At 45.2% G+C, this 121,896-nt stretch overlaps 2 protein-coding genes and 1 non-coding gene across 5 annotated transcripts; all 3 read right to left on the bottom strand.

The window, feature by feature from the left end:
• Positions 1 to 338: 338 nt before the first annotated feature.
• Positions 339 to 55,156, bottom strand: PASD1 (PAS domain containing repressor 1). Of its 3 annotated transcripts, none has more exons than XM_036402405.2 (21): positions 54,907 to 55,156; positions 32,073 to 32,164; positions 30,639 to 30,695; positions 29,170 to 29,324; positions 28,344 to 28,435; positions 26,454 to 26,543; positions 25,260 to 25,380; positions 23,755 to 23,868; positions 22,989 to 23,107; positions 21,316 to 21,398; positions 17,634 to 17,740; positions 14,878 to 15,025; positions 12,699 to 12,780; positions 11,225 to 11,348; positions 10,310 to 10,410; positions 8,697 to 8,855; positions 7,983 to 8,186; positions 6,927 to 7,132; positions 6,293 to 6,385; positions 5,628 to 5,838; positions 339 to 4,420 (listed from the first exon to the last, which is right to left on the bottom strand). In XM_036402405.2, the coding sequence occupies exons 3-21, from the start codon at positions 30,668 to 30,670 to the stop codon at positions 4,256 to 4,258; spliced, it is 2,406 nt and encodes an 801-aa protein (XP_036258298.1). In that variant the 5' UTR covers positions 30,671 to 30,695; positions 32,073 to 32,164; positions 54,907 to 55,156; the 3' UTR covers positions 339 to 4,255. The 3 variants fall into 3 exon arrangements, with proteins under 3 accessions (XP_036258298.1, XP_036258299.1, XP_036258300.1); XM_036402406.2 differs by having other exon boundaries at positions 23,755 to 23,865; XM_036402407.2 differs by lacking the exons at positions 28,344 to 28,435; positions 29,170 to 29,324; positions 30,639 to 30,695; positions 32,073 to 32,164; positions 54,907 to 55,156 and having other exon boundaries at positions 25,260 to 25,376; positions 26,454 to 26,542.
• A 42,237-nt stretch (positions 55,157 to 97,393) lies between these two features.
• Positions 97,394 to 97,466, bottom strand: TRNAK-CUU (transfer RNA lysine (anticodon CUU)). The gene has a single exon. It is a non-coding gene; the product is annotated as a tRNA-Lys (tRNA).
• Positions 97,467 to 116,082: 18,616 nt separating this feature from the next.
• Positions 116,083 to 121,389, bottom strand: VMA21 (vacuolar ATPase assembly factor VMA21). The gene is made up of 4 exons (XM_054516360.1): positions 121,291 to 121,389; positions 120,866 to 120,966; positions 119,579 to 119,638; positions 116,083 to 118,125 (listed from the first exon to the last, which is right to left on the bottom strand). The coding sequence occupies exons 1-4, from the start codon at positions 121,344 to 121,346 to the stop codon at positions 117,983 to 117,985; spliced, it is 360 nt and encodes a 119-aa protein (XP_054372335.1). The 5' UTR covers positions 121,347 to 121,389; the 3' UTR covers positions 116,083 to 117,982.
• Between the last annotated feature and the right edge of the window lie 507 nt (positions 121,390 to 121,896).

Here is a 121,896-nt window from a genome sequence, read left to right as displayed (position 1 = left end):
AAGCCCCTGCTGGGACAGCAGCCTCCCAGAGGAAGAGGAAAAATGGAGACCTGAATTTTGAAGCCTGAGCTGGCTTCAGTGCTGAGCTGCTGAGTACTGGCACTTGCTTTTCCCATCCAAATTAAAACACAGTGTGCAGACCCTGATGCCTTTTTCTTTCTAATTTATGTGCTGCTCCTATTGGCACTGGTGACAGAAATCCCAGTCCTTGTCCTGAGCCCCATCCCTGCAGCTGTCCATGCACATGGACACAATGGCTGCTGCTCTTGTCTCTCCTGGAGAGCAGGGATCAGATCCCTAACAGACCCACACCACCCAGGAAATAACAAGAGTACATAGTGTGTAAGAGGTCCTACAAGTATTATTTTATTTCTTCTTAATTTTTTTTTTAAATACTATGTACAATCTGTTTAAAGCTTGTCAAAATGCATGGGCTCCCATTCAATGGAGCTGTGCAGGGACATAGATTCAAAACAAGAATAAAATCTTTACTGTTCATCTTCATAAGACACTTACTTTTTCCCATTACAAAATACTTTTAAGAATAGTAACATTTATAAATGTATTTATATTCAACATCATATAAAATAAACCAAGATTTATACTCAATTCTAGAGTTTTTCTTATTTTCTTTTTTTTTCTTGCATGGACTATATACAATATATACAGTAACTCCTCATTGTGTTTGTCAAATCAGCCTGATTATACCCACCAGGCTTTAGCTTATATGTACAAATATGCTAAAAGTGCAAGACTTTATTATTTAAAGCTGCCTGTGTTTTCAGAGGTCTGGAATTGTGTGGCCTATATATATTTATATATAGATATACACCTGCATACATATAAATGTACATTAAAAATACGTATATCTATATATAGTCATGGAATATAGGTACTTGTGTACTAGAAAACCTCAGAACATTTATGACTGATAGGTCAACACCGACACTGGAGGCCAACCCTGCTGCCATCAGTCACGTCCCTGCCCTCTGCTCATCACCAACAAGTCACACTTTTGTTTTCTTGTAGGAGGCTGGGGGGGCATGAACCAAACCCACCAGCAACCCTCAATTCCAAATGAGTCATAAAAGCACAGGTCATAGCTAACACCGAGGTAAACAAATACAAATCAACCTGAATAAAGACATTTTTTATCCATCTGTTTTTTTGAGAGTGACAATATAAGGCAAAACCCCCCTGGCCCTGACTCAGCCTTGCCCTTGGCTGGAGGCAGACTGAGCAAAGACCAAGCAAGCCCCAGAAAGGGTCGGTGGGATTTTGTCCTTTGGAACATGTTGAGAAAACAAGGCCCTGCCCTGAGGCAGTGCCTGGGACTGTGCAGCCCCCACCCACCAGCAGCGAGGCCAGTGGCTGGGGGGGCTCTGAGAATAAGGGGGCACGTGATAAAGTGCATTTTTAGGTCTCTGGTTTTAGCAAGGCTGGTCTAACATGTAAACATCCTCACCAAGCTCCTGTGCTCCTCGCTGGGAGCTGAGCAGGGGCTGTGCCCCAGCCCTCTGTCCCTGCAGCCCAGGGCTGCCATCAGCAGGGCTGTGCCCAGGGCATGGCCCCATCTGGCACACTCATTGCCCCCCACCTCCCCCAGAACCCCTTCCCAACCCTATTTTTTTTTTTTTTTGGACTCGCTGTCAAAACCACAGCAATGCCAGAAAACTGCTCTGCCTCAGCTACCTCCCTACCAAGCCCTGTTCAAAAATACACCCCTCAAAGCCCTGACCCCATCCACCACCACCTCTGAGATCTCTGTGATTGCCACATGGCTGGGCTGTGTGGTGCTGGGACACTGCAGACCAGCCATGGGGATGTTGGGGTGATGCAGGTTTAATGGGGAAGCCAGGGAAATCACAGCCTTTCCCTCCAGCCAGCCACAAACTCTGCAGTGCTGGAGCCCTAACACAGATATGTGTTTGCCTCCCCTCTAATGTTATGTGCCAAGGCTATGGTGGAAAAAAATCCCACAAACAACTCCCAAAAAGACAACTCCCTCCTACTGCATCCTCATGAGCAACCCAGCTGCCTTAGAATGGGGAAAGGGAGACCCTAAAACTAAGAGTGCTTTAAAAACAAGCGTTTCCTACCCTGAAGGCTCTGTGCTGGCCCTTCCTGCAGAACAAACCTGCAGAGCAGGGAAGCCCCAGGTGTTCATATTTCAGCCCCAGACTGCCCCCCAAAGGCAGGTGTTCCAAATCCCAGTACCAGCAGTGAGGTGGCCCTGGCCCATGGCTCTGCTGTGGCCACGATTTCTCGTCCTGGTGTGAGATGGAGGGGCTGGCTCAGACTGTGTCCAAGCAGCCAGGGGCTGCCTGTGCTATGGGGACAGGGGCCCAGCCAGGGGCTGTGCTGACAAGGCACGAGCCCTGGTATTGGACACAGGCTGTTGGGCATTCATTGCCTCCATCCTGTGGGCAGCCACATTCCCCAGCATGCTGCATGTGGGGAAAAATGTCTTTATGCTGCTCTAACCCAGGGTGATCCATCGTGTCCGGGAGCCCTGGGAGCTGTGCACTCAGTGTCCCAGTCAAAGCTAACCATGAAGCTGCTTTTGCCCAATGAATAGTCAGGGGTTGGCACAACTTTTGTTCACAAATCCACCTCTGCCCTGGCCAAAACACCAAAGCACCCCAGGGCCTTGCACCAGTCCCTGAAAGCTCCTGGCTGACCCCAGCTCCAGCAGCCTGTCCTCCCACTGCCACTGCCACAATGTGGCACAGCAAAACCCCATCCCCTGCCAGGAGGAGCTGCTGGGAACTGCCCCTGGAGCCTTGCTGTGCCCTTTTCTGAAACACAGAGCTACTGGCAGCTGCTTGTGCCAAAAGCTGCCCCACCAGTAGCAACAGGAACACCAGCTGCTGCAGTGCTGCAAGGGCCCAGAAACAGGCTTGCAGAAGGAAAAGAAGGAAACCAAAAAAACCCCAAAACACCATATTAAAAAAAAAAAAAAGGCAAAACCAAGCATTCTTCACTTGGTTTCAACAGACATTAGGAACTAAACATTAGGAACTAACTCCTCCCTAAACCTTGCTCTGTCTGCCAGCTAGAGCTTTACTGCTCTGGTCCTCTGCTCCCCGGTCCTAACTAACCACTGCCTTCACTGCCTTGCAAAGTCTATAGTAATGGCCAAACCCATCTACATTTGGGCTCTAACAATGCCCAAAGTCAGTACTCAGCTACTAACACTCCAAAAATGTACTTTTAAATTTTTCCTTTGGAAAGACACGAACAGTAGGGACACTAACTATACACCCACTGAGGAATAAACTGGCTTTTCAATTCATAAATATAAACTTACAGTTAAAAAGTGACAATTTACAAAAATACAATTTATTGCTGACCCTATGGGCTTGTAACATCATGTGTTGTGATTATACATTTTGGGTTTGCCAAATTGAAATATGACCTAGCAAAACCACAAAGTTTGCTGTCATATGCTGTTCTATGAATGTTTGTTTGTTTTTATGAATAGAAACATTTACAACTACATCACTTGAAACAACAAGAAAAAAAAAAGGAGTAAAGATTCTTTGTCTGTAACCTGAAAAATATTTGGCTACAGGGAGTAAAAACCATACAAATTTATCTTCACTTGTTAACCAAAAATAAAACACGACAAATATTGAACTAGCTGCGATGTGAGCTGGTATAACAACAGTAAGAAATTCAGGCAAAAGTGGTGTTATGTAAATTAGCAGCATTATCCAAACTCCTGGAAAAAAAATCTGCGGGACTGAGGTATAGAAAAAGGAAAAAGAATTCACAATGGACCTACTACAGCAAAACGAGTTATGTACATGGTAATCCAATGGTGTCCTGCGGACTGGTACAGTCTATGTGCTCCAAATGCTGGGCTTAAATTCACAGTGACTTTCAGCATTGAAGTCCTGAATGGAAAAAGGTTTTTTTCCATTGCAAACCGAGCTTCATGACGGCCTGATACCGATACCTGCCCTCCCTGCAGCAAGAAGGCTCCACTTGCAGTGGCACCACGGTGCTGGGCCAGGGCACACCCTGCTGCTGGAACAGCATCACCGAATACATTCCATGCATCTGGCTGCATGGAAATCCCCCCAAACCAGGCCCCTGCAGCCATGCATCCCTGTCAGAGACCATCCATCCCTGCAGGCACCACCTCCCCATGAGCCCGACCTCTCCCGTGCCATGCTCCGAGGGCGCCGTGCTCTCGCGCGCGCCGGGCGCGGCGGCTGCGGCCGTGTGCTCCTTGTCCCCAGAAGTGACTTCAGGGCAGCTGCATCTCGGGCAGGTCAGGCAGGTTGCAGGGCTGGCCCTGTGTGTGGTGGCTCTGCTGCTGCGGGTGCAGGAAGTAGCTCAAGGGGTTCTGCTGCGGGGCGTGGGGCGGCTGGAAAATGCGCTGCGTTGGAGCCCCCAGCTCGGGACCCTGCATCTGTTGGGAGACACAAATCTGAGCAGTCAGACCTGCCCCAGCACCCAGCTGTCCCTCTCTGCTGCAGGACTGATGCTGGGACTCATGCCCCAGAGTGTGTGCACCAAGTCCTAAACTTGAGGGTGTGAGCTGTGCTCCTCAGGATGCTGCTGCTGTCAGCAAAACCAACAATGCCTGGAGAGCACAGACCCATCTGTCCTAACAGGCTCCTGGGGAGCCCAGCAGGAATGGAGACCTCCAAAAGCTACTTGGAGGTACACTCTGCAGGATGTGAAACTTTAATCTTTCACAGGAAAGATCTTCAGACAACCAAGGAAGAGGTCCTAGAGTAACCATGTATCCACCCATGGCTGGTACCTCAAAGACCTGGACCTGCTGTTTCACCCCCTGTTAAAGGCACTGTGACATCAAACTCTGGTTTACTGTGGAGGTATTTATCTGTTCCAGCATCATCATTCTGCTGTCCACACTGCTGGTCCTCAGGACAGCAATGCAGCCCATGAGGACACACCCAAAGCAGGGACAGCTCGTGCCCACATTTCCTGACAACAGCACTTCATTTCTCACTTTAAATCCAGTCCCACTGTGTGGCTGCTTTCAGCTGAACCTCCTCCTCTTGCTTTATTCTTTGCCTGGAGGACTGTAACTTAACCTCTGCCATCCAGGCAAGGCTTGGAGAGTGTGTTACTGATGAATTATTAGTTTCAACTACCCCTCTCCTTGGTGGTGTCACTAGTTCAGCATGTACTGATGTAAACTGTGTGCTGAAAAACCAAAATCACCTCATCCAGAGATGTGTGTTGTGAAATACCCTTTTTTAAAAGAAAGCTGTGATGGCAGCTGATAAAAACCATGCTCTGATGAGATGTAACAGCAGGAGGTATGTTTCCCAAAGACCTTCTCTCTTACAATTTTTCATGACTACAACAAGCTTCCCACCAGAGCTCCTCTGGATGGAAAGCTGTGTTTGAAAAACTGGGTATTTCTTCTGTGCACTGTGTGATAACAGAGTTTGTTGGAAAATTTGGCCTTGAGCAGTTGCAGAGTCAGCCTGGAAGGGCTGAGCACCTGGCTATGTGGAGATACAATGGGAATAGAGGATGTGCAAAGGCCGTGACCAGGTTTGATCAGCCAGATAAACCCTATTTCTTCCAAAAACCCCAACCCATCCCAAACCATCAGCAGAAAGCTGCTCCTGCTCCAATACCTGAAGGTAGAGGCGGTGCTGCTGAACCTGCTGCTGTGGCCACTGGGGCAGGTGAAGTGGTGTGCTGGGCTGGTGGGAGGTGAAGCTGGAGTGTGGGACAATGAGGGATGGGGAGAAGATGGGTGGCGGGGCTGGAGGCCGGGCGGGGCTGCAGGTGGCTGGCTGCACCTGTGCTGCTGGGGGAGCCAGGCTCTGCTGCTCTGCAACAAACCTGCCACAGGGAGGAAAAGCAGGCATGAGAACCCACACCCAGACCCTCCCTCAGAATGGGCACAGGGGAGCCCAGCTGCTGCAGGAACCTGCCTGGAGCAGGATTGCTCAAACCATGCAGCCCCAGGAGGCCCCTGATTCCCCTCTGCCCACAAAGCATGGACTGGAACTAAATTAAGGTTTTTAAGGTTGTACATTTCTTCTATGTCTTGGTTAAGCATTTTATGTTTTGCAAAAGCCAGGAAATGGTTAATTTTTAAATGCACTTCATTTATCATAAAGGTCTTTGTAATTAAAAAAATATCATTATTTTTTCCTAGCTGGCTAAACTTTTGTTTCACTTCAGACTGAGACTGTGTTTGCATGACCAGGTACAAGTTTTTTCATGTCTTTTTCAATGCCATAAAGTGTCCTGCTAAGACCCTGCAGGAAAACAGGGGACAGCAGAGACTCACTTTCCTTGCTGCCTGCTGGCACTGCTCTGCACAGGCTGGCAGCTGCTGTTGGCTGTGGGCATCATGGCTTGGATGGACTGATCCAACAGCATCCTGTGGTGGAAGGAAAACAGAATGGTCAGGGAAGGGAGAGGTCCAGGGTCCAAGGTCCTGTCAGTCTCCAGTCTCCCTTGAAAATCCTCCATGAAAGCAGGCAAACCACTACCTAGAAAACAAACTAATGAAATAGGATGCTTCTTATCACCTCACATCTCTCCTGTGAGTACTTGCTGAGAAGATTGGGATTGTTGAGACAGGAGAAGGCTCCAGGGACACCTTATGGCACCCTCCAGCACCTAAAGGGGCTAAAAGAGAGCAGGAGAGGGACTTCCAGCAAGGGCATGGGGGACTGACTTTAAATTGACAGAGGGTAGGGTTACATTAATTGATGGAAATATGGTGAGAAGAGGATTTAAGGCCCCTGATGACAGCAGGATGTGCACAGCACCCTGCCTGCCTGCACACTGGGCTCACCCCACAGAGGGAACATCCTCACGCTGGCTGTGGCATCCCAAGCCCTGAGCCCAGCCACGCCTGCCCTCCTTGCTGCTGTTCCTGCCGCTGCCCCAGGATGGTCCCAGCAGGGCTCTGGTACCTGAGGCTCCTGTCCTGGCTGTAGTCAGCTGGTGGCTGCCTCTCACTGCTGTCAGTGGGCACCTGTGCAGCCACGGTGATGGGGTGTGCTTGGGAGAACACCATGGGGCTGTTGTAGAAGGGTACTGGAATGCTGCCCTGCCCTGGCACACACGTTTGCTGGCCTTGGTTTCCTCTCATTGGGTGCTGCTGCTTCTGCTGCTGTACCTGAAATGAAGACATAGGTACCCATGTAAACTTTAAACCTCCCTAATGGAAGGATAAAATAACCACTCACAGTGGGCAGATGGGAAAAGGAGAAGGAACAATAGGATATTGTCCCTGAACACTGCAGTAGGAACAGTATAACTACTCAAGACCACCAACCCCTTAGCATTTATTGTCCCTGCAGGGCAGGTATGGCATCCCCAGACAGTCTTTTGAGAAATTAGAGTACAAGGGTAAGGGCAAAAGGCTTGAGGAGGAAGAGAACAGCTTAAGAGGGGAAGTGCAAATCTGAAGTCTCCAAGGAAAGTATCTCATTGGTCCTTTAAAGCAGCAGTGTTGGCTTTTTTGTTTTTGGACAACTCAAGTCTTTCCCATCTTAATAGTGGATTTAGGTCTAGTGGTGACAAAATTGTTTTTTCAAAGCTGCCTTCCAAGACTGCTCAGGCAGATCAAAAGTAATCTTTTAAAATGATACCCACTCCTGTGTTATGAAACCACAACTCTCACTGGCTATGAATAACGAGCATGGTGTTGATGAGAGCCCAGACCTCCCATTCACATCCTCCCCAGGCACCAGGAGAGCTCCAGCACTCTCTGGGGTTTAAATGCTTTTTGGCTACCTGGTTTTTATTTTTACAGTTGAGTGTCATTTGTGTCAGGAGATACCTGTTTTTTATTTTTACAGTTGAATGACATTTGTGTCAGGAGACATTTGTTCACAAGTGACTCCTGACACAAACTCCTCAGTAAAACCAACACAGAGGGGACGCATGGAACCCCGGGGAGGAGTGGCAGACAAGTGTTCAGAGCCAGAGAAGCGGACGATGAGGACAATGCAGCAGCCGGTGACCTGGGGGGCAGTGCCACAGGGGTCCCTGAGGAATGGCTGCGGTGACAGCAGGTGGGGGCTGCAGTGCTGCTTTGTCCCCGGCAGGGCTGGCTGCTGGGATTTCTTGGCCGTGCTGTGCCTGGGTGTGCCCTGGGGCGGCCTCCGGGGGCTGGGCTGCTGCACGGCGGCGTTGAGGATGACGGGGATCGGCTGCTGCATCAGCATCTGTGGGGGACAGAGGCACAGGAGGTGGCTGCTGGTTGTGCTGCCTGGCAGGAACAGCACTGCAGCAGCAGCAGCAGCAGTATCTCTAAATCCAGGGGCAAAATGAACCATGAGTAACAGAAAATCAAATGTTAGCTTGTGTCAAATATTTATTCAGAGGCAGGAACGTTCCAGCTCCATTGTGCCAGCTGTGTTTTTGCAGGAGTGGCAGTGGGGATCCAGCTGCACTAACCAGACATGGAACCACCAAGCTTTTTGTGCATGGGAGACTTTGGATTAATTTGGGATTGCTTTTTTCTAAATCACAGAAATTACTGATTCAATACTCAGCCAGATACTGACATCACTCATCTCTGGGGAAACACCACTCCCACAGCTGAAACCAAATTACCAATTTGTCAAGAGTTCATTCCCAAATGCTTTTGCCACAGACAATTTTGTTACTGCTCTGTGTGCTCAAAGGAAAAGCAAACGTTTGGTGAGTTTGGGGGCACCAGGGGTAGCAGGTACCTGCAGGTTGGAGTCCTGCACGAGCTGGAGCTGCTCCTTGATGACATGGAGCTCCTCTTGCTGTGTTTTGATGTCAGCTTGCAGGATGCGAGTCCTCTCCTCCAGCTGCTCTTTCAGCTGGTGCATCATCCCCAGCTGGGTGGGAAAATGGTACACTGGCTGCAGAGAACAGAGAAAAGGGACCATATGGTAGGACCAGTCCTGCTACTCACATCTATAGCAATGCTGGATTCAGAAAAATGATTGCTTTTTGGCTTTTGCCATAAAAAATATGATGCTGACAAAAAATGGCAATTGCATATTTAACCAAAGTGCCACTGCAGTTCCAGAGCAGCAGCACATCTGGCTTACAGTGCCTCCCTGCAGGTGTTGGTCTCTATAATTTCTGCATAAATGAAGTGTCTACACATGGGACTCTCCTCTCCCCTCAGGAGAACACCCTGCTGGTTTGGGCCCACTTGTGTTTTGGGGCAGACACTGCATCCAAACCCTCGCCACACCTGCTGGCTGGGCATTCAGTTGTGCTGCTAATGATATTTGGCAGATGCCAGGCCCAATATGGGCTGCAATCCCACCTGGGGAACCATCCTTCACACCTACAGTGCCCATTTTCAATCTCCATTTTATAGTCTGAACAATTACCTCACTGATATCAAAGCCCTGTAAGGACAGACCTTGTCATTATGGTTAATGACTCATTTTTCTTGGGGTTTTTGTTTTCTTTTCTTTTCCTGGCCTAACTCAAACCTTCCATGACATCCCCTTCCTCTACTAAAACTCTTCAGCATTGTATCAGCCTGTAGGTAGCTGCTAGAGATTTAGGGAGAAGCCTTCAGCAGCCCTCAACACTTTTTACAGGTGTAAACCTTCTCCTGTGCTATTTCTCTGGGTGTCTCACCTGCTCTCTCTGCTCTCTGAAATAAGTGGTTGCAGTAAGGTTGTTGCAGGTAAATCTCAGCAACAGAAAGGGCACAGAAACCTTGTCCCCACTCTGGGATGAGCCAGCAAGGATGTGAGGGCAGTGAACCAAAGCCACCTGGGCTGCCCTGCTGACAGGCCACAGCAGTGCACTGAACAAAACCAAAGCACATCCCATCATAGGGTGCTGGGAGGGCACTGCCAGCTGAGCCACGGGTGCTCAGACAGGTGCTCACCACGGGCTTGAGGAGTGGCCTAGAAATGAGAACTCTGCCTTACTGTAGGCCCATAGCACCTCAAGTGCAGAGCTGGTGCTTTAACAGCTCATACCAGCGATGAACAAGTGCAGGGAATTGGACAAGGCTAAATCTGAAGGGAGAATTTAGGTTCCTGCATGTCCCTGATAATTTCAAGTCCTTGGTGTCAGCACCCATTTTGCATAAAGGCCACCTCACGCGTACAAACCCCAAGAGAAGAGGGTTGGTGGTGTGAAAAGGCATTTAGCCTGGAGGAGCAAACTGAGTGCTGGAAGAAGGCAGCAGAGGAGCCTCTGGTGTCTCTCCATGGCTCTGCCAGCCAGTGGCACTCCCCAGGAAGCCCCAGCACACCCGGAGTGTGGGATCCAGCATCTCTGGGGGTGAGACCAGCGCTTGCTGTGCTCATTTCCCTGCAGCCTCAGAGGGCTCAGCGCTGACCTGGGCGCTGCCGGGCGCTGCCAGCCGCAGGGCCGCCTTGTCCCCCGGAGCCCCCGCCCGCGTGGGGGTGCTGGTGTCCGTGCGCCGCATGGACGACGTGGCTGTGGGAGAGACATTCACTGAGACACAGCACAGCCCGGCCTGGGTGCTCGGCCTGAGCCTCAAATCCACCTATGCACCTGTCCACCCACCCAAACAGCGCCCAAGTGGGTCCTCAGCCTGCCCCTCTACGGGCAGCTTGGCTCCCTGACCCTCTCTGGTCCCTCTGGCTCCCCCCTATCACTTGCTGCGTTCCTCCTGATGCTAAACCCCCTGTTCAGCCTGCCCGCCATGGGTGCATCCAGATGAGATCACTCTCCCAACAGCAACCATCTCAAGAAAAGTCCCCAGAGTTTCCTACCCATGGCCCTACACAGGGCACTGCAGTCATTTTGCAGCCTCCCCCAGGGGGAGGAGGGCGCTGATGGGAGCTGGGATGGAGCTGCCAGCAAGGCAGGCATCCTTCCATGCTCTTCTGCAGGGATTGCACATGAGAGATCCCATAGTAAAATTATATTATCTCAACATAAAACTTTCGCCAATGAGCTTGGTTCAATCAAGCTAGCGAGTCCCCTCTTGTCCCCAGAAGCACAGCAAACAGCCGTGGCCCTCGGCTGGTGACAAGCCCGGGGAAATGGCTCTCACACAGGGGTGGGTTAGCGGGAGGAGGCGGCAGGTGGCCGTGGCTCTGTTGCTGCTCTGTGACTTGTGACACTTGGCTCTGTGCTGCTCTGTGACTTGCCATGACTCGCTGGGTCAGCCCCAGCGCTGAGCATCCCGCTCCCACCCCTCCCTGGTCACTCCCAGCCCAACCCCAGCATTTGGGAGGCTGCTCCGCCCTCCTGCCCACCCAAGCTGGGCTGCCCCGGCACCTACAGGTGGAGTCGGACAGGGTGGTGTGCGAGGAGCGCCGGGAGCTGTGCGAGGACAGCGACACTCCCTCCCGGCTGGCGTCCTGGCTGCTGCCGCACTGCCCCACCTCCAGGTAGCTGCTGTGGCTCTGCGGGGAGCGAAGCACAAGGGTGAGGCCCTCAGCAGCAGGGAACGGCCCTGGAAGGGACCTCCGCCTCCTGGAGCCGCTGTTTGCAGACAAACCCTGCCCGCCCGGCGCCGCTGCGCTCACCCCAAAGCCCGCGGGCACAAAGGAGCCTCTCTCCAGCCCCGGGCACCCACCCGATGGCAGCCAGCAGCACTGGAGCATTGCTCCTCACTGTCATTGCTGCCCACGGCCCGCACTCTGCTGTGCCAGCTCCTTCTCCCTGCCCACAGAGCCCTGGGCAACGGGAAATTGCTTTGGTCAGGCTCTTTCTGCCCGATCTCTTCAGGGATGTCACAGCTGGCTGGCTGCGGTGCACTGGGGGTGGTGGCAGGGGGAATGAATGATGCTGGCAGGAGGTGCTACCTGGGGAATGGTTTCATCCGTGGAAGAGATGGAGACAACTGGGAAGGGACAGGGAGCAGTGGCATGGAGACATCAGCTAGAGCCCCAAGAGGACCTACAGCAAAGGTCTCCTGAGGGGGACAGGCACTGGGCAGTGCTGAGAGCTGCAATCCCACTCACTGCTCCTTGGGCAGCAGAGGGGAACAGCCTGAGCCCCCATAAAATAATGTCTGAAAGGCAATGAGGCTGATGGAATGACAGCTACACAATGATCCACTTGAAATGACTTTGATTGCTGGTCTTATTGGTAAACTACCAAGAGGAGAAACTTAAAAGTAGTTAAAATGACCCTGACTCAAGCCATGGAAATTATTGCTCATGGAAGTTATAGGTCACAATCCTACACTTGATGTGATCCAGCAGCTGAGGTGAAATCTAGGTAAGTGTTTTCCCTTGCCTTCCCATCTTCATCTGAGTATCAGTGAAGAGCTGGCACAAGCAAAACAGGTACCCTGTGGTACTGCCCTACTCTGGGATCCTCTGTGCCTTGCTAAGGTGCAGCAATCTGGCCTCCAGCTCCAGCTCTACTTCTCTGCTTCTGAGCTGAGGTTTGTGTCCTGGTCTCAGAAAGATTACAGGGACCAGAACAGAGAATGCAACTGCTGAGTTCACAGCTATTGTGGAATCAGAGAATACCTGGTGTTACAGACCATCTGCCATGGGCAGGGACATCTTCCACTAGATCAGGAAGTTCAAAGCTCATCCAGCCTGTCCTAAACCAACATGGACAATTTGGAGCCATGCACCAGAAAGCTTCTTAGGGCCTGCCTGAATAATGACCCAGTTCAAGGCTTGGAATCAGATGAGAGTAAAGAAAATGGAGAGGAACAGATATTTCCCTCAGATTGGTAAGCTATGACTCAGTTTGGTTTGAACATCTCCTCAATCAGCTGTGAAGGAACGTGGTACCTTTAGAGAAGAGGATGCCAGTTCAATTGATGACTCTTCAAGGCCAAGATCTCGTCTTCTCTCAGCCCGAACCTCTGCGTAACTAAAGCAAAACCAAAAATAAAAAACCAAAAAACCAAAAAAACAAACCCCAAACAAACCCCCCAAAAAACAACAAAAAATATTTTACAGCTTCTGTGCAGGTACACTACCACAACAAATGTACATTCATTTTCTAACCTGATGATGATGAGCAAGCATCCTTTTTTGCATGGTAGTTCAGTGATCCCTATCACAATGCCTTGGGCAGGTCCTTCCTTCTGAAGGTGCACAGAACTGTACATGCATCAGAGTTAACATCCTGCACTCCAGTGGAAGCTCCAAATACAAACAGGCAGCTACACAAGTGCAGGAACCCCTATAAGGCACCTCTGGAACTGTATATTTTCTTCCCTTACTTTTTTCCCTCTGAAATAATGAAATATTTACAGTAACAAATGCCCCATGATTCACCACTGGGATAAATTGGAGAGGATGTTTCAAAGACTCTGAGTGCTCATGCATCGTGGGCACTGAGAGGTGCCAGACTTTAGGGTGATGAAATATTAATGAACTGCAACCTTTGTGGGAGGCAAGAGAAGCTGCTGAACCGACCTCACTTATATCATTGTGGTAATGAATTTTCCTGAAAGAAGATTTTAACCTGGGTGCTTCAGTAACATATTTTAAGCCTTAACTATCTGAGACAGAATTGAACTTCAAAATCTACTTAGGACTACATCATTAGGTTTAAGAGGTACTGGAAGCAGAAAGAAGAAACAAGTTCATGCACAATAAATTCAGCCCTTAAAGTGAAGCTGAATACCCTAAAGGATGGCAGAAGTAAGACAACTGAGAAGTAATGTCTCAGTGTAACATTTGCTTATGTTAGCACTTCATGTGTAGTTTATACCACAGATCACAGAATCAGAATCAAAATAATTTGGGTTGAAAGGGACCTTAAAAATTATCTGGTTCCAAGCCCTCTACTGTGGGCAGAGCACCTTCCACTAGCCCAGGCTGTTCAGGGCCCCAGCCAACCTGGCCTTAAAACTTCCAGGGATGGGGCAGCCACAGCTTCTCTGGGCTTACAGTGCCTCACCATTCTCACGGGGAACCATTTCTACCTAAGATCTAATCCAAATCTATCTCTGAGAGTTTAAAGTCATTCCCCCTCGTTCTACAACTCCAGAACTCCTTCTCCAGCTCTCTTAGAGCTCCCTTAGGCATGGAAGAGGCTCTAAGGTCTCTCTGGAGCCTTTTCTTCTCCAGGCTGAACAACCTCAGCTATCTCTTCCTGTCTTCACAGGAGAGGTGCTCCAGCCCTCGGAGCATCTTCATGGCCCTCCTCTGGCTCACTCCAACAGACCCATATATTTCACATTTACTAGTGTTTGCTCTTCCAGATGTTTGACAGGAAAAGAGGGGGACCAGAAAAAAAATTGATTCTTGACACATACAAAAATACAGCGAGCAATAAGTTTACTCAAGTTAATAGAGCAAACCAGTGTGTCACTATTTTTTCAAGCCCTTCAGAAAATAGATTCTTACTCTTCACATAGTTCTTTTTGAGCTGGCTGTGGTAATCCAGCAGATTCCCCTCCAGAAGATGCATTCACAGAGCATCCTCTACATGCACTGCCTTCCAGCACGGGCTGGAACTCAGCACCAGCAGCTTTCCACTAGGGGGGGATCCAGGGCTGGATTTGGGTGAGGAATAAGGCCAGCAAGCCAGCGGCTAACTTCAAGTCATAAATACTTAAAGCTCTGATCAAAAGGTTTTGTAGGAGTTATATGATCTCATTCATGCCCAGAAAGATATGTATGATTCCCAACAGCTTTAATTCTTTTCTGTGGCCATGTCATCAACCAGGGACCAAAGGGGAATGTAACACACTGATAGATTTGGCCAAAGCTGGCTTCCAGGCTTTTGGCTCAGTTGCAAAAAAAAAAAAAAAAAAGAAAAAAAAGAAGAAAAAAGAGAAAAGAGTAAATAAAAGACATATTCCCTGTTAGAATAGTTTTATGGAATTACACATAATTTTATGTGTCAGAAGGCACAGCAAGGCACACTAAGCATGTTGGTCAACATGAAACAGAACTAGAAGAAGCAGTGGCTGAACACTGAGACACAGCACACTGTGAAGAGTTTGGTGCTTACCTAACTACCAGATGAGTGCAAACAATGAACTCAGGCTTGGAGTTCCACTGGTGGTAGGTGATGTAGTAGTGAGTCTGCAGCCATATCCACTGCTGCCCTTTGGTCAGGAACCGATAGTAACAGGATTTGCCTTTTCCAAACTGCATCACTGTTTAACAGAAAGAAAGCAATTTATAGCAAAAGGGGATTTTATGGTGCAAAGGTGATTTAATCACCACTCAATCCCACAGCCCTCTCCCAGACTGGGCAGTGCTAAAATGGTTCTTGAGCTTTATGAAGAAGACAGATGATACATAACCATGTACTCAGCTCTTGTTTGGGGTCATTCCTACTGACTTTCAGGAGTGCCCTTTGCTATTTTGAGATTTCTCTTATAACTGGTATAACTGTATAACTAACTACATTCTTATAACTTACAGGCTCCCTGAAATAAGCATAAATAACATTAATTAAACAAATTATTTGCCTTTCATAAGTACATGAGAATGCATTTCAAAGACTGAAGATGTGAAGTAAGAATCCTAATAATGACACAAAACAACAAGATTGTGGATTTTAGTTGAGAGTTTTCTTCTAAGACCTGGCCTACTCCAATGTGGTATATATTATCAGGCTATGTGCAGAAGAATCTCAGGTGCTGTAATACAACTGGAAAATAGTGCGGGGAACTACATTAAATAACCACACAAATTGTTCCAGACTGCTGGGAGTACAAAATGAAACATGCTCACTTAAGTACCCACAATTAATGCAAAGTAAAATACAAACATGGTTTTAACAAACCCATTTCACTCGACAGTAGTCAGGATGTCTGCCCAAAGTGTCAATGTGACAAGCAGGAACCTAGCAAGCCACACTAACCCAAGTGGTTTTTTTACTCACCTGAACACCTCTATTTTGTTAAAATATCAGGACTGACTTCTTCAGTGATCCCATTACCAGTGATGGGCTTTAGATGAAGCACTTAGCAGAGATTTTCTGGCTAACATGAGATGCTGGGGATCCCTCAGTTCCTAGTCCTGGCAGACATGTCCTGAAACATGTCTCTAAGTCACTTTGCCAGAACTTTACTTTGTTTCCCTGTGCACTAAAACAAAATGATCCTTTCCTACAAGTGTGTTGTGAAAATATTCTTCTAATAGATAAGAGGAATGCCTGGATGATAGAGATGTAGAATATAAATCATCAAATTGATTCTCTGCTGAATGATCTGACCCACTCTCAGTACAGTTTGTGGCTATACCAAACTGCACATCCATTACCAAAAGGCTGTCACTTGTATCTGAATTATCTTTTAAGCAAACAGCACTAAGAAGTACTCTACTTGAGAGTAGTTATAATACTCTGTTAATATTCACTTTTGCTGCATTTGACACAACTTTGTGTCCCCCTGTCACAGCTTCCTCTATGTGCTCAGCCAGGCAACCCAGTTCCCTGGCACCTGGGCAGGGCAGGGCAGCCAGCAGGGAAGCGGAGCAGGGAAACCTGACATGCAGAGAAGTATTTTCCCCATTTTTCCCCATTCTCTTCCAGGTCCCTCAGCTCCTCATATATGTAAGTGGTAGAGGTGTGTGGTAGAGATGAGGGTGGTTTGCAGGTTTTCTCCAGTGGGCTGTGGGGCTTCTTGGTGGAGTTTCTTGGTCCCAGCCTTGTGCTGCTCTGCATCTCAGAGCAATTACAGCATCCTGCTTGCTCCACTCTCTGGGGTGTCCTTGTTTCCTTTGAACAGAACACTCTCAAGTGGAGATAGCAGAGAGACAGACAGTGTCCCCCACAAGAAACCTGTAAGTAATACTTCTTAGCAAAATACCTGATTTCCTAGATTTTACAAAGTATGTAGTAGTTATTTTTCATTGCAGTGCTTGGCAATGCAAAACCACCACAGGACACATATCTCAGTCTGAAATGCACCCAATAAAATGGAAAAGTCTGGGTCCTGGGGATAAAGCATCTCACATCTGGTAGGAGCTGCACACTGACTAAGAGCAGACCACACCTGCAGACACCTTCTGCCCTTCTTCATGTTAGCTCCAGCCCTCAGCAGGACACAGCTCTTCAGCACTGCCGTGGAAACCAGGTGAGTTCTCCTTCTGCCCTGCCTCTTACAGGCCACACTATTTCTCCTTGCATGAAAATAAACTTCATGGACCTTCTTTGGTGTTCACACATTAGCCTGAACTTGACTCTTCTGCTTTGTTGTTTTCCTTTCAGGTTGACCAAACATGAGCCATCTTCACCCACAGGGAAAGTGTGTTCAGTACTTCTGTGTGTAAAATAATTCTGAACCTCCAGAAGCATTTTGCTAATGAGTAAGTGAGGTTCACAGCACCTAATTGCACAGGGAGGTGATCCAAATGATGCTCTCAAAAGGTGTTTTGGTGAGCTGAGCCTCCTGGTTAACTCCAGAGCCCAGGGCAATGGCAAGACCCCATGAACTGTGACAAATCAACAAAACTCACAGGGCAGAGGGGGGATAGTTCTGACTCCCAGTCTTCTAATCTCATTTCACTCTGAGACAGCCTGTGCTCAAACAAGGTATCTGCCAATTTAGGAAACCTGCACTAACAGCTCCTGATCTGAGGGAATTCTGCAGATTCCAACCTCCCAGGTAAGTGTCAGCTGTGACAGTCTGACATGGGCAGGGAGAGTTCCTGCATGTTCCTGAAGAAGAAGCCTTTTGCAATGACAGTGAAAGGTTTTGCACAAGTGACAAAGGAGATCAGAGACAGACACGCTGCAGAGGCAGGACAACTTACAGTGTTCATGGCACCTAGCAAGAAGCTCCAGGTCATCTGCGTGGTAGTAATCATACCCTGACGTTCCCAGAACCTCAAAGGGCAAATATCCTATAATAGGTGGAGCCCTAGAAAGGAAGCAAAGGGCAGGGAGTGAGCACAAAACTTGACTCTGACATCCTGGCAGATAAGCTGTGATACAGCAACAAACACCATCATTCACTTGGCAGGGAGATCTAGAGTGGGTTTTCATCTAGGCAGTGATGCATTTTCATATACAAACCAAAAAACTGACAGCAAGGGAGAGGTGCAAATTGAGCAAATGAAAAGGTGTGTGTTTACTGTTCCACAGCCTATTCATTATGTGGGTGTAGAGAAAGGCATGTACATATGTGAGTGACTCAATTCATTAAGGATGCTTGTGAGACACAGCTTGAGAAATGCTATGGCTGATCCTGCACACAACAACTTGGAGCCAGAGTAAAATTATCCAGTAGGTTGGATGTAAGTGTCATCTGGGTAGCAACTGGAGAAGAGAGAATAAGTGGGAAGCTGCAGCTTGGGAAAAAGTAATTGCTCCCCTGGAAAAGCTTGGGAAACTACAGCCAACAAAACTTTCTGTGCTGGTAGTGCAGATAGCAATAGGCATGGGGCTGATTTAGGCCTGTCTGTGCTTTGGTTGGTAGAGAAGGAATTGATGAAGTATTTAGACAGGCACATTGCAATGACTTACCTCACTATTCTGCTATCAATTCTAGATTTTCCTTTTTCTAGGCAAAACATGAGGTTTTTTAAAAGCAGGCATCCTAACACAGCCTGACAGCTTATGATTATGAAACAACACTGAAATGTGGGGGGAAAACCACTGGTTTTGTCTCTGCTCCCTGTATCAGCCTGTCACTCTGCATCTCCCAGAGCTCAGGTCCAACCCTGCCTGCACCAACTCAAGCACTCAGTGAGGCAGGACCTGTGCTGATGTGGCTGCAGGATGTGCTGGCAGTGTTCACCTGCCAAGTTCAGTGTGTTTCTCAGGAATAGGGCAAAATGGTAAATAACTCAAAATGGGGCAGCCTGAAGGTGATGGTGCCTATCAAACCTGCCTCTCCTGCTGCCCCTCTCCTGTTCATTCCCTTAAGAGCTGAATGCTCTTAAGGAAGAAGTCCTAAGGAAGTGTTAAGAAGTCTTAAGGAAGACTACAAGGAAAAAGCTATTTCATTGTATTACACATGTAATGGATGGATCAGTCCTGAGTTTCTTGGTTATTACTGTGTGAAACTCTCTCTTGGCTGTGCCACATTTCTCCCCTTGAGAGACACCGTGGGCATTGGTTCTTCAGCCACAGAGACCCCAGGCAGGTCTGTAACCTCCCTCCTCCCCACAGCTGTGGCAGCCTGGCACCAAGAAATGGGGGAGAAGGACAATCTGCCTGACAGCAGTGCCAGGAGGAGCAAGGTGTGAGCAGGAGCTCCCGAGTCCCAGCACAAGGGGTGAGCTGGGAGAGCCAGGCCTCCACTCCACAGCAAATCCCCTGGAACAGAATGTGCTGAGCACACATGTGGTCTCTGTCACAATACAGCTTTATTTATTTAAGTAACTTTTCATAGTACTCTGTTCCTTTTCCTCATGTGACCCAGATTTCTGTTAATGATGATAATATGTGTATTTATTAAAGTGTCCTTGCTGTCTCTTTGGCAGAAGGCATCACTGTTTCTCCTACTTTTAATAACATGCTTATATTCAAGAGAATAGTGTCTTTCAGATGCACATCAGATAAACATTTAAGCTGATCAGGAAATTATTATGCTTTCCTGAATATCACCAGAGCTCTTCATAAAAGAAAGAAACCACAAAATGCTCCTCATCTGTCATTTAACAAGGAGATGCCTTGTGGAGCAATTTAAAAGTGTCTTGTTAGCTCAAGTTCCAGTCCTGAGATCTGCAGCTTGCTGTGCAAATGAGAATGCACAGTCTTTAGAGAGTCTTTTGGGTGCAGTCTCTTAATAAATGAAGGGAAAATAAGAACAGTACCACAGTGCAGAAGAGAAACAAATCATTATCAAAGTTGATGGGTTTTTCTTCCTCTACACATATTTACATAGAGACCCAGAATACAGATTTTTCCTATCTTATGTTTATCCACATCTATGGAACATTTTTATTGCATCTATCTTTACTCTGATTTGAATTGTGATCATGACAGCAAAGGTCCTGGTTCCAGCTTCTGCTGGGTACCCTCTGCCCTGCTGGTGGCACACCTCAGTGTCAGGCAGCCTGTGCTGATGCAAATCAGCAAGAAAGAGCAACATTTCCAGTGTCCTGCAGACTGTACTGAAGAGAGCTTGGAATTGGTGATTAAATGAGACAACTCCCATGATCTCCTGCTCACTCTTGGGTCTGAGCTCACTGCTTGCATCTGGATCTGTCACAAACTCTGCCTCAGCATCTGCATCATCTTAATTTCCTCTCAGTAGCAATGGCCTCCTCTCTGGGGATATCAGAGGCACTGGAGTGTCTGCAAGCACCCAGCACAGAGATTCCTCTCTGAGTCATAACCCACATTCATCAAAGGACTCTTTGACAAGTTTCAAAGTAGCTCCTACTCAACCCTTTCACAGGAGCTGCTGGGACACAGCCCTGTGGAGAAGCAGCTCACTTCATCAGTGACGTGAGGGGCCTAGGGCTCTTTTACAGATCTTAACATCAATCAGCTGATTCTAAAAATGTGCATTATCAGACAGGCCAATTAAAGTCTAACAAAGCCACTCCAGCAAGGGAGTGGCTTTGTTAGAGATCTCATCTGAATTAATAATTATCTGTCTGTCCCAAACCACACATTATCAACTGTAGGGCTGTCACAGGGTCAGTTCCTCCATGCTTCAAGGTATGATGTGAGGCACACACCTTCTGTTCTATAGAAATGAAAGTTATTACTCATTTTTATTTGCTCTCTCTCTTTCTTGCTCTAATGGGAGATGGTATTTAGATTTTTTTCCCCACCAATATTTTTTTCCTTACAGCCTTATTTACTAGTCTTCTGTTTTCACTTTGCACAGCTCACAAAGGAGGGATAATGAAGAGGGTAGGATTTTACCATGTGCTTATGCACATATGTCAAATACAGAGAAGTCAGAGAGTGAATAAAACCCACCAGCTTCTTTTGAAGAAAATTAATCCTGAATTAAGCAGCTTAATAAACTGGTTCCAGTCTGTTTCATTCACCAAGCTGAATTCTAGCCCACCATATTGCATTGTCAAAAACTAATCTACAATTAAATAATAAAACCCACTGGTTTTTATTTTGGTTTTAGAAACGCTATCCTTTCTCAAGGTGAAAAGTCAAAAGTTTATTGACACAGCAAAAGATTTAGAAGGATTCCTGGAAGCTGTAATTGTAGAACAGAGGAGACAAACCAATATGGGGAACATATTGGGATCCACACTGCTCACTTTCAATGACTTATTATCTTGGTTAGGATTTTTCTAGACATTCTTGACATTTTCCATGGTTACTTACTTGCCTAAAGTATGGAAAACAGGGAAGCATTTAAGGATGCCTAATAGCTAAGTTCAGAGTACTGCTACTCACTAAGTTGCATGTAATTACAACTATACCATTTGGGATCTCAGGCAATAGGTACACACAGTTTTTTATTTTTAAGCTACAGTTTATTTATTCTTCAGTGACTAAACCCAAATCTCTTACCGGTGGTCCAAGAATAAAAACTTCCATTCTAAACTATGCCTCGATGTAAATTCTTCACATGGCTCTTCAACATTGCAGAGCTCCTGCAAAAGAGTGGGTACATTCAGACATTTAATTCTGTGAAATGACAAAAGGAGCCTGCTATCAAAACCTAGCATGCATCTTGCTCATAAAATAAACCATAGCAAAATACAGTGCTTTTAAAGCACTTGACTTATTTTCCTCTAAGGAATGTGTAAGACTTGTTTTATAGATGCATGAACTGATGAAAAACGGGTGAATAGTTTACCTTGAACTGAATTTCAGAGCTAGGATAAATAGTCAAAGAGTCTTGTCTTGCACTCTAGGCAAAATTCCCCAGCTTTTTGCAAATACTGGTATTTGAATATGGATGAGAGCTCCAGGCTCAGGCTCTAACTGAGCTGGTAATGCCCTCTTGAGCAAGCAGCACCCAGGGTTGTTATCCCTGCCATCAGTGCCACGGGACATTCACAGACCAGCAGGAGGAGGCCATGACACACATTTTCAGTGTTTCAAGATGCAGATCCTTACACAAAGGAGTGGTGGATGCTCGTCTTTGAAGGCTGCAAATTCCCAAGTGGTGCAGCTGGTCACCTTGTCCTGGAGCTTCCCTCCGAGGCACCCCCCACAAACCCACCTCTTCTCAAAAGCAGCTTCTGCTTCATCCCTTATCTTTCCAAAATACAGACTTATGTCATCTCCCACTCCCAGCTGCTGTGTTGTGATTTCAGGGTTTACTCCAGAACCCCGGATCCCTCCCTGATAATTCCCTGCCAGGTGTGTCAGTCACCTCTCCCTCCTCTTCCCTTGCCCCCTGCCCAGCACTGTCTGTCAGTCCTGGCATTCCAGAAGGGCATTGAGTGATTGGCAGAGTCACAGGATGCCCTCTACCCTTGGGGGAGCATTGGGCCATCCCAGGTGTCCTTTGTCCCTTGAGACTCCCCCCTGTAGCTGGTTGGTGGCTCCCTACCCCTTCCCTGCTCCTCTCCGTGGGGTTAACAGGAGCAGCAGCCACGGGCTCAGGGAGTTCTGCTGGGGCTGTTGCTGGATCCAGAGGCCTGAGGGCCAGAATAAAGCTTTGGATCCAAACCCTCCATCAGAACCAACTCCTTTCCTTCACCATCGCCTTAAAGCTTCTCCAGCAGAGGGAAACCTGAGGAGCAGCCCCTGTTATGGGGGAAAAGCTCTATCCCACCACCACCAGAGCTCCTGCAGGCCTGGACTTGCATCCAAGCGCCCAGCTGCAGCATCCAGCCAGCCAAAAGTGTCTGTGGGGTGAAACACCACACATCCATCTGGCCAAAAGTGTCTGTGGGGTGAAGCACCACACATCCATCTGGCCAAAAGTGTCTGTGGGGTGAAGCACCACACATCCAGCCAGCCAGAAGTGTCTCTGGGGTGAAGCACCACACATCCATCTGGCCAAAAGTGTCTCTGGGGTGAAGCACCACACATCCAGCCAGCCAGAAGTGTCTCTGGGGTAAAACACCACAGTGCCGCTGTTTGGTTCAGCACCAAGTGCCAGACAAGCTCAGGCACGTCCTGCCCAGCTCTATTGGCAATTATTCCAATACCCAGCCACAGGCCACGTCCCCTCTCCTCCACCACCCCTGTGCTGCTGCCCCTGCTGCTGTGGGTGTTTCAGGGCTCACCTTGAGGAACTGTGGCGTGACCAGGCGCACGGTGGCCACCAGGCAGATCTGCTCCTCTGGGGCTGACCTGAAAGCCCGTGCAATAGCTGACTCAAAGCCATTACAGGAGGGTGTAGGCACTAGGAACAACCAGACAATTTATTCAAGAAGAAGAGGAAGGAGAGGTTTCTTCTTGTGTTAAGACAGGTACAGTGAGTGGAGAAACCCAGCAACCAGCTCCTGCTGCCCACAGGGTGATGCCACCCTGATCCACGCTGGTGTTATTTGAAGCATGACCCTTTAGGATCCAGGCTGTAACCCCTACCCAGGGCAGCTTTGTAAGACAGCTCGGAGCAGCTCACAGTGTGCAGCTGCTGTCTCCTTGTCAGTCTTTCTCTAGGCCAACATTTGCAAGATTCAGGATTTTACAGGCACCTCAAAGTATTTAATCTCAAAGTGTAATTCCGCTGCCACAAGTGAAACAGAATACCATCTTTTAATGGGTATTTGAATAAGTAGGCTGCTTTACAATTGGCAGTGGGTCCAACAGAGGCATTTTCAGTCTGGTATCAGCTTTAGGCACAACATGCAGGAGAGTGCACTCTTCTGATCAACAGACTCCCCACCACTTTTGTATGAAAAGTATACCCAATGTATGTACAGCTCATTCCATCCCTGACAATTATGGGGCATTTTCAGCAGAAACAGAGCCTTTAAGATGCTACAGGTCAAGAAAATTTAAAGGAGAGAGGTGGAGAGACAAAGGTAGGCTGGAACAGTAACTTACCATGAGTAAAATATTTAAAATCCACTACAAATTTCACATATTCATACATCAGGGGTTCATTTGGATCTAAGCTGCCTCTTGCTAAATGGCAACAAAACTCTATTTGTTTTTCTGCTGAAATGAGAGAAAGAGAGGGAGACACAGACAATGTTATTAGAAGTCTGTACTTTAGCTCGCTCACATATTTAATTTATCTACCAAGTGGTATCTGAGCACACCCTGATGGGAAGCTTCTGATGCCCAGAAGTAAATATATAACTACTAGGAGCAATTATCATCTGTTTCTGCTTAAGGAAATGTATTCTCACTCTTTTTTCTGTCTTTGCAGTCACCCCAGTGAGCTGAGTGTGAAGCCCTGGCTGCACTGGCTCCATGGATCTAGGATTTCATGCAGGGCAGGTACAGGGTATTGCAGCACTCTGCTTTGGCACGGCTCAGTAGGACCAAAGGGCACTGAACTCACCCTAAGCCCTTCCATTAACAGGGGAGGGCACTGTGCCAAGCTCTAATTCAGTTTTCTGCCCCAAGTCTGAACTCTATGGATTAGACCACATGGCCTGAGGAAAACCACCCCCAGGCAGAGCATCACCAGGCTGCTCAGAGCATCAAGAGGCTGCTTAGTGCATCAAGAGGCTGCTTAGAGCATCAAGAGGCTACTCAGAGCATCACCAGGCTGCTCAGAGCATCAAGAGGCTGCTCAGAGCATCACCAGGCAGCTCAGAGCATCACCAGGCTGCTCAGAGCATCATGAGAGTGCTCAGAGCATCACCAGGCTGCTCAGAGCATCATGAGAGTGCTCAGAGCATCATCAGGCTGCTCAGAGCATCACCAGGGTTCTCAGAGCATCCTCAGGCTGCTCAGAGCATCATCAGGGTGCTCAGAGCATCCTCAGACTGCTCAGCTCCTGCTGGTGCTCATGGGGCAGCAGGGAGGGAGCCCAGTGCTGCTTGGTGGCTTTGCCAAACCCACTGGGAAAGGGGTGGAGGCTCAGCACAGGCTGAAACATTAATTAATGAAATACAGGTGTTGGGAAGATGCTGTTGCCTGCTCTGGTCCTGGGGACATTTTCTGAGGGGAAGGGACATGGGACAGCAGCCAGCAGTACAGATCCTGATGGACTGTTCAGATAGGAAGTTGCTTAAGTTACCATAGGGCTTCTCTTGTGTCCTGAGACATTCAAGCTTCCTAAGGAATAATGGCTCTGCCAAAACTGTTTGGGATTTCTCCAATTTTTTTTCCCTTCTCAGGGTTAGTCTAGCATCCCATCTGGGGAAAAGCATCTACCATCCAAGGGGCAAAGCAGATGGTAAAACAAAGAGTTTCCTAATCAAAGAGCAAGTACTGGGAGCACATACGAACATTAGAGATGTGATGCACTAAAACCCACAAATGCAGCAAAGCAGAAGTGGCAGTCAAGAGCCAGCTGGAGAGCTCTGTGCAGACTTCCCTGGGAGCTGTTCACCTTTGGCAAACTTCTCTCACCAAGAGACAAGAGCAGAACTTACCATTCAGAAAATCAGCTGCAACAGGATCTGTCATGAGCACATGTGGAGAAAGTAGCTTGTACACCTCGCTCTGCTCCCCCTCAGGCAGAAAGTTTAATATATTTTGGTCCACCAAATCTGACTGATGCAAAAGAATGCTTTGTCATGTTCAGCAGTACAGCCTGACACAACCACATGCCTTTTCACCCCTCAGCAGAGCACAGACACTGCAGGTCTGGTGCAGATGCCTAAGACAAGGAAGCCCAATCAATCTGCAGATGGATCTGGGGCAGAATGTAGCCCTTAGACTATTTTACCCCAGGATTACTGTCTATTTGCAAAACATTGAATGAGTCCCAGAGGCTGCCCTTCAGTTCAGGCAGATACAGGCTGGAGAAGAAACCCTGGTAGCCCAGGAATGTAACATGATGAGAAGTGAAACATTTTTCTTTGAAAGCAGGACACAGAAGGAGAGCTCCTCCCTACATCCTCCATTTGTCTTCTAGGCTGAACATCTGGCAAAATCAGCTTGACTTGCAAGTGATTCAGTGCTCATCAACCCACACATCCTGATTAAAGGGGTTCTACCAAAATGTCAGCAGAGATTTGTTCTTTGCACACATGACATTCAGGTAACTATGTGCTCCAATTTCCCCTCATTTAGGACATCCTTGGTGCTTCATGCTTGGCACCAGATAAAGAGAAAAATGTTTTTGAGGGGCCAAGCTGAAATTTCTGCACCTGACAACTGACTAGTTTCTAGAGGTTCCCCCAGAAAACTCTGAGGCCACACATTTGTTACTGAAGACTATGGGCTCAAAGTAGAAAAACCCAATGTCATTCAAAGAGCATAGATTCAGTTTTGAAATAATATTTACATTATCTAAGAAGAGCTCCAGCACTCATTTCACAATCATAAGATTTTCCATTAACCTGGTGGGTTAAACACCTCTCAGATCTTTAGATGGATAGCCAAGTGATGAGCTATGAGCACAGTGATTTTGCACAGCTGGGTTTTTTTTAAGCTAACTCACAGACCCTGGGAGAGAATGTTATTCACAGGAACTTGAGAAACTCCACAAGAATTTCTTGGTTGACCTCCCACCCACAGTCAGTTCCCTCTTTGGTTGGACAAAACCAATCTCCAGCCCTGCACTGACTGATTTGCCCTGAGGAGGGGAATGAGCCTCAGGGTATTGCATGGTCAGAACTTACCGGTAAGTGTCCCAGCAGAGATGAAACACTATCAGACACATAAATAATAATCCCATCAGTGGTAAGAGCAATGAGAAAGCCATCCAGTGCCTAATGATAATAGGCAGGAAAAGAAAAAGGAAAAAAAAAACCAAAACAGAATTATGCAATAGAAAAACTTAAAATATTTTAGATTCATTGATTCTTTAGTGATGCTTCTAACAGCTTAAACCTAGCAGAAATTAATCAAAGAAATGACAGTTCAATGTGGAAAAATAAAAATTACACGTGCTGTCTAATTCAACATTCTTTTTATATTCTTACTTTCTCATTCTCTTGATTATTAAATTGACTTGTATTTTTCACCCAGTGAATATTTATTTAACATGAAGTGAGACAGTGATGCTTAGAATTTCAACACCCACACAATCCTGCTGACTTCAGTCACTTCATTATGTGTTCTGAATTACACAATAGTTAACAAACTCAGTGCGTAAGGAGATGTCAGACATCATCATGGCAAATCCAGCTTTGTGGATGGATAAGCAGAGACATAAAAATTATACAATTATGTATTTTTAGCAGTTTATGGACAATTTGAAAAGGATCTAAAGCCTTATTTATTTTGCTTAAAGCGCTGATTTGTAAGGTTAGTGACAAAACAATTTCAAGGCTTGTTCTGTTTCCCCTTTCTCACTCACGGTGGTTTCTGTCCCAGAGTCAAACCTCTCTGTCCCTTTTAAGTCACTGTCTATGCTCTTCTCCTTGGATGTTGTGTTCTCCCTATTCTTCACAGTATCTCCTAGTACCATTTATGCAGTGTCTGTCCTTATTCTCCCTAACATCAAGATCTGGGAGGTTTAATAGCTGGTCAGCACTGTGCACAAAGCCAGCTCTTCTAAAGACACTGTTAGGCTGCTCTGCAGCTTAGCTACAGGGATCCAAAGATGCAGCATTCCCCATCTCCCCCACCTCACTGCCACACTCTGCCTTTGCTCAAATTGGGTCCTCTCTGGAAAAATCCCACTGATTTCAAGCAAACTGTTCAATGGCCTGCCAGAGTCCAGCCAGCCAGCAGTTATTAGAGGGCTTGCTCTCCCCCACCACTTCCAATCTAAGGGGGGAATTTGTTTGGATTCAGCTGGAACAAGCTGACTTGTTTGGCAAGAGATTCCCAGAAAGAATTAACAGACTTTTCCAGAGAGGTGACTCATGACATCCTGATGAAAAGGAGTAACTAAGACACAGCAGCACCTCCCAGCTCAGCCCAGCATCCACCCTTCTTTTGGTGGGGCAAAGAGCAGCAGTGCCCACGCAGGGCAGATGTCCCTGCCACAGGAGCCTGCAGCACAGACCCAGGGCACAAATGTGGGTTTGGGGGATGTTTCTAGATCAGCACAGCATTTCAGAGGTGGGAGTATAAGAGCTGTTTTCCTGAATGCACTTCAAGGCAATTCAAGCAGAAGAGGCAGCACTCCCAAGGAGAGGACAGCAGCGCACAGGCAGCAGCTGCAGAGGCAGCACAGGCAGTGCTGCCTGCCTAATGGCATGTGGGAGGAACAGAGCTGCTCTGCTTTTTTCAGGTCCTTTCAAGTTTTTCCTAAAACTGCCAGCTCTAGCGGCTCTTCTGAAAAAGGAAATTCTCTTTTTCCTCTCTCACCAGGCCAAATCTGGGCCAAATCAGCCTTGATTCCCAAATGAAAAGCCCTTTATCTTCAAGGGGAAGCAATCTTATTTTTAATTCTGTGTCTGCAAAGCATTTAGTACAACATTGGTCTCAGGTTTGCATTGTATGTGCCAGCAGAGCAGAAATCATTAACATTGGGACCTACAGGTGACAAAGAACTGCATATCCCTGATCTACTCCACTGAACTGATTATTTCTCACTAATCTATTTAATTTCTTCTTACCTCTAACATCAACTGGGTGAACTCCTCGTTGCTAAGAAATGAAGGCTTCCAGTCTTGTCTAATCTGACAGGCTTCTGTCTGTGCTGTGATTTCTTAAAGAGAAAATATCAAAAAAGCAACATGACTCATGCTACTTGGATTTTTTTTTATTTTCAAGTAAGATTTCTTTAAAGAGGCTCTTAGAGGAGTAATCCTTATATCATTCTTCACACAAAGCCTTCTTGCATGCAACAGTCATTTTTCATGCTATCATGATACAAATGCAGTAGAAATCAAGAAAGGGAAATTGAGACATTTTAGGTGACCTGAAGATAACCTTAAAAACTAAGATCAATGGGCTAATTTTAGAGTAGTAGAGAATTCCTGTGAGCAAAGGGTATCTGCAATTCTGGAGCTGTGCCCTTCAATTCTGGAGCTGTTTCACAAGCTGCTCTTGTGAGTGCCCAGGCAGCAGGACAGGTTTATCATCTCCTAATCCAAGAGACCTGGGAAGATGGCATAGAACACCCTCTCCCCTGACTTTTGTAAGGGTGCTGGTCCTCAGCTTTTCTGTTTGAGAGGGAACAAAGCAGGCCAGGGGATGTGGAGGCCAGTGAGGGTAATGTAGCCACATAAAAGGTGCACAGCACTGCATCTTTTCAAATCTGTCTGTGTTTAACTGGTCAGCAATGTATTCGGCCCTAGCTATCCTGAGGCCAACTGCTGTCCCTTATTCTGCCCCTCTCTCAGGCTTCTGTCCTCTCTGGGTGGCACCTGAGATGCTTGGGATTTGCATTTCCTGGTGGAAGCTGGCTGCTGGGCAGCTGCAGGGCCAGACCCCCAGTACCTTTCTGTTTCTGTAGGAAGTCAATGGTCCTCTGCAGTATTGTGGACTTGTCCATCTTGAGAGGGTGGCCATGGCCCTGCAGCATGGTGCAAAGCTCTTTAATGAGGACATTGAACTGGTCTCTCCTCTTCTTCTCAGATTTGTTGCGTGATGCCCTGGGGACAAAACCATAAATGTCACTCAGCAGAATGAAGGACCTACAGCACAAACCAGGGTGAGGTATCTACCCTGCCCCAGCAAAACACTTTTAATAAAGAATCTAAACTCTGCTGGGAATGTTTATTTGTTTAAAATTGGGCTTGCACACAAAGATTTTGCTGGTAGCAAGACTGAATGCACCAGCAGCAAGGAACACCTGGAGGTAACACAGGCTTGGGTTCATTTGGGAAAGATCATATCCTGACATACATTTCATACATTTCAGTTCCCACTGTTTCAAAAGCAGTGACAGTGAAGGTGTTATGGGAGAAATTCCTCCAATAAGAGAAAAGTATGTTCATGCATATTCATGTTTTTCTCACTTAATTTTTATGAACTTTTGTTTTGCAGTTAGTACACAAACATATAAACGTCAAAATGTGAAGGATTTCTCTGATTTGCACTTGCAAAAGGAGCTTATCAAGAGACAACAGTGTGCAGAGGCAACTGAAGTGCAAAATAAAATCTTGTATGTGGTCTTGAAAATCTACTGCTGTGATGTATGAAACTGGGAATGTTACAGGTCTGGCTGCAGAACTACAACGGGTTTTCAGTTGACAAATCAAGAGTATTTATTAGGCTTTCCCCCTCCATTAAAAACAATAGAGGAGAAAGCAAATCCATTTAGTTCCTTCCAAAGTTTTCTTTCCAGTGCTCATATCTGAGATAACACTTTTCATACAACCTCTTCCAGTAGTAATTAATTTGCTTTACAAGTGTATTCATGATGATGCATACTTGCTGTGATCTAGACTGAGGGTGGTATGCAGAAAGCATTTTGATTCACATTCAGGTTGGCATTTGGCTGTTCTCAGATCCAGCATTCACAGCCACCTCTCTTTTGGCACTAGTGTACAATGACTAAGCAGAACTGAGCCAAGAGCTTCTCTGACAGGAGACTAATTCAGGCCTGGGCTAAAGCAGGACTGCTAAGGGAGCTCTGCCCCAGGTGGGCAGCACTGCTTGATGTCAATAAAATCACAGGTCAGGAATCCTCCTTCAAGATAATAAATAGCCATGGGATAGCAGCAGCTCCTGAGGGCACAGCAGTGGAATTTAAGGACCACTCAGCCAAATAACCCATTGTAGGGGTGGCCAAACTCTGTGAGAAGCCTGAACAGTGACTTAAATTGTGCTGCTTGTGGTCAGCTGTACACAGCCTGTAAACTGTGTAGGAGTTTTGCCTCTGACATCAGTGGGGTCAAGTTCATTGTCAAGCACTGGACAACACAGCATTTACAGTTCTCCTCCAGGAGTGCATGCTGTCATACCTCTTTGCCCTGTCCTTCTCATCTTCATCCATCAGTTCGTTTACACAACACAGGGCTCTGCAAGGGAAAGACAGAAGCACTTACTGAGACACATTCCCTATCTTGCTCAGAATGTCAAAACATGGAGTGTAGTGGTTTGTACTTAAAGACCTCCTGGATGTTTCAATCTTCCCTTTCCCAAATTTCACTCTTGGTATGTCTTTCTTTGCGTGTTCAGTCAGCTACTGAGGCATGAGAAGTGAGACTGCTGCTACATGCCCAAACATCCTCCTACTTTAAGGACTTTAAAGGGAAAGATTAAAAGCTAGCAGCCCCTCAGCCTGCCTTTGTCCTGCCCTCTGAGCCAGCATAGGGAATCCTGCTGAAGCACCCATCTCTGCACAGGAATCAGCATCTTCCTGCCAAATTCAAGACCAAAAAAGAGAGAAATCTGCCCTGCTGTCTGCAGCAGGCAGCACCACAGCTGGTCCTGTTCTGGGAAGTCACATAAGTTCCTGGTTGATTTCAATCACTGCCCACCCTGCTTGAAACATATCTGAGATTTCTTTTCCAGTGGAAAGACAGAGGAGAAAGAAACTGTGCTAATCCCCTAAAGGACTGGCATGAGGCAGCAGCAGCAGCATGTTATCAGGCTATCTAAGAGATGATAGACAGACAGGTTCACCCAGAGCATCCTGCAGCCAGTGACTGCTGCTTGCCATGCTGGACTGCTCCCACATCATCTGAGCTGCATCCTGGGATTCATGCCCAAGGCTTCAATTTAAAATATCCTCACCTGGCACTAACCAGGGAAGGAGAAAAGTGGCAACAACTCCCAGTAAGGACACAGTGCTCTCAAGCTCCATTAAATGATGGAAAATTCAAATCAAAGGTAACTTCTTCACTGGTGGCTTGCCTTCTGTGACTCAGATGGGCTGAGTCTGAGGGACAGGAGCCAGGGAGGTGCAGGTGAGGCAGCTGCTGTCACCCCACTCCACATTGCCCAGGTCAGCTCTGCTGGATTGCCCTTCAGCCACCTCCAAAGAGGAAATCACACCCATCCCCACCATCAGAACCAATCTGCCCCCCATCTCCACTGAGCACTTTCCTGGCAAAACACCCCATGCTGCCCAGAACTCAAGGGGCATTTTTCAATAGGTACATCCAAAAACGTTTCTCTGTTTAGAGACTACTCCAAGCTCAAACAAGTTGGTAGCTATAAAAATAACACAAAACGGAACCACCCACAGTTGTCAGGAAGTCAAGGATGCTGCTCACAGCAACAGCACAAAATTTTATCCTTCCTTCCCTGCTCCAGGGCAAGGATCTCCCTCCCTGCAGATGACCTGGGCAGAAGATGCTGTATGAATTCTTTTGTTATGAATGCACCCCATAGAGAGGGAGTGGTTCTCACTGCCTGAGTCACCAAAAGCTACAAGCCAAATTAGAAATTACCTGTTCTATTCCTCAGATTCATCAGTCCAGACTGACAGAGTGGGATTAGCACTTCTTATCACCATGTAAATAGAGACGGAGAAAAATTGATCCTGGAAGGAAAAGCAAGTCCAGTTAAAACACAGTTGCAGGTAAGACAGCCTAGACAGCTGCAATCACTTCAAGCTGAGAAAAGCCTACCACCACAAATTAGAACCATGCTCAAGTATGACTAATGAAAGCTCAGCAGAGCAATGGGAGTTGGACCAAGTTCTTGGGCTCATAGCTCTGTGGGCATCACCTACTGCCACAGAAGCCACCTGGGAAGGCCAATGTGACCTCTCATGTCCAAAAAGCTGTGTGACCCAGCAGGGTGGGAGAATGGCCCTACTGACCAGGAGCCACCTAGGATCAACTGGAGTTTCTTCCAAATATGACAGTTTACCTGGTGAGCTGTGAAAACCAGAAGTAGAACCCGTACCTCATCTATCAAATCTTGCAACCAAAACCGCCTTCAAGACAACGTGATCAGCAAAGTCAGCACAAGCCACAACCACCCAGCTGTGAATGGGCTCAAGGCTTCCCCTTTGTACTTGCTACTGATGGGACACACAAAATCTAGAGAAAATATCATGTAACTCCTGACACCCCAGTGAAGCTGTAACTGGAAACAACACCTGCATAGCAAACTTAAACTCAGTGGATCTGCTGTGTCTCTGTTCTCACAGCAGTGCTACCCCAGTCATGCTTCATTCCAGTTCAAAAGGAGTGTGTGATCTTATTTGTTACCCAATTGAGCTGAGGCTCTTATCCCCACTGCTCATCCCTCAGTGCTGTTCTATCAAAATCACTCAGTTGTTTCTTCTATAGAAGAATGTCCCCTGCAGAAGATTTGGTGGCTGGGGATAAGCTCAGAGATACACAGGTATAAAGAAAAGTCTTTTTAAAGCAATGGGTTAAATTATGAAAAAATGCTTGGGGATACACAGAAAGATCTATCAAAATTTTTCAGGGAACATTCTTTGTGTGCAGACTTGCCCATGCAAAAATTCAGCTAAAGAAAAGGATTTTTCCCAATCTTGTAGTGCAAAGCATTATATGGAAACTTTGCCCACAGGTTGTCTAGCAACCAAAAGCTCCCAGGAAGTCTGGTGGGTTTTCTGCCTCATTAGAAGGGCTGGCCTCCCACCCAGCTGGAACAGCAGCAAGTTGAGGGAAGCAGTTTGGTCACCAAGAGTGTCAAGAGTATAGCTGATGCTACTGAGCTCAAACTGGGCTCTCCAGTCCCCAGGAGGAGCTGTCACTGCTGCAGTACAGCAGATCTGGGTTGCCAGAGGAATGAGGCTTCCTAATGAAAGTGAGCAATGCCCTCAGCCAACAGCAGACTTGGAGGAGCTCGCAGAATAAATATCCATAAAAGAATTCACAGGCCCAACCACACAGAGCAGCTTTCTGCATGATGCAGCAGGACGGTGAGCAAGAAAAAGTCTTAGCAGAAGACACCTAAGCACAAAATAATCTTAACTGGATTAAGCACTTCAGGACTGCATTTAGCTAAGTGCTTTTTGTCTTGTTGTAAGACAGAGCTAAATATAGTAACCAGAATACTTAAGAATAGTTTCATAAGGGTTGTATACATTCCTCAGCCAGCTAAGACACTTAGCACTACTGACAGCAGTATGTCTGCAGGTTAAGAGTATTTTAAATAGATCCAGATAGAATCTCTTTGACCTTAACTGCATTAACCAGAGGGATCAAAATTTATTTATTGCCTCCTGAAAATCCCCTTCTGTAACACTTTGAGAGAGGGATTCCTGAACTCTGTGGGCAGTAAAGAGGAAACTTGTCAGTGCTGCTGGCATAGTTTCTCACCCCACCTACAACAGGTGAGGATCAGCTTTCTCACAAAGCAATGCACATCCATCACTGCTTAATGACCCCTGTAAAGGGAAATTATTTTTTCCTTCCTTTGTACAGGGAGTCTCAAAAACCACTCATAGCATTTTAAGGGTACATTATATTTCAGATTTTTCAAGTATCACAGCATTTGAAGTTGTTTCCAGGGTTACAGAAAGGGTAATGTAGCCAAATGACAGCCTTAACAAGACAAATGGACTTTGCAGTCAACAACTAATAGTTAAAGCATTATTCCATGCTATCTGCTATATTCTGGCATGTTTTTTACTGAAGAGAGAACAGCAGAGGGAATTTTCTGTTTCACAAAACTATCTGACTCCAGGAGCTATCTAAAACTGCAAACCTGTGAGTAAAGAAAATGTTTATTTATTGACTTGCTGCAAACCATCAAAATATTAACATTACCTTAGGATAATTCTTAATGGAACAGTCAGACTTGTGTCCTGAAACCAGCAGTTCCTATGAACGTTTCATTATAGGTTAAATTTTAGTTATTTGGTTATGTCACTCATGGCAAGGCAAAGATATTTCTATGAGAGATGCTGCCCATTTCTTTGTGATCAGCAATGAATAAAGCTTTCATCCATCACCTAAAAGTGTCCCTGAAGCAGGATGATTTGATTGCTTTTCCCAGCTATAACAACTGCTCTAATGAAAAACATTCTCCGTGCATAGAAGCTTTTGTTCTGCTTGTATTTGAGTTTTCATAGAATTTTGCATTAAAGTAACATACAGCAGTTAGGGAGTCTTCAAATATATACCATAGGAAACACTTTAATTATGGAAATGTGCTGTGCTAATAATTTTCACAGACTTTGCCTGCAATGAATTCATCAGAGAGCCCTCAATTACAAGATGCAGCACTTTGTGGCACGATGCAGTCACAAATAAGAGAGATAACACATTCCCCAGCAATGATTTACATGTCAGTATGCCAATGTTTCATTATTCTTGAGGCAACAGGAGGGCACAACTCCCTGGCAGCAAAACAGCTGATTTCATCTTTAAAAGGTAGAATTTAACCTCTTCAGTAAAGTGCTGGTTCAACTATAAGATGCTTACATAGATGGCAATTGAAAAGCAAGCAGTGTGTCTGAGTGCCTGTGGTTGTTTAGCCCAGGAAGGATCAGCAGCTCTGCTGATGCCCAGCAGCCCTGAAGCCCTGGCCCTGCTGTGCCCCCCACGCTGTGCTCCAGCCATCCTCTGTCACACAGGGACAGATGTTTGCCAGTGTCCCAGCACGTGGTGACAGCAGCTGGGCTCAGCTCAGCTGTGCCACCCCATCTGCCAGAGCCCCCCACAGGGCACAGCCCCACCTCTGCTGTGCCACAGCCCAGCATGGAGGCATCACACAGAAACACAGAGACTGAACAGCTGTGGCAAAGGAGTAGCAGATCTGTGTTATTTGATCTGCTTGCTTAATTTTTTCTGCCTCTACCTCACCCTCTCCTTTCCTTGCTATGCCTTGCCTCCTGCAGTTCTTCACTCTTTTCTGCCCTTCCCTCACTTATCCCCTGTACTTAACATCCATTGGATCACAATTCAGAGAACTGGATCTCTTTTGAATATGGTTTCTCTCCATCTTGCTGTTTCTTACATCACCTGTCTTCATCTTTCCATTGCTTTTTCTCCTCCATGTTCCTCACTTTCTTCTTCTCAAAAGAGAAAAAATGTACCATGATCTCAGTTTTGACAATGATCCAGCCATCCACTGGGGGAACTTGGCTTCCCAGGTCTGAGGCCCCCATGTCTGACAGGTTCTCCTCTTTAGGGACACACTGCCTGAGGAATCTAGCTGGGGATCTAATGGATTTTGGCTCCAATGTCCAGCTCCAGGAGCTCTGGGTCCTGTCCTGCCTCACAGCTCCCAGTCCCAGTCTCAGACCCTCTTTGGAGGAACTGGGCTCTGCCTCAGGTCAGTGGCAGAGCTGTGCAGCTCCAAGCTTGACACAAACACCACCCTACACCCCCAGGGAAGTGTCCCAGCACAGCAGAGCCCTCCTCAGCAGCAGCACACCCTGCAGCTCTGGGGCTGCTCTGACTGCACCTGAATCCTCACAGCATCTTTGTTGGCCACAGTGTGGGTGATGGTGGCCAGTAGGAACCAAATGTTCTGTGCTTCCCCTTTCTCACCTGCCACAAGTGGACTTTTTGTGCTACTACTGTAACTTTTGCATCCCAATGCTCTTATCTACAGCTCCCCTGGTTTATTGAGCTCTAAATTTAGCAGGTTACCTGTGACAGATTTATGACAACATTCATTACAGCAGTAACAGTTTCAGACAGAAGCTAAAAAATGTCAAAAGAAAATGGATTATACAAAACACTTACACCATAAAAAAGGTTGTAATGGAACACTGTGATTCAGCACAGAAGTGAAATTAAAGATACAGGCAGGAACAATGGTGGTATGTTGGGGTTTTTTGTGTTTGTTTGGTTTTGTTTTGTTTTGGTTTTGTTTTCAACCAATACATGGTGCTTCTGCAAAATGAAGGGCAAAAAAGGATTAAAAACTAGCAGATACTTAAAAAGAAAAGATGATTACTGGAACATTTTGTTCTCTAGGATTTTTGTCAAATCCTGGAGAAAATAGCTGTCCAAGTTTGCTCTGTTCTAGCAAATTGCTGAACCTTGCAGGGTAAAGATACAGCATTGTGGAATATTATTCAAAATGTCTCTGGGGTTTCTGTAACAAGAAGAACATGCATCTAATTAATTCTACCAATTTGTCTAATGGCCCCTTAAAATTCCCAAAACATGGCAAAAAGCAGAATGCTGATTCACAACTGTAAGAAATACAAAATTGTACTTTTAGCACAAGCAAAATAATATTTCTTCTGCAGTCTTGGGTGGATACCTGTGTTCATTTGTTGCCATTCAGTTACTACAGGAAAGGTAAATAAATGTGTGTTGTGATATGAAATGATGATATCCAACTTATAAACAATTCTTTACCATACCTGACTCAGACAAAGAGCCAAATAATCCTCAAATAACAACATGGCCCTCCCTCAGGTAGGATGAGAGCAAAGGCAGTTGTTCAGTCAATCCTTCAGCAGCAGTTGAGACTGTGTATTTTCAGGGCAAGAATATTGAAAGTGAATGGTCAAAAGTCTTTTGAACAGAGTGTTCTCCAAAACTTACAGCTCTTAAAGCTCTGAGTCTGTTTCTGGCTGATCCAAATGATGCAAATACATGTGTGTGGGGGTGAGTGCATAAACACATATTTTACTTCAGAGCAATTTGCAAAAAAATACCAAGAGCCATTTCTACCCAGGAAAGCAGGGATGACATTAAGGGTGACTCCTGCAGTGCTCACCTCCTGATCTTGGGAGTTAAGTAACCATTGCTGCTGGGTGCATGGGAGGGGAGGTGAGCAGGGAGCCCTTTCTCCTGCCTCAGGTCACTTCCTATCATAGTCACTTCTCTGGCAAATCACAAAGGCATGGGGGGTGTGGGAAGGTTAACCCAATAAATTTCAGTAATGAAAACAGTGACATAACAAGCTAAAATAATTCCTCCCAAAGCTATTGATTCTCCAGCTTAAAACAATTACACCATCTGATCACAAACCTGGTGTTGAAATTCTGGCTCATTTCAGGGTTTCATTCAGAAGAGTTTTAACACTGTGAGAGCCAACCAGCAAAGGTCAGTTTTTAAAGAAGCCAGCACTCTGCTCTGCTGGCAGGGTTATCTTCTGCAGGGTTATCTGCCTGCCAAGCTGCTGCTGGGCACCCTGACCCCTCCTGCTCCATTTTCAGGGAGTGCCAACTGGAGCAGGGATCACCAGACTCCCTGGAGCTGCTGTGCATTACTCCCACCCAGAGGACACAGCCCACATCACCTGCACTGGTGCCATTAACTGAGGTCGTTTGGTCCTCTTTTGGTTCTGGATTTTGTTTTGGCAACAAGGTAGGTATGAGGACAAACATGTCAAAGCTGCCTGTTTGGATGCATCACCCTGAAATCCTCCTGTAATTCCTCTTCTATTTACTATGGGTGAAATTCATTGCAAGCAGAGAGCTGCATGAAGTCTATGTGTCATTGAACTGCCTACCTTTATTCCTTGAGCTCTCCCTGTCCACAGAATAAATGTAATCATTAGACAGCAAAGAAAATCAGTGATCTAATTAAACTAAATAAGTTCTCTACTTTTCTGAGTAAGAGAACACTCCTAGCAACTATCAGTTCATTGAAAGAGGCAATAATAGCATTCATGTCCTCAGCTGTTCTCTTTTTCTCCTCAAAAAATACATTTTTTGTGGTTTTTTTCTTTGCCTTTCTCAATCTTGTATATAAAATGCATTTCAGATGCTCAAGGATGGTACAGATAAGGAGGTGAGCACTTGTGCTTTGTGTTTGCTTGTGCTAGAGGTTGAACTCATATTGCAAAAATAAAATGTAAGGCCTGAGGGGCTGCTTGCTCTGTACAGTGGAAGCAGGGGCCTTCAACCGGGTCAGAAGTGGGTCCTAGGTGGTTTCAGGACCACCCTGCAGAAGTGGGGCAAAACCACTGAGTATGACTTGGCTCCATGGTGCATCTACTCCCAGCCTGCAGGACCAGCAGAGGGTAGGAGCTGGTTGTGGACTGGAGGATTTCCCTTCCCTCTGTCTACAAGCATTGCTCCCATTGCTCTGCAAGTGTGCTTCAGCTCATTTTAAAGGCTGGCAGGAGTCAGGATGCACCATGGACATGAGGCACTCACACCCCTGACAGCAGGAAGAGCCCAGCAGATCCGAGCCCTGCTCAGGAGAGGAGCTGGACACTCCCAGGGCTCTTCCACTGTCGGAGCAGATGTTCAGCAGAACTGCTCCACACCTGCACATCAGGTCTGCCCCTCTCTGGCACGCCTGGGCTGACTGTGTGTGACACAAATCAGAGTCTGGTAGGAGCACACAGCTTGCTCCACCTGCATCACCCTGCCTGTGATCAGTCCAAAGGCTCTGGATGCCCCTTCCCAGAAAGGACAATTCAGCTGCTCCTCTGCTGCTGTGGGAGCAGGTGGGAGGCAGCTGGATAGGCTGGATGCTGCACACAGTCTGCAGACAGCCAGCAACCTTTGGCCTCATCATTTCTGCCCTTCCTTAGATCTGCTTGGTCCTCTGACACTCTGGGGAGCCCTTCAGCTGGTGAACTCTGGGAAGATTGGTTCTTGTTCAGCATCCTTTGATTTCTGCTGAACAATGTCTGCTTTTCTGACTCTTTGCAAGCAGCTTGCTGCCATCCTTTCTCCTGTCTAGTGCTTTTACCTCAGGAAGCCTCAGCACACTCTACTAACAAAGTTATCCATCCTTGTTGTACAAATGAGGAAACAGGGGCACACATTTTACTTCTGTCTCCTTTTTACAAGTGTCCCAGTTTTGGGAGGTGAATTTGAAACAGTGAATGCAGTTACAGCCTAATTTTCAGCAATGCTGAAATCCAGCATAAGCACCTACAAATACTGAACATTTTGGAAAAACTCGACCTAAATCATTGACCCAAGGTCATGCAGGAGAGTTAAGAAGTGAATCCAGATGTCCCCATGATTAGCTCTGTCTACTGGCATTCAGTCAAGTCTTCCCTCCTAAAATAAGCTTCCTGAAGCATCTAAGACTATAGTCTTAGAACTCCCCTGAACACCCAGCACTGGTAAGACCTGATTTTCAAATGAAGAAGGGGGGAAAAGCCCAGTTCATTATTTTTTGCTCAAATGATCACTGAATGACCAATCAAAGAGCAGCTCAGAGTCATTTGATCTCAAACTTCTTCCTATAAATAAAAAAGGGAAGATTCTTCTCCCTTTTCAAACAGCATGAAGAAAAAATGTTCTGCCTCATTAATTCTGGACCTGAGTAATTAAATCTGCTCTCTGTTGCAATCTGTTTCCCATGTGTATCACCAACCTGGAATTTCTGGAACTCAATACATAAGGAAGCTATTCAAGAAAAGGAAATACTAGGACAAAAGGATTAGAGATAGGTCTGACCCAGACTGAAAGACTCCCTATATCAGAGAAGAATCCAGTTCCTCATCCAGAGTTCAACTTTTCAATTTTGACCAGTATCTCAAACCAAATCCTGCAAAAACAATGGGTCTCCCAGAACCAGGCCACCTCTCACCTCTGGTTCAGGGGCAGAAGAAAAGAGGGAACAAGTTGAGGAGACCTGTGTGGTATTGCAGCAGAAGTGGAACAGCACTACCTGTCTGTACAGTTTAACTGCTTGGCAGAAGAGAATAAAACAAAATATTTCAGTTGGAAGGGACCTACAATGACCAGCTAGTCCATCTGCCTGACCAGAGCTAACCAAAAGTTAAAGTATGGTATTATGGGCACTGTCCAAATGCCTCCTCAATGCTGTCAGGCTTGGGAAATTGACAATTCCTCTCTAGGAAGCCTGTTTCAGTTTTTGACCACTCTCTCCTTAAAGAAAGGCTTCCCAATGTCCTGTTTATGTAAAAGACCTGTGAGAAAATTATAAGGAGCTTTAGTAGTTAAAATTCAAAGTCTTCCCTGCAAGCTCAGTTATATCTACTTATCCATTAAATGAATATCAAAGGATTCACTGCAGCTGAGCTAAGTGACCTCATTTTCCATCTTTGCCTTCATGCATTCAAGTTCAAGCATAAGAAACATCCTTACCCTCTTGGTGTTTTTAATTCTAGAGCATTTCAGGTATAATCTGAACCTAAGTCAAAAGGCATTTAAACAAAGCCCTTAGATTTCAAAATGTGTCTTATCCTCATTTGGCTCCTGTTCTGCATTTGGCAGAATTTCAGCTGCTTTCCTTACATGATCTGCTCACATCTGTGCTCCAGCTGAGCCATGTTCATGCCCCACTGACCTGACCACTGCCATCTCTGTAATCTTGCAGCTGAGAATAACCAGCAATGCACTCAGTCCCTGTGAGCATCAAGAGCCTTTCAAGGAGGAGGAGGCAGAGAAGAGCCAGCCTTTATATAACAGGGAAAAGTAGGATTTCACAGGAAAAACACTGTTCAGCTAAGGTGAGTAATGGGAGCTGCAAGCCTGAAGTGTCCTGGTCCAGCTCCCCTAGGCAATGTGGACTGGAGGTGTCAGCACCTTGCAGGATTACTCTCTGCAATGGCAGCTGGCAGATATTTTTCTAACAGAGAGCACAGCAACATGGTTCACACTCATCTGACTCCATTGGCTGCTGCTGCTACTCAAACTCGGCTAATCCGATCAAGTTATTTCTTGGCCTGTGCCTTAAAGCTGAGTAAGTAAACACCTTTCATAAGGCCTGAGCCCACTTCTTTCAAGTGCATGATTAAGGGCTAGATTTGAGCATTATTGTGAGAAAACCTACTACATTACTTGCAATTCCCAAAATCACTCTCAGGTGTCTTGAAGTGGCACTTTCCATCCAGTGTTTTACTCCTTGCATTACAAATATATAATACAGTCACAAAGGGGCACAAACACCAAATATCCATCTGTATTTCAGCTGCCCTGGAGAACAGCTCTTTGAGCTGAGAATAGCTCACAATGGCACCACTTAGAGACTGTGATGCAAAATATTTTCTGTGGCTACCAGACCTTCTCCACAGATGTCTCTTCTTGTTTACTATGAAGAAGGCAGATGATAAATATAGTCAGCAAATGTATTTTGGACAAAGTTGTACTCATCTGTAGTATTTGCATTAAGTAACACTAGAAGACTTATGCAGCAGAAAAGATGTTGGCCCAACTTTAATTCCTTCTCTGGTACACCAAGGATGAACTATTGAAGTTTACAAGTTATTTTCAAGAAGAATTGTTGCCACTTATGCTGGTATTGCTAATAATATAACTGATCTTGATAATAATATAACTGGGGTATTTTCTCCTTTTTTTAAAAACACCCCCACATGTTTCTCTTTCTCTTCTCTGAAGCACTTTTAACTTCACATCCAATATTCTCTTTTGCACTATCTTGCCCACATCACTTCTCAACTAGCTCCTCAAAAGATGGATACTTGTTTTGAAAGCTTCAGGAATAAAGGAATATTTAAACAATTAACTGCAATCATATTCATCATCCAGCATGGTACCATGGATATGCACTAGAAATATAATGAGAAAATAAAACTTTCCTTCAGGGAGAAGAAAAGAGAAGATAAACATCTACAGATCTCTCTCTCATTACTTTCTTATCTTTTTTAGACTGCAAATATGTCAGTCACTGGAACACTTTCATACTAGGTCATTATTGTTACACATATTATGCACAAAGACCCAAGGCCTCATTCTGTCATAGATAAGCTATTCACACACATCCTTTTTTTCCCCTTACAGTTTATTTGCATGGCTGGCTGGATAATCAGTCATAATAACAAAATATGACTCAGCATGGCTGAATGTCCAATTCACTTTGGGGATTTTCTTGGAGTTTTTTTTTTTTTTTTTTAACTATTGAAGACCAGAAAAGATGTGTCCCTCCCAGATAATGTTAATGTAAAAAAGATTTGATTAAACACAGAGGTCAGGGGAAGGGGAATGGATCAAACAGCAACATTTCTACTGCCATGCCCTCAAAGAGGCTTTGGCCTCTTCAGCAGCTCTGACCATGCTGCAGGGTGCAGGGTCCCCCACTGCAGCATGGACAGGGGGATTTGTCCCAAAATCCCCTCCTCAGGGTGGAGGGAGGATGCAGGGCAGAGAACTGGTCACGTTCCTCAAGGATGGGCATCCTTGATATTAAGGACATATGTACTTTTCTGGACATCTAAATTGTGTCTGTGGGTTACTATAATTGTGCAAGCACACAAAATATTTTAAAATATGATTTATTTCACATCTGCAATAGTCCAGTAGTAAGAATCCTCCTACTATCAGTCAAAATCAACACTCCAGTATGACCACTAAATGAAATATGTGGGTCCCTCTCTCCCAAAGGATAACTCTCCTCTACTCAAGCAAGTTAATAGCAGTAGCAGTGGGCACTGCCATCCTGCTCAGCAATCCTGGCTGCATGAATGTGACTGACAAAGATGGTGAATCTGAATGTTTGACACCTCTGGTCTCTGGTTTTCAAGCAAGAGACTAGCCCAGCAGAAAAGGCTGCAGTGTGAGAACATACTTCACCTGGGACAGAGTGAAAATAGCATTCAGAACTTGGCCCTCTATTCAGACAGATCCACTGGCACATGTCTCTATTTTTAACCATCTGTGTAATTCTTGGGTGAAAGAAGCAGGATATATTTGTGTTTTCCAGAATTAGGGTAAACATGAGTTTTTTACCTTGGGCTTTCCTGACTAAAGCACCTTAAATTGTGTAACCAAATACTAATAATGTCTGTTACTGTATTTAACAGAACAAAATTAGGCTGGCCGAGAAAACCCACATTAAAATCAGCTGATGAAAGGAATCACATTGTGATGTAAATGCACAAAAATCACATGGAGCTTTTTTCTATGATAATCTGACTACAGAAGACCACCATGGCCAGCAAGACTCCTGACAAACATCTACACAGGAGCATGAAGCCGGCAGCAGAAGTTAAAAATGCCCATGACCTTTAGCTGGCAGTCCCAGTTTCCTCAGAATTCCACACCACGTTTGAGAGGTAAACATCATCTGTACTCCCAGGCTCCTTCCTTAGTGCAGCGCTTACGTGCACACCTGCTAAAAATCACAAGCAAACTACACAGTAGTTTAACTGAAACTCAAACAGGGAAAACATTCAATTAGGCAGAGAGAAAAGCTAACTTCCTCCTTCCTTTCCTTCCTCTCAGCAGCCTCTCTGCAAGAGAGCAGTACTGAAATTCTTTATCTACTTTGAAACTGGTTTTATACCCGCCCTGATTTAATGACAAAGTTTCTTCCAATTCAATTTGGTTTTAACAAGTGAGAAGTGCAAAACAAACAAGGAATTAAATCTGTGTCCCTAATTATTGCTTACATAGAGCAAGTGCTCCAAAGAGCCAGCAGAGATTTGAGGCAGCACTGCCCGAAGGGGCACAGAGCACCCGATCCTGCCCCAGCCACCACAGTGGCTGTGCTCATCCCCACAGCCTGGCACCAACTGCAAGAGCTGAGGCAGAGGATGGGTGCTCAGGCTGTCATCTTCCTCTCAAAGCCAGAATTTACCCTGGTGCCGTGAACACCTCCCAGTGGCAGGATCTCCAGCTCTGCGCTCATCCCGAGGACGATGGTTATCAGGTTCGGGATGTTAAGGATTGTGCTTCTCCCCCTCTGCTCTGCCCTCATGAGAGCCCACCTGGAGTTCTGCATCCAGCTCTGAGGTCTTCAGCACAAGATAGATGTGGACCTGCTGCAGGAAGTCCAGAGAAGGGGCCACAAAAATGCTGAGAGGGCTGGGGCACCTCTGCTGTGGAGATAGGCTGAGAGAGCTGGGGTTCTTCAGCCCGGAGAGGAGATGCCTCTGGGGAGACCTCATTGTGGCATTCAAAGACTAAAGGGAGCTTATAAAAAAGAGACAGAGATACTTTTTACATAGGTAGATATTTATAGGAAAAGGGGGAATGATTTTAAACTAAATGAGATTAGATTTGGATTAGATATTAGGAGGGAATCCTTCACAGTGAGGGTGGTGAAGCCCTGGCACAGTTTGCTCAGAGAGGCTGTGGATACCCATCCTGGAAGTGTTCAAGGCCAGCTTGGGTGTGACCCTGAGCCCTGAGCAACCAGGTCTGGTGGAAGGTGCCCCTGCCATGGCAGAGGGGTTGGAATCAGATATCTTTAAGGTCCCTTCCAACCCAAACCTTTCAATGATTCTCTTTGGCTGTCTTCAAAGTGAGCCCCTGGTTACGATCAGAGCTGTCACAAAATGTAATCCAAAGTACCCAAACTTATTTCTTCTACACTGAAGTTAAAATGAATAAGAAATCAAGTACAGTGCCACAAAATGCTTCTCTTCAGCCTCAGAAGCTTGTTTACCATTGCTGTAGTAGCTGAGCTGCTGAATGAAATATTTACAACTATTCATGCAATCAAACTCATTTTCCTTAGGAAATAAGTGATTAGGTGTCTCACATCTGTTCCTGACAATGATTTAAGCCTCTGCTGATCCCTATCTAGACCTGACATGAATGTTAATGCTTTAGAAACCATCATCCTCAATAGGAGGGTGATAACAGACTCTCTGGGTCTGCTGGTGCTGTACTGCAATGGGGGAGCTCTGCTGCATCTGCAGTTGAAGGGTGACACAACCAGCCCACAGTTCTAACCCTGTGACCCAGGGCTTGGGAAGCCTGGCAGGAGACAGAAGCTAGAGCAGAGCTCAATGCAGAATTATCTAAAGAATTATCTTCCTATCCTTGTCAGAAGTTTTTATTATCTCCCAGATGCTTGCTTCCTTTATGCAGAGTAGCAATCCTGCTCCTCCACTCTCCAGTGCTGCATGTCATCCTTTCACCAATGTTTCCCCATCAGGGCCCTTTGATGGAAGCTGCTGCAAGTGTTGCAAGGTTGTGAGAAAAATCAGCTGCTAATAAAGGTGGTTGACATTTTACCCTCACAAAGCATGATGCTCATGTCAGGAAAGACAAAAATTAATTCCAAATTTTTTCTCAAATAAAAGCAAAGACTCCAATGACAGAACAGTTGGTCTCTATTACTCCTTCTGGTAAGGGTGATAACTCAGCCTCCAAAGTTCTGACCAGAGCAACTCGGCCAGAAGAAAAATTTTGGCAACACTTATCAAGTATTAACCTGAAGGTCAAGGGACTAAAAACTAAGTGAAATAAATGAACATTGGCCTGCCAGTGACCTTGTAGAGCTGTAATTCAAATAGAAATGAAGTCAATGTAAGTGTCTGAAGAGTAATCTCTAAAGCAGTCAGAAATGCTGCATAAAAGTAGATTTCAAACACAATCCAAAGAAGATTAAACTGGAAATTCATCTCTCTTAGGACTTCTATACATCATAAATAGGCATTATGCCTTCTATGTAAAGCAGCCCATTATCTGATTTATTCACCAATATCTCTTCTTATTCAAACAATTCAAACCAGCCTATATTAGAAAATCCCAGAAAAATTTCCTCAGCACTGCAACTTTTGAAATAAGTTGATGATTTATAGTTATAAAATTTTACTTACTGTACAACTAAATTCATGTTTGTTAATATAATACACTATCTCTAATGACAATTTTAAAGAAAGATGCTATCCCAGCTGGATCATTTATTAGTATTCACATGCTTTCCTTCAAAAAAAAATCACAACACAGAAGTTGTTCTTGTTGGCATTAGTCTTTTTTTCATCCCCCAAGTGAAAACAGAAATTCTGCTCTAGTCACAACAGCGTACTACCAACAAACTCATCATTCTAACACTTCAGACTCCATTTGAACACTCATACCTGTTTAACTATGAATATACCCAATATAAGGAATTCAGCTCCAGATTCAAAACATGTACCCTGGATAAGACAAAACTCTGACTCAGCCCATTTCAGGTTTACAAATGGCTTAGTGGCAATTTTAGTCCAGTTTTTTGCAATTATTCTTCTCCCATTTTAGGCAATGGATTTTTGCCCTTTCCAGACAATACACCAAGATTATTGCAGAATCATATACACTTTCCTTCTAACCACCTTCTTCTGGAAGCTTCTCCTTCCATACTCTGAATTATTTCCAGAAAGTTGAAAAACAGAATTGCAGACAATTTTCCCATGCAACATAATTTTCAGCAAGGCTTCCCGATTGGTACAACCTTCCCCAAATAATGGACTTCAGCTCCAGTCCAGTGAGACACAGACACCTGGAGGTCTCACTGGACAGGAGCTGAAGTCCATTGAAAGGCCGAGTTGAAAGGCCAAGTCCCACGAGATGTGCAGATGGCTCAGATAAGAAAGTGCTTTCTCGGAAGCCCATGCTGCAGCAGAATGAGCAATGGGAATTGTCAGCCCCAGGAGTGGCACCCAAGGCCGAGCAAGCTCCCTGTGCAATTACACAGCTGCACATCCCTGCTGAGTGTGGGAGGTTAACCCCAGCGTTTATGACGGAAAGAAAATACAGTAACTCACTTTTCCTCTGTTGACACATTGTCTCCACTAATGAGAAGGCTCAGCCCTCTGCATAAGCAAAATTAAACAGAAAATGTAGGTGTCAAGATTAGCACAAAGAGTTTGTTTTATTAATACTTCCTGCTGTGCCCTTTGGACGGAAAAGCTGCCCCAAAAGGAAGCCATTACAATTATTCAAGAGTAAAAGCAAACTATTAATACTCATCTTTAATATATACATCAGTAGCAGAGTTAACCCAAGTCCCACCTTTTTGTCTCATGTGAGTCATTTAACACACACACTTAACACATCACTTAATAAAAATTGATTGGAAGCAGTTTGATCAGAGTGAATGTTTTTAAGTTACTGTAAATTGAGCCAGTGTACATTGCCCTCAGAGACAGGACAAACAGGTTTATGGTCAAACTTCCTCAGCAAGGGGTGTAACCCTCCCCAGCCATTAGAGCCTCCCTAATTGCTGCCTTGGCTGTGACAAGCCAACAGTGGACCAAACACACAGCATCCTCCTCTATACATAAACACCTATTTGCAGTTTGTGCAGCAGAGCTTAGAACAGCCTAAAAACAAGGACTGACTCCTACTTTTCTCTTCAGCTGATACTTTGGGAGAGGTCCCCACAAAGAAGCTGGTGGAAGTTCAACCTTTGTCTTCATCAGGGCCAGGGGTTTATCTCATCCCCTTCAGATAAAGCCTCTGCATTGGCTTGGAAATCTTCCTGTAATGCTGCCATATCTATGCAAAATACCTATCAGCAATGGGAACTCTTATCAGCTCATCTATTGCACATTAATTACTCTAAAAAATGGTTTACTTAGTATTTTGTTTATGATCAAAACTTTATTGTCCGGAAGCAATGCACTGCATTGTGCTCTGCATTAAACCAAGATTAAAGTAGGCTGAGCCCAGAAAAGAACCAACAAACCTTTTATTAGTTTCCTTCAAGCATGTGTGTATGCATGTGTTTGTGGGCTGAACAGATGAAGCAAGACAGGAGATTAGCATTTTTATAGATATGATTCCTGCCATTGCTACATACTCGAAAATCTTGCCTAGGCTTTGGCACTTTGTAAACAAGAATAAACACACCTACAAATATCTTTGCATTTATCTATTAGTCAATCAGTCAATCTCCTTATAACTGGCACTCAGCAAACCACCTCACATTTACTTATAGGTGAGGGGGAACACCTGGATGATCCTTCCAACTCTGACTATTCCACAATCATAGGGAGGCAGAGGCCCAGTGCAGGTCTCTGCTGAGCCATGATGGATAAAGAGAGGTGAAGCCTCTGCCCAGAGCCAGGACACAGAGAACAGAGCAGGTACAAGTGCAGGTACCACACAGCAGCCAGCCAAAACCTGGGAACTCGATGTAAAACTAAAAACACATTTCTATTTCACACAACAGGGCCCTGCAGAGCAGCCCTGAAGAACTGAGGTCCCAGGAGTTGATGAAAGGTGATGTGCAGGGTGGCAGAGCCCTGCATGCCATGGGAGAGTGGTGCAGGAAAGACCAAATCCTTTGCTGTCCCTGCCTGCTGTCACAGCAGATGACAGGGACCCAGCAGGAGGGTGGTGCAGCCTGTCAGCTCTGCAAAGATCAGGTAGCAAATGTGTTGAAGGCAGTTGTTAGCCAGGTCACCTCTCTGATCATCCCAGAACACGTGTGTGACCCACAAAGCACCCAATGCTCACCTTCCACCACCTGCAACAGGAGCCCAGCTCCGGTGCACAGCTGTGTGTGTGTCTGTGTGTGTCTGTGTGTGTCTGTGTGTCTCTGTGTGTCTCTGTGTGTGCAGCAGTCCTCCAAAGCCCGGGCTCCAAGGCCTGGCTCTGCCCCCCTCCCTCTCCCCCAAACAAAGATGTTTGGCAGCACTCTCCACAGCAATGTTTAGCGAGCCTCTCGGTTACCATAGCGTTATGCACTAAAGGAATGTCGACAAATTAATCAATTGTATAATTGTGTTTGCCTAAGAATACAAGTCAGTCAGATGATTCAATGCATTTCAACAGCTCCATGGAGTTTGGTTAACGTACTTCCTCTTCTACCACCTCAGTGTTACCCTCATCAGCTCTGACATTTTTCAATATTTCAATTTCCCTTTACAGGCACATTGGCAGGTAGGCGATCTCTGCTGCAGGCTAAGTTGAGCTGTTTTTTTTCTTCCTTGCCTGCTTAATTTCTGTCTTGTTTTATCTACTCCCTTCTCTCCTTCTTGCAATAAGATAGACATCATACATTCAACTTTACACTAACCACTCTGTGTTTTTAAAGTGACTAATTCATCACTAGTGGTCAGCAGTCACTTCTTTCTTCTAGATTTTATCCTGCATGATTTAGAGAACTTTGCTCTGATCATCAGCACCAGAGCAGAGCTGATACTAAGTCCAGGTTCCCAACTTACTTCAGGAATATCAGGTTAAAAGGGAACCCCAACCCAGCACTCATTGTCTTGGAAAACAATGCTGGAAAACAACAACATCTCTTCAACCTGCCAAGGGGCACCAGAAACCCAAGAACACATCCTCATGTCATACAATAAACTTATGATTCACATAAGAAGCATGTAAGATTAAACTGTTCTGTGACACAGCAAAGGGCAGGTGAAGATCACTGCCAGTATTGCAAGCCCATGGAGCCACACAGAGTTCATTTATGCCAGCAACAGAGCCCAGAAAATTCACCCTGAAGTGTAAAACGGTGACTGGCAACACAGTCTGAAGGAAAAATGTCTCTGGCCCAAAATCTGATGAACAGGTTGAACCAGGGAGCATGCCAGAAAAATCTGAAGGCAATTGTGCCTGTCTAATGCTACAAGGAATCTGCACGGTACATTTTCAATGTCTAGTGTTGAGAGGAACTCAGGTGTGGGAGAAAAAAGATTCAAACCTGCAGCAACAGAGAATAATATTTCTTGCCTCATCTCCCAAGAAAACAGCAGAAGACTTGATACATGGGGTTAAAAGTGTAAACAGACAAGATCCATTTCCTTTCAAGCATACATTAAAAATATGACTACACTGCAGAGCAAAGAACTAATTCTGCAAATGTAATTTCCTATCTCCAGGAACTCTCTAATTTAATTGTATAACCTCTTTCATAGGATTGTCAAGATCTATCTCAAAACTACCCTAATTGAAAGACTCTTATGCAACTTCAATCCTTGGGTAGATACAAGCTTTCTTCTAATTCTCCACCCAAATTTATTCATGACCAGTTTAGAAAATTTGACCTAGTGCAGATGCTATCTTTTAGCTTATTTTTTTTCCTGCCCTCTTGCTATATAGTGCCAATTGTGTGCAAAATACCCCAATGTAGCCTGTCCCTTCACTGTTTCACCTGGCCAGAGCTAAAGAGATGATGCTCTTTAACCTCGCTTTGTACAACAGTTGTGTTTGTGTAACCACATCTCTCGCTCTCCTACCACTGGAATTTAATGTTTTCTTGGCAGGGGTGTCTGGAATTATGCAAAACATCAGTAAACCACTCCAAAAACATTGTGGAGCTCTTGTACTGACACCCTGTATGATGATCTGTACAATGATCGTTATCACATTGCTCTGAATTTCTCACATTATTTTCCTTTGGTATCCAAGGACATCAGTGGTCCCCTTCCCAGCTGCATCTCAGTGCTTGCTCCCAGGTATCTTCTGAGCAAACAGTGCATCCAGATCTCTCCCTTCTGTCATGTACAACTGAAGGGCTCCTATTTCACACTGGAAATTCTTGTTACTGGTCTCCATGCTTACGACTTTACTTGACTTTGCACTCAGCACTATTAAATGCCATTTTATGTCTATAACTCCCAATCAACAAAGTCATCTAAATAGCTTTCATGTGATAATCTGACCCTCCTCTGTACTGACAATTCCTCCCAAGTTTTTGTCATCCCACACAGCTCCTGGGCACACACCCTGCACACAGGTCAGAGTGGATCCATTCAGCAGGCCCAAGCCTGGTCCCAAGGGAGCAGCACCACCAATCTCCCTCTGTCCTGGTGACTTTCTCTGAATATCTCTTTCCATTTAGAGAACTTTATTTGCATGCAATGGTTGTATCTTCTCTTTGGCCAGGTTCTTTTCTACCTTTCAATTCTTGTCTTGAACCACTATCTTCATTTTAAGCCATAACATCCTGTGGGGCATGGTATCACATACTTGACTTTAGATAAATGACATTCCTACCCTACGCGATATAAATAATCTGTTATACAAAAAAGAAGTTAGATTAGTCTAGCACAATCCATCTTTGATCAAATCTTGTTGTAATTTACCCTGCTTCCTCATTATTTCCATGCCTAATTATTCTTTCCTACAAAATACGTCATAAGACGCTGGGTACTGTTGTGTTCAAACCAGCTGGCCTAACATTTCCTGCATTGCTTTTTTATTTGCTGAGTCTCTAGGGACTCCCTGTAAAGGACACAAATGCTTGCTCTCTTCTGCATCTGAAGAGCCATGGGAGAGCCTTGCTGCAAGCTTTGCAAGCCTTGTGCCACTGCTTTCAGTATTCCAGGACTGGGATTATTGGCACTTCTTCATTTGTCTCACCAAGATATTTAAGTTTTGCCTGTTTTCCCTGGGTTTTTTTGAAACCTTTGCTATGAATAGCTTTCACTTGCCTGCAGATTTGTCAGTAATTACACTCTGTTCCAGATTCTACAGAAGGTTCTGCTTTCATGAGAAAGTTGTGTCATTATTTAGAGACATCAGTTCCCCTTCCAGTTTAGGCATGTCTAATTTCAGTTCTGTGCAAATTGACTAAGTGCAGGTTTTGGTTGAACCCAAATAAGCTCATTTGAACCTAAATAAGAATGTCCGTACACAAGGTCACATCAGGTTAATCAAATCACTTTAAAAACAGACTTAAACTGAATTGGTGTAATTTCCCCATGTAGGCACGGCCGAAGACAATAAAGGAATATCAAATAGGTCAAAGTCTCTCATTAATTGCACACACCTTTGTGGTTTGACTGAATCTGGTGATTCTGAGGCTGGGCAGATGTGCAGCCAGCATGCCCAGCTGTGCACAGAGCTCCTGCTGGGGCCTGTCACCACCTCAGCCTCCCTTAAATCCGGGCTTAAATGAGACTGGAGTAACAATAAGTATGGTCTTGCAGGACTTTTCTACAGGGACATTGCTCCTTCAGCTTATAGGACACAGGACATATAGGCCATATTCTTTTGGTCACACCAAAATAGCAGTGAAACAAGGCAAAAAACCTAGAATGGCCTCAGCCTGGGCTGAGGATGGGACAGAGCTGGTGGAGCTACAGCCAGGAAAGCTGATCACCAGGGCCATTGTGGTGGCCTGAGCATGGCCCCAGCTGAGCCAGGACTCACCCAAAAGAAGGGGGTCATCCAGGTCCTAACAAATAAATACAGTTGTTTACCTGCCTCACTTCCCTGACAGAGATTTGGAACTGAAATGGTAGAGAGGTCTATCATTTCAATAATACCAGAAAGCATTGGTTCATACTATTTTGGTGTTTGTAAGCTTTACTGTTCTGTTTAAAGCCATATCATTTCACTAGGATCTGTAAGCGTTCCAGTACAAGCCTGAATTCAGTTATTCTAATATAGGCACACAGCTTATTCCCCCAGTCTTGAAAGAATGATCTATGTTGGCATTAAAACCTTTGTACCATTACATGTGAATCTTGGGAGGTTGAGTAATTTAGGACAAAACAAAGCAACTTCTGTTCACAGACAAGCCTTGGCTCCAAACCGTAAAGACATCCTACCAATATTTTGATACTACTAATGAGCAGAAGTTGGATTTGACATCAGTATCTCTGCAATGTAATGCCACTTCCTCTATCATGAGACTTTAATTATGAACTACTCATTTGCTAATTTTAATCTTTAACTCTGAGCTATTTTTGTATACTTGATGTATGTCTTAAACCAGAAGAATAATTTAATACAGATATAGTTTCAGTGGCTAAAACCCAGGAACCATCACATATCTTACTAAAGTTTGCAGTTTATAAATACATTTCAAACCAATTTAACTTTTTCCTCTAAATCAATTAATTGTAATCCACAACTAGGAACAACCAGGATAAGTGAGCAGCAAGCAATCACTCCTAAAGCCATGTTCATTTTTCCTATTACCTCTTCCAAAAAAATTCTAAAGATTTGGTACTACACATGTTTAACCCAAGAGATACGAACGCCTCCTTTCCACACAAATTTCAGTTTTTGGGTTTTCCTGGAGCTTCCTGTCCTCATTAGTGCCTGCTGTGTTTCTCAAGGCTCCATCAGCTGCAGAGTCCCAAGTGCAGTTGTTCTGGTCCTCCCTGGTGCAGCACTGACACTCAGGCTTACTCTGATTAGCACATTACAGGAGAATGATCTAGTTATTTGGGGTTTTTTAATACAGTTTCTAAAAACCCAAAATCCAATGTATTTTTCTGAAATACATGAAATTCAGTCAGAATGTATTATTCTGACTGAATAACTATGGTGAGGGACTGCAGCCTTGGAAGTTAATAAAAATTACACAAATTCCCAACCAAAACACCACATTGTCAGACATTCAGTACCAGGGCTGCACACTGCGTACTCTTGGAAGTGTCCGCAGCTTCAAACAACATCCCTTACATCTCTGAGGACTGTGAAGCCTACACATCAAACCCATGAAGAGCTAGCTGTCTCTTTAAGCCAAATTCACATTTGCAGAGCAAGGGATTAGCCAGCAGTGATCCAGCAAAATAAGGACAGGGGAGCACCAGCATTCTGCTCAAAAAAGCAGGAAGTGACTCCTAAGATTTTCTCATGGATACACCAGAAAGTCTCATCCCTCTAGTGAAATCAGCACCACAGCTTTCACTGCACTCAGCAAAATAAACTTCAGCTAATAAATAACCCTACTCTCCCCCAGGCAGGTAAGGCATGGGGCATTTCAACAGCTTTGATTTCAGGGCATTATTTCCGGAGCTCCCTCCCTGCTGAAGGGGACAACTTCATCCACGGCTCGGGGTACTTGGCACTCGAGTGCCAGTTCTGTCTCCGAAAAGGGACTGATGTGCTGGACTTCTCCAAAATCCACTGAGCAGGGACCTGCCTCCTGCCCTCGGGGACTGTGGCACTTCACAAAGGACTACAGCAAACCGCGTGCGACACCTCACTGATGAATCACACAGGGCTCAGCTCCGACCTGCGCTTCCAGTGCGAGCTACCCAGAGCAATCACTTCACAATTTCTGCCACTAAGAACCAAGGCGTGGAGTTACCATTCACAAATCCGTGGCTGAAACATGTGAGGGACTTTCAAACCGTTCTTATTTCCCCACATATAATGTAAACATTCTGTAAAATCAAATGACACAACAACCCTGGTGGGAAGAATGACTTTTCCACCTGGATTTTAGATGTTACCTTTAGGTGCAAGACTCATTTTGGAGGTTTTTCTCCAGCCTATTTCAGTCAAATACATTCCACGAACAACGAACTTCAAGACAGAACGAGAAGGCTGCGATCGCACCCATTTCAGTCTCCTGAAAATCAGCTTCCCCTCAATCCCAAATCACCGCAGCTCTCAGCGGTGCTCAGCCCGTGGCGGCTCCGAGCGCCGCGGTCCGCGGGCGCTGCGGGACGGGGGTGCCGGTGCCGGCTTCGGGATGCGCTCCTGCATCCCAGTCCCGGGGTCCCCTTCCCGCCTGCCCTCTACAGCCAGAGCCCCCCCGGACACCCTGCGCTGCGTCCTCGGCCCGTCTTGATGGTCCATGGGTCCATGGATTTTTAAAGGAAAAAACCAGAGGACTTGCGGCTGTCAGTTTTCCTTTTCAGAACTTACCTGGGACCATCCTGACAGTGTCCGAAGGCAGGGCGGAGCGGCGAGTGCCGCGTCCCGGCCCTGCAGCGGGGGCTTTTCCCACGGGCTGCAGGTGCGGGTCCCCTCCCTCCCTCCCTCCCTCCCGCCTGACCCGGCAGGGTTGGCGGCCCCGCGGCCGTACGTACCGCCTAGGAAGATGCGCGTCCCGGAGCCGCTCTCAGTGCCATGCCCAGCCCCGGCGCGATGTCCCCCCGGCCGCAGGGGTTACCGCTGCCCGCGGGGTCCCGCTGCCCGGCGGTGACATGGCATGAGCGCGGCAGGCCGGGGGCAGTGCCGGGGATCCGCGGCGATGCGCGGCGGTGGGCGCACGGGGGGCGAGGGCTGCGGGACTTGTGAAACTCGGCTGTGGCGGCGGCCGGTTGTGTAACGCGGCGGGCTGGGCCCGGCCCCCGGCACTGCACAGGCGCGCTGCTTCCCCGCCCCGCCGCCACCGGCACCCGCCGCCGGCCGCCGCGGGCAGAGCGCGGGGCGGAGCGGAGCGCCCCGCACGGGAGGAGCCGCGCACCTCGGCGGGCGCGGGGCCCGGACGGGGCCGGGCCGGTGGAGCGGGCGGCGGCGGTGCCGTGCACCGGGAGGAAGCGGCGGAAAGTGGGTCACGCCGCCGATGCGCGGGTACCGGCCGAGGGCTGGCCGCGGAGCCCTGCCGGGACCGGCCTGTCCTCCCTCCGTGCGGAGCGAGGCCCGGCCCCGGCTGCCCCGACGGAGCCGCAGCCGTTCTGCGCTCCCCGCCCGGAGCGCGGCACCGGCTCCCTGCGCAGTACGAGCTGTGCCCTGACGGGATTAGTCATCCCGCATCGTGAGTCACCCATTTAACATTTGCCGCTTCCTTCCTCATAGGTTTTTTGGTTTTTTTTTTAATTCCCTTTCTCCGGTGTAACTGTTTACCCTCCTCTCCAAGGACAGCGGGCAGCTCCTTTCCCTGCCCGTGACTACAGAGCCGCAGCCGGCGGCAGGAGCAGCGGGGTCCCGCCTGCGCTGCCACGGTGTCCCCGGACAGTCGGGCTGGGGCCGCTGCTCGGAAGTGCCGTGTGGTCCTGCCCATCGCCAGAGTTTGGTTTATGCTCCTCTTGTATCTGGAAGCAGTAGGTACCAAATCTGGGGCATTAAGACTCTTCTGGAGTCTCTTCCTCTCTCTTCTCAAGGCACCAGCGCTGCGCTGGGAAACCGCTGGTTGACGCCACAGCTGGGACGACTTGGGAGAACATCGCTGGGTCCCAGACTCCGGCCCCGGGCTACTCCAAGCAGCTTCCAAAACAGAGTGCACTCCCTTACCAGCAAGTTAATTTTTGGGGTCCTTTCCCCCCTGTCCACTCCAAGCAGCTTCCTCCTGGAAAGCTGCTCCTTCACCTATGCAATGCTGGGGGATCTGCTCCCTCTGGGAGTATGTTACTGCCTAGTAGCCCTTTCCCACAGCTGGCATTCTCACCGCTGGCTTTCTTTGCTCAGCCAAAATTCCTGTTCCTCTCCCAGCCCTCGTTCTGCAGGAGGAAAGGGGCAGGCACGCAGGCAGCCTGCACGGCCCCATTCCCACATGTGCCAGTGTCCCAAAGCACAGCACGGGGGACAAAAGCACAACCCACAAACACAGCAGTGGACAAACGACTTTGCTATGGGGCCATGAGGTTTTTGATATGAACCTGATGCCAGTGAGGAAAGGAAAGTGATGTTACAGCAATAACCCTGAGGGACATCAGCTGTTATTGATGAGCACAAGTAAAAGGGCACCTTTGCACACAGTTAATATTTCTTATTTACTTTGCTATCGGAGGCAAAGAAAATAGCTTGGTTGTGCCACAAGTGGCAAATCTCTTTTTCTCACTTAGAGTGGGTCATGCGAAACACAGCAACCCTTCCCTCATTCATGTGGTAAAAATCCTTCCTGTTCACTTTCAGGCAAGACACCAACAGATGTCAAATGCAGCGTTTCTCTCCACTTTTACCTGGGTTCAGGTGTGCCTCTGCAGCCTGCAGTGCAGCCCTGTCCAGCAGGAACCATCACCAATGGGATGGATGGATGTCACTGCCTCCCTACATGGACATGCAGATACACATTTGGGGAAGTAGATGAGTACCCACAGATGGATGGGTGGGAAGCACAGGCAGGCAGGATGTGGCCCCAAAGAGGCTGTGGCAGGTTTCCCCTCAAGGTACAAGTGCTACAGCCATTGCCCTGAGCTGTGCTAGCAGCTGGCCAGGGGTGCTGGGACACTTCCTTGGCCACCCCCAGTCCCACAAGTCTGACAGGCACAGGAAACAGCATCAACACTGCCTTCTAATAAAGCAAACTGTTCAGAAGTACCACTTTACCTCATAAAAAACCCATTATTTGCTGACCAGAAAACATGTCTTATTTGAAGTGTTCCAGCACCCCTGCAGCCCCCGGCAGGTAGAGCTAGCAGGCTGGGCAAATAGAGGGGCCTCTCCTCCTGCAGCAATGGTGAAGGAGTTTTTATATCAATTACTTTAATTATCTCGTTTAGAATAACACACTTTTCACCAAGATCTTTCCAAAAGTTAAGAAAGAACAGGGAAACAGACATTTCTGCCACTGCAAAATTCACACATTGTTCAGCAAGTTGTGGCATTGGGCAGCTTTGGCTGTGCTCAGCAATGGTTGGCATAGCCTCAAATTTGTTTATATTGTTAGTTTTTGACAGTGCTGCATTGCAAAGACATGCCAGCAGCAATAAAACCAAGAGAGAGCTGGTTTTGGCCAGAAAATAAGAACATCAAAGAAAAAAAAATCTTTGTCGCTCTTGCGTATGGTTTTGTATATGTTCTTGTGTGTGAATAGAAGTATGTATAATACATATATCATATAAATATTATATATATATATAATAGATACTATGTACTATATATATAGTATCTATGTATATATAAAAATATGTACATACATGTATATTCATTTATATATGCATATAAAATCCAGCCTGCTGCACTCACTCAGTGGACTGGGAGATCCTGCAGCCTGACAGGCACCACTAAGGAGCAACATAATTAAATGAAGAACTAGAAGGATACCTTGAGCTGTATTTTGGAAGATCACACTCCCATTCACCATCCATCATCCCGAGCAAAGGGCTGTCCAAACTAGCTTGTAAATTACACACTGCAAAAATTCCTACGCAGGAAACGCTTGCATTCCTCGGCGCTAAGTCAACAACCAGCCCCGGTTCAGGATCAGGCACCTCAGCCTTGTCTCCCTCCGGAGTGTGCCCAGAAATCCAGCGTGATGTTTTCCCCTTTTCACACGGCAGTAACCGCGAGGGCTGGGATCACGCAAGCGAGAAGGAAAGAGAGGAGCGGAGATGGCAAAGAGGGGAGAGCAGCCTTGCCTTGGTCCGGAGCGCTGTTCCCGCCGGGTTCCGCGGCGGCCCCGGGCGCGGCAGGGAGCGGAGAGCGGCAGCGCCCACCCCGCGCTCGCCATCGGAGGGTGCGGGCGGGAGCCCAAGGCAGGGACACAGAGTTAATTGTGTCAGCGCTATTGCACAACACTGTTGCCTTGACACTGTGTCATGTAAAGATTTTAAACTGCCTCTTTATTAGTCATCCTCTATTCATTTTAATTGTGCCTGATAAGCAGGGCCATTTCACCTTTGTGTTTTCTGTTCGAGCTTATCGTGCGTATTTATGTCGCCCAAGAGACTTTCAATCTCTTCCTGTAGCGTTGGTAGATGCAGAGGAATGAGGAGGCATTGCCATCACAGCCTGCTGGGTTCTCATCTGTTTGCTTGCTACCTTTTCAGAGCCCTGCTCTCCCGGTGTGGGAATTTCCACAGGTCCTTGATCCTGACCCCAAAAATGCTCCAGGAGAGGCTTAGGTTAATGCATGGGAACCAGGAAGAAGGCATAGGCTGATTGAAACGTGCACCTAACTTTTTTTTTTTCAGGATCAAGTGCTGTAGGTGTGTGCTTAACACCACGGGACTCACTTTGATCTTCTCCCAGGACAGAATTTTCTATGGATTAAATTCTTGCCTCTGAATTAGGGTATTGGTTATTTAACAAAATCAAAGCTGGGAGATGAATAACTAATTATTGGATTTAATGCAAAGAATATAGTGAAAGTTTATGGAATATTTTAGTCTCAATTGCAACATAAAAATATACTGCCTGAGAGTTTACCCTCAGTGTGAACTCTGTCCCTGAAATTCCTTATCTAGCCTTATCTCTGTCAAGTCTGAAGTTTCACTGAAAGTTCCTGGAAATAGAGCATTTTCCCTTCTGTGGCATTATGACCTCCTCACCTCAAGCACCCCCTTTTGTGTTTGCTGTGGGAGGAGGAAGGGCCAGGGAGAACGCTGCCCACCTGTAGGGCAGATGGCACAGCTGCTGTCCCAGGACCTGGAGCATGGCTGGCACTGAGGGACTGTTTGCTTGGAGCACACCTCTGCTTCAGGAAGGTTATCACAGTCCTTCTCCACCTGGAGATGGATCTATTCACTGGGTTTATGTAGTTTCACTTTAATTTTCCCCATTTAAAAATGCTCAAAGCTAGAATTCAGGTTTGAGCCAGAATCATGTGAGGAGATGGGTAAAATCCCATTCTCAATTAAGTTCAGAAAAAGGAGCAGAAACACCATTAAAGGCAGAACAAAAAACACATTTACTCCAGTGTGAACAGTATTTCCCCCCTAGCATATGATCTTGCATTCCTGTGGGCTGAAATGAGCTACTTACTGTCCTACACAGCATCTTTGAGGGCCACTTGGAATATTATGCAACTGCTTAAAAGGATTATGAACATACATGAATGAGTTAATCACCATTTAGGACAAAATTCTGCCTAAGCTTTTGAGAACCATCTGGAATTTTTTCATTTCCATCATCCAGCACCTTATTTTGTAGAAAATGGTTTAAGATGGTTCTTATAGAGGCAACAGAAGTACCCAAATTTTGTGTGTATTTAAGGCCCTGTATTGCCTTGTGCTGGAGTAATACCTTGGCCAGATAAATGAATGTATTTATTTGAAAAGCTGAGAAGTGCCCAAGTCACAATTTTGGCCCAGAAAAAGATTAAAGAATACTTTTCATGTGGCTGATCGTACTTCCAAAAATAATTATTGTTTTTGTAAAGGAATAAAGTGTTCTGACTTAACTGCAGTAAAATATTCTCTGATAAGTATTCTTGTGATCTGTTATTCTGCCTAACTCAAAGAAGGGAGGGGGGAAACTTGCACAAACAAGAGCCTGTCTGCCTTCTCCTGCCCATATCCTTACATGAGAGCATACAAGCTAAAGCTAAAGCTCTTTGACCACATTTTAGCTTGATCCCACAGGATAATGTACCTATGAATTAATTTTCTTTGATGCTTGGTTCATATCTTCTGGAGACTGCGCTGAAGACAAATTCAGACTGCTGCATTTAAATATGGGTTAAGTCACCTCTGATTAGTATAATCAGCTACCAAAGAGCCTCTTGAACAGGGACAAAAAATAGAAACTTAATAATAATTATGTTAAAGGCACAAATCCCACTGAATTCAGCAGGCAGAGGACAAATGAGCAGAAGGAGCACCAGGCAGCAGCAGCAGCTGCAGTATTGCCTTTGGATAGAGCACAGAGGAAGAACAGACAAGTCAGTGCAGAATTACTGTCCATCATCTGCAAGTGCATCCTTCCTAATGAATCAGTGGTTACTAGTTAGTACATGAAATAATCCACATTGATAAACACTGATATTTCCTATTAATATTTAGCTGAAATTTATTCATGCGAGGTGGTAACACTTTAAAGCTACTCTCTGGTACTTGTCCATTCATAGTTACTTGATCCCATTCACAGCAGCTGGAATTGTGTAGGTCAACTATTCCTTGCACTGAAGGTTTCCACTTTCCCCCTTGGGCCTTTACTCAGGGCACATGCAAAGGTAACATTATAATCTTACAGTTTTCAACATATTGGATTAGAGCAGCAGCTGCTGACGCCAAGATAAAACCCAATGGGCTTCTGGCCAAACATGCCAGATGGAAAGTTCCCCATGTCACCTGGACTTCCTACTCAAACCCAGAGTCTGAGCAGACACCCAGTTTGTACCTGTGGGTGACAAAGGACACCCTTGTTGGGAAGGCTTTGCTGTACAGGAGCTGCTCCATCCATACCTCCCCATCTTTCTCACAGCTACTGTCATTCTCCTCCTCTGTTGTGTCTGGACTGGGCTATTTCCAGAGGGATCCCAGCTATATCCTAATCTCCTCCCCAAACTGGGTAACTGGGTCAGAAAGTGGCATTAGGGTGGCTGTGCCTTGCAGGCAGTTCCAGAGGCTCCATTTGCCCCCTTTGCAGCCTTCCCCCTGCAGACCCACCTGCAATGGGGTGCTGAGAGAAGCTACTGCTGATTTCACTTGGTAAAGAAAGCAAAATCTTCCTTTTCATGACCAAGTGACCTGAGTGGCCCTTTCCCAGCTCTGTACAAGAAGACACTAAAATCAAGATTATTTAAGATGGATAAGGATGCAGCAGAAAGCAGACAGGGTATTTGTGTGGAGAAGACAGTGGGGTCGACACTTCTACCACATCCTGATTGGAAAACACTGAAAAAACAATACAAATCTATCTGTGTAGGTACCTGATACCATGCAAACTCACTCACCTCAAACAACCACTGTGGAAAGGCCAGGCATAGTTTGACAGTCAGATTATAAATGTCAAACAGTGGATTTTTAGGCATAAGCTGGGCCAGTGGTTCTTTAGAAGAACTAAGCAGACTGAGGGTCTCAAAGGACCACTGACAACACAACCCAGGCACTGGAAAGGATAGAAGCCTGAAGCACAAGCCCCAGGGCAGAGCACCTTCCCAAACACCTTCCTTAATGGTCTGTTAGGATACACAGAAAAAAAATAAATATGTGTCCTTCATTCTCGCACCAAAATCAACATGGTTCTTGGGTAATTTCCACTGTTTTCCTTCTGCCTTTCTTTAAAAACACTGAAACTTTCTAAAAAATTTCCTGAATGCATAAAAAGGGTGGATTGATATTCAACAGAGATTTTGCCCAGGGAGCAGCATGGGCTGAAAGCCCTCATGTGTTGCTGAGGCTGTGCCACTCTGCTCATACCTAAACAAAAGCAAGTTAAATTGCAAGTCTATGAGATTTTATCACTGTTTTACCACAAAATGATACTGAAATGTGCCAAAAGATATTCAGAACTGCGTGGGATGTTACTGCACTCTCTACTCACAGAAAAGCACATGGTTTTTCTGGGCACAGGGGAGGTGCTGAACACCATCAGTGAATTGATTATGGTACTGGAAACTAGTATTATGTGACAGATTTTGTCTACAAGCAGTGTTGCAAAAAGTCATCCCTAATAAAAGGAAATGAACCTCTGGCTCTGATTTTCCCTGGGGAAATCAGGTTCATTATACAGCTCTAAGCAATGGCATTTTTGTGGGTCTATAGAAAATGAGTATAGGAGACAGTTGGAATTTCCTCATCTAAATGGGAATCCAAGATCAGTTTTGGTCAGGGCTTGTGATTGGAGAGGGGAGCTACCTAGTGAGCACGTTTTCATGAAAGTCAGGAAGTGTTTTGCAGAAGTAAGACCCATGAAAAATGGATTGCATTTTTGGTCTTTGGACTTGGCTCCTTACTTGGCCCAGATATGGAGGTGATCATGAGGGCAGTTATGTACTGCTACACTTCTCACCCTGACCCCAAACCTCCACTGCACCCCTGACTGTCTAAGAAACAGTTTCAGGTTCTCACCTCGTTAAGAAAGCCCCTCTCACTTATGCCAGGAGAGCATCTCCTGGTGCTCCTTGTCTGGCAAGCCAAGCAGCACCTTCCCAGCACATTGCAGGGAGCCAGATGAGCCTGATGAGGTTTGTGGTGTGGATCTGTTTTTTTCAGATTTTGTTTGGTTTTTTTGGTCTTTTTTTTTTTTTTTTTGGTGTTTATTTGGTTTTGGTTGTTTTTTGTTTGTTTGTTGGTTGGTTTTGGTTGTTTGTTTTTTTTTTTTTGGTGGGTTTGGCTTTTTTAAATTTCAGCACAGTATGCAAACAATATAGTTCTTCAGAACACAGCCTGAGGGCTCTCAGAACACTGGAAACCACTTTTAGGAAAATTCTAGCTTACAACAAACTTTGTTTCAATAAAGCAAAAGGCTATCTTTCTTTGGACCATCATTGCTCTCATTGTGACATCTAGTTTCCCTGAATTTTCATCCTTCCCATGTCCATTTAACACATATGCCTGCCCTTAACCCTGGTGGTGGTGCTAGTTTGCAGAATAAATAATTTCAGCTGAGGAAAAACACAAGCAAGAGACCTCAAAAATAAATGTTTAAAAGTGCAATTTTTCTTTGGAGCTTCAGTCCTTTCAGTGGCAGCACTTTGGGTGACCTGCATTAGACAGCACTGGCACAGAGCACTACAAAAGCAGCACTCCCTGTGGGTTTGCTGCCTTGTCATCATCTCCTTCAGTGAATTCAGACACCGTGCAGCACCACATACCCAGCACAGATAGTGTCACTAGCCCAGCAACTGGTGGCTGAATCATAATGAAACCATGAAGAGGAAACCTGTCACAAGCCCAAGGAAACACTTTATTTCAGTGGAGTGTTTCATCTCCATACAAGGGCTGACATTAAGGAAGCTGGTGAGAGAATTAACTTGTGCCCTGGTCACTGAATGTAGCTTTTTATGCAGTTATTTACGACATAAAAAGTTGATGGTTCTGTTGCCATGGGAAATAGGAATACTTGCCATGACAACTGCAGCAGAATGTGGCACATAATCCACATAATGCACACAGAGCATCTTCCAAAGCAACCGCTCCCATTCATACATCCTACAAAATTCTGTGTCCTTGAGAGCAATTCAGTGTGTGTTTTTCAGGCACAGTGGTTAATCTGCACTTTACTGTGGCATATTTCCTTGTGTCTAATACTATTTATTACTTGGTTCTTACATATCCCTTTCAGTAATACATCTGAAAGCTCTTTGCAAAGGTAATTCCTACAAAAACTTCTCTGTTTATCTTACAGATGAGAAATTCAGGCAAAAAGAAAAAAAATCACATGAGTTCTCACAGAAGAGCAGGATCAGGACTGGTGTTTGTACCTACATCACTCGGGCCAGGGACAGGAGCATTGCAAGAAGGTGGGATGAACTCTGCAGCCAAAATCTGCACCATCAGGGCAGAACAGCTGCTGGGGCAAACTTCAGTGAGCCCAGGGAATCTGTGCCTCTGATCAGACAAGAACTACACGCCACAGTGATCTCCTTGAGCCCTGGTTTGGGCTGCACCTGGGGGGCTGCATGGCTGCTGGACACCGTGGGCAGTTTGGGCATGGAGGGCACGCCCTGGGCCAGCCAGAGCACTGCAGAGAAAGGACTGTGCTCCCTGTAGCATTTTGTTCCAGAAGATGCTTCTGAAAACATCTTTCCCCATCCACACAGTGGAGCTGTGCATGCTGCTGCTGATCAGAGCTGTGAATGGGGAAAGATCTTACACAGTAAAATAAAGCACACAGTAAGCACAGTAACATAAAGCACACACTGTCTTTGCTGAGTTCATCCTGGTCACCCTGCAGCTCCAAGCACCCTGCAAACCTGCACTGCCCTTTGGCAGATGGGTTTCCCCATGCCAGAGCTCGTGCTGCTCCCCAACAGTCACAGCCGGTGACACAGGGCGAGCAAACGCCACCAGCTTGGGTGGCCAGGCTGCACTCACTGTATCCTAAGAGCTCATTGAAGCCCTGCCATGCCTGGTTCACTAGTGGAGCATAGAGTTTTCTAAAATTATTTGCCTTAAAGTAAGTTCTGGAGGGGAAAAAAAAAAAGAGAAAACAACAAATTGTGATCAAGAGTTATGAGTCACCTGGAACACCAAGAATGTGCTTGGAGTAAATATGTGACTGAGAAAACTATTACCAACCCAGACAATAATTATTCTGGCTATTTACCTCTTAACCTTGCCAGACACGTTCAAAAGTGCATAATAAGTGACATCTCTCCTTTATCACAAGATTTAGCCTAGAGGGAAACTCTCTCTCTCTCTTTGAGTTCCCGACGTTAACGATGTTGCTTTTGGCTGTGGATCCATTTGCCTGCTTTAAAAAACAGCCCTGACAACTTTTTTCCACTGTTTAATTTGTGTAGTCACAGTAATTAAATATGAATCTTCAAATATTGCTTGGCATGTTGCAGATTTATCATCAGTCAAACAGTCTTCTGCCCATTTTCATAATTATTGCTGTTCAGATCAAAATGGTTATGTGCTGAAAGACTGTCAATTTTCTCCTTTTAGTTAAGTTCTCAGTTGTTTGCCCTTTTGGCAGTGCTGCATAGAAATTATGTTTCATAATTAAATTAATTTTCATTTGCATATGGAGGCAATAGCTTCCTTTCCAAATTTTTTTTGTATTCTACTTGAAATTGTTTCTTAAGATATAGACTCCAATACATATTGCAAGGAGCCAACATATCCTTCAATGGCATCTTAGGCAACACTGCTCATGTGCAGCCCTGAATGAGTAACAGCACCATATAAATCACCTGGATACTTCAGTTGGTTATGGTGGCCTTGATAGCCAAGAAAGTTTTGCTTGATTGGTGTCTTTAACCCTCCCTGCTCGTGTGGGAGGTAAATTTTGCAAAGAATTAACAGTGACTTCAGGCCTTTGCTCAGACTGAAGGGTTGGGTTTTTTCCATCTCCACGTTGAGCACTTTTACATAATGGCTACCACCAGCTCTGTGTATTTTCTTCAACTTGTATTCCCTGGACAGACCAGCTTTGCACTAAAGAGGAAAGATGACAGGAGAAGTAATTTTGGGCACCCACAAACCCTGGCAGGAGCAGCCTGTGTGATTTCCATGCCTCAGAAGTGCTGGGTGAAGTGTTGTCCATCCCAGCTCCCCAGGCAGGTGGCTGACAATGTTACCTGTCCATCAGTCATGCTGTCACACAAGCTGTTCTCAGTCTCTGCAACTGTTCATGCATTTGTAGCCTTTCTGGCTGTCTTCTCCGCAGTAAATAAATATGCAGCTTCTTGTGAACAAAGTCTTATCAGATTGCAGAAGCCCCTTAAGAATGGTTGAGGTATGAGAACTAGTACAAAAAAAGCTGCAGACAAGCTGAAATACTTAAAGAGGTAAGAAGCCCCAAAGATTTTTTTCACTAAAAACCAGTATTTCATTCTGGGGGGCAGATTACACTTTCATCTATAAAGGTGACAGAGGAACAGGCTGTTCCTGTTGTATGTGCCTTTCATAAGCCCTCAACAAGCACACTCTGTGTCTCACCACCCTGCGGATCCTGGGTGCTCCAGGTGGGTGCTGCAGGGGCTCTGCAGGAGCTGCTCAATGCATTGATAGTGCTGAGAGCTCAGGGGCCTCAGTGATGGGACCAAAGGAGAAGAGAGATTAACAACATGACCTTTATGTTAGGAGGGAACAAGGAGTTTTTCACAGCCATGATTAAGCCCAAGCTTTTTAGTTCCTGCCTGTGAATGCCTGGGACTCACTACTGCTGCCTGGATGGGAGCAAAAGCTCTCCTGATTCACCCAGGCCTGCAGCTCCTGCCCTCCTGGTGGGAAGATGCAGCACATGGTCCCATGCAGCTCCTGAAGTTCTCAGCACATGGCTCAGGGTTTCATTGCAGCCCCTAAGAGCTGGGAGAGCATTTCTTCATTTCACAGAAGTCAGATCAGTCCTTTCTGAAAAGCAGCTTTCATCACAGATTAGTGACTGGGAGACTACAGCTCTGGATGGGTTTTTTAAATCTCCATACTCAGTACAGGCCAGAGTTGCAACTGCTGGTGAAGATGGGCAAACCTCAACTTTTCAACAGGTTTCCTCTAAAAGAAGGATTTACATTTTGAGGTGCTGAACCAATTGACTTTGTAATTTCCTGCTAGGCACAGGAAAACCCATTGCCCACATGAACATCAGGTGCTTTGCTATCACTGATCCAAACACACAGGGGCCAGGGAGCAGTGAAATGATCTCTGAGGAACATCTTCTCCTCCTCCTCCCTCCATGAAAGCCTGGAGATGTCCCTGTGCATGGCCAACATTCAGCTGAGTGTTTCTATTTCAGGTCTCAGCTGCTGGAGCTGGCTGGAGCACTTGATCAGCTTACCTATTGTCTTGCCAGGATCAGGGCTTGAATGAGGGCAAGCTGGCTGTGACCCAGCCCAGATAAGCCTAAGGTTGTGCTGACAGGCTGGGAAGAGAGGGAGCTGGGAGAACTTCTGCTCTCTATGACAATAGCTTGCTTTTTCCTGTTCAGATTTCCACACCCAGAGACCTTAGTGTACTGGCTTCTGCCTGTCAATTAATTATAAGAGGAATGAAAGATGGTCTGTTTTTGTTGGGCTGCTTTTCTGGACCAGAAGGTGGAGCCCATTCTTTTGAACATGGGTCTTTGCAAGTCATCTAGAGAGTGGATTTCAGAAGCTTTACCAGGAGCAATGCAGGCTTTCCCCCCCTGCCCAGGCCAAAGCAGGGTTTGGTGTGCAGCTTCCCTGCCCACAGTGGCTGCAGCACTGACACTCTGCACAGTTACAGAAAGAAGATGTAAAGTGGGTAGTGGAGTGCTGGAAATGTGGGTATCCACAGGACAGATTCCTCATCCTGAGGCTGGCTGGCAGAGCCAAGGCATCCCAGATAGTGCTTATTTGTCATCCTTGGAAGAATAATTTCCTCCTTTGTGTTGCTTTTCTGCTGTTCCCAGCTACAAAGGGATGGCCCTTTTAGTAGGGCCTGTTGTGATGGAACAAGGCTTTAAATGAAAAAAATGTTGATTTAGACTACAATTTTTTTTACCAAAAGGGTGCTGAAACACTGACAGGTGTCCCAGAGAGGTGGTGGATGCCCTGCCCCCAGGAACATTCAAGGTTAAGTTGGGCTCTGAGCAAACTGATCTGGTTGGAGATGTCCCTGCTCAGTACGGGGGAGTTGGGCCAGATGACCTTTAAAAGTCTTCTCCAACCCAAACTATTCCATGATTCAATGATCCTGTGACTTAATGTCTTTGTATCGTGACCTTTCCTCACTCAGACAAGTGTAAGCAAATGAGCATTTTGCTCGACCTAACAAACAAGAGCCCAGACACAAATGCTAGAAAGAAATGTGGAATTTTTCACAGAACAAAATTGCCAGGGTGGGACTCAGCCTTGCCATGGTGGCTCATTTCAACACAACCTCTATAGCTGAAAAGAGCTGCCTTGGAGAGTGTTTTGGAGTGATATGCACTGCAGCCCAGTAAAGATGAACTTTGCTTAAGTCTGACACTGGTAAAAATAAAGCTGAACAAGCAGGCAGTATTTTTTACCACAAAAATGGTATTGCTTACACTTCCCAGAGGGTGAGGTGTCTCTTCATTCACGAAGTCTGGTGGGGATAGAACTTAATCACATTTTCTTAAAATCCTCTCAGAATGGTAATAGGAGGGACCTTTGCTTCTGTGTCCTCATAAAACATATAATGGACAAAATCTTAAAGGGAAATAAGCATTTGTGACTATCAATTCTCTTCTGGGAGAGAGAACCTGTGTGCTGTGAAGGACAGTCTCTCTCTTAGGCTCCCCTGCATGTTGGAGCACTGGATTTTATTTTTTGGGACTGCAGGGCATGAGCTGTATTTTAAGATTAACTTGGAAGGTATAACCAAGGTTTTCAGCCAGGTAAGTGTATGACTGCATCTTATGTGCAATATAAAATGGGAGTAAGTAGAGCTATATGCTCCAACTGAACAAAAAGATAACAGAAACCTTCAGGCAGAATTCTTTTCTTACATCTACCCATGCTGCACACAGTGATGGCAAAGAACAGCATCTTGTGTGCTGCTTGCAGGGAGAATGCAGCTTGAAAACAGATGCCCAAAGCACATATCTTAGATGAATATATTTAGCCTAGAAGTGTTTCAGACTGAGAAGTGATCATGCAAAATACATTTTCCTTGCCAGTATTATTTTAGTAAATAAGGAAGAAAATATTATCCTACTTACTGTCATAGATAATCTGGTTAAAGTGGGGATGAAGGTGTAGCTTTGAGTGTGCATTCATAGGAAGTACTGTGACATTTAGTGTACTCTAACTTTTAGATCTTAATTCCTGGTTCTGTGGTTAATCAATTGAGCAGAGCTTTCAGTGTTAATCCTTTTGGGGGAAAGGAACAGCTAAACTCCAGGAGTTTGAAACTTCTTCAGTTAGTTAGTCAGATAGAATTTTCAGTGAAAATTATTAGGTGCTAATTTTCAGTGGAAGGTGATACACAAAACTTCAGAGGGCATCAGAGGGCTCAGGAATTTTTGCTGCTAAACATCCCTTCATCCAAAGCCAGGAGCCCACCTGCAAACCCAGACCACTTTCATGCAATGAGGACTGGAGCTGCATTTCCTTTCCCCTTTCCAGGGCTCTGGGCTCTCCCTGTGCCTGATGAGTCAAACTTGCTCCCCAGTTCCACTGAGAAAAATGATTGTGCTGCATGGGGAAATTCTGCCTCCCTGGGTATCCCTGCTCAGGCCCTGCCCCTGCCCAGGGGTGGCACTTCCCTTGCTCCCTACCCTGGGCTGGTTCCCAAACCTGGCTCTCTGAGCTGCCCCCTGAGCCTGTGGCACAGCATCTGCTGTGTGCAGAGTGCCAAGCAGGGAAAGGGTTTGCTTCATGCCAGAAAACCACTTGGTTTTGCAGGCATTTGAGGCATGGTGTGCAGGTGGGGTTTGCAGTGCTTCACCTGTGCCACAAGAAAGTTGCAGAGTTTGTGTTTGGACAGATCTATATCTGCACAGAAGACATCATGATGAAACAGCAGGGTGAGGGACTGTGGACAAACCACCACATGAGCCATAAGCAAGTGGCTGCCAGCTTTACATATTACAATATATCACTTACTGACAGGCAAAACTTCCCTCTCAGGGCCACTTGTTTATTCTCTAGGATAAACTCCTGCCCTCCATGAGGATTCTGTAAACACTTCCTGGGTGGGGAAGCAGCCATCAGGAAGACAATGATGACACAATATAATGAAAACAATTTAGGGATTGCTTAGCACAGAGTGAAGAACACAAGAACTCAGCAAGTTTGAAACACTACTGTAGTAACAAAGAACACAAGTCAGAGGAGTCTTTTCCTTGTGGTATCACTGCAAAAAAGCTTCCCATCTCTCAGATGGCTCTGTTGAAGTCAGTTTTGCACTGGGAATAGCCACTGGCAGGATGACAGCCTACACTTTGTTTCTTAATCTTATTGGCACATTTAGTTGGCATGATTTTGATTGATACTAGATGTATTTATAGCTGCAATCATGAAGGATGTGAAAGTTCTAAGAAGAACTTGCAAAGTCTAGATCCATGAGATTTCCTCTCTTTTTTTTTGCTGTCCAAAATTTCTTTTGGAGCCTTCAAACATCTCTGACCTCTCCAGGCTGAAATTTGGAGGTAGGATGACTCCATAAACGCATTGAGAAATAACACTCAGTAATGGACAAGCCTGAATCAATGTGTCCTCTCAGCTCCTTTGGGATGGGTGAGCCAGCAGAGGCAGAAGTTGCACAATTCCTGATTGCCTGGCTGCAGCACTGCCCCATTCCAGCATGCAGGGAGGTGCCTGTTTGTGCCTCTGTAATGGGGGAAGTGTCCATTCTGAATCAAATCTAAAAACTCTTTCTCAGCACTCCTGGGACACAGACAGTGATGACTGTGCCTGGTGGCCTCAGCTTGGCAGGCGGGTGGGACCAGCCCAGGAAGGAGCTGGCCCACAGGAGGCCCTGCAGCATGGCTGGGGTAAGAGCACCCTCTCTCCTCACCATCCCTGACTGTGCAGCTGTGCATCCTGGTGTCTGATGGCGGCTGTTGCTTCAGTAATAAAGTGCATAAAAGTACTTTAGTACTTTACAGGCTACAAGTAGCCTGCTGAAGGTGGATGGGACTAATGGGGGCCCAGGTACACTAGCCCTATGCACAGAAAAAACTGAAGCTGGTTCTAAAGCAGCAGAGGTTACACACTGAAGAATTCATGTAACTACAGTGCAACTCTACCTTGACATGGATTTCAAGCCAAAAGTAAGTAATGTTTTGAAGGGCCTTAATGACAGGGGAGCTTGGGTTCTCTCTGTAAATCACAAGAGGCTGCATCCTTCAGAGAGCAGGGTTGTACGTGCTTCTGAAGAAAGGAAATTGTTGTTTTTTGGAAATGTCACACATTACTTTTGCCTTTTTAAGCACACTGAGATACAGCCAGAGAAAGTACTAGCTAGAAAGAAAATTATGACTCTGTTGGATAACTGTCTGGCTAATAAGATCTCCATAAAGAGTTATTCAGATATGCCCTGTTCACAACTATCACCAACTAATTGCAACATGACTATCAGATCACCAGGACTGTATTGACATGCTAGGAAGTGATTATGAACACAGAGCTTCCTCAGAAGCAAGGACTGTCCCACTTTTCACAGAGATGTTGGAGACCAGAAATCTCTGTGGAGCTCTAATGGGCTGCAGGGGTGAGCTGACAATAAGCACTCTTTAATTAAGCTCTTTGAGAAAGTCAGGCTCCCACTGGGCTTGTTGTGAGAGCAGCAAAGCTCCTGATTTATAGCAATTCAATGCCCAAGCTTCCTAATACTGATGTAGGACACCAATCACCAAGACCTCTTCAGTGTAATTAAAGGCAGGATGTGCTCCTGGCTGCCATATCCCAGCTCTGAATGCAGTCAGGGGTATTCCTGGAGTTTGTCCTGTAGCTTGCATGGTCTATGCTACACAATAGGTTGCACTGGTGATGGTAAAAGCTCATTCAGCTAGAAAGGGGGGAAAAAAGGAGTGATGGGGTGATAATTCAGGATATATCAAGTTCTGACCACAAACTTGCTGCAAAGTTTTGGGAAGTCCAAAGTTTCTCTTTTCCTCTTTTAAATCAAGTGGAAAAAAATAATGCAGGGTTAATTAGTCATGGCTTGATTTTCAGAAATGCTAAGGAAATTTCAACTCATTCTTGGCACTCTTTATCTTTGAAAAGTAAGGCCAAAGAGTGTTCTATTTCTTGCAGCATTTCCTTATTAAGAGACTATTGCCCTTACAAGCTAAATCTACCTTGGCCATCTCATCAGGGCTCTGGGCATTGATGCAGCCTCTGCAGTAACTCCCCCTGAGCTGCTGCTGGAGCACACCAGAGCATGAGATGTGACTGCTGGCCACCCCATTGTCCTTGTGTGGGGTACCCGAGGAGGGGCTGCCAGTGCCTCTGGCTGGGGCACATTTGGGCTGGCCACCAGCACATTAAAAATCTGTCTGCACTTGGAACTGCCCTGCACAGGGGGATCTGATCTCTGATGAGCCACAAGGATCTGTGCAAATTGAATTGACAACTCCAGCTTCTCCATGCTGACACTCTCATAATGCCTTTATGTGCTAAACAGGAGGAGTCCCTACTCAGAAATGTTCCTTGTAGGGAATATCAGCCCTTTGTGCAGTCAAATCAGCCCTGAGCCTCTTCTTTGGCAAGCACAGCTGGTGGAAGGTGTGGACACTTTACCAACCTATGCCTTTTCCAATCCCTCTGTCTTGCTCCTCTGCAGACTTTCATCATCCTTCTTGAATTAAAGGCTTGTATGAACAGAAGTAATATTACTTAATATCCCTGACTGCAGTCCTTCTAACTAATGCACTGTGACTACTGTTTAACTGTGACTCTTAAAATCTCATCCAGAGCTGTTACTTTCAATCCTGTGAGTTTGCCTTCCCATCTATGTATTTTGATGCCTGATTCTCTATCAGCCCTATCCACGTGCTTGCCACAGGCAGCTATTCCCTATGTATTACCTTACAGGGCTAAATAAAAACAGGAAAAAAATAACTGCACAATTTCAATCACCATTACACTTGCTTTCCCACCAGAAAAAAATTGTCAATGTTAAAAAAAAAAAAATTCTGCAAAAATACCATAGGAAAGAAAATGCCAACAATAAAATTGAGGTACAATTACAACCCTCAAGGTCACAACAGTACTGTGGCCAGTGGGACTCTTGTGGGTGAAGTTACTCCCTGTGCAGAGGCCAATCTGAGGCCTTTGTCACAAAAATTCTTCAAAAACAGGTTCTCAGCAGCAGCTAGGTTGCTCTTTTACTCAGGATTGAATTTCAGTCTGTGTGCATATCAGATGAGTAAGATTTGGTTCAATGAAAGAGTCTGAAGGGAAATTTTTTTTTCAAGCTGTGTGATGTGCAAAAACACTCAACCCATCAAGAAGAAAGACATGAGAAAAACAATAGATACCAGAAGCATAAAGGAGGAATAAAAGACATCCTTTGGGATGAGGCAATGGAACACGTGTGGGTGGAAAAGCACACAGGAGAAATATGGAAAGTATTCAAAGAGAAATTGCTGTACACCAAATGGTTATGTGTGCCATTGAGCTATAAATACTTCAGGAGTGGAGACAAGGGTAAAATTTATACAAGAAAGTGGAAAAAATCATCTGATGTAAGGTGAAGTTCTCTAAAAGCATAGGGAAATTGAAAAATTTGAGGTGGAAAATGGAAAGAAAGACCAGTTAACGATGTGAAGAGAGCAGGACCAAAACCACATTTGGTTCTTACATATATGGCTGTGTGTTTACTAAAACCTTACTGTTCATAACCCTGCTGTCACTGTGAAAGAGTATTTCAGAAGCAGCTGCATCACAAAATCCCAGACACCCTTCAGAGCCACCCTGGCAACACCTCCTGGTCATCCTGCCCACCTCTCATTGCTTGTTGGCTGCACCACTGCCCCAGCACCATCCTGCACTCCCCTGATGAGGGTCCTGACTGCTGCTCTCCTGTGTGCTCAGCATCAAAAGGATCCAGTGCCTCCATGAGCCTGAGATCTCTGTTTGCTCAAAGGACCCAGGGCCTCCATGAGCCTGAGACCTCTGTTTGCTCAGCATCCAAAGGACCCAGTGCCTCCATGAGCCCGAGATCTCTGTTTGCTCAAAGGACCCAGTGCCTCCATGAGCCTGAGATCTCTGTTTGCTCAAAGGACCCAGTGCCTCCATGAGCCTGAGACCTCTGTTTGCTCAGCTCCAAAAGGATCCAGGGCCTCCATGGGCCTGAGATCTCTGTTTGCTCAAAGGACCCAGTGCCTCCATGAGCCTGAGATCTCTGTTTGCTCAGCATCCAAAGGATCCAGGGCCTCCATGAGCCTGAGACCAAGCAGAGCTACAAATCACACCCCCAGTGCCAAGACTGGGTTTTAGAATCATCATTGCTAACTGCACACATTTCTGCTTGCCCAGCAGCAAATACCTGTCTATTGACCCTTATAAGCAGGAATTCCGTGTCCCCAGGTGATGGATGTGAGTATACAAATAAAATGTTGCAAGTCCTGTAACGGTCACAACACACTGAGAACCTCATACAAGACCCGTGCCCAGAGGTGTGGATAACTTCCAGCAAGGGCAACCATGGGTTACCTCAAGGAATTCAGGCTCCCCAGGGCAGGATTCATCTCAACCAAACTGAATTATTTAAGAACTCAATGCTTAGTCCCAGGTAATTGTGCTGACTTGTTTCTAGGAGCAGTGGAGGAAGAAAGGTTCCTTCAAAGGCTTTGACTCAGAGGCACGAGCGTTGCTTGCAACTTCTCTTGCCATAGCAGCTTGTTGGGCAAGGCATGGGAGGCTGCCCAGTGACTTCAACCCCATTGCAGGAAATTCTGTTTTCTGGAAATGGTTGTGCTGTTGTAATATTTTGGGGAGGTGTGTCAAGAGCTGAGAAGGAATATTTTACAGAAGGGGTTGAAATGTACCTTCAAACCCCCTTGAACCTACCACAAGCAGCTGTACACTGAGGCCCTGTGAAAGTTCATCCCAAAAAGAGACACTTCCCATCACTGTCCCTTCACCTGGGGCAGGTCCATGCACTCTGTGTTTGGCCATGCAGGCTCTCTGGGGGAGGAACAGCAGCCACACACGCAGGGCTGCCTTGCCCTGAGCAGCACCAGGAGGAGGCTGAGCTTGGCTCCCTGCTCTCTCCTCTGTCCTACTTGCTTTGCTGTCATTACATAAGCAGCATTTGCCTGGCTCCTACTTTCTCGTTTGCTTTGCTTGTTCTCTGATTTTTAGGACACTCTTTTGCTCGAGTTACACTGACCTCTTTTGTGAGAGAGGGTGCGATATTTTCTGACTAAAGCCTCTTATCTTTAATAACCCGGCACATTTACTGTCCAAGTCAATAGTTAGACTTGGGAATTCTTTTAATTAGGAAAGCAACCACTCTAATCAATAGTGGAATCTGAAAGCCCCATGTAACAGAAAAGGAGCTGTGCAGAAATCCACAAGCAAGACAGACACCCACAACAAGTATCACATTCATTTTCTCCTTTTCATTCAGCAGTGGAAAATATGTGAACATATTGCAGGGCACCCAAATGACCCTAAACACAGTCATCTATGAGAAGTTCTGCTTTAGTTATAGTGAAATAAAAAAATGACAGCATCATTAAAAAAACTGGGTACCAGCTAATAACTTCCACAATTTTCCCTCCACTCTGGCCACTGTGGTTAAACCATGCAGCTGTGGGAGACTGTCAGCAGCACAGTGGCTTATCTGCCTTGGCTAGGAGCTTATCAAACACAAGCTGAGGGTTTCCTTCTCAGATGTGTGGCACAGGTGGCAGCTGATGCAATGGCACAGATAGCCAAACTCCCAGCCCAACCACCTGGCATGGGGATGGATTTTCTCTTTAAATCATGATATGCCCAGGTTCATTCAAAAGCTAATTTACCCAGGATGTAAAGAAACTTGTAATGTGGAGGGCAAGGAAGCAGAAGACATAGTGAAGGGACACAGGAGAGAAATGTGTTAAACCAGAAGGTAACAAAATGCACAAGGTACAGCTTGGTCCAGGGGCCCCCTCCTCACCCTCCACAGGGACACAGCACAGGAACACAGATTGCTCTCTGTGTCTGTCCTAGGTACATGTTAGGATACCAGAGGATTGCTGTAAAATCTACTTGCCATAGGCTCCTATGGAAAAAAAAAATCTGTTCCTCCAACTTTAAGCTAAGCAGCCAGCAGGCTCCTGACTGGCAAGGCTGAACACAACCCCTGGGATTTTGCTTGCAAGCCCTTACAGAGGACAGCACTGGTTAGTGAGTGCTGAAACCCTTCTGCACCTAGCCCAGCATGATGGTGCTTCTCTGCTCAAACAGCATGGAAGATTAATCAGATGTTAAAAATTACTATTCAAAAGATATTCTGTGACATAAATACCCAGACTGACAGCAGAGCACTCAGCAACATGTCCGAATCATTTTCCTCTTCAGGAGAGGAACAGAAACCGCTTCTCAAACAAATGAGAAAAGGACTTTTGTTTTGCTTTGTTGCAAAGGAGAATCAACTGATGATAGCAGACATTTAAAAAACAACCCCATGCTTAATTATAATCTTTCTGGAGCAACCAGGATGGCTTCAGATTATTTTACATAACTGTGTTAAATCCCCCCTGAGAATTATTCGCCTCCTACACTCCAGGGTGTCTGAGCTTAAAAGATGGCCAGTTATTTAACAGGCTTGTCAGTAGCTTAAAAAATGTACCAGCACTTGCTGCAAAACAACAATTGCAAGCGGGTTTATTTCATTATCTTCACAGACCCTCCACAATGGGCAGGAAATTGTTCTTTGGTGGTGGATTTTATTTTGAAATGCGTATTGCACTTGTGTGTTTAAATGGTAATGAGCTTAAAACATATATATAATATATATGTGTGTATATATAGATAGACATATATATATTACTCATCTACATATATATTATATGTATATAAAAAGGGTACTCACAAAGCTGGGAGAACCCTTTTTGAGCAGTAGCAGCCTTGCAAAACTTAACTAGTCAGCTTGCATAAAGGCAGCATGTTTTTCTTCTGTAATTTGGAAAAGGAAGAAACATCTTATTTTCCTGCATTGCCTTCCTAGAAAAAGAGACGCCATCTGACTAATGAATAGCCTAGTACTTTGTTGGTGACTTAAAAATGCAACTGGGAAAGGGGACATGATTCAGCCCCAGCTGAAAGCTGTGATCTTTCCTTCTTGGGTTACATTTCTTTGATTTTTGGTTTTTAAGATATGTTCTTAACTACAATTCTCTATGTTCACATAACATAAATTATGAAGTGAGGAAAATATAACATAAATAACAAAGTGAGGAAAGAACTGAATTCCTGTTCATGAACTTTTAAGGCCAGTAATTTCAAAGGAGTTTGCATGCAGACCTTTGTACCTCTCAGAGGTACAAAGAGGACAAGACTGTTGCTGGGCTTCAGTGGGACAGAAGGACAATTTGTGCCCCTCTTCTGAGCTGTCTTTTTGAAGTTGAGACAGGTCTTCAGGCAGGTAGGTAAAAGAATTAAGCGGTATGTGGGCTTCAGCATAGCCCAGGTACTCACTGTCATAGAGACAAGAAATGAGTACACTGGTAACATCTTAATTCTCATTTCCCTCTAATGGTCTGGCAGCAAAATATGTCTTCTGTTAATCAAATTCTCAGTTATACAGGGACAAAAGTGCATATTAGCTGCAACTATGAAGATGAAAGTCTCAAGTGAGATTCAGCAGATTTTTCTCAGCTGCTGATAGTAACAACCAACCCAAATGTCCCATGGAGTTGTAAATGGGAGCTGAGGCCATTCCTGAGCATCCCTGTGCCACCTCCAGCACCCTTGGGACTGCACCTATGAAGGCTCTGGAAGCCTTTTCTATTATTATTTTTGAGGGTTAATCCATCTGAGGGCTGGATGAGTGGTGTCATGCTGACAGCAGGCAGCCAGCCCCGAGAGCAGCCTTTGGAGGGACACCTGAACTCTGCCAGCATTCACTCCAGGGTCAGGAGCCTTTTAATCATAACCATAACTCTGACTTCTTCTGGCAGAGGGAGAGCTATAAGGACTGGAGTTATATCACTGCTGGGCTCAGGGTTAAATCTCATGCTGGGAAATTCAGAGGAATGTCCCCCTGTGCCTCACGGATCCAGTCCCTTCTGCCAGCCACTTGCACCAGCAATTCCTGTTCTGCTCTTGCACAGAGTAGCTGGGACAGGTCAGGGAATGAGAGGAGGATGCCCTTTGTGGATTCAGTGTTCTCTGTGCCCTGGCACCACATTTTCTGTGCTCATGGCAGGGCAGAAGGGAAAATACAGCCCTGAGCCTGATGACTGTAATTCTTATAAACAGGGACCAATGCAAAACCTTCAGCACTGAAACCAACACCAAACAACAAGCTGGTCACTAAGTAAAAAAACAACCTCCTGCAAACTGCCAGAAGGGAGTGCAGATCTCAGTGACCAGTTACAAACCAACTGAGAAGGACAGAAGTTCATCATGTCCCAGGCAAGCCTGTGCTACACACAGTCAGCATCCCCCAGCAGCAGATGGACTCCAGTGCTTAGCAAAAGGGGTTTTGAGCAGCTGATGCAAATCCAGCTGTGTGGGAAGCTGCAGGGTCAGAGCTGCTGTCACCAATCAGCACCATGCCTCCTTCATGCTTGGGCAAAGCTGTTCAAGAGGATGTGCCAAAACATGGATCTCTAAGCTCAGAAGGGAAAGGGTACAAGCAGAGCTCAAGCTGACAGAAATGATGCCACAACAGCAGAGAGGAGCACCAGGACGAATGGAAGATGGGATGGAGGCAGAGCAGCCCTGCAGTGGCTAAACCACAGCTGGTTTCTCATGAGAGCTCTCTGCAGAGCTGGAGATGGCAGCAGTGGGCAGGACACTGTGCTGGCTTAGATGGATGGATGAGCAGCACAGAGGCACTGATCAAGGCAGCACTGGGACCTCCACTGGCACTTTGGGCCATGTCCCCAAATCTCTGTGCATCCTGACCCCCCCCCATGTACTGTGGGCTGTGTCCAACCCTGGGCCCCCACTTGCTCAGTCTCTTGGGGTTATGAGGTAGGAAAGAGGAACTCTCCTTCCCTCTCTCTTTTTCTGTATTTGTAAAAAATTTCTTCTGAAATAATGTAAATAACCTCATCTAGAAACAAGAAACTCAAGTTTTCCGAGAACACTTAGGAGAGACTGATTTTGTGTTTCTGAGGCTGTAAATTTGGGCTTTGTGACTTCAGCAGAGCTATTTTGAATTTTCCCCATATAATGAAGCTGGCCATTTTGAGTACAAATAGAAAATACAACAATTGATATTAAATGCCTTCAATTCCATTTAAATGAGCTCTGTAGTTCAGAGCTGGGATAAGTGCCCTCACTCTCTGCAGTTAGTATAAAAGCTACATGACTACTCACTATTATTATATGTGTCAAAACTGACACAAAATTACAAAACTTCATCATAATTGGTGTAAAGAAAGTTACAAGTACATAGCTGATGAACTTATCTTATTCAACCTCTGGGTTTGCCACTTATTCTATTCAGGGGAATAAACATACACCATTTACACTTGTAAGTACATTATGTCCTTACTCCCCATAAGTCAGCCCCAGTAGGGAGCACTGCAATTGAGCTGCCAAAAAGAAAACTTTGGAAAAAGTCAAAACAGTGTGACAGATTTGTGTTTTATAAATCAGACCTCTAACCAGCTTTTTAAAATATAATGGAGCATTTCCAATTGCCAGTGGCAGCTCAGTGAGCAGGGCTGGGGGGGAACCACACCAGAGCACTGCAAAGAACAGCCCTGAGCAGCTGCCCCCTGCAAGAACATCACTGCCACAGCACCTGCCTCACCCACCACAGGGAGAAACCTGCAGTGATAAAATTTAAAGCCTGAGGAAATTTAAACTCTGTTTGTAAGTTCTCACAAGGAGTTCCAGCAGCATTCCCAAAGCTGGGTCTGTCTCTGAGGCTGCCCCAGCTGGTGAGCAGCATGTGGCCAGGCCATGTCTCGGGTTTGAAATGGAGGAGACAATCCATCCCTCAGTGGGAAGGTATAGGTGCCTGGGTTGTCTGCTCTTTTGTCTGTGGTCACCTGGCAGGGATGACCCAGGGGAGCCTGCAGAGGGATCCTCCCTGGGGCACTGGCCCAGATCCAGAGTGTGGAGAGGCTTTGAGCATCTGCTGTGCCAAGCCTGAGGGGATCATCGGCCCAGGGCTGCACCCTCTTACCTCCCTGCTCAGTAACAAAGACATGAAATCCCCTCAGAGCACATAGTCTATGTGCTAATTTAGGTGTTCACCTGCAGATCACGGGTACCCAAAGTGTCTCCATTGACTGGACACTAAAAGACTGAAACACAAAGTCTGTAGGCTCCAGGTGCTGAAGTTCATCTGCTGGCAGTGAAGGCTGTTTAAACAAGTGCCAAGGAGAAAGGACTTTCAGAGGATCTCCTAAAATTATCCTCAGGGAACCAACTGAGATGAAGCCAGCAGCCTGAGGTGATTTCCACAGCAGAGAAGGAGCACCATCCCTTCCTCAGCACAACCAAGTGCACACCTTAGGACCCACATTGGGGAGTAGGTGCACAGTGGCACTGTGGGGCTGCAGGATGCTCAGAACAGCCCTCACCAGTGTGGAGCAGAAGGGTCCATGTGAATCTCACCCCCTGCAGAGCTGGTTCTCCCTGCATCATCCATGCATTTCTCCCTGTATGAACCATCCAAGGCAAGCCTCTCTTTCCACCCCTGAAGAACCTTTCCTTATTCATGGGGCAAATAACAAAAGAACATTTTACTTGAAATTTCAGGTTGAACTCTATGAAACCTTTAGGTTGCATTTCTCACTGAAAAGTAGTAAGTCCATTTGCAAATGGCACTGCTGCTCAGTTTAATTTGTTCCCTTTCCCAGGGGAGCTCTGACCTCAAAAATCCCTGAGGCTTTTGGAATCGATCAGAATCTGTATTTTCCAGGAGAATGCCTTATTTAAAAAGCATCTGAAAAGCTGACTCTCAGCTAATCCCTTCACAACAAAAAGGCACCTTCTTTCCACCTTTTCATCTCTCCGCTATTTTTTCTATCTCCCTGCCATTTCCTACACTTTAATGTATATCCAAATTTTCCTCTCTGTCCCTTTCTCTGTGGTCAGCTCTTAGTTAAAGGAAAAGTAAAAGACATGTATTTTTATACTCCTTGGGAAAGAGCAGATCACAGGAAAGAAAGAGCTGGGTGAGTGAGCCATGTACCCTCTCTCCATCACCAAGCATTTGAACAGGATGGCACCTCTGATCTCAGAGTACAGAAATACCCTGTCTGGAAAAAGTGAATTTTCCTAAATGCCTGGGCAAACCAAAGGTTTGGAGCTGTTATTAATAGTCTGGGATAGCTGGAAGAAAGCTCCCTGTATACACTAATGAAAATGTGTCTAAGTACTGCAGGGCTGTGAATTTCTATTTTGAGAGGATGTGGGTAGTTAAGTAACCCTTGCCTGCTTGTGTCAGAGCACAAGTGGCAAGTGCCCTGCCTGCAAAAAGCCCCAAGCCACAGAGGAATGAAATAAAGTCCTAAAAGACTGAAGCAGAGCCTTTCATGTGAGGGAGACCCAGAGGGCAATGACAAATCCGGATGGATGGAGAACCACACATCCGCAGGGTAAGCCCAGCCAAGCCTGGGGAAAAAGGCAGCGGGGAAGTAGCAGGACAGACTGACCCAGGGCAGGAGGTGCAGGAGAGCCCACCAAAATCACAGGGGGCTCTACAGGTGGGTATTGTGCAATTATTCCTGCTGGGATTCAGCTGTGGAGCTGGAATGAGTGCCCCTTCCTCAGCCATCAAACCCCACAGGCAGTCAGAGAGCCCTGAGCTGCTGCCCCCAGAGCTGGGCAGCCCCATGGACATGCCTGCAATGCCAGCCCCATCTCAAACCTTGCTAGCAGGTAACACAAAGTTGAAAGGCATGAGAACAAGGAGCAGAAATAAAAGTCATTTATGTAATTTCAGGTGAAATATAGAGAAAACCAATTTTTGTTGCCGCACAGCCCAGGGAAGAGGCTGATCAGGGCTCCCTGTGTTCACCTGTCCGCTACTCCTTCACTGTGGTCTTTGGCAAATCTTGGGGCAAGGTGACTAAATGCTCCAACCATGCTCAAACTCTCCCTGAAAATGGCTGATTTTCCCAATTTCCAGTCAACCTACCTAACGTGGTGCTTCATAGGGGACAATTAAATAGCCAGAAGCAACAGGCATGAAGATAGCCTGCTGTGAGCTCTTAAGACTTTTCTATGAGTCTAGTATTTACAAGGTTAATTACTCCCTGTGGTGGCCAAAAAATGCAAAAAAAGCCTACTTCGTTCCTATTCATAAGAAAAACCAAAACCACAAACCCACCATATTTTGCTGCAATTAAGAAAACATGCCTAATGCTCAAGCTTGATTTTGCCCACTTAATTCACCTGGAGTAGCAGCACTGAGCATCTGGGAAGATGCTGAGAAGTGAGCATGTCAAGAGCTGATCTGAGGATTTGATCTGTATCAGAGCCTTCTCTGACCTTCAGAAGAGCTGAACATTTCATTAAGGGCGTTCAAGAGGATGCTTGTGATCCTGCTGTGTACAGTACATGTGCTTATCTTAATGGCATCTCTGTCCATCAGCAGCTCAGGCTGCTCAACACAGAAAGGGAAAAACACAAGAACAGTCTAAGAAGAGTATGGACCCATGTGTATGAATGAGTGGATAGCAAACCCACAAAGGAGGAAAATTCTAATCTCTAGTTCATTCAAGTGGAGATTCTCCTTTTCCTCACCTTTGGCAAGTTCCAAAATCTGAAACAAAAATATTCAGTGAGGAATTCTCCCTGAAGATATACTGATCATATCCTGATGGAAATTCTGCAAACCACCTCCCATGTCACAGACAGGTATTCCAGGTGTTGGCTGACTTTATTTCGAAGACCAGAGAGGGAATGACATAGTGGGACCACTGACAGCCCTGGGCTCTGAGTAAGGAGCTCCATCAGCACCATCTCTGTCTCCAGGAGCTCCATCAGCACCATTCCTGTCTCCAGGAGCTCCATCAGCACCATCTCTGTCTCCAGGAGCTCCATCAGCACCATTCCTGTCTCCAGGAGCTCCATCAGCACCATTCCTGTCTCCAGGAGCTCCATCAGCACCATTCCTGTCTCCAGGAGCTCCATTAGCACCATCCCTGTCTCCAGGAGCTCCATTAGCACCATTCCTGTCTCCAGGAGCTCCATTAGCACCATCCCTGTCTCCAGGAGCTCCATCAGCACCATCCCTGTCTCCAGGAGCATCACTCAGCATCATCCCAGGTCCGGGATTAGCCATGCCATGGTGATGGAGGCAACAGAACTGGGGTCTGCCTGGGATGTCTGGATCAAGTTCAACTCAGCTTCTTTAAAGAGTTTAGCTACACCAAATGCAGAGTCCTGGAGGGGTGGAACAGGACCAGTGAGTGGGTGCAGTGCAGAGGTAAGGGAGGCATAGAATAAGCACAGATTTTGTGTGGCCACCACTGAGCTTGATAAGCAAGGCTGGATCCAGCCTTGATTTCTGCAAAAGTTTCCAAGTGAGGCCATGATTCCTTCTGGGAGTCTAATGTAGGGCAGGGTTTCTTCACGTGAGAACAGCTCACATAGCTCCAGTGCCACTGTGCTCTGCACATGAGCTAATCTTCCCACCTGGATCTGGGAGCTCAGGCAGGTGCACCAGGTCAGAACTTACATAAAGAGATAACCTGAAAGAATTTGTTACAAACTGCCTTCTACAAGCTTAGGGAGTTTGTACTGCCAACCTTCTCTTGCTATAACAGGGGTCCTCCTTACTAAAACAGAAAGAAAATGCTTGCCTATTTTTGGAATATCACAATGTATTATAAATGCATGGGATGGGAGAAATCCCAAGTTCTCCTGCTTGGTTTTCATGAAACTAAAGGTTCTGGGCCAAAATTTTAGATCCTGAGATGGCTAAAAGGTAACACCTAAATAATTGTGGAGCTTTCTGGACTGCTGCAGGGACTGCTGGGCCATGATTTCAACTGGTGTGAAGCAGCAGCAGCCCAACAGCAATGCACATCAGCTCACTGAGTCTGCATTTCCCTCCCATGAGATAAAGGCTGTGCTGATGGAAATGTCAGTGGCTGTCCAAGAAGGGTAAACTCTGAGGAAAGAATTCAAAGCTCTCAGAGATCCTGAGAAAAGGGAAGTGGGAGATTCCTACCCGTGCTGTTCTGGCAGGCCATTTGGCAAGTGTTCCTTAGGACATATTTGGGAGTAGGGGCACTTTTCAGATCAGAGGAAAGAGGAGCAATGTCCTGTCACTGCAATATTTCCCATTGAGGGAATCTTCCAGGACTCAGATCTCCACCAAGAAAGAAAAAATGGCTCAAGAGCAGCTTGGAAGTGGCAATCTTTGCTAAAATATTCCAGTCAATTAGGGTTCAGTTGTGTCCTCTCTTCTGCTTTCCATTCTCCTCCCAAAGCGGTGATGTTTCACAAGAGCCTGAAGGTGTGGGGTGGTGGGGGCCATGGCAGAGGCTGGCTGTGCTCTGGGGAGTCAGTGCCAGGTCTGAGTCCTGCAGGGAAGGGCAGCCAAGGATCCTCCCTGGTGCTCCCAGCAGGGGGAAGGAGGGTGGCAGAGGAACCAGCCCCAGGTCACACAGGGGCACCACGATGGGGCTGCCCAGCCCCTGAGAAGCCCAGCTCCCATCCCCTAGAGGGGACAGCTCAAACCCCAGCTGGAAATCACAGACCTGGGCTCAGCTCACAGAGAATTTGAATTCTGTGCTTGGCCAGCCATTGTAACAATGGTGTTTCCTGCTATAAAACTCTCTCAAACACAAACACCTGTGCATGAACATTAGCATGGCCTTGTTTTGAGGGCAGAAAAAGAAAATGCCTCCTTTCCCACAACACTTGTTACAATGAATGGTAGCTATGGAATCTTTCACACTTGTTGCCGGTTTTCAGATGGAAAAATAAATCTTAGCAGGTAAAAATAAATGGGAAAGATATAAATATGTAATATAAAATCTCACCATAAATTGATGGAATACAAGCATGTCTGTGTCTGAATCAAAATGCAGCAATAAGTAAATGTTTTCATCTTTCTTTTCCATTTTTCAAATATTCTTGAAAATAAATATTTGGTGTATTTTTCATATAGACAGAAAGAGAGGAAACCCATTAATATTACTTTATGAGCTATTATTTTTATATGTCTAAATAGCTGCTGCATTAAAACGTCAAGAAAAAGCAACTGTGTATTTAGTCCCAAAACAAACTCAGTATGAGTAGAGCCAGTGCTGGCTGCTTTCCCAAGGGCCTTGGTCTAACACACTTCAGCTTTGGTTTGGAAAACCATCTTTAGGGAGGGAAAACACCACAGCCCCATGTCTGCCTGGCTCCTTGCCTGCCTACAAACAGCTGGTCATGGTGCTAAAGAAGGCAGGGATGGGACTGAAAAAGACATTTTACCCCTTCAAAAGAAAAAGAAAAAATAAAAGGGAAAAAACTCCAGCAATCTAAAACCTGAAGAGTTTATGCACTGACTGCTGAGCTGAGGCTCCTCTTGCACAGGTCACTGGACAGATATCAGATGGTAAGACCTTTTAATTGCTAATGGCCTGGTCTGGATTTCAACACATGAATCAGAGATAAAGGACTCTGTATCCTATTATCAGTCTCCTGAGCAACTGCTACATCTCATTAAGTGTAACTATATATTCACAGATCAGAATCCCATACATGGAGAGTATCATGGTACCACAGAACAGTTTTAGTTGGAAGGAACCTTAAAGATCATCTAGTTCCATCAGATCTTTGACTGGAAGCAGAGTATTACTAGGGCATTCCATTGCTGTAATAATGATTTGTGAGTTCCAAAGCAGAAGCCCAATGTCAGGCTTTATTTTTGCTTTAATGCTTCAGCTGTTGAAGGGACAAAGCTGGGCTGGAAAGCCATTTGTGCAGCAGGGAATGAAGAGCAGACACAGATTTCTGGTCTTTGTGTCACTTTACACCCAAAAAAATAAACAATGATAGGTAAAAGCATTCCAATAGTGCTGTTGTCATTGTTTTTCAGAGAGAGAAATCAAGGCCAGGCACAGCTACAGGCTTTGCATCAGGTCACAGCCCAAAGCAGTGCAGGGGCAGAAGCAGAAGTGAGCACATGCAATGTGCAGCTCTCTCTGACCAAGAGACCATCACTTCCTCTGCTAACCAGGGAGGGAAAGGCAGGATGGAGCTGTGCAGTGCCTGCAAACCCACCAAGGATGGCACACAGAGAAAGATGTGGGTTTTCATACAGGTCAACTTCCAGGACAGTTTAATATCAACACAATCCCCTAGGGAACAAGGCCAGCAAGGACTTAATTTGTGTTTTAAATGCACACCTCTCCTTAAACCTGTAGCTTCTAAACAGACACCTGGCCAAATTCTGCACCAGCACACATCAGCACAGCTCCACTGAGGGCAACAAAGCCATGTTTATTTTTATCAGCTAAGAATCTGATCCAGCCTTCTAAGAAGAGGGGGCACACAGGGGTGAGATGTCCTGTCTCTTTAATGCTGCTTCCCACACCAAACACTTGGCACCGTGCAGGACTGGGGTCTTTGGGGTGAGGCTGAACATCTATTCCCTGGCAGTGGCTGAACTGATTGCCAGCAGAGAGGGAACTGTAAGTCAGCAGTGATAACCAGGGCCCTGCTGAGCCATCACCAGTGGGGAACCTTTGCAGCTCTGAGAGGTTGATAGTCTCATAAATAACAGGTCTTCTATGAGATACTGCAGTCTGAGTGCATTTCATTAAATGTAAGGAGATGAGCTGATCCTTGCTTTAAAATACAAGGTTTGTGTGTTTATTAGCTGCATTCCCCACCTCACCTGTCTTTCAGCAACAGTTTTCCCCAGTTGCAGATATTTTCAAGTCATGGACAAGGAACACAAAGAGGTGTGTGCAAACCAGAGTGCTGAGGGTGGCTTTTGCAGGCTGCATGGACCATTTTCTGGGAGTGCTGCTGATGCATAGTGATTAGATGCCATTTTAACTCAGCAATGAGCATTAATCGATGCTGTTCTTTCTCTGTCCTGCTACATCTGGTCTAGCAGCAGAAAGCTCTCTGTGATTTAAGACACAGATTTTGTGAGGTCCAATCTCTCTTTGAATCCTGCTTTTCTTTTTCCCCCTTAACTTTAATTCCTTCTAGAAGAGTTTTCAGAAGCACTGAAAGCTTGACAAATCACTTGACTGAATGGCCCACATAGTTTCCTCTTAAGTCAGCTTTGGTAATGAGCCACTAAACACATCTTGAGGCTTTGCTTTGAGTAATATTTTAATTGGTGAGATTATTCAAATATTTGAGGCCAGGCCACCCATTTCTTGTGTACCCCACTCTTTGCACTTAACCAGGGGGAGGAGAGCTGGAGTATCATGCTCTAGAAATCCGGGCACAAAGGCACTGAGCAAGAGGAAAACTTGCCTCCAACCCAAAGGAATTTCCCTTTGGATATAACATTGTATGTCCAGCTGCAAGGCTGGGGAGTGCAGCTGCGTGCAGTTGGTGTGAAGGGCAGCTGGATGTGACCAGGACCAGAAAGGGCTCGTGCCAGCCCTGCAAAGGAAGGAACCACTGCTGCTGCCTTCATGCTGCACGCATGATGGAGCTTATGGCAGCAGTGGGATGAGAGATCTGCTCCAGGCTGCCATCACCCAGCACAGGAGGAGCTGTGGGGTCCCATGCTTGGGACAGGTGCACACCCCCATGCAGCCTGAGCCAGCTTCCCCTTGGCAATCATAACAATACAAAATCATAGCAGTGTTTAGGATGCTGCTCCAGACCTCTAAGATCTCTGAGTCCAACCATCATCCTCCTGCCCCTGTGCTCTGTGTGGGAAGGAGGCTGAATTCTCTGTCAGGTTTCCCACCCTCAGCCTGGCACTCCACTCCCTTGCAGGGACTCCTGGCAGCAGCTGCCCTCTGTCCCCATGCCCTGCAGCAGGGCTTGAGCTCTGGCTTTGTGGAGGCTTAAAGGGACAGAACACGGAGGGGGGGTGGAGGTGGGAAGGGGCAGGGTGAGGGAGGGAGTGACCAGATTTGGACAAAGCAGCACAAACAGCCAGAGGTATTTCAAACCGATCACAACTGGAATCAAAACTCAGTTGTCCCAAGATTCACTTTTGTGAGCTGGATTCAAATTTTCCAGATGTCCCAAGGGATCTTCTCTAACATAATCCTAGATTTGGGAGTAAATTCTCCAAGTACTGAATTTATGAGCCTGCATCTCTTCACTCCTCAATGAGTTTTGAAAGATTTTTGGCTTCAAGCTAATAATTTAAAAATGATTGTCTTTTTTCCTAGCCACTGGATTCCAATTAGCTTTACTTTTCTCTTCAAAAAGGGAGCCCCCATACAGCAAGCATCCTGCAGACTGATAACGGGATGCAGGTACAGAAGCACGAGTTCAATCAAGCCCATCTCGCTGCTCTGGAGCACTGCTCCTGCTCATTTTAGACTCATTTCAGCGTGGCAGGTCACAGCAGTATAAACATCACAGGAAAAAAAAAAAGGGCCGAGCTGGCAAACAGTCAGAACTTGCTGTTCCTGACCCAGTAACCTACTTTTGAGCACCACGTAACACAAAAGCCATCCCTGGCTCAGACTGCGACGTCACCTCTTACTTAACTTCTTAGAGGCAAACAGTGGGGCTGGTTGGAAAGAGTGAGACGAGACGTGGTCATCATTTACTTCATGCTGACCACAAAGATCTGTTTAGTTTAGACAGGAAGGCAGAGAGTGAGTGGTTTCCAACCTCAAGTGATTCACAGCCACCACCTGAGCACACATGTTCCATGCAAAATTTGGACATTGGTGTCCATCGTGCTGACAACACGGAGCAGCCTTAAATTTTGTCTACAGCACTAGTGCCACCATCAGCTTCACAGCCACAGGCAAGGAAACTGCCCAAGGGAACCCTTCATGAAGGACCCCTGTTTTACCTCTGCAGAGCTGCCCTAGCTCTTTGCATTCCAACTTCTCAATCTGACTGATGAGAGCACAGACGGCACACAGCTTAGTTTCCAAAGGCAGAAAAGACTTAAGATATAGCCAAAGATATAATAGCCAAAAGTGCTCTCTATACCTGTTCTCCCCTCAACAGGGCAACAACTGCAGCCATCAACACCCACCACCTCTGGGATGGCATCTGTCTTCCCCTTCCCAGATTTCTCCCCCACCACAGTCGTTCCTTCAATCAGCAAAGCTGACCCCATGCTCACATACTTTTTTACCTCTGATGAGGTTAGTAAAGGATTTTGGGGAATGCTAAATATGGCAGGAAAAGATATGTTCTCAAGGATGTGCAGCATCCCTTTTCTCCAGGATAACTCATGGGGTACAAGGGATTTTCTCCTGCAACTTATACATAGTTTATCTTCTTTCTTTTTCAGTGACAGGAGTGGCATCACTGGTTGAAATGCACCTGGACAGCATTGCCAGCCTGCAGAGAAGAAACCTGTGGCACTTGTCATCCTCAAACAGTCCCTGCTTAAGAAATGGTTAAGCTTAAGAGTTAAGCTTAACAGTTGCTTAAGTTCAGCAAAACACCTACATCTTCAAAGCATTTTGTTTGCCTAAAGCCATCAGGACTTTTCCCCTCAAAACACAAATGGAGATGGACTAGTAATAAAGTTTTCAGGCAGTTTTCTACTACAAAGAAAAAAAATCTGAAATCATACTTATCTAGTGTTCTTTGAAACTCTATCTGCCACTGTGAACATCCTTAGAAATCAGTGTTTAACACTTACCATTAGGAAGTAAAACATAAACTAAGACAAAACTCAGGCTCAACGCTTGAAAGGATTAATACTTTACTGCACATCAGGGAAAAGAAATAAGAGTGGTAAGACAGAGTGAGAGACATTACAAAGGGAGGTCTTTAGGGAAATGATGGGAAATGATTCTGTACCAAAATATGCCCATATTTGCAGGCAATTGCTTCCACTGCATCTCTCAGCTGAAACACACACACACAAAATAGGAAGAGGTAGAAATGAAATTACTTTTGGTTGAATATTCCTGCTGCATGCAAAAAGAAGTGGTTGAAGTAATCAGAACAAAGTGTCTTGAAGTTATTCCACCTTCCAGCTGGCTCAAAATGACCATGATTTTATTTCTATTGACACTTGAACTTCCCATTGCAGAGCCAGAGGGGACAGGGCGCTGCAGTATCTTAAAAATTCTAACTACATTTCCTTGCATCATCACAATCCATTTTCCCACCATCTCTCCTACCAGCAGTTTTAACTTAAACTAAGATTAAAAACCTGGAACTATTTTACTCGGGCTGGCATAAGCACAACACAAACGTAAATGTTCTAATAGACATAAGAAGTAATTTTTCTTTACTACAATGTCTAATTTAGATCTCTGAAATTGTAAAATTAAAATCTATTCTAACCCATACTTACACAAAGAAGGCATTTCTAGAAAATTATAGTATCTAACTGCTTATTACACAAAAATCTCAGAATGACTGTATTGTAAAAAAAATAATTGCTTAATTATGAAATCCTGATGATAAAGACACCATTGTCATGAAAACATCTGGACTGCCAGCGTCCCAGAATACATGAAATTTCAATAGGCAGAGCAAAATCAGGAGGCAGATGAAAGAAGAGTTTTAAAGAGGTCCGGAGATAAAACTATCACCCACTGCAATTTCTTTGTCAAAGTGCAGGGGATGGCTACAAACAAACCAACCGGTAACAGCCTGGTCACAGCAGCAGAGCAATAAAGATGTACGGGGAGATGAGAGACAATTAACAAACACTGTGCCTACTCTTGCACAACCTTGGAAAAAATATCCTTCTACTCTACTCTTCTACAGTGTCAACCTGGAAAAATAGCCATTGCCTCAGGGTGTTGTAAACCTGTTTATCATTCTGATGCCTGAGAATAACAGAGTGGACAAATCTGAATAGAAGAGCAATCAGTAGTGTTTCTGTATAATTTAACTTGCATCAAACATCATTTAAATAATCTCTGAAGAACAAAACAGGAAGAGGAATAGGAATGAAGCAGGGGGAAAGGTCAGTTACGCACTAATAGAAGCATTGAGAAAAGTAAGAGAAGTTTGACTGCTGTTCTCAGTTCAGCCAAACATGACTGACCATGAACAAGAAATCTGTTCCTTGTAAAGCCTGTTGTAAATGTTATGTTAATGGTGAAGTTAGTGCCTGTGCACATTTTAGCTGCTTATGCAAAGATGAAAGTTGTCTTGGAAAAATAGGAGTTCAAAGACATCACTATCCCAGATGTGAGATGTTACATCAAAAGGACCAGAAGAAGCATGAGAACATTTCCAGTGGACTGGGGGATGCAGTCCAGTAAGAAGAGACCTTGTCTGTGAGCCCAGGATATGATCATGTTGGAGAGAACTCTCCAGGACAGGATTTTTCTCCTTTCCAGCTGAGCCCCGCACAAGTTCTGAAGACATTCACACCTCAAACTGGCCCTGAGCACACAGACAATTCCAGGGAATCTAATGAGGGTTCCTTGGTCAGATAGCTAAAAGTTCACAGAGCAGGGTTCACAGGGCTGACAGCTACAGAGAGGTGTGGTTCCTTACCTCTAACAAGAGCTCCCATTGCTGGCAGTCACTTTTCACCACTGATCAACCTTGGAATCCCCAATGGAAACCTCACATGCAAATTATCAGCAAGGCCCCAGAACAGACAATGGATGAGACATCAGAGAATGATGTATCACTTATGGGGTAGGACACATCAGTTATGGGGGCCATTACAGGGTAGACAGCATCAGAAGCACAGTAACCTCCTCACATGGTTGCCATCTGTGGTTCTCTGCTAAAGGTTATATCAGGACTCCATTGTAAAACGTTGCTGGCTGGAATTTATAATTCAGTGGACAGCCAAGTCCTCAGCCAAGAATCCTTCCAAATGAAAACAGCTCAGTTGTGGGGATTCTGCCTATGGTGGATATTTTTGATCACTAACATGATAAAATCTGCAAGGTAGCATCAGCCTGTGCATCTGATATGTTTTCCATGAACATCTCTGCACAATGGCCAAACTGATGGAGTTGATCATCTTCTTCAGTCTCAGGTCTCACTGCTTGTTTGCATGGTGTTCAGAGAGTGGGATAAAACCCATTCCCTGTGCAAGGGCTCACTGTGAGATCTGTACAGCACTTCAGTCTTCCCTAAGCCTGATACAGAGGGAATTTATAAAGCGTGTGCCCTGAGGAATGGCCTGCATGGCACCAGAGAACAGAGTTGCACACACTAGGAAAAGCTTTCATGACTTTCTCAAGAAGCATTACTCTTCTGCCAAGTAAATGTGCCTGTTATTTACTTTCCAGCACATATTGCAAAGCTCATGTTAATTAAACCTCTAAAACACACAACAGAATAAATCTTTATTGACGTAATGGCAACAAATTGTATAGGAACTCTCCCCCGCTGTTTACTCAGTAAATATTTGCTTGGAAAGAATAATTTGCACTATCCTAGACAAAGGACAATCCAGTTAGGGCACTGGAGCCAAGAGCATCCTTTCTGCTCTCCTGGACTCCAGAGCTGAAACTCCAGGATCCTCCGAGTCAACTTACAGAGAGTTCAAACATCAGGCAAACACACCAGGAAGGAAAGAGCTGGGATAAAACCCACAGGTCTGATGCCAGGCTCTGTGGCAGCAGAGAACTTTGGTACAACATCAAAGACCTCATGCTTTTCCCTGGATGATTTATGGTTTTAGCACAGGGCTATGTCGGTGGTTGAAAGGATGGTCCAAATACAAAACCATCTCCAAAGCTCAGTGTACATCAGAGCAAAAAGTCCTCTTTTCTTTGGAGATGCCAACCCTTTAAGAGACTGCAGCTCTCAAAATCCAGGCACTGGAAACCAAGGAATATCAGGTCTGTTACTCATTTATCTTTAGGTGAATTTCTAAAGTATTTCACACATGGATAGATTTCTAAAATCTGGTTTCCAAACCCTAATAACTCACAAAATAAAGCACAAGGAACCTCCAGTCAAACGCTGTATGACATTTACAGAATGCCTTTGGATAACTCTGGTCTATAAAGGCAACTGCACTGTTAGACAAGGCAGTGACCAAACACACTTGTTAATGGCAAAGCTGCCTCTGACTTTACCAGACAGAGGTTCATCCCTAAAATCCCATGAAATGTCAATCTGTGAGGACCCCTCTCATTATTAATATATCTTTCTCTTTAGAGCAGATGGACTGATTGCACAAGGCTGAAAGTTGTCCAAAAGAGAAGTGTCTTCTACTGGGGAACAGCCTATGAAGTACAAACACTCCCAAAAGACATGACTCATGCTGGCAGGCTGTCACAGCACTTTTCTGAATTTGAATCAACATAATCTGAAATCCTTTTCTCACTGGCCAGTTTAGATATATTTCAAGAAAACTGCAACTATACTAGCAAATCCTCTTAACCTTCACATCATCTCCCTGCTGAAGCACATGCAGAATGTACCAGTAAAAAAAGGAAGATCATCTTAAACTGACAGGTTATTCACACTCTCATAGCTATCTTTCAAATACAGATTTGATAGCATTACCATCCTGGATTAGAGGGTCTGGGACTCTGTTCAAGTTTCCAAGGAATGGTCATGGGGAATTGCTTTTAGTTGGTTTCTTTTCTTCCATATCCACAGGGATAATGGACATGTAATGCTACTTATCTATTCTCCATACCTACATCTGAAAGACAGAGGCATTACCATTGCTTCCTCTATAAGAATAAGTTTATAAGAAGGCATATTTACATAAGTTTTGATTACTCATGCAACAGATAAAGAAGACTTAATGCACATTTTTCTTCTCCTACACACTGCTGTGTGCTCAGTGCTTTGTCTAAAGCTATTTCACAGAAGAATATCTTAATAGCATATTTTTTCCTTCCATACAAGAGCTGTTTCAAAACACCAATGGTAGCTTCTGTTCCAACAGCACTGCCACCCTGTGCATTGTTACTGCAAAGCAGATCCATCACAACCACCGAATTTCAGCTTTGCTGAATGCAAACTGAATTTTTCCTCTTGGCAATGCAGTGCAATGGGCTTGTGTGTTTGAGAAATATAGCCTTGGATTTCCTGCATAGCTGAAGGCAGTTCTAGCACCAGCTATTACTTGATTTTATTAACTTAGACCCTTATTCAGCAAGTGCTGAAACTAAACTCATGCTTAGGTTCATCCTTGTTCAACAAAGTGCTGCTGCACAACAGAAAAATTCAATCACAGGTTTTGCGTTCCTGTACTTATCCCTCACCAGAAGCAAGATTGCAAATGGTACCTCTGTTATTTTTAACATGGCTCAGTTTCCTTGGTTAGCTTCAGGAAGAAGCCTTAACCCCAGTGTCCGGCTCAAAAAGATCAAACCCACCCCAGATCTCCTCCCCAAAACCAACCAAACAAAACCACCACAAATAAATTTAACAGCTTTAGCCTGACATGGAAGATGTCAGACGGTCAGAACTGCAGGAATGCCCTCTGGTAGAGCCCAATGAGAGCTCACAGGTAAGTGAGCAGGATGAAGCCAGGCTGCAGAAGTGTCCCTGTAACATGCCTGGGGAAGCAATGCCTACCTTTCCACCTTCCAGGAAAAAAATCCTGACTTGTGTAAAACAGGCCTGTGAGAGCCAGCAATAACATGCATGCAGAGCGAGATACCTTCTAACAATGACAAAGATCTAGGCAGGGGAAATATTATTTAAAACTAAATTCTGTTGTCATCTTATTGCAAAGCTCCCATACCTTCTCGGTGATTTCTCATGGGCATCTCCTTGCAGCACTGACTCCTTCTTCTTCACAGCACAGCCAACAAACTCCAACTCTCTCCTCACCCAGCTCACCCACTCTTTTGTAGCATTCTTCTTCTTATTGGACACAGCTGTGGCCTGTTAAGAGCAGGCCTGTTCCTAATCTTTGGTGATTAGTACAGCTGCAACTCCTCAGGTGTGAGACTACCTTCTGTACTATCTTTGTTTTCTTACATTCTATCCCTCCACAAAATTCCTCAAAAAAATCCCAACACCTATGACCAGATGAACTTGATAAATACTATTAAACTTCTGACAAGTGGCTCAGGACATCCAAACTGAAATGCCTGAAAAGGATCCAGTTTCCAAGATATCACTTGTCTGGGGAGCTCTCCAGCACTTTTCATGGGTTGCCCAACAGTGCCTTCAAGGTGGAGCCCCTGTATGACAGGTGGGCTAACTTGGGGAGTGTTTTTTCAAGCATAAATGCCTCATTGGATCTTTCCAGTGGCAGTGCAGCATTCTCACCCTCATGGGCCTCATAGCAAAGCATCATCTAAAGAGTGTTCAAAACCTCAGACTTTCCATCAACTCCTAAGTAATTGTTAAAACCATCTGAAACAGCTACCCCAGTTCTGTGGTCATGAAGACTGCAGAGAACACACACACCAAACGTATAACCCTACCAGAAAACATTTTTCTATCCTCAAAAAAAAGCTACACGTACTCATAGATACCATTCCAGCTAGAAACATCTTCATCTTTGGGAAATAAAGCTTAATTTCAACAAATACTTCCTCCTGACTGTAAAATTAAATAAAAGCACTGTGATGGTAACAGAGCTGTGCTTTTCAAGAGCTTCAGTATTACATCTGATTAAGACTACAGAGATGTGCTCTCCAGTAAGGCACAACAAACTTTTTGACATTCAGGAGAATGATACTGCAGCTCCAGCTTTGCTATGTTTAGCAGCTGGTAACCAAAACACATCCCTGGGTAAGCACCAGAGGAGCCAGGCATGCACTTCCCCAGGGCTCTGCTCTGTGACCCCGTTTCCCTGATGTTATCACTCTATCCTCATTATAACACTTCAAGAGGAACATAAATATCTTGTATATCAAAATGCTCTTGACTTTTACAAGCAACCTGATTCAGCAGCCCTCAGGGTGCAGTTTCATGACCAGCTCAAGCAAAATTCATCCTTGAAAAGGCACTTCTGCTACTCCCAGCCTCCTCTGTGTGAAAAATCAGGCTTGCATGGTTGAAAGCTAATGTTTGGAGAGACATTTTATAAAGATCAGCTTTCAACTACTTTGCCACTACTGTGCCAACACAGCAGAGATTGCAGGGAGCAGAAGACAGAACTGCCTTCTTTAGTTTCAAACCAGCTCCTCATGAATTTGTCTTGGTTTCAGACGAGTTAGGAGGAAATGTCCTGGAATGAATGTCTCCTCTGAAAAAAGGCAGCTTTCACAGTCCCTCCCCCCACCAAACAAAGGAATTTCTTGGAGGAAAATGAAAAAAACCTATTTATTTAACACACAGAGTGCATGCAGGCATGGGAAAACCAACGAATAATGTTAGATATTAAAACCTTTTCTCTGTGGAGAAAGCTGGTGACATTAGGGTCGTGCTTGGCTTCTCCCAAGGTCCGGGATGCGCAGCCCCTGCAGCCCCCCAGTGAAGGTCTGGTGTTTTGGACTGGAGCTAAGCTGAACAGCTCCAGATGAAGCCACAGAAATTACTGGAGAAGCTGTATGCAGTCCCAGGAAACCCCCTCCTCAGCTCACAAACAAGAGCCAGCTAAAAGCCAAGCACACACACCCTCCCTGCAGGGCTGAGTACAGAAGCTGTGTGAAATCCTGCTGAAAAAAGGGGCTCCCCCTGCCCCAGGCCTGGCCTAAAGTTACAGCAGCCACGTCTGGGCATAAAACAGATTATAAGGGATACAGTCCCATACAGTCACTCCAAGACAGTTGTTTTCCTTGGTGGCACAACCTATTGCCTGTGATGGCCATCAATGGGTCTCACGTGCTGCCTGGTACCTGCAGGAAACAGAGGGACCTCAGCTCTGTACCTTGGAGGCTTGGGATTATTGTTAGCATTGGTGGGCTGACAGCCAGGAATTCTACACTGAACCTAGAGCTCTGCCACTGGATGATTTTAATAAGCCATTTAGCTTATGTCCCACCTCCTTTTTCTGATAGCATTTAAACCTACTTTCATGGCTGGTTTTCCTAAGATGCAAGTCATGTAGGCATCTCTCTACCTCTGACTATTGTGGATCCCCTGTGGGGAGTCACAAAGTTGGGGATCTGCTGAAGCTCACTGCAAGCATATTTTGTACAGCCTCATCGTTGCAAAATACATATTGTAATTGAGAGCCTTCAATCCCTATGCATGATCTACTGTCCCAGATTAATACAGTATTCCAATCTCATGTGGAACTTCTCATGCAACCACAGGAAAGACAATAATACCAGCCATCTTCCTGTGGAGCACTGCATAGGTGACAGGACAATTTTAGGGGAACAAAGATACTCTTAAGAACTACTAAATGCAATGGAGGAACAGTTGTTAAAAGAGGATTGTTGCAGTGTGATGCAATATCCTGTTTTAGCTATCCCAGTTCCTTTCCCAGGTGGGCCAATACCTTCTCCCTTCCTCTCCCCTTGCCCCTGCTGAGAGCTGTCCATCAATCTTGGCATTCCAGCAAGGGCATTGTCTGATTGGCAAAAGTTCAAAAGATGCTCTCAGCCCTGGGATCATGGGCCTATCCAGGTGTCACTTGTCCCCTGAGCCTTCCCCCCGTTCCTGCATGCCTGGACCTGCTCTAAGCACCCAGCTGCAACATCCAGCCAGCCAAAGGCATCTCAGAGGTGAAAACTATCTCAGCTGCCACCTCTGGTCAAGAAGCAAGGGCCAGACAAGCCCAGGTACGTTCCATCCGGTAATATTGGGATCATATCTCAATATTTTGGTGCCCAACATGTGGCTCAAACCCACAACCCTGAGATTAAGAGTCTCATGCTCTACCAACTGAGCTAGCCAGGCTCTGGGTTTCAGAGTGGGGGGACGCAGGATTTTGGGAAAGGTTCCATGCGGTCTGGCCAGGGCGTTGTGGACAAAGGAACTCAGGCATTTTAAAGTACTCAGTTAGCTGGCTTCCTGGGGAATGAGCAGGGTGTGCTCTCTTTAAAATACCAAGTTTTGGGATACAGAGTTTAGAGCTTGGGGGGGAAGAAACAGGGAGAGCAGAGGTACATTCCTTGATATTTGGCTTTTTCTCCAATTCCCTTTGTTTGAGCAAGTCTGCTCAAACTTGTAAACTCCAGAACACGAATTTAGCTGAAGACGTATTCCCAGATTTTCCCAAGGTTATCAATTCATGCCCTACTTTGTCCCAAAATTGAATATTGTGGACTTCTTCAGGAGAAATTTGTGGGAAGTGTAGAAAAAGCCACCTTATAAACTGTTTCAATTTTCATTTAGAGAACATTACATTTCCACTAACTAAAATTCCAACAATATGATAAAGGATATAAAGGCCTGTGAAGAGGAAGCAATTCCCAGTGTTTAGCATTGAGCTTTATTGCCCTATAAAATCCAGCCCTGTGCCCCATATGCTGCAGTTATCTGAAGAAACTGCATCTACAATTTAATGTTTACACACATAAATACTTTTGTAGCACAAAGGTTGTCAAAGATCAAGGACCTGATTCAGCAACAGACTTAGTTTAATATTAAGCAGCACCTCCATCAACATGATTATTTATCTACTCCAATTCAAGGAACTGCTACGCACTTTGGCCAAATGAGGCCAAAATGGGGGATTGTTTCTGAAAAACATGTTGTACACAGGTGAAGTCTCACTTGTAAAAAGAAAGAGAGAAACCTGGGAGAAACGGGCTGCTTTTCTACACAGAGGCCTGAAGAGACAGTCAGATCTAATGCAGCAACAGGGAAGAACAACCTAGGGCTGAACATGAGCAGGAGGAGGTGCAGGAAGGTGTTTGTTAGCAGGAAGGTGTTTGTTAGCAGAAGTGGGTGCCTGCACCTCCTTCCTGCCTCTCCAAACCCATCCCAGAGCCCATGGGCAGCGCCCACACTGCTGCAGATGGGATCCCAGTGGAGTCCCTAGGTTGGGAATTGGCATCTGGCTGCTCTGGAAACACAAAGAGACAACCAAGAGCCTCCTTGTGTGCTACATCCACAGATCCCACCCATGAAAGCTTTGCTGAGAGTCCAGTACTGTTGACCAAGTCTCATTCCCCTTTTATAGAAAAGAAAATCCTCAGATTTGCTTCCAAATTTGTGGTGCATTTTTAAGCAATGTGCAAGGACACATTTTCTGACAAATTCTATGTCACTTCTGTTCATCAGAAGTCCTATTTTATAATTGCTCAGGAATGAGGGTCTAGAAGACCTAGAGTAGACACACAGATGGAGTTTATTCAGCTAAATTGATGCCTGTTTAGGTTTTTAGCTTTCTCTGTGCTTCTGAGACAACAGTTTCCAAGGGATAACTGTGCTCTTGAGAAAAGCAGACTCCAAATTTCACTTTGGGTAGAGCCCCAAGGTGGATTAGCCTGTCTTTCTGCCCACCCTCACTGCATGCTGTAAGCAGATTACTTGCAATATGACAGATTTAGCAAAAGTGACAGTTGCTCGCTGTCCAATATCATTAGCCTGCCTGCCACAAGAGCTCAGACATGGTGCTCCATTCTCTAACAAAATCAGCTTATTAATAACCATACAGCCTGGCACAGAATTTTCCATACAGCTGAAGCGGGGCTTTGAGCAGGGGAGTTCCCAATTCACAACCTATGGAGATTCAGAATTGAATTCTAACTAAGATGAGGTCCAAACAGCAAACAGTATCAATGGACTGGCATGTCAGAGGGACTAGGACAGATAAGCATCTGTGCTTGCCTTTATTACTCATCCTTCATTACCTTTATTACTCTGGTCCCTGAGACTGTGAAGGGAATGGTAATCTAATAAAAAGGTTACCTGAGTCAATGAAAACAATGCAATTCATTGGTGTGCCTTGGGCTCAGCTCCCCAAGGAATCAGGATCTCCTTTTCCCTAACAGGGCTCAGCACCTTCCCCAAGGTGCTCTGTGGCAGCAGGTAAGGACTACACTGCTCTTCCAGGCAGACAGAAAAGGATGCAAAGGAAGAGAAAGACTTCTGCTTCCTATGTACAGGTGTTTGTGTTACAATGTTAAAACAAGTTGTGAAGTAATTCTCTGTTGATTCCTGCAACAAAATACTTCAGAAAAAAACTTGTATAGTCCATGAGGTTGTTGCAAACCACATTATTTGTAGTAAGGCCTCCCTTTTTATGCTAAAAAGTTAAAGAACAGAACTAATTTCAGTGCTGAAAAAGAACCCCCACAATTTCCCATTTAAAGCCAGGCAGGCAAGATCATGTTCTGACCCTCTGCCTCCCCTCTACACAAACCATGGACCTGCACAGCAGCACCTCCCACATAACACAGCCCAGGTAAATGATTTCCCAAAGCTCCTCACAGGAATCCCAAGACCAGGTAATTCTGTAATAATTCTGAGTGAAATGTTTTTGTTCTAACATACACCTGTGGGAAAAGAACACCTCACTATTTTACAATGAGCTCTTTAAAGACATCCTGGGAAATTTTCCAAGAGCTACACCAAAATGGAAGAACATTTAGATATTTACTTTAAGGGCTTATTAAAATGTTTGAAATAATTCTTGTCCTCTCCTCCCCACAGAATAAAAGCCTTTATTTTCCTTGTCAATTTGAGAAACGTGGCTCTGATCCTGCTGCTGAGGTTTGCATGTGGACACTGTCACTGGCTGCAGCTTGGAGCTGAACTCTCAGGGCTCAGCCTGCACCAAGGGCAGCAGGGGAACAGGACTGGGACAGGGCAGGGATCCATCACCCCATCCCAAGGAACTTACACTGCAAGCAGTGACTGAGTTGCCAGTCAAACCCAGCTCTGGGCCAGCTCAAAGCTAAAGCAAGAAACACAAGAGGGTTTAAGACCATTTTAGTACCCTGAAAGGTTTATAAACACCACAGAGTCATTTTACTGCAAAGTGCATTGAAAGGCTTTATGTTGGTAAGGTGGCATCAGTGCCCATTCTCAGAACAGGTACCAGCATCAGGGAGTCAGGGCAGTCCTAACCACCCTTACCTACATCAAAATAACTCTCCTTCAAGAGGGAGTTACTCCTTGGGCAAAGCATGCCTAGCACTGCTCTTGCTGAGCCATCTGGCTGGTAGGATCTTTAGCCAGGCAGAATTTCCACCATAGGAAAGGCTCAGGAGAGGTGCTGACACCAACATATCCTGGCAAGTCAGTGACAAACACACCAAGCCACATCAGAGACAGCTTAGAGAGCAGCTCACAGAGGGCAACAACTGTCCAGTGTTCAGACAAACTTGGAGCAGTTTTGCCAGCAGGAGGCTTGCAGTTAGACTGCAAATCCCAGCCCCATTCCACATTGTAATGACATTTTAGATTTCTTTATTACCATTTCATAATGGTAATTAAACACAGGCATGTGCACAGAGAAGTCTGCTTGATATATAGGGCAAGGCTTACCATCTGTGGGCAGCAACCCTGCAGGCTCAGCTATGGGGCTGCAAAAGTTACAAAGCCACCAGCACCTCAGTGATCATGTGAGAAAAACTATGAAAGACTAAGAAAAGAAAGACTAAAACTATGCAGCAGTGATATTTCTCCACCTGTGATCACTTATGGCAATCTGCCTGTCTTCACTGATGTACACAATGCTTGGGAGCTCACAGCACTGGATGGCCTAACCCCATTGCTTCTTTGCCATGCTGGGATCTTCTCCTGATCCTCCCCAGGTCACACAGTGTTTGTGCAGCACAGAGAAGCCACATCCCCCGGTGCAAAGATGGTTATATGCCACACCTGCCACCAAGATGAGATTTCATCAGCTCATTTCCCCTCCTGGGGTCCAAGGCCTGGACACTGTGGCCAACAGCCCTGGCTGCCCCCACCACAGCCCTCCCAGGTGCCTGGGTGGGGGTACAAAACACTGGAGAGCTGCTCCCTGCAAAGCTTTAACAGCACACCAGAAGCCCTAGAAATGGAGAGATGCAAAAGAAGTGGCCACCACACACCTGACTACCCGTGAGCCCAGAGGTGCAGCATGGCAACCAGTCCTTGAGCAGCTCCCTTGAGTCTGAAGCAAGAGACTGCCCTCAGGTTAAGCCCCTGTGTTTACACTCATCTCCTCACACAAAGGCCACACAACCAGTCAGGGGCCAGCCAGGTCTATGGAACCACTGGAGTCAAGCACAGCAAGAGAAAGAGAACAAGGATGCAACGGGATATAGGCTGTGGGCCCTGGCAGGCTGCTATTCCAGCTGAATATTGCGAGGAACAAATGCAAAAGCCAAAGTGACAGGAATTGTGACATCAAGTGCCTTTTAGACAGTAACAAAAAGAATCTAAAAATTGAGTACAAGAGATTCTCAGTCCCAGAGGAATACGAGCCTGTATCTCATACCAAGTGATTTTTCTGTTGCACAGTTCATTTTAGGACAACGCTCACCCTCACAATGCCAGTCCCATGGCCTGAGGCTGCTCTGGATTCAGACACCTGACTGCTCAGGAACATGCATTTCTGTTTGTGAATAATTCAGATCCCTTGCTTATTTAGGTTCATTTAGGCTCTGTTTCTCGCTGTTGGAACCTTTTGAGTTCACAGCAGCCCGTGCTGTGTTTGCCCAGCCCCTCCTCTCAGCCCTTCTGTGTCTGTAAGGAACCAGCTCTCCCAGTAACTCTCAGGTACTTGAAGCACATACAGCACTTACAGTGCAAACACAGCTTCCACAATATCACCCTGAAAAGCTCAGGCATTCCTTTTGTTCATCTTGCTGCAAACCAAGATTACTTTCTGCTCTGAGACACACATTTGACAGTAGCTCCATGAGAGTGCTATGCCTAAGAGTAACTCTTCCATGACAGTGGCAAGCACATCCAGACCTACAGCCCCAGTCTTAAAACAGACACAGACATCCAGCACCCATGGACACAATTATCCAGCATGCCATGCACCCATCAGTCAATGTGAACATTTGCACTCGGACAAGCAAACACAGCAACTGTGCTGCAAACAGGTACAAGTGCAAGAAACAATAGCAAGTGCAAAGAGCAACAGCAAAGCCCCAGCAGGTTACATTCTGAATAGTAACAGCAGCCTGGATCATTTGATATAAAGCATTTTCACTGCCTGAGCACAGCTTTCTCTCACAAAACATTATTACCACTATTAAAGGAAAGTCATTATGGCTTTAGCACAGCTTATTTTTAATTGTGTTTGAGACATGTTAGACCAAAACAGACAGACAGCACAGGCAAATTACAGAGCTGTTTCAAAAAGTAGCAATACCCAAAATGATCTATTTCAGGTGAGGTGCTGAGTGGCAGCGTTTGCTCGAGGTACCATTGCCTACATCTCAGTCACTCACGCTGCAGCCCTGTGCAGCAGTGCGCACACCACGCCTGCCTGTGCACCCCGACACACAGCCCCCCTGAGGAGCACAGCCCTGACTTACCCTTCAGCCAGCAGCAGCCCCAAACCCTCTGAAAGCTCCTGCAGAAGAGTTGACAGAGTTTCACCTCGTTAGCCAGCGAGGGTGTTACATAACCAGCACCGTTTCTGCCGGCAGCGGGGATGCGCCCCGCGCACATCCCTCTCCTCCCCATCCCACACGGACACAGCTCCCAGCAACAGCTGGGCCACAGCGGGGGCAAGGTGGGCTACGGGTACTTGTGGGAAGCAAAACCAGCGGTTTCAAAGAAAGTTCAAAAGGTGCCTGATGTTTATGAAGAGGCATTGCTACTATGAAAGGAAGTGGTGCAATGGTATAATGTTCCTTAGCCCACTGAAAGCAGCTTGGCCTAGATTTTCCTGTACTGTTTGATGTGACCATTCATGCAAACAGGAGTAAAACTTTCTCTTTGCTTTTAATTAAGCAAGAGCATCACAACAACAAAAAAGAATGAAAAAGTGACACCTAGAAAACACCTTTTTTTGCTGTCATCTGGGGCTTTTGGGCTACTGTCAGACAGAGAATATGCAGGAATCAGTCCCATTGATTAAACTATTATTAGCAGCAAACAAACAGATGTGTTCAGCCAAAGACAGGACAAACCCCATGCTCTGTACTTCAGGACTACAAACAGAAAAACCCCCACTATATAAAAGGCTTACTTCTTTTTTTTAGCAAAAGATTCTCCAGCACAATGTGCAGAAGCAAAGTATACAGCATTTCAACATGCAGGAATTAATATAAAAAAATATAACATTATTGCCTCTGCTCTCTTCCCACAGACTAAACCTCATCAGCTTTCATAAGACTGGGAGCAGGTCCTGTATCTGTAATAATCCTAAACAAAATGTGGCTTGTAGTCATTCGGGACATTCTGGTGTCCATGAATCACTGGCAGACACCCTATGCAGTGGACAAATGCATAGGGCTGTAGCTTTAGGACACACATAAAACTCTTATGTAAGCCATAATCCTCTCACAGACTCCTTATTCAGTGATTTTAAGAATGGCGTTGTAGAAGCCTTCTGGCATTCCAGTGGCTTTTAAGCAATTTGAAAATGGGGGAGACTCCTGTCCCACCCCCTCCCTGACACCAGTGCTGCTGCTGGTACCCAGACCTACCTTGCAGGGTGTGGGGGCACAGAGCATTGCTGTTCACCAATGTTTGGGTCCTCCGCAGAGCTGCTGCTGCTGCTCTCTGTGCTGAGTGAATCACTGGGATTAATCTCCTGCAGAGTTCACTGAGGCTAATGATAATCAAGTTAAATTTACACTATATGATCAGAGTTTAATTAGGTACTGTTATACAAGTCCTATTAATTACAGTGGTAATACCCTTACGAAATGCAGATGAGAGGGTGGGGCTGTGGTCAGAGGGGGCTTGGCTTCAGATGAATTCAGGAAAAAGCCCCATTAAAATGCTCTGTGTGTCCCTCCAGTTACCTGCTTGCCTCTGTCAGTGCTCAAGATGAAACAAAAAGCTTTAAAAAATTATAATCCTACAAAATGTAATAAATCCAGAAAATTAAAGACCTCCTACGTGCTACACTATCAATTCCTATTTACACCGAGAAGCAAGAATTCCATTTTAAACCCCAATGAGACTCAGTCATTATTAGCTTGCTCTGCTCAAAATCCTACACAGAGAAGGCCCAGGTGATAAAAGTAATCTATTTTGCATGGAGATAAAGATAGGCAGGTCTTCCTAATGTTAAAAAGTAAGTTTTTCTTTTCCTTCCCTAGTTTCCTCCTCTGGATAACCTGTTGGGTCAGAGCAGATGCCAGCTCATGCTTGGCATTTGCTGTGTACAATCACAGCCTCCCCTGGGACACAGACCCACATGCCCAGGTGCCTCCTCTTCGTGCCCTTGCAGCCCTTGCAGGGCATCAGAAGGGTGTGGGGAGAGGCAGCTGATCTGAACCTCTCTGTGAGCTACATCACCTGGAAACTGGGATGTCTCTGCCAAGGTGCAGCCAGGGAAACTCTGGATCTCAAGCGCAGGAGCAGACTCCAGGTTTCAGCAGGCAGCAGTAGCTCCATTAGGAGACATTGCACAGCATGACATTCCAAGCCCCAGGACAGGTCTTCACTTCTGCTAAATCTTCTCTGAGGTATTCCATAGAAAGAGCAAAGCTTGTGCCACGTGGCTTCCATTAGCATTTGCCACATATGCTGTTGGATGGCTTAAGTGAAACCTGCCAGAGACCCTGTGCTGGTACTGCTATTCACTGGAAACACCAAATCCTTACAGACACAGGTGAAGGTATTTTCTTCATTAAGTAAATCAGCAACACAGAGTGAGGCTTGTTAGCCAGAACAGATGCTGTTCTTGAGCACAGACACCTGTGTGAGCCTCCTGTGCCCAGGTTCCCTCTCTGCAAAGTGCTTGCTCAGTCACAGGAGAAGCCTTGGCACTTTGCCATTTCTGCCACTGCAGTTAATTTAATTAAAAACCCAAAAGATGGGAGGCACATTTCCTTCTTCCTGTAGGATTTGTCACCCTCTCCCTGTCAGACAGCAGCAAACGAGCACATCTCAGCACTCCCACTTTGTACAAAACATACATAAAGCAGCAGTATGTTACAGTAGGCTGTACTAGACATTAATTACCAAGCCCTCCAGCTATAATTATCTTGATGAGTTTTGGCTATAGACACTATATTGGCCCTTTACAAAGAAACCTGGAGGATACAGCCACACAGGATTCAGGAGGAGACTCCTTTCCTGGAGTGTACTCTGGGTCCCACCCCACCACTGCAGACAGCCAAACTGTACATGGAGTTACTCTGAGAAAATGGCAATTTCAAAGCAGCCTGTATGGTCCTGTGTATGTATTGAAATCCCCCTCTGTGTCCCTTGAGGGACAGCTCTTCTGGGGACACACAGGAACCGAGGCAGGAGAGGGAGACGATGGTTCCTGGACAGCTCCTTGCTCTGAAGGCAGACTGAGGTAGGCTCCTGGCCCACACATTTCCCTCACAGTCCAGATGTGTCTCCTCTGGAAGACCCTTTGTCTCTCCCACACCTGGCAGTTTGGCCAAGACTAGGAAAGGACCTCTGGAAGGACAGGGCTGGCAGAACACCTCAGATCCCTTGCTGGGATTTTTGCTTGATTTAAGCACCAAGGACTCATTAGTCCCCCTCATTCCTTGTGCATCCGTGGCTACAAAGTACAGCTGGGACCAGAACATCCCCCAAAATCCATACCTTGAGGACCTCCCCATCCTCATTTAAGCATAGCAGCACTCTGAGGAGATAGGCACCAGGCTTTGCCAAAGCCTTTAGCCTTTTTCCTGTAGTTGTGACACTTTTGGTCCCTCACTGCTGAGAATGGCATTTGTGACACACTAATGGGAGCACAGCAGTGCTCCTGCAGCAAGGCTTTGATTTAGGAAGCAGAGCTGCTCAGCCCACTCTGCTCTTGCTGATGTAGTGACCTGGTTTTGTCAAGACTGTTTTTCTCCTTTTGTCTTTGATGTCATTTTGGAAGGCAACTCATGAGAATTTCATGGAAGCATTGACTCAAAAGTTGGACTAAAACAAAGCCAATCACAATACCATTATAAATGAATGAGGTGCAATTTCCCCTTAGAGGATTATTACACTATTTAGGGTTCTAACACATTTATTGCCACAGTTTAGTAATCACTTTCATGCTTCTCATGGAAATATAATCCATTTATATTTTAATGTAACAAGTTACAAGGATTAGCAGCTCATAATAAATATACTCATCCCCTAAAGCATTTAAACAGCCTCTACACTTTCTGAAAATCTTAATGAGCAGACACCTACAAATGAACAAGGAAACTAATACTGTGTTGTATGGAAACCATCAAACTGCAAAATACATGCTGCTTAAATTACTTTTCTGTGAAATTAAATATTTTTCAGCACACAGATTTTTACTTTGAAATTACTTTCATCATGAGAAGACTTTGGAAGTCTTTGAGACTGCCTTTTGCATTGGGAATTTGTTTACCTTGCAGTCTTAAATTTGGAATATTACATTCAACTCATGCATAGGACTATGTCAAATCAACACATCACTCATGAAAATCAAATTAAGGAAAGCTGTCAATAACAGCCAAGAGAAATCCACCCAAAAGAAAACCCTGCCTGACTTGAACTTAGGTCAGTCCTAGTGCTGAAGTGCCCATGAAACCACATCCATTGAAGCCAAATGAAATCCACTCTGTCAGAGAAATGTAAAAATCTCTCTTGGCCTACTGGCCTGCAGTGAGTCACAGTATTTTTTCTCTTGCAGTTGTCTGGAGATGGGATGGGAGAAAGTAAATATTACCTGTCTAACTAAAGACATTCCTTGCCTATTCACAGAGCTGCCCAACATATTTCTGGCAGAATTCTCGTGTAAGCTTCTGGTTCTCACTGCACTTGCAGCCATAATTCTGGCTGAGCTGTAAGGGAGGAGTATGAATTACCCTCTGGAGCCTTCAATCTCTGAGCTTTAACACATAGTTCAACTTCCCAGTTCTGCCAGTGGTGGTGTTTTTCTTCTTCCTTCCACATGCTGTATCTGCTCAAAGCGTTTTTCTCCATAAGAAAATGTGAAATTAATGGTCTAGGTTGCTTTAATCTTTCTGTTTTGCAGATGTATGTCTTCTTAACCCTTTGCTGTACAGGTCAGGGTCACTTGCAGTTCTGCAGGTTCACCTATCAAGAACTCCATTCACAGAAGCACACTTACTTTGGAGAGTTCCAGGAAAACAGAAGTGCTGCAAAATCTCAAAAGCCCTTTTAATGGGAATCCATAGATAGCCTGGCCTTAGGGTTATACAGAAAGAGGCATTTAGCTCTGGCTGGCAAGGAGAATGGACATGTCTATTGTGCAGCCTGTGCAAATACAGGCCATCCCTAGGGAAAGGTGAAGGGAGGAGATAATTATGTGTGAAGTTTTTATTGTTCCTAGAAAATCAATCTCGTAAGTCTTTTCTTACTTAAGTACCAGTTATCCCAATATCTGCAAGGCAGTGTTTTGTGAGCAGTGTCCAAACAGGAACAAGTTGATGTACAGGATATAAATTTTTCTTTTTAAAGCTTCTTTAGCAATCCTCTCCAGATTTCACCAAAAATTAACTGACTTTGCTCAGTTAAAAAAGCCCAATGCAAAATCCACAGCTTTGCAGAGAAAATAGCTATCTTTCATGCAGTGCACTGTACAGATCAGGGTCTATTTCCTCCCAGCTAAACCCCTGTGGTCCATCCACACCATGGAGTTGCAAGCCCATACCTCATTTTAGCTTTAAAAATCTTCTCTGCAATTATGTGCAGTCAGCTCCAGCTCAGGGTCTCCTCACCACATGGGGCTCCAGCAGGTACACTGACTACAAACACCTGTACCCATCCTGCACACTCCCTTCTTCTTAGACCAGCACAACCACTGCAGGGCTGTGTCAGAATGAAAATAGAGGGTGTTTCCATCCTAGATCAGTGTAGAATCTTACATCCTGATGCTCTCCATCTGCAGGACTAACGGGCCCAAAGACAAAGCATTACAGATCTCTGCCTTCTGTAGTCTCTTCATCAGCACCACAAACCTTCTGGCATCCTGGTGAAGTGCACACCAGACCAGGATCACTGTAAGCAATGAATTAAATCTAATGCTGTTTCTTCACTTAAGGAGAAGCTTTGCAAAGCTCCTTAATGTCCAATGAAGCAGTTTTACTGTGGCAAGGAATTTTCCTCTTGTGAACTCCATGTTCAAACAAGCTCCCTGGTGAGGTATGCACAGGCTGGCTTTTAATACAAACACAAAACTCACATTTAACTTATTAGTTGGGGGAGGAATACAGATGAGGGTTGGATGAATCTCATGAGTCATTGTTTCTGTAGGATAAAAAGCAAGCTTGTCTCAAACAAAATAAATTCGTTTCTATTGTGTATTGCAGATAGAAGTGCTTAATAGAAAGATTAATAGAAACACTTCAACCAATTGTTCTAGAAAAATGAAAAATAGCTTTTGCATTATGAAAGAATATTCTTTAAATACGGAGAAATAAAACATTTCAAATGAAACAACGTTTTGGGAGAGGGAGACAAACGCAGATTAGTCATGCTTGGATGTACTTTCCCAAACAATGCACTGCTTAGAGCTAAGACTAAGACATGCACATACCCCAAGGCACACATGAAAAAATAGGGAATGTATATTAGTTTAATTCCTTTATCATTTGCTCACTGCTGCATTTTCCTGTCTCATGCTAAGCCTTGCCCTGGATAGCACCATATGCATATACTGCATCCTGACCACTGAACCCATTCTCAGCTGAACCTTGTGACAAAATGAAGGGACATGCTCTTCAAGTGTGGAGCAGGGCAAAAGTCCAGCACTAACACCATGGAAAAGATAATGGAATGGCATTGTTCAAGTGCAGCACCATCCTCCAGTGGTGTGCAAATATCAATGAGTCTTTTTTATTACTTTAAGTTTTTAGATATGGAAGGAAATGATGAGACAGGGAAAAGGTATACCTGAAGGAAACCTAGAAAAAAGCTGAACAAAGGCAAAACAGTACTGAAAGCCAGCTGAATAAAGGCAAAACAGTACTGAAACAGGGATTTAATGGAATATTCAGAACTGACAAGAAAGGAAAGCATGGGCTACAATGTCTGCAGAACTTGATGACAGCATCAGGCTATGGAAAATTAGGTAAAAGTCCAGGGATCCACTGATTCAAGTTCTCACCAGAAAAAATCCCTAGATAATCCCTGTGGATGGATGGTAGTAAATAGGATAGGATAGATAGGATATTGCTGGCAGTGGGCAAAAAATCCAAGTTCCAGTCCCTTCCCCCACGTGCCCTCCAGTTCTCTGACCCTGTGATCTGCCACAGCCAGCAAAGTGAATCTCTTTACCTCTCCAAGATGTGCCATAGCTCCAAGGCCAGGTCCAACAACACAACATAGCTCCAACTCCAGCTCTAGGAGCTATCCTGTGCTAACTGCACTAACACTTCCACCTGGACACATTTGCTGTGTTTGTTGGCAACCCCTTTAGCCAGACTGATCTTGCTGTGTGGTGACTTCTTTGGGACAGAGCTCTCCTGTGTGCTCATACAGAGGAGTGCAGCTGGATCCTGCCTTGTTCTTTGGAAATGGCTGCAAGAAGAGCAGGCAGCACATGCAAGGCAAGTGGTACCTGGATACTGTACAATGTGCCATATACAGTATTCTGTGATAGTCACCTTTGTTTTTAGCACAAAAGGAATAAGCAGTGTATTCTGGAGAGGAAAATCCATCAACAACAACACCAGTTTTATCCAAAAGCTCTTTTTTTGGCTAAAGCAGATTAAATTTGTACCAAGTCTCAAAAGTCTTGTTTAAAGCAGAATTTTTTTCTGAGGAAATGTTACAGACAGACTGTGTTTTTCAAAGACTGTTAAGAGTAAATGATGGCTTTATACTGATTTCACAGTGCTAGGAATGCAAATGAGAAAAAGAAGAGTAAGTTGACATTCTGTTACTGATGGATAAATCTTCTTACCCACCCAAACCACAGCAGTTCTGGCGCAGTTACCTCCAATACCTCATTTTCTGCATTTCAATTATCATCTGATTCAGGACCAGTCCTTGTTAATTCTCCAAAAGCCAGAATTGCAGGCAAGGGGACTTCCCTTACAATGCAAAGCCTCACCTGCTTTTCACAGGAATCTGGAGCACACTGGCTTCTACAAACACACCAATTCCTCTTACAGGTCAATCAGCCTGTACATGAATCTCTGAGATGAGCAAACTGCCGAGTTTGAACTGAAGGAAAACTGTCTTGTCACAAATCAAGGAGACAACACAAAATAAATTACTCTTGTCTGCTTTACTGGTCAATCAATTCATGTATTATATCCACACACAGATATGATCAACTGAGCTCATGCTTATGTAATCAGACACATTACTCCATTGCTTCACCTGTAACTGAATAGAACTGCAGCAAATTAGTTCTGGTGCTCTGCAGAATTACCTGCTGAGATTAATTACTTGTTCACTTTTTGAATAAAGTCCATAAAAAGCACACAAAAATCATTTATCCCATCAAACAGCAATTTGGACCATGCAGTTAGAGCACAGCTAAGCTGAGGTAGAAAGTTCATAAGCCACTCAGCTCTCCTTCCAAATGAATCCCTTGCATAAGTTTGATGAAAAGCAAACACAGCATTTTGGCATGGGTAGGTATCTTGAAGAGCTGCATCCATCACATATTCCTGAGGGGATCTCTAAGATTTCTTTATCAAAAGGCTCAATGTAGTTTTCTTTTAGGTCTGGAGAAATGAAAGCAGCCTGGATCCCACTGCCAAGCTACTCAGGGTACTTACATGTCCTTGAGTCCTGTAATGTGCTAAAATAAAACTACATTTGACCACAGAGTTTGAACCACTGTTTGACCACTGTTCTGAATCTAGTAAGTATCTGAAAACACAGAAAAATGCTGCTATTTTGGTGTTGTTAATGACTCCTCCCAAAGGCCCATGACAAATAGATAACTGATACAGGAATTGTCTATAAAACTGGAAATTTTTTCCTCTGAAATCACTGTTTTCATGCCTTAAGTATCAGAGCTGATAGAACAAACAATTCTAAAAATACACAGGTAGGAAAGCAAAATACCTACCAAGTGTTATAAAAGCCTCACCTTGCCCTACAAGGCTCAACCCTATCTTAACTGGGGATCACAAGAGATATCTCACCACAGGCACTATGTGCTTCCACAGAAAGCACTTACTAAGGAAAGGTGAAGAGGGAGAAGTACTAAAAGGAGTGAGTGACTTGCTGCTGTTTGCAGAACTGTAACAGGTTAAAAATAAATGATAGGAATAAAGGAACTGGCTTAACAATGATTCAGTCATTACCACATAGAAAGAAGCCATTATAATTCAAATATAAAACCCAAGGCCCAGTTTTCACTAAGTAAAACTGAGAGCTGGGTTGGAGCCCCTAAGCATTAAGGCCAGCAGAGGAATCCCTATGACACATAGGATTTGGTGTCTACCCAAGTCTCAGGGATACTGGGCAAAACCTGCAGATGATGAGCTACAGCCACTCCACATTTCAACAGGTAGCTGCACCTAACACAAACAGCCATCAAAATAGTTCCAACTCCCAGAGCATCAAAATCACCTGTGGTTTGAATTTTTTGGTCAGGGCATAGTTGACTCTGAAGAAAAAAGCATTGCAGACGTAACACAAGTTTGTAAAGGGAACTCTATGCTCCATGATAATGCTTCACATTAAGAATCACCCAACACTTGCTAATTCTGTAGGAATTATTCTAGGAATGGGCTCAAAGTGTGACGTGGTTTGAGGGCAAAGCGGGTTCTTCTGTCTTCTCAGTCAGACACAAAACCAGGTACACATCAAAGACTCATTCCCTGAAATGAGCAGCATTCCAGCTGTGAAGCCAAACTTACAGTTGATCTCTAACATTAGCAGAGCCACATTAATGACTTAAGCACAGGAAGAAAAACTGCATCTTGAGGATGAAGAATGCAAAGGTATTAAACATCTCCATGGTGCCTGCAGCATGGGCCCACACCCACAGGAGTGTTTGTTCTTAATCTCTGACTGCTATTACTCTCTCATAAATCCTGCTTCAATTACAACAGTTTTAATTAATAACATACCCCCTGTGCCTATGCCCTGGGCCATTACCACTTAAACTATTAAACCACAGAGTCTCATGTGGCAACTAAAAGCAGCAACAGCTTTTTTTTGCAGGCCTGTGAGCAGTTTGTACTGTGTTAAGAGCACAGCTGCAGGTAAGCACATAACATCCCTCCAAACAGTGGGAATCATCTCAGCAAGAACCATCCAAAGCTGGTAGGACAAAAGGGTTGTGAAGCATGACAGCAAACCTGCACTAAAAAAATCTCCATCCCAGGCATTCAGCCAGGCAGTCCCCAAATTACCTACTCAACTTTCCTAGCTCTTCACCCTGGGCATCCTTCCCCACAAAACTTCCCAGCCTGTATCCCTGCCTTTTGAAACAGGACCTCAATTGGCTCTGTCTCATGGTTTCAGAACTGGGACACCAGCACCTGAAAATGCTGCTTTCTACAGGAATCCACATGCATTTTCTCCATCCCTTTTCTTACTGCCTTAGATTCAAACAGAGCTCAAGTCCCACGAGCTTACCTCCATTTCCTCTTTTACAACTACAGCTCAGCATTGTTACACAAACTGTGTTTCTCCTAACAAAGAGAATCAAGCTCTATGCCAACAGCCCAGAAATTCAGACACTGGTGTATCTTCAGATAAGAGAATGACTGTGGGAGCCCTGAATCACACAGCAATTTCTTCTTGCAAGACCCATTCAAGAACCTGAGGGCCTCCTCTTACCGGGACACAAGAAGCTCTGCTTTCTGTCACCTTCAAACAAGCAGCTTCTGTATTACACTTAAACTGACAGTTGATTGGAGCTAATGAAACATTAGAGTGGCAGTTGCTCTTTGGTATTTTAAAGAAATATTTACACTCCAAGGGCTTGACCATGCCCTATGAGATGACTCAGAGCCGGTAACAATGCAGGTTTGTACAAGACAAAGTAAATAAATGTGTCCCAGATCTCACACAGCAAAGCTGTCAACCTATGAACAACTTTAGCTGGAAATTTAAAATGGAATTAGCTTACTATTTTGCATTATTTACATTCAATATTACAGACCAATGGTTCTGCACAATCCCTTGAAAAACAGTGGAATGAACACTTCCAAACAAAACATATGGTGCCTCTACCATCATATATCAAGCCATGCTAGCACATTCCAGACTCACCCCATCTCCCCAAGTCACTCCTTTGGGCTGCACCCTCCCTACATCTGCCATACCCAAAATATGGCATTTTGGAATACCACAAAGTATGGCTCAGTTGGTTATTTAAGGGCCCTTACTCCCCTGAACTAGTACAGCCACAGCCCTGCCTGATGCTCTCAGTGCAGCCTGTCCAGCTGCAAGGGCTGTCAGAAGCCTAAGCACATTTTGTTGAACTGCAGTACTCACAGCAGGCTAAACCCCACCAAACTGGCAGTAACACCAAACATTTTATTGTTCACCAATGCACTAGGTGAGAATAGAATTTCTCAGTGAGCTCCACAACTTCCCCTGGCCCATCAGAGTGATCAGGCAGCACAGCCTGCCCTCTGCCTGAGGGTGAAAATAGCACAGGAGCTTGGGCCTTCTGGAGGGCAGGGCTGGTTTTGTGTTGGCTGTTTTCTTGGGGTTTTGTTTTGTTTTTTTAATGTTGAGTGTCATTACTAGACCTTTCTTACAATGCAAGAAACAGGTAGGCAGTGTTTTATTTTGTTTCAAATATACCATAAAGACTGTTTCAAGTTCATAAACCTTAATCAGTAATAATTCCTGTTAGCAGCATGATCACCAGCATCACCATTTGCTCTGGACACTTCTTACTCAGTGCTGGCAGTTAACAATGAGTTTAGTCAGGTATCCCTAAGCACAAACCAAAGCTGCTCACTCACCTGCACAGTCACAGGCTGGGTACCTACCATCACAGTGTCCTGCAGGCATTTGAAAAACCAGAGATATTAAGTACAGAAGAAAAAAACTAATGAGAAGTCACTCATTTCCCACTTCCCAATTCACTGTCTATTCACTCTTGGAAAATGTTCTGGAAAATTTCTGCTAAAATCTGTCTCAAGGTATTTGCTCACAGTGAGATACAATTGCTTGCTTTAGCTAAACTAGTTGTCAACCTATGCAAACACATGATGATAGACCATTAAGTGAGAGGCAACTGTGAAGTGTGAAGGACTTGTGCAGAGAGTTTTCCCAGTTGTCTTTTGAAGAGTTGTCTCAAATCCATTCCTAGTAGTAAAATTAACAAGCTTACAGCACCACTTTAGAATACCACACTGTTAACAAGTTTATATCACCAGTCTATAGAAAATAAAAAAATCAAACCAACAAAAATTCTAATCTCTCCACAACTTTTATCAGTTTAAATGTGGTGGTCTTGACCTTGGCTGGGCACCAAACACCCATCAAAATCCTGCTAACACTCCCCTTTCTAGCTGGCTGGGGACAGAAAATGTAACAAAGGCTCCTGGGTTGAGAAAAGCACAGGGAAGTAATTTACTAATATTACAATCATGGGAAAAACAGATCCAGTTTGAGGAAATTATTTATTACCCATCAAATCAGAGTAGGGTGATGCAAAATAAAACCCATTCCCCCCAGCACTTCCTTCTTCCCAGGTTCAACTTTACTCCCAAGTTCCCAACCTCCCCCACAGTGGCAGCGGGGCACAGGGAATAGGGGTTGTGGTCAGTTCTTCACACAGTTCCTGCCCTCCTTCCTCCTCAGGAAATCCCTCACAAACTGCTCTAGTGTGGGTTCCTTCCCCAGGGTGCATCCTTCAGGAGCAGAGTGCTCCAGAATGGCTCCCCACTGCTGGCAAGGAGGGAGGGGACAGAATTGCTCCCTATGGACCTCCCTGGGCTCCACGGGGACAACCCTTCATGGGCTGTTTTCATTGCAGCCTCTCCCTGAGGGATTGTTCCCACTCAGAAGCAGAGGCAGCATCAAAGCAGCACCTGGCTCTGGCTGGGCAGACTCAGGCAGTGCCTCTTTTCTCACCAGGAACGTTGTGGTGGATCAAAGCATTACCTTCAAAGACCTTCAATGGATGGATTAATGCTCAGCTCATTACCCCCAACTGCTGAGATATCACAGTGCCTGCATGTACAGCAGAGGCCAAACTTGTCAGATTTTTTTAACTCAACAGTTATAACGAATTATTTTCCTGTTATCCCTAGGAAATTCACTTTGTGTCTAGGGATTCTGCTACATGAAACATAAAACAGACACAGCACAGGACCCAGCTAATAGAGTATAACAGGTGTGTTCCCCTTAAGTCAACACCTTAGACTTCTGTAACATTCATTTTTTCTGCAACTTTTCTAGTACCAAATAAACGTCTTGATTTCATAAGTGTAACTCTTCATTTATCCTCCACTGTGAATAAATTTAAAACAAAAAACCTAAGCTATTGAGCAGGGCTATATATTTGCTTTAAGCTGTACTCTACATATGGAATATTAAAGACATTATTCAAAAAGTGTTCAGCACATATTGTTTACTGGATCTTGTATTGCAGGGTAGGTCTTTATTAAAAGGCAGTATTTGTTCCACAAGGTACACATCAGACACTGGAGAACAGGAAGCCAATTGCCCATGTACAAACTAACTCTGCACTTCAAGTACTCTGAGAAGATTCTGCAGTTTGCCAGCAGCAACCTGACAAGGGGGGTCTGGATGAGAAAAGGCAACACGGCAGAAACAAAGAGTAAAAACTGATTTGCATTAGTGTGCCATGGTGCATATGCTTGTGCACACCTGGGACTGGGGTGGACAAGACAAGAATGAGGCTTGGGAACATAATTCTTAAGCCACTGGGCACAGATAACCAATTTTTGCCTCATTTATATGTAAGTTTTACCACAGACACATGCAGCACCAAAACCATGCCAAGCCCCGTATTAAGCAAAAAACTTCTAAGAAAGGCTAAACTAATACAATAAACTGGAAAATTCAAATTAACAGAATGACCTCAAGCACAGCAGCTTAACAGCCATCATTAGGTTTAAGAAAGTTTGCTTTGCTGGAACTTTAGGAAACACGTTTTAGCCAGAGATTAAAAAGCTTGCTAACAACAGCACAACAGTGGAATGAAATTCATGTTATCTTACAGCACAAAAATCTCACTAAGGTTTGACTACAGAAGTTCTACGCACAACCAAGGAAAAGAGAAAACAATCAACATATTGTATCATTTCACAGTGTACAAGTAAGTAGTTATGAAGAGAAGTCAATTTTCCAAGTAGCCATTTTTGTGTCCTCTGCTTCAAAAAGAACACCATTTGCAGACAACTACAGCTTGTTTTCTCTTGCTCCTTCCCCTACCAGCCATTACAGCAGCTTATAACTGCTACTGACACTGCTTTACCATAGGAAATCCAAGTGCACACTTCAGCAAATATCAAGGAGATACATACCTGTCTAAAGACATACAAAAAATATGCTATGCCCGTTCCTTTACATTACCAGGATAAACTGTAGAAAAGGAGAAAGATGAGCAATGTGTAAGACCAGACCTCCCAAAAGGAAATTAAAGATTGAATTTTATACTGCAATAAAAATATATTTGAAAAAAAATTGTACTTCACATTAGAAAGACATTACCTGAGTTTCTAAACAATTCTGGTTTTGAAATTACTTCTAAACACAGAAATAGATTAATTATGCCTATCCCACTGTGTTGGTTTGGGCTGGGATAGAGGTAGTTTTCTTCATAATAGCTACTATGGGGCTATGGTTTGAATTTATACTGAAAACCAGCACACTTACATGTGCAGCTTTTGTTTTACTTATTAAACTATCTTTATCTTGACCCATGAGTTTTCTCACTTTGCTTTCCTGATTCCCCCACTCATCCCACTGAGGGGTCACAGTGAGTGAGCAGCTGCATGGTGCTCAATTGCTGGCTGGAGTTAAACTACAACACATACAAATCAGGAAACTATTCACAGCAAAGTGAAATTCCATCTTTTACACTGTAGCTGCAAAGTAAGTAATGTAGCTTTTTTAAACAGCAATTTAATTCCTTGAAAATTTAATGCTTGCTTCATGCCAATATTATTTTCAGAGCAAGCCAGAAAAATACTAGGCATGGCAAAAGTAGCTACAGGAGTTTTCAAAAGAATATAATTATTCCACTTTAATTGCAAGTTAAGGTCTCCTCTGCTCAACATAGTAGAAGCTGGCTAAAGAACAACTTCCATCACCATTACAGAAAACACCAGTACGCAGTCAAGATGAGCACAAGTCTTATTTTAACCATAACTGAGGCACCAGCCTCCTCTTAGTGCATGTGTATTACACATTTGGAAGAATGCTTTTCCTTCAGCTCACAAAAAATCTGAATTACAGTCTGTGGACATCAGACACCGGGGATCTTCACTTCAGTCCTGTTTGCCCTCGCGCCACTGCCGCGAGCCCTCGTTCCAGGCCACATAAACAAAGAGAGCAAGCACCACATGGACAGTGACCACAGCTACTATGGCAGCATAGAAATAGCTGTCCCTGTCAGACATCCCCAAGGAACCTGAGAAAACAAAGAAGGAAAGCACATTAGTTATGAGCTAGGAACTCTGACGTGGCAAATCACAATTCTCCCTGAAGACCAAAGTTACATCTACTCCTGTATCAAAAGTCTGAGCTCAAAACGATTCACAGGAAACAATTCACTGGGACAGTTAAAGGCCTTGAAACCATTTCTGGAGCAAAGCATCACTCAAGTATTCAATATTTAAGATAAAATAAGCTAGATTTGATGTCAACAGCTTAGAGTTCTATAATATTCACTTTTTCTGATAGTACCTTTCAGCACCAAACAGACTTCAATATACTTTTTTCCTAAATCTAACTCTCTTTGTGGGGCAGTAAAATGGGGGAGGGAGGTGGCAGGAAGAAGGAGGAGAATTCTGTAATAATTTGCCACTAAAACAGGAGAAAACAGTAGAAGAACAATTAAATTTAGAAGACTTTTACCTTTTGTATTTAGACTATAAAACAATAATGCCCCACCAGTTAAGATACATGAAAGGATCTCATATGAAATAAGCTTTCAAATATCCAAACACTGAAATATTGTTTCCCTTAATTAATTTAAAAAACCCGACAAAGTCTCCCCAAAAGCAAACAAAACCTACACATTACAGCACTCCAAAACCATCACCCTGCAAACACAATCCTTTCAGTGCCAACAGATCTTTTCATTAACTGACACAGTGAAGTTAAAGCTCAGCTTGCTACACATCAAATTAAAAAAAAAAAGCTAAAAATGATCTTGAAAGTTACTTAATGAGCTTTGAGCCTTCATGTACTACATACAGCAGTACACACCAAAGGAGAATCATCTCAGAACAACTCATAAACTGCTCATAAAGCAGCTGCTTTTTCCCTTTCTCCTCCCCACCTCTGAAGGAGATAACTTTCTAGAACTGCAGGAGGTAAGTATTAAAGCCTTGCAGAATCAGGACTACAACATGGCTGCTTGTTCAAACAAACAGCCATAATCTCTCTTCCTTTTTTTTTTAATTGAAAGAAAGCTCCAGAAGCAACCACATTCAATATTTGAAATTGCACATAGCTTGTTTCAATGCACATGCTTCAAAAAGCAAAATATAAACCTCAGAAACAACGTTATTCTGTCTCATAATTAGTTTGCAATACCTGCAGGAAACATTACTCTGATGATTCTGACAAAAGTATTCTGCACAGTAGTGTTGAAAACCCTTTAGGTAAGGGGAACAATGCACCTCTATGCAATATAAATCATTGTATAATAAACAGCAAATTTTGGATTGCAGACCACAATGCAGGGAAAGATACATTGACCATTCATATAATTTTCTGTTCTCATTAAGACATTACAGGACCTTTTGTATATACATGGAAACAAATATTCAAAACAGGAAGAACAAAGATGCCATTAGAGGATTGTGCTTCTCCTCTATTTTTGTAATAATAATATTAATTGGCAGAAACAAAATTACCTTCAAATACATAAGCCTTTGATGAAAAATATAGCCCAACAGGTAATGTAATCATTAGAGCTGTGAAGAATAGAAGTGTTCTTAAAGTTGATGTTAATGAACCCTCATTTCTGAAATAAATAAGAGAAGTTACACACAAAAGAAAGTCACAATATATATGCCTGAAACAGGACAAGAACTTGTTCCAAACAGAAGCTGATTACTTTTCAAAAACTGAGTAAGTCTATTGTTTGGAAGCAATAAAGACTTGAAGTAAGCATTTGTTGGCTGCAATAAAAATGAGAGTATTCAAAACAATGTAATGATTCTGCCAGTCTAAGCACACAAACAAAATTAAAAACAAAATCAAAAATTAAATCTTTAGACATTCCCCTGTTACTGCTTTGCAAGCATTATAACATAGGGGGGTTATGTTAATATGTTTATCAGTCCATTACTGCATAATTATTAAATATCTAATATTAGTTACACATGCACATGTCATATGACAGTATCCTGCATTAAAACTTGCCAAGTTCCTTTTTTTTTCTTTTAAGTAACTACAAGTCCAGGAAAATGACAAATCCTACAGGCTAGGATAGAAAGGGAAGTACAGTGAATGAATTTAACAGCTTACCACTCCAAGTTCCTTTTTATTAGGTCTTCTTCCTCTATTTAAAAATAATTTCTCAGTTTTTAACTGAGAAAGCTGCAATAAGTGTAGTAACAGTCACAACATAAACCCACTATACCAAAACTTTGCCTTCATAGACCTAAACCTGGAAGACCTTTGACAAGAGAAATTTTATGTACTTGGTAGGGTCTCCTCGAACTTGACCTGCTAGAACAGGTGTTGTGTTTACAAAACACCACACACAGCCTGGTTCTGTGTGTTTCCACCAGTTCTCACTCACTCTGCCTGGCTGACTGCATTATTTTATGATTAAGTAAACATGTAAGCCAAGCAATACCCTTCTGACTTTCAAAGACTGCCTCATTCAAGGACATGAGTCCTTAGGGCGTTGAAACACAAATGTATGTGTTTTTCTTTGGAAAAAAAGTGGAAATGGGGAAAAAAATGGTTTCATCCTCTAACAGTTTTGTGCAGCCATGCACAGCTTCTACAGTGCAGCCAACAGCCCTGCTGGCTGCTCATGTACTGCCTTACATTTAGGCAGCTTTAAAAAAGAAAAACATCCGAATTCTTTTCCTTTATCAGCGTTTCCCTGAAGGACTGTCAGGGTGGAGGACAAAACTGCATTCAAAAATCTCCCTGGGGAAATTAGAAACCATTCTATCCACACTTACCCACAGAAGAGTAAGATGACCTCCAGCTTATTACCAAAGTTAAAAACTTTGTCCACTGCTGACAAATACTTTTCTTACACTGACATACTCTCATCGCTTCCCTACGCAGCAAAAACAAACATTCGTGTATAAGCTCAGCCTAGCTCGGCGCGTTTCCCCACGGCCGGCAGCCTCCACGCTCGGCATTGGGGGTGGCCCGGGGTTACACAGCGTGACCCAGGCCAACCGGGGCCTTCCTCTTCCTCTTCCTCCTCCTCCTCCTCCCGCTCCTGCTCCTCCGGGCCCGAGCCCCGCTCCCTCCCGCTCCTCTCCCCGGGGCTGCAGCCCCAGCGCGGGCTGATGGAGCCGGGCGCGCAGCCTTCCCCGCGCCCCACCGCCGCGCCCTCCCGCCCCCGGGCCCTTGTCCCGCCCGCCTTGAGACTCACGGTCTGAACTCGGCCACCGGCACGGCGCTGACGGGGCCCGGCCCGTACCGCTCCATCACCGCCCGCCGCCGCCGCCGCCTCGGCCCGCCGGAAACCGCGGCTATGGGCGCGCATGCGCGCGGAGCGCCGCCGCTGTCGCCATAGCAACCATGGGGCTGGCGCGGCCTAGCGGCGGGCGGTGAGCACTGCAGCGGGACAGAGGGACGGGGAGGACAGAGAACGACTGAGGGATGGAGGGACAGAGAAACGGAGAGACTGAGGGATGGAGGGACAGAGGGGTGCAGAGGGTCAAGGTGGATGGAGGGAAGGACAGATGGAGAGACTGAGGGATGGACGGAAGGAAGAATGGACAAGAAAGATGGAGGGTTAGAGGAAGGGAGAGATGGAGAGCCTGAGGGATGGAAGAAATGAGGAATGAAGGGACAGAAGGATGGAGGGATGGAAAGATGGAGGGACTGAGGGAAGGAAAGACAGAGGGACTGAGGGATGAAGGGACAGAGGGATGGAGTGATGGAGGGCCAGAGGGATGTGGGGATGGAAGGCAGCCTGGGACCTGGACCACAGCAGTGGCTTCAGCTGGGCTTGAGCAAAATCATCATCTCTACA

Source organism: Molothrus ater, chromosome 14 (assembly GCF_012460135.2).
Source record: "Molothrus ater isolate BHLD 08-10-18 breed brown headed cowbird chromosome 14, BPBGC_Mater_1.1, whole genome shotgun sequence".
Lineage (NCBI taxonomy): Eukaryota > Metazoa > Chordata > Aves > Passeriformes > Icteridae > Molothrus > Molothrus ater.
The sequence above is the reverse complement of the archived record's forward strand: the minus strand, read 5'-3'. Positions and strand labels throughout refer to the sequence as shown.

Excerpts from the sequence above, each read along its gene's own strand:
- PASD1 (XM_036402405.2), bottom strand. The coding sequence starts at position 30,670 with ATGGATGAAGATGAGAAGGACAGGGCAAAGAG. Across the intron at positions 8,856-10,309 it reads CAGCGCCCGGCAGCGCCCAG|CCAGTGTACCATTTTCCCAC; the intron begins GTCAGCGCTGAG and ends TGTTCTCTGCAG. Across the intron at positions 4,421-5,627 it reads AGCACCGCCTCTACCTTCAG|ATGCAGGGTCCCGAGCTGGG; the intron begins GTATTGGAGCAG and ends GTCTCCCAACAG.
- VMA21 (XM_054516360.1), bottom strand. The coding sequence starts at position 121,346 with ATGGAGCGGTACGGGCCGGGCCCCGTCAGCGCCGTGCCGGTGGCCGAG. Across the intron at positions 119,639-120,865 it reads GTCATCTTACTCTTCTGTGG|CTCTAATGATTACATTACCT; the intron begins GTAAGTGTGGAT and ends TATTCTTCACAG. Across the intron at positions 118,126-119,578 it reads AAAGGCTTATGTATTTGAAG|GTTCCTTGGGGATGTCTGAC; the intron begins GTAATTTTGTTT and ends TTGTTTTCTCAG.